At 46.5% G+C, this 144179-nt stretch overlaps 2 protein-coding genes across 6 annotated transcripts in view; one reads left to right on the top strand and one right to left on the bottom strand.

Moving 5' to 3' along the window:
* The window catches only part of LOC137355294 (nuclear factor NF-kappa-B p100 subunit-like), a 56698-nt gene extending 13007 nt beyond the window's left edge, over nt 1-43691 (bottom strand). For 2 of the 4 annotated variants that reach the window (XM_068020263.1, XM_068020265.1), the window contains exons 1-11: nt 43266-43691; nt 19411-19444; nt 19256-19322; nt 18820-18860; nt 17171-17269; nt 16930-17081; nt 16309-16442; nt 14897-15055; nt 8132-8236; nt 2160-2245; nt 512-650 (exon numbers count right to left, since the gene is read on the bottom strand). In XM_068020263.1, coding sequence (XP_067876364.1) covers nt 512-650; nt 2160-2245; nt 8132-8236; nt 14897-15055; nt 16309-16442; nt 16930-17081; nt 17171-17269; nt 18820-18860; nt 19256-19322; nt 19411-19443 — 1015 coding nt within the window. In that variant the 5' untranslated portion in view covers nt 19444; nt 43266-43691. The remainder of the gene's footprint in view (nt 1-511; nt 651-2159; nt 2246-8131; nt 8237-14896; nt 15056-16308; nt 16443-16929; nt 17082-17170; nt 17270-18819; nt 18861-19255; nt 19323-19410; nt 19445-43265) is intronic. The other 2 variants (XM_068020264.1, XM_068020266.1) reach the window with 1 other exon arrangement.
* A 29510-nt stretch (nt 43692-73201) lies between these two features.
* LOC137355297 (leucine-rich repeat-containing protein 20-like) lies at nt 73202-143677 on the top strand. Of its 2 annotated transcripts, XM_068020271.1 has the most exons (5): nt 73202-73316; nt 100842-100952; nt 126860-127009; nt 131440-131607; nt 142811-143677. In XM_068020271.1, the coding sequence occupies exons 2-5, from the start codon at nt 100883-100885 to the stop codon at nt 142942-142944; spliced, it is 522 nt and encodes a 173-aa protein (XP_067876372.1). In that variant the 5' UTR covers nt 73202-73316; nt 100842-100882; the 3' UTR covers nt 142945-143677. The 2 variants fall into 2 exon arrangements, with proteins under 2 accessions (XP_067876372.1, XP_067876373.1); XM_068020272.1 differs by lacking the exon at nt 100842-100952 and having other exon boundaries at nt 73204-73316.
* The last annotated feature ends 502 nt before the right edge of the window (nt 143678-144179 follow it).

Here is a 144179-nt window from a genome sequence, read left to right as displayed (position 1 = left end):
TTCACTCAACAGTTCAGCACATTGATGCAAGGACCTGCATTCTCACCTCCCCCCCATCCCTGGAAGGAGCACATCTACCATAAAACCTGCTGTACCACCAAATACAACAAAATGAAACATGGTAAAAACCGGACTGTTTGTGGGATCTTGCTGTGTGTAATAGGCTGTCAGTTTGGCTACACTTCACAAAGTGAAGCGTTTCAAGAGGTCCCGAGGTGGTTTATAAATGCCCTGCTCTTGTTCTTTCAGTTGCTCAGGTTTTATCTGCTGAGTTCTGCAAACAGCAATGGAACTTGTGTCAGCGAGTCACAGCAAAGACCTGCTACCCGACCCGAACCAGAACTCGACCTGACAACACGGGTCGGGTCGCTCTTCTGGGTCCGGCCTTTGGGCTCGGGTCCGATGTGGTCCTGTTGGGTTCGGGTCCGGTTTTTTTTCCCCCCCCGAGCTGAGCAGGCCTTTAAGTCACCGCGTAACTGGACCCGTCACTCCACACAGACCGCAGTCTTACCTTCCACCCTGGGGCAATACGTGAATGCTTTCGCCTCACTAGTTTCCCCATCTTTCCTCCTCTTCAGTTGGACGAAGACTGTGATCGGTTTTTCAATGTCGATGTTCCAGTACCGAGGGGTCCGGAAAACAATTGCAAACTGAGAAATAAACAAACACAAAGAAATTACATTTCCAGATGTTGGAACAGCTGCCGAGCAATAACCTGCAACGGGCAACATCTGGCGTGGGAGGGGTGGAATCTCGAAGATTAAGTTGCCGTGGCGTGGTGAAAAGGATTCTCATCTCTAAGTTCATGGGTTCAAGTCTCAATCCGTAGAGCTGAGGATATAATTCAGGATGACACTCTCGTGCAGTACGGAGGCTCTTTCAGACAGGACGTTAAACTGAGGCGAAACAGAGAAAGATCCCATGCAGAAAGAAAAACACTTGCATTTATATTACCCCTTTCCCGATCATGGGACAGGGCTTTACAGCCAGTTATGTATTTTTGAAGTGTAGTCACTGTTGTAGGAAATGTAGCAGCATTTCGAAGATGGATTTGTAAAGGGTAGGTCGTGCCCGATGAACGTGATGGAATTTTTTGAAGTAGTGGACAGGGAAATGTCTCTGCATGTTATTTACATGGACTTCCAGAAAACATTCGATAAAGTCCCTCATTAGAGACGGTCAGTTAAAGCTGAAGCTCATTCTATGAAAGGTAAATTATTCACCTGGTTAGGAAATTGGCTCAGCTGCAGGAGACAAATCAGGGACAACGGGCAGGTACTCTAATTGGTGGATGTGACAAGAGATGTCCTACAACGATCTGTGTTGGGGCCTCAACTATTCGCGATACTTATTAATAACTTCGACGATGCGAGAGAAAGCCGTATATCCAAGTTTGAAAACGATACAAAGGTAGGCTGTGTTTTAAGCAGTGTAGATGGAAGCAGAAAATTACAAAGAGATACTAATGGATGGGCAAAACTGTGGAAAATGGATTTCAATGTAGGCAAATGTGAAGTCATCCACTTTGGACCTAAAAAAGGAGAAAACAGGGTATTTTCTAAATGGTGAAAAGCTAGAAACAGTGGAGGTCCAAAAAAACTTGGGGGTCCAGGTATATAGATCAGTAAAATGTCATGAACAAGAACAGAAAATAATCAAAAAGGCAAATGGAATGCTGACCTTTATATCTAAAGGACAAGAACACAAGGGGATGGATGTTCTGCTTCAGCTCTGGTTAGACCCCACCATGCATCAGAACATTAAACATCACTGACCTGAAACATGAACTCGGTTTCTCTCTCCACGGATGCAGCCAGACCCGCTGAGTATTTCTAGCACTTTGAGTTTTGAATTCAGATTTCCAGGGTGAGCGAGGTGGGGGGGGATGGAAAGAGAGGGGCGAACGAGGGTGCGGAGGGGGGGGGCGGTGGGGAGAATGGGGAAAGAGAGGGGCGAGCCAGGGTGGGGGAGGGAGAGGGGCAAGTGAGGGTGGGGGAGAGGGAGGGAGGGGTGAGCAAGGGTGGGGTGGACAGGTGAGCGAGTGGGGGGGGGGGGGGGAGATGGGCAGGGGAAGAGGGTGAGTATTGATACCTACAGTGAAGATACTCTGTTACCGAAGTGTTCATGGGGACAGGCTTCAATGAACTGCAGGTATTTACCTGTCTGTGAACATCTGTCGGTCCAAAATCTCCATATGCCTCCCAACCATTATCATCATCCTCATAGAAACGCACTTGGATGTCATCTGTAAAACAGAAAAGAACCATTTCTGTATTGGAGAATCTGATATGCAGCAGAACGGAGGAGTAGGGCTGCGTGCTGGCTAAATCACCAGATGCTGCAATGTTCAGTCCTGATTCAAACTTGTTTGCTTTTCTCAAAATAGGGGATGGGCCGGTGAGCATCAGCACATCAGGGCAGAGTAAGGAGACCTTACTCGAATAAGCTGGTTAGGGAGAGTGAGTATTTGTAAAAGACAGGCCATGTCTGGCTCACCTCGTACAACCCTTTCATCGAGTCACTAAGATGGTGGATGGAGGAGAATGAATGATGTCACACACACGGATTTTCAGAAAGTTTTTGATTGTATTGCACACAAGAGATTGCAGCTAGAACTGAGACACAGGAAACTGGGAAGAAACTGGTTGAGGGGCAGGAAGTACCGAATGGCGATGAAAGGGATATTTGCAGATTGGCAGGCAGTTCCGGTAATTCTCCTCCCAGAAAGCACCTCAACTTTTCACTCTTCATAAATTACACGGAAAGGGGAATCGAGGGAAAGTTTACGCAAACTCTCAGATAGTAACAAGCTTGCAGGTAGTGTGAACTATGAAGGAACAGGCAAAGGTAGATAGATATTCCTGACAGCCCAAATAAGCAAACTGTCTGCCTGCCTCTTAGAGATTTCTGGACTTAGAATCAAAGTGGTACAGCACAGGAGCTCATTCGGCCCATCGCCCTTGTGCCAACTCTTGAAAGAGCTATCCAATTAATCCCATTGCCCAGCTCTTCCCTAATAGCCCTGCAATACTTTCCTTTCAAATATTTACCCATTTCCTTTTGAAAGTTGGTGCTGGATCTGCTTCCACTGCCCTTTCAGGCAGCGCGTTCCAGATCACAACAACTCCCTCTGTTGAAAGAGAATTTCGTGTCACCTCCGTTTTCTTTTGCCAATCACCTGAAATGTGTCCACTGGTTACTGACCCTTCTTCCAATGGGAAGAGTTTCTTTTTATTTACTCCATCAAAACCATTTTGAACACTTCTATTAAGTCTCCTCTTAACCTTTTTTGCTCAATGTGCCTCAGTTTTAAAATTTGTTTGACAACAATCCGGTGAAGAGCCTTGGGAGTTTTTAATATGTTAAAGGCACTGTATAAATGTACACTGTTGTTGTTGTTGATCGAAGGATAACCACCCCAGCTTCTCCATTCTCGCCACATATCAGGACTCCCTCACCCCCGTTCTAGCCTCGCTTTTCTGCACCCCTGCCAAAGCCTTGGCATCCTTCTAAAGTACCCCAGCTGAGCACTAAACAGAGATTTCTAAAGGTCCATAATAATATAACAATATACAGGGGAGAGGGGGTTCAGGTCAGGGTAAATCTATAAATCGGAAGTCACGTTTGTCGAGCAGAATTGCAATTTGGGTAAAATCAAGCAGATTGTGTAAGGAAGGCTGAGAATTTATAAAAGTTAATAATACATTCGTGACGAAGGCTGCATTAGGGAAAAATGTTAAAATTAAAGACGCTATAAAGAATGCACAAATCATTCAGAACAAGATAGATAAAATAGTGACAAATAGAGAGATAAATAGGTTTGATTTAGTAGCCATTACTGAGACGTGGTTGCAGAGTGACCAACTCCGCGAACTAAATATTCCAGGACACCTGACTTTTGGAAAAGATAGACAAAAGGGAAAAGTAGGTGTGGTATCCCTGATAATAAAGGATCGGGTAAAGTAGGGAGAACAGGATCTTAGCCCAGAAAATCAGGATGAATACAAGAACACAAGAAGTAGGTGCAGGAGTAGGCCATTCAGCCCCTCAAGCCTGCCGCGGCATTCAATAAGATCATGGCTGATCTGTCCCAGGCCTCAACTCCTCTTTCGGGTCTGCTCCGCATAACTCTTGACTCCCTGAGATTTCAAAAATCTACCACAATGGGGAGCGCTACTAAATAACAAGGGGCAGTAAACACTGGTGGGAGTGGTTTATAGACACCATTACAATAGTTGTAGTGTTGGATAGAGTATAAATTAAAAGGAGCATGTAACAAAGGTAATGCAATAATCACACAGGACTTGAATCTTCCTATAGACTAGGCAAATCAAACTGGCAAAAGTAGTTTGGAGGACAAGTTTATTCGAGAAAATGTTCTAGAGCAATATACGTCGACGAACCAGCTCGGGCTATTTTAGATCTAGTATTGTGTAATGAGAGAGAGAGTTAATTAGTAATATTATCTTCTGAGGAAGAGTGATCATAATTTGATGAATTTTATGTTAAATTTGAGTGATTTGAGGTCCAAAACTAGGGTCCTAAATTTAAACAAAGCCAATTGCGGAAGTATGAGGTGGGTGAGTTCTTGAGGTAGCTTGGAAATTAGATTAAAAAGTATGATGGCAGATAAGCAATGATAACATTTAAAGAAATAAGGGTATGGTTTGGTAGTTATGTTACTGAACTACTAATCCAGAGGCCTGAACTAATAATCCAGAGACACAAGTTCAAATCCAACCGCAGCAGCTGGAGAATTTAAATTCAACAGTTAATCAAATAAATCTGGAATAATGACCATGAAACAAGCAGATCATCATTAAACATACATCTGATCCACTAATGTCCTTCCATCAGGGAAGGAAATCTGCCGTCCTTTACCAGGTCTGGCCCAGATATGACTCCAGACCCACAGTAAAGTGGTTGACTTTTAACTGCCCTCTGAAGTGGCTTAGCATCAAACCACAACAAAGTATAATAAGCACCAAACAGAGTGCAGTAGTTCAAGAAGGCAGCTCTTCACCACCTTCTCAGGGGCAATTAGGGATTGGCAAGAAAAAAATCATAATTCACGACGAATAAACATTCCCTTGAGGAAAAAAACTCGATAGAAAAAGTGGTACAGCCACGGCTAACTAGTGAAATTAAAGATAGTATTAGATTAAAGGAAGAGGCTTATACGGTTTCCAAAAAGTGATTTGGGGGCTTTAAAAAGAAAAATCAACAAAGAATGACCAAGAAATTGATAAAGACGGAGAAAATACAAATGAGCAAGAAATACAAAAACAAATTGTAAGAGTTTTTACAAATATGTAGAAAGGAAGAGATTAGTGAAAATAAATGTGGGTTCCTTAGAGGCAGAGACTAGAGAAATTATAATGTGCAAATGAGGAAATGGCAAAAAGGTCAAATATTTTGCAGTAGAAGACAAAAACACCTTGGAAATAGTGGGCAAGCTAGGATCTAATGAGAGTGACTAACACTAACGTAACTAACATTAGTAAGGCAATAGTACTGGAGAAAATAATGAGACTAAAAGCCGACAAAATCCCCTGGACCTGATGGCTCACATCCGAGGGTTCGAAAAGAGGAGGGTGTCGAAATAGTGGATGAACAGATTTTGAACTAGAATTTACGGAATTCTGGAAGACCGGGGATTGGAAGGTAACAAATATAACCCCTCTGTTCAAGAAAGGAGGGAGAGCGAAAACAGGGAACAATAGGACAGTTAGCATGACATCAGTACAAAGAACAAAAGAACAAAGAACAGTACAGCACAGGAACAGGCCATTCGGCCCTCCAAGCCTGCGCCGATCTTGAATGCCTGTCTAAACGAAAACCTTCTGCACTTCCGGGGTCCGTATCCCTCTATTCCCATCCTATTCATGTATTTGTCAAGATGCTTCTTAAACGTCGCTATCGTATCTGCTTCCACCACCTCCCCCGGCAGCAAGTTCCAGGCACTCACCACCCTCTGTGTAAAGAACTTGCCTCGCACATCCCCTCTAAACTTTGCCCCTCGCACATTAAACCTTTGTCCCCTAGTAACTGACTCTTCCACCCTGGGAAAAAGCTTCTGACTATCCACTCTGTCCATGCCACTCATAACTTTGTAAACCTCTATCATGTCGCCCCTCCACCTCCGTCGTTCCAGTGAAAACAATCCGAGTTTATCCAACTTTTCCTCATAGCTAATACCCTCCAGACCAGGCAAACCTCCTCTGTACCCTCTCTAAAGCCTCCACATCGTTCTGGTAGTGTGGCGACCAGAATTGCACGCAATATTCCAAGTGTGGCCTAACTAAGGTTCTGTACAGCTACAACATGACTTGCCAATTTTTATACTCTACGCCCCAACCGATGAAGGCAAGCATGTCGTATGCCTTCTTGACTACCTTATCCACCTGCGTTGCCACTTTCAGTGACCTGTGGACCTGTACGCCCAGATCTCTCTGCCTGTCAATACTCCTAAGGGTTCTGCCATTTACTGTATACCTCCCACCTGCATTAGACCTTCCAAAATGCATTAGCTCACATTTGTCCGGATTAAACTCCATCTGCCATTTCTCCGCCCAAGTCTCCAACCGATCTATATCCTGCTGTATCCTCTGACAATCCTCATCATTATCCGCAACTCCACCAACCTTTGTGTCGTCCGCAAACTTACTAATCAGACCAGCTACATTTTCCTCCAAATCATTTATATATACTACAAACAGCAAAGGTCCCAGCACTGATCCCTGCGGAACACCACTAGTCACATCCCTCCATTCAGAAAAAACACCCTTCCACTGATACCCTCTGTCTTCTGTGACTGAGCTGTTGATTCTCCATCATTGAGAATATTTAAGACTGAGATCGATAGATTTTTGGGCAAAAAGGGAATCAAGGAAGGTGGGGATAGGGTGGGGAAGTGGGTTTGGTGTAGACATTCAGCCACAAACTTACTGAATGGCAGAGCAGGCTCGAGGGGTGGAACGGACTACTCCTGGCTCCCATTTCTTATGTGCTTATGTTCAGCATGACTTGCATGGGATCTTTAGTACTAAAGCCAAGGATCCCGTAAGCTTTTTTTCTTTTAAAAACAGCCTTATCAACTTGTCCTGCCACCTTCAAAGATTTGTATACATACAACATGGACCCCCTTTAAAATTGCACCATTTACAGATTATATTGCCTCTCCTCATTCTTCCTTCCAAAATGCATCATTTTACACTTGGCTCTGTGCCTCTGGTAGTGTCCTGGCACTGACCGTCAGGAACCACTGGCTTTGCCAGTGTCCTGGAACCACTGGGTCTGCCACAGTGTCCTGGCACAGACCGTCAGGAATGACTGGCAATGCCATAGTGTCCTCGCACTGACTGTCAGGAACCACTGACTCTGCCACATTGTTCTGGCATAGACCAACAGGAAGCACTGGCTGTGCCAGTGTCCTGGCCTGGCTCAGCTGCAGGGTGATTGTACTGCCCAGCAGGATAATCTTTCACCCTCACTTTCCATCATGCACCTATCTGAGCTATTCTGAAATGCTGACACATGCTCTGCTTCACTGACTCCAGCAGTGCAATCTATGATTGTGTGTGTAAATGGGCACACATTGTGCAGCTATACTGTGTTAGAAAGGTTCGCTTTTTAAAGGCCCTTTTTGAGAGCAGCTTCTATTGGAAGTCGCAGCTTGAATGAATGTCCTGTTGCAGTATTGTTATGCATGGGACACATCGGAGGGAACACCACTTGGGACAGATCCTCAGTCTAAGAAACCTTGGCACCTTTCCGGGATAAGGTGACGGAATTGTACGATTCCAACTCCACCATGTATACAAATCACTTGGAAGTCAGACAAGATCCCCGCCACCTGGACCCTGCCCTGATCCCTCTGCAGCGACTCCTGCTGTTGGGAAAGGATGGGACCAGGCTCAACTGTGATACACTTCCAGTTGAATAGCTTTACAACATCATTGGACAGGCTCATGTGAAGAGCAGCCACTTGGAGGGGAGGGGCTTGGAAGGCAGACTACCAACATTAGTGGAACTGTACCCCACTAACCACAAAATAAAAGGAGCATCTTTGTCCAAACTACTTAATATGACCTGCCCCACATCCCTTGCCCTTTGACCTGCACCAACTCACCTTTCTGAACTTTGTCACATAAGAGGTAAATCTCATCTCCGCCCAACACACAGCCCGAGGTTTTGTCCATCCTGACAATCTTCAGATTGGAAGCGTTCGGAGCCTCTGCCAAACAGACAAGAACAGAAAACATTAGAACAACAAACAGCCCGCTCAAAATTTAAAAATCAGGTTTTACACAGATCTGAAAAAGGTTTTGAAATAAAAATCTGATGAAGGGTCATCGACCTGCAACGTTAACTCGGTTTACCTCTCAGATGCTGCCTGACCTGCTGAGTATTTCCAGTATTTTCTGTTTTTATTTCAGATTTTTAGTATCTGCAGTGTTTTGCTTCTGGAAAAGATTCTACTGATTCAAACAATTCGTGAAAACCCGAAGAAAACAAATCAATGAAAATCTGGTGCACAACCCCTAATATGGACGTCATTCAGCTTCCTAAAAAATAGGTACAGAGCCATGCAGAGAAGGAAGAGCCCAGTTTTATGCTTGGTTACCTTCCTTGAAATGTCTGACAAACAGTAACTGACAGGCAATGAGAACTGTCAGACTGAGAATATGAGGCTACAAGTGACTTTTATGACTGTATGTAAACTCAAAAATAAAATGCTGTAGAAACAACTTGAGGGAATTTCCCATTCTGGAATCTTTGCTGTTTGTAATTGAATGGGCAGGAAACCCCAGGGAAAGTACAGTGGGACAGTCAGCCTTTACTCGGTTTGCTGCTATTAGTCATGAAATGTCCGGACACATAATGGATCATTACCCTTCACTCTCATGGAGTCCAGCTGAGGGAGCAGCTCACTCCCAGTCAACCAGCAAGACAACTAACCTCCCTCAACCTTCTCCCCACTCCAAAGGCAACCGGCAAAACTCCAACACAAAATCGTCCAGCCTCACAACACAAACTACACAACGCCCACCAGTTGCACTCCCGAAGAACCTCATCCACTGCTCCGACCACACGAACAACATGTAATCCAAGCACCATTTCATCATTTGTCACAATCCTCATCACCATCAACCCCATGTTGAACCCAGGTATTTATATCTGGATCCCTTTTCTTGGAGTCCGATCACATCAATGACTCTACTCAGATTCTTCTCTCTGTTTACACTTCCTGCATTTCTCATCAATTGAAACTGGATCCTGTTCCCTTTTTTCCCCAGTGAAAACAACTTGGGTCTCCCTAGTCAAACACACAAAGCAGGTTGCACAAGGCAAGGATCAATATGTCTCTGGCAGGATAGTCTTGTTTCTGAACCTTCATCAACAGGAATGTCATCCTGAAGTTACTTTGGTCTTACCTCCCTCCGCCCCCCCCCCCACCCCCCATGCTGATAATTACAATGTCGTTGTTGGGTCACTGACTAGTGTGTATTTGAGCCTTTGCTCATTGATCATGGGGAACTCCGCATGTGCAACACAACTAACCCAAAGATGTGCAAAGGCATTGCCACTATCCTTCTGAACACAGTCACACACCCTCTCCTCCACTGAAGATGGGGACCAGTTACAGCTGGTTCCCTCTCTGCAACCAGGCTCCAAGTAACATCCTCCAGCTGTCATTGCCTGACTTTTCTCATTAGACACCTACCTTGAGCACAGAGGAAGGACCTGTGCAGAGTAGCTTGCTTTGTGCCAGACATTTACTTCCTATCTCGCTCCCTTTTACGTTCGGCCTTTCCAAATACTCATCCGCTAGCCATGTGATGCAACATTGGGGCGGCACAGTGGCGCAGTGGTTAGCACCGCAGCCTCACAGCTCCAGGGACCCGGGTTCGTTTCCTGGTACTGCCTGTGTGGAGTTTGCAAGTTCTCCCTGTGTCTGCGTGGGTTTTCTCCGGGTGCTCTGGTTTCCTCCCACAAGCCAAAAGACTTGCAGGTTGATAGGTAAATTGGCCATTATAAATTGTCACTAGTATAGGTAGGTGGTAGGGAAATATAGGAACAGGTGGGAATGTTTGGTAGGAATATGGGATTAGTGTAGGATTAGTATAAATGGGTGGCTGATGTTCGGCACAGACTCGGTGGGCCGAAGGGCCTGTTTCAGTGCTGTATCTCTAATCTAAAATCTAATCTAACAACAACTTGTATTTATATAGCACCTTTAATGTGGGAAAACATCCCAAAATGCTGCAGCGATGTGGGCAAGAAACAGGTACCAAGCCAAAGGAGAGATTTGAAAGGTATTAAATGGAGGCGAGAAGGATGGAGAGGTGAAAGGGTTTAGGACCGGAATTCCAGAAAGTGGGGCCTACATGGCTGAAGGCATGGCCACCAATGGTGGGGTGAAAAGGGTGGGGAAATGGGAATGAAATGAACAAGCCAGAGTTAGAGGAAGTTATGGCTTATTCAAGACTGGATGTTGGACAAGTGAGATCGAATTGGGCAAAGCTTTTCAAGTTGCAATAACTGTCCGTATGCTATCACTTAGCTCTAATCTTGACAAGATTCAATTCACAGCTCGCTCCATCCTTGAAGCAGAGACTATTCTGCTGAAATACAGTAGGCAGCACCAAAGTTTAAGCCCTGCTGCAGCTTACGCCCACGTCCAGTAGTAGGTAACAATTTCTTCGACAGCACCTTCCAAACCCGCGACCTCTACCACCTAGAAGGACAAGGGCAGCAGATGCATGGGAACATCACTTCCTACAAGTTCCCCTCCAAAATCACACACCATTCTGACTTGGAACTATATCACTATTCCTTCATTTTCAAATCAGAAAATGCTGGAAATGCTCAGTAAATCCGGCAACATCTGTGGAGGGAAACAGAGTTAACATTACAGGACAGGACCCCTTCCCAGTTTGGAACAGTGCCAGTTTTAAACGTCAACTTGATTGTTGGCTCCACAGATGCCGTGAAGTATTTCCTGCACTTCATTCTCTGCGACAATCACCCCTCCAGCCAGTAACACAGCAACAATCCGTCTATGTTTAATAACACAATCAATATTTATAACACTGAGGCTCTTACCCAGCGCTAATACATTAGGCGTATCATGGCAAACACCCATTTCTGTAATGCCACAACCCAAGACCCTATATTCATAATCCAACAATCTTTACCATTCCAGCTTAGTCAGTCTTTCAACAAAACCTGAACTACAATTTGGACAAAGATATTCAGCAATAATGGGAACACCGAATTAAGTTTGGTTTGATTTTTTATAAAGTCTAGGTTTTCCCCCCCTGACTAATAGTGTCTGATAGATTCTGGATGCAGAGTTCAGCTCGAAACCCATGGATGACAATGGAATTTCACAGTGACTCAATATCGTACTCGTTCAGAGATAGTGACTGCAAATTGAAAATTTTTTAGAAGTTCTAGTGGAAGTTTTCGTTTTTTTCCCCCCCCAGCTCCCAGCAACAGCCACACCCTTTTCCACATCATCTCACTCCATCTCCTCGGCTGTCACCTTAGCCCACACCCAGGGATGTGAAACTGTGGTGTGCAACTTGACTCTAAGCTCAGCTTTCAGTCACATCCAGCCCTTTACCAAAACTGCTTTCTTTCACAGCTGAAAGATCACCTGTCTTCTCCCCATCTTTCCTGCCAAATCCTCGATCCACACCTTCAATATCTCAAGTATTGATTTCTCTAAATCTCTCCTCCTGACTACACCCGACACTGCCTAATCGGAACAGAATTATGACTTGTCCAAAATGCTTCATCCCGGGTTTTTAAACCTGCGCCCCTGTTCTCAGTGACTTCCACTGAGTCGCTGCAGCTCAGCAGACTTTATAATCTTAATCTTTGCCTTCAATCCCTCCACGGCTTTACCCAGCCCAGGGCTGCCAATTCTTTCCAGGTGTATGTCCCAACCCTACTCATTCCACCATTGACTGAGGTTCTTGTTTCGCACTCTTTCCCCTGTACCCTCCTGCCAACAGCTCCTTCCACCCTTCAAAAACCGTCTCTTCAACTGGTGCTGTCACCCCATCCTCTCTCTCTCTCTCTCCCCCTCTCCCGTCGATCCCACTGCCTGTCTCTCTCCCCCTCTCCCGTCGATCCCACTGCCTGTCTCTCTCCCCCTCTCCCGTCGATCCCACTGCCTGTCTCTCTCCCGTCGATCCCACTGCCTGTCTCTCTCCCCCTCTCCCGTCGATCCCACTGCCTGTCTCTCTCCCCCTCTCCCGTCGATCCCACTGCCTGTCTCTCTCCCCCTCTCCCGTCGATCCCACTGCCTGTCTCTCTCCCCCTCTCCCGTCGATCCCACTGCCTGTCTCTCTCCCCCTCTCCCGTCGATCCCACTGCCTGTCTCTCTCCCCCTCTCCCGTCGATCCCACTGCCTGTCTCTCTCCCCCTCTCCCGTCGATCCCACTGCCTGTCTCTCTCCCCCTCTCCCGTCGATCCCACTGCCTGTCTCTCTCCCCCTCTCCCGTCGATCCCACTGCCTGTCTCTCTCCCCCTCTCCCGTCGATCCCACTGCCTGTCTCTCTCCCCCTCTCCCGTCGATCCCACTGCCTGTCTCTCTCCCCCTCTCCCGTCGATCCCACTGCCTGTCTCTCTCCCCCTCTCCCGTCGATCCCACTGCCTGCCTCTCTCCCCCTCTCCCGTCGATCCCACTGCCTGTCTCTCTCCCCCTCTCCCGTCGATCCCACTGCCTGTCTCTCTCCCCCTCTCCCGTCGATCCCACTGCCTGTCTCTCTCCCCCTCTCCCGTCGATCCCACTGCCTGTCTCTCTCCCCCTCTCCCGTCGATCCCACTGCCTGTCTCTCTCCCCCTCTCCTCGATCCTCTCTTGTGCAGTGCCTCCTGATATCTCTGCACACATGCTACTGAAATATAACAGCTGTTGCTAAAACTGATGCTGATATTCAACCTTTTCTTTAAAAAAAGTCACAATTATAGTTTTCACTAAGTCGACCCAAACCCTGCTCAAATTAGTTCCCCTCATGGCTCAGTGTCTAAATACACTACCATAGTTTGCTATACAGAGACAGTCTCAGCCTTGCTTTGTTGAGCTAGCTCAGGCCAGTGGTTGGGATCCTCCGACTGGTCTCCATTGGCTCTGGGCTACAGAGGAAGGAATAGGAGAAGGCTAATATACTGCAGATGCTGGAAATCTGAAATAAAAACAGAAAATGCTGGAAATACTCAGCAGGTCAGGCAGCATCTGTGGAGAGAGAAGCAGAGTTAACAGACCTGAAATATCCTGGGATATTTGGGGGAGGGGGGGGGGGGGAGGAGGAAAATAGTTGCACAATTTAAAACGACTGCTCCAAGCAGAAACCAACAGACAGGGAAGTGAAGATGTGGCTCCAATAGCATGAAGGAAAGCTGAACGGGGAACAAGGGATTTCATACAAATGGATTTCTAGAAATCTTAAATGCCTTTGGTTGATCATAAATTATCAACAAGTGTCTTGTTGAAAACAAAGTTGCAACCCAACAGGAAAAGATGATTGGACTTGGGACCTTAGCAACATTTCTGCTTTTAAAGATATCCTGTAGGGTTGTACATTTATATAATGTGCTGAATCCGGGTTATTAAACATGTCGTGTCACTAGAATTTGATTGAATATTACTGAGCGTCTCGGATGAGTTTTTCTCTGATCTCTCTCTCAGCAGCTGCCCACGAGCCTCTATCTCCTCCTCATTTCCAAGTCCCTCTGACTTAGGGGTTCAGCTTCCGGTTCCAGCTCCTTCACAGGGACCTCAATTCCCAGCCTCCTGATATTATGGAGGACACAGTAGAGCACCACAATTCACAAAGCAACACCGGGAACAAACTAGAGCTAGCTCAGACACACACTCTTCCCTTCTGCCTCCTTGATTTTAATGTGTGTGTGGATAAGAGTCTTGATTGTGGTGTTTCACTATTTCACGGGTAGTCCTGCTCAGTGATGTTAGCAATCACGGTAATAATGATACTCCTCACCTCGTAGAAGCCAGCACTCTGTCCTTCATTCTGAAAGAATACAGGGACTCTGGACATTGGCAATTGGTAGCGGGAGAGGGCAGTGTCTCGTCAAGACGTTACGGTCATCGTGGTGTAGGGCTGGTCTTGCCTAATGACTTATGTTTGCAGGATGAATAAATCCTGACAGCTCCCTGCAATATGGGGTGCCGACGTGCTGAGTCCTGCACTGGTAGTCGATCAATAATGGGTTAATACCAGAGGGAAATCCCTTCCAGTTCACATAATGGAATGTGTTAACAGCAAGGGCTAGTGTGGCCACGTGAGTTTAACCTATGACCCCAGCACTCATGGAAACCCAGCAATCGGATTAAACTGAATGGCCTGCTTGATCATTTATTTTGATCTTGCATCAGATGTAGTGGACAGGGTGGCCCTGGCAACCAGTACTGATGCAAGAATGGGCAGCTTATTGCCTGCCACTGCCACCTGCGACCTTCTGTACCCTCCCATCTGCACCGCACCAACCCGCACCCCCCAAACCCCGGAGAAGCCTACTGCTGCCCCTGCAATGATCCAGTGGACTATTAAAAGCCCTTGGTAGTTCCTCAGAAACTTTCCTAGATCTTCCCCCTGGGTTGGTGCACAGTTCATCCTGGCCACCTCACCTCATCACCCCCCGCCCCCCACCCACTGAGGTGAAACACACCCTCCTTACAACTGAAGTGACTTTAAAAAAATTTAAAATACTTAGCAAACATACTTTGTGTTGACCCATTCCCTGAGGCCATGAGATTTTACTCTTACACTGAATGGTGTTATTCCAGGTGAATGGGGGTGTGCTGTTGTGCTGATTCATGTCTCCTATCTACCTGTACTGCCCCACACACAGTTACTTACTGCTGTCGAAGATGGGGTCCGAGATGACGGGTTCGAGCGGGAGTGTGTACATGCCCTCGCTGTCAGGGAGGTAGGCCGTGAATTGTAGCCTCACTACACTCAGATCCATCTCTTTCGCTAACTGTTCCGAGTCTTGCCGAAACTGCTGCAGTTCTTGAGCTGGTTTAAAAAAAAGTGCTTATTGATTATTAATATATACAAAATAAATCTATATAGGGCTTACTGTATCGCGTGCTGCGTGACCTTGTTCTCTCTCGGTCACAGGAACAGCACCTCTCAGTTCAAATACACGCAGTCCAGCTCATCCTTGTACCCACAAGGCATTGAAATCGAGACTTGTTCCCCCCTTCATCCCAAAAGATGACTAAAGGGGGGGGGGGGGAAAGCCCTGAATCTCTCTTCACTCGTCCAGCCTGGAAATAAACATTCACATCATCCCCTCCCAAAAATTCCCATTAAAAAAAAAAATCACATTACAAGTTTTTAAGGTGTCATTTTCTCAGTGGCTTGGTGCATCTGACTGAGATTTTATTTCTGAACATCAGGTAAGTAAATAGACCATCCAAAAGCTGTTTTTTTTGAGAGATCATAACTGGAGGTGAGAGTTTAAGAAGCAGACAGGAGCGAAATACCCAACAGGGAGGCCATTCAGCCCAAGCATCCCTGCTATTGATCAATTGACTGGCCTAGTCCTGGACTTGTCTTTTTCCAGTTTGCAGCCATGGCTCTTTCTCCGTCAGTCCTTCAAGTACATCTTCCCAGCCCATGTCTCTCCTAACTGGGACCTGCTGCTTCCAGCCCCTCAATCCACAGCCTTACCAAAGGCTGACCACATCTTACGGCTTCTCAAACTCAGGCTCTCAGATTTCTGGAGCTTTCTGTTAATTGCCAGTTAGATCAAAGTGCAAGATTAGACTGGACGGTGCATGAAGGAAAAGGGGTTGATTAAAATATGGAAATGGGTGGGTAAATGTGATTCAAGCCATTTGTACACATGGACGATAAACTCCAGCATGAACTAGTTGGGCCGAATGGCCTGTTTCCGTGTTGTGACTTCAAATGATTTGGGGGCGGTTCCTGTCCCTGACTCATGGGTGTGCTGGTCCCGTCTCTCCGGTGTTCCACGATCGCTGGGATTTACTCGTTCCTCTGAATTGTTCTGACACGACACTGACATGCTCCCTCACACCTCAATAAACTTGCAGCCCGTGTTCAATTGCTGCCAAACTGCTTGCACTCTCCCACTTTATTTCTTCCTGCTCCATTTGTTGTATTACTACAGCCATCTTACCTGTAAAAACCTCCATAAGTGAAAAGACAGCTATAAATAAAAGCAGAGCCCCCCAAGATCTCATGAGCTGAAATCGGCAGTTCCTCTCTAACCAGACTCTCTGTCTTCCCACTCAACTCACCGGAGAGCATAGACTTGCTCAAAAAGTTCTTTCTGTTCAAAGGATTCCTCTGGTACGCCTCATTAAATAACCTGTCCAGCAGGACTTCTGGAACGTTCTTCTTTGTGACATGTAGAATGCCCAGATTAGTAAACCTAGTGAAGAAGGATGCAGAGTGTTAGTCTCTTGTATTGTACACTGTGTTAGAGAAATCAGTTCCAGGGGCAGCAGAGCTCTCCCCAGTGTCCTGGCCAATACTGGTGGAACAGGCTTGAGGGGCTGAATGGCCTACTCCTGTTCCTATGTTCTTAATACCGACCCTCAGCCAATGTCACAAACAGATTATCTGGTGGTTATCACATTGCTACTTATGGGAGCTTGCTGTATGCAAATTAGCTGCCGCATTTCCCTCATTTCAATAGTGACTACACTTCAAAAGTGCTTCATTGGCTGTAAAGCCCTTTGGGATGTCCTGAGGTTGTGAAAGACACTGCAGAAATGCAAGTTCTTTCTTCCTTGATTTCTTTCATCCTTTGCCCTACTCTTTACATTGCTGAGGGATTCTGTTTGGACGGCCCTTAACCTGGGTTTCACAAGTGAAGTGTGCTGTGAACGAATCAGATTCAGAGATTGTGAACTTACTGGGCTGTCATGTCCTTTGGCCCCACTTGTACAATACAGACTCCATCATCTGTGCATTGTTTCCCAACCAGACTGTGAGCGTGCTGTCTCGGAGGGTCTTTGGCCGTCACCAGCTGCACTACAATCTTTGCATTACCAGTGTAATTATAAATCTGTCGAAAAATTAAATATTTAATTCAATTAAAACCCATCACTCTCTGACCTTTGCCCTCTCACAAGTGCTCCTCACACACTCACTGACCTTTACAGTTGGATATGTTTTGCGATTCTTTTCACTGGTCGCTCCAGGCAGGCCTCCATGTGAAGGCCCTTCACAGCCATAGCGGAATCGGAATCCTCTCTGCAGCAAACACGCATCGTATTGTTACACAAGGTAGACAGGGCACACTTTCAAAGTTTGCAGATGACAAAAAAACTCAAACATAGTAAAAAGTGAGGAAGATAGTAACAGACTTCAGGAGGATGTGGACAGACTGGAGAAATGGGCAGGCACCTGGCAGATGAAGTGACTCATTTCAGTCAGAAGAGTAAGGAGAGGCCATACAGAATAAAGGGCACAGCTTTAAAGGCAGCACAGGGAGAGAGAGAGCTGGGGTGTATGCACACAGATCTTTGAAGATGGCAGGACAGGTTGATAAAGCTGTTAAAAAGGCCTACGGGATCCTGGGCTTTATAAATCAAGGCATAGAGTACAAAAGCAAGGAAGATATGGTGAACCTTTATAAATCAGTGGTTAGGTTAAAGCTGTAGAATCGCTGTTTTTAAAAACACAGTGAGTTGCTGTGATCTGGAATACACTGCCTGAAAGGGCAGTGGAAGCAGATTCAATAGTAACTTTCAAAACGGAATTGGAGAAATCCATGAAGGGGAAAATCTTGCAGGACTATGGGAAAAGAGCAGGGGAATGAGAATAATCGGATAGCTCTTTCAAAAAGCCAGCACAGGTGCAATGGGCCAAATGGCCTCCTTGTGTGCTGTAATGTTCTAATGACAGTTCGATCAGCTCCCTCTCCCCACAGTTTACTCAATACTTGTAGCTTCAGCAACACCATAATTATAGATCCTTTTGTTCAACATCCTCACATCTAAGGCCCAAAATCAATCAGGTCATTGGTTTCACCTATTAAAATGGTTTAAAGGCTTCCAGCTGGCTCAGAAACTCCGAGCTAAAGCTGCGACAGATAAGGAGTATCCCAAGTCCAACCCCAGTCAGTGCCCCTAGACATGGGACAGCAAAGAAAGGGAATGAACCTTGGTCTGAGGCCTTGTTTTGGGGCCTGTGTAACATAGAAAATAGGAGCAGGAGTAGGCCATTCGGCCCTTCGAGCCTGCTCCGCTATTCATTACGATCATGGCTGATCATCCAACTCACTAACCTGTAGCTCAGTGGGGACATAGACAGCTGTCAATTTAGTGATAACTACATAACCAACATGGGCAACACAGAGCAATAACTTAAGATCTTTACACCAATTTATTTTGAATGTACCAAGGCCCCCGCAGATACCCCCATGGCTTTGTTCATGGCTAACCTGGGGCCTGGTGTACTGTACTGGGCTTATCTCTTTAAAGCTGCCAGTCCAAGACTCCAGGGTAACAGCGACTGCTGATAAATTGCAGAGTTTAATTAAAGCAATGAAAGTTTGTCGTCATCAAGGTGAGAAATAAAACAGCTCCACTTCTGGCACCCAATGTCAACACAGTACACCCAGGTCTGATCTAGCCCAGTGCCAATGCCACTTCACCTCACTGCAAAACAGGCTCAGATTCAGCCTCAGAGAGCCCATCCTGTGCACGGGGGAGGGGTGTCGGGGGTGGTGAAGGGGTCGAGCCCTGCCTGCGTACGGGGATGGGAGCCATGCCTGTGCACACTGGGGGTGAGAGATTTACCTGTTTTGGCTGTTCAGTGATGTGCAGAAATGGCCCAACTGCTGGAAAAGGAAAACAATAGTTGGTCAGTGTTTAACCCGGAGATTCTTCCCTCGTCCTGCTGTTTCATGGCTGAATCCGCGCTCTACCCCCACGCCCCCCGAAATATAGACCCCATGACCTCCAGCGACACCCCTCCCTCTCCACAGAGATACAGACCCTCTGCACCCACCCTGGAGATACAGCCCCCGTGCCCCACCAGCCCGTGAGATACAGACCCTTAACCCACCCCACCCCAACCCCCCAAGCTACAGATGCCAGCCCCAGTTCGGAGCTGAGTGCCAGAGCACAGATGCAGATGTCAAAGTAACTGATGGTGTTTGTACAGGAGTGATGGTTATTCTATTCTGATTGACCTGTATTAGCCCCGCACACAACTTCCTGTCTCCTCACTCACTTGTCCCGAGAGCAGCCTCTGTGTTGTTTAACATGTTCAGGTCCAGTTGCCCGAAATCACTGCCACCCTGAGAGTGAAGACAATAAACAGAGTCAGCGGATTGACACAAAGCACAGACAGAAGCAAAACAATCTCACACACTGGGCCGTACTTACATCTTGGGTCCCCAGACTGTACGTATCGTCCATCCTGAAAAAGAACCAGAATATTCCAGTCACATCACAGCCACGCTTATCACCTCACATTCAGACAACCATTCTGGCATTCCAATATCGGAAACGTGAGAGAGGCCAACAACCACGAATCAAGACAGGAACTCACATCCAACTCAGGTGACCTCCCGGATCCTTGACACCTCCCCCAATCCAGTGACCTCCCGGATCCTTGACACCTCCCCCAATCCAGTGACCTCCCGGATCCTTGACACCTCCCACAATCTAGTGACCTCCCAGATCCTTGACACCTCCCCCAATCCAGTGACCTCCCGGATCCTTGACACCTCCCCTGATCCTTGACCCCTCCAATAGTGCAGTGCTCCCTCCGACAGTGCCAGCTGAAATATATGTAGTGTGTGTGCAACCACTCCACACGGGTGTCGAAGTCCCTCTAAAGTCTAACATTGTGCTCTTAAGTTTTATAAGAAAATATTCATGCGACCAAAGGCGTGCTAGATCAAATCTCAACAGAAATAGTTTAGTTTAAAGGATCTGGCTGTCCCTGTTGCTAATGGTCAGCTGTAAACAGCCTCCTGCTGTGTTATGTATGCTATTTCATGAATGCATCCAATATAATATTTGATAAAATATACAATGCTCAATTGAATATGCAGACATCTGAATTGTTGTCGTTATATTTCATTTCGAGATACAGCACTGATACAGGCCCTTCGGCCCACCGAGTCTGTGCCGACCATCAACCATCCATTATACTAATCCTACATTAATCCCAGAGTCCTACCCCATCCCCACCTTCCCTCAATTCCCCTACCACCTACCTATACTAGGTATAATACTATAATGGCCAATTTACCCATCAACCTGCAAGTCTTTGGCTGTGGGAGGAAACCGGAACACCCGGCGAAAACCCACGTGGTTACAGGGAGAACTTACAAACTCCGCACAGGCAGTACCCGGAATTGAACCCGGGTCTCTGGAGCTGTGAGGCTGCGGTGCTAACCACTGCGCCACTGTGCCTTGTGTGACAAAGCAGATCAATAACAATGAACACTATTTGACCTACTTCCTCCTCTGTATCATTGCCAGACTCCATCACTTCCTCAGCTCATCTGCTCATGAAACCTTCATCCATACCTTTGTTACTGTTGACAAGCTTTCTGGGGTTTATGGAAGGATAATGCTGGAGCCTATATTCACTCAGTTTCACTATCCCAATGTTCTCCCGGCCAACTTCCCACCTTACAGCCTCTGTAGACGTCAGCTCATCCAGAATACTGCTGCCCATATCCTACCTCGCACCAAGTCCTGTTCACCCATCAATCACCCTACACTTGCTGACCTACACAGGCTCTCAGTCCAGCAATGCACCTATTTTAAAATTCTCGTCCATGTTTCAAATCCCTTCATGGCCTCATCCCCCTCCCCATCTCTGTTATCTCCTGCAGCCCTACAACCCTCCGAGATATCTGCACTCTTTCAATTCTGGTCTCTTATGCATTCCTGATTTCTATCGCAGTGCCTTCAGCTGCCTGGACCCTAAGCTTTGGAATTCCCTCCCTAAACCTCTCTACCTCCTTAAAAGATGTTCCTTCAAACCTACCTTTTTCCTGTCCTGGCACTTCTTTATGTGCTTGCTATCAAATTTTGTTTGATAAGGTTTCTATGAAGCAACGAAAGGAGTTTGACAATGTTAAAAGTGCTTAGTCAATGCAAGCTGTTGTTCAAACAAACTGTATTGTCTTTGTTCCAGATCGGTGGCACGGGTTGTTCACAGTTCAAAGATTGCGCCCAAGCTGCACTAATGATTTTGATTGCTGGCTGCAGGGCCCTCGTATGGCTGAAACACCCCCATAGGTAGCTATGTGGGCGGGAAGTTCATCTTACTCACAGACAGTTGAGTGGCAGGCTGTCAGACTGTCTCATTTTGAAACTTGCAGTTACAAAGTGACATTGATAGATTAAGTGAATAGGCAATACTGTGGCAAATGAATGTCAATTTAGGCAAATGTGTGGGCGGGAACTTTGGACCTAAAAAGGAGAGAACAGGATACTTTCTAAACAATGAAAAACTAGAAACAGTGGCGGTTGAAAGAGACTTGGAGATCCAGGTACACAATTAAAAGACCATGAACAGAAACAGAAAATAATCAAAAAGGCTAATGGAATGCTGGTCTTTATATCTCGAGGAGTTGAATACAAAGGGGTAGAAGTCATCCGTCAGCTATACAAAGCCCTGGTTAGACCACACCTGGGGTTAGTGAGCAGTTCTAGGCACCACACCTTAGGAAGGGTTGACTGGTCTGGGAGGGAGTGCAGTGTAGATTTACCGGAATGATAGCTGGACTCAAGGGTTAAATTACAAGGAGAGATTAAACAAGTTAACACTGTATTCTCTGGAATTTTAAAGTTTTCAAGATATTAAGGGGAGTTGATAGTTTCACCCAATCTACCCTATTTCTGCTGGTTGGGGAGTCCAAGACTTGTGGGGCAAAGACTAAAAAATTAGAGCCAACCCTTTCAGAGGTGAAATTAAGCACTCCGACATACAAAGGGTGGGAGAAGATTGGAACTCTCTTCCAAAAACAGCAATTGATACTAGATCAATTGTTAATTTTAAATCTGAGATTAGAATTATAGAAAGTTTAAGGCACAGAAAGAGGCCACTTGACCCATCGTGTCTGAGCCGGCTGAAAAATGATCCACCTATTCTAATCCCACCTTCCAATATTTGGTCCGTAGCCCTGCAGTTTACAACACCTGAGGTGCATATCCAGACTCCTTTTGAATGAGTTGAGGGTCTCTGCCTCAACTCCCCTTTCAGGCAGTGAGTTCCAGACCATCACCACCCTCTGGGTGAAAAAAAAACTTTTCCTCATCTCCCCTCTAATCTTTCTACCAATCACTTTAAATCTATGCCCCCTCGTCACTGACCTCTCTGCTAAGTTGAATAGACCCTTCACCTCCACTCTATCCAGGCCCCTCGAAAGTTTGTACATTTCAATCAGATCTCCCCTCAGCCTTCTCTGTTCCAAGGAGAACAACCCCAGTCTATCCAATCTTTCCTCATAGCTGCATTTTTCCAGTCCTGGCAACATCTTCGTAAATCTCCTCTGTACCCTCTCTAGTGCAATTACATCCTTTCTGTAATGAGGTGACCAGAACTGCACACAGTACTCAAGTTGTGGCCGAACCAATGAGTTATACAGTATTCTATACCTTGGCTAATAAAGGAAAGGATTCCATATGCGTTCTTAACCACCTTATGGACCTGTCCTGCTACCTTCAAGAATCTGTGGACATTCACCCCAAGGTCCCTTACTTTTTCTACACTTCTCAGTATTTTCCCATTAATCGTGTATTCCTTTGCCTTGTTTGACCTCCCCAAATGCATCACCTCACACTTCTCCAGGTTGAATTCCATTTGCCACTTTTCTGCCCATCTGATCAGACCATCAATATCTTCCTGCAGCCTACAGATATCCTCCTCGCTATCCACCACTCGGCCAATCTTTGTGTCCTCTGCAAACTTCTTGATCATGCACCCTACATTTACGCCCAAATCGTGAATATAGACCACAAAAAGCAGGAGACCCAGTACTGAGCTCTGCAGAACGCCACTGGAAACAGCCCTCCAGTCGCTAAAACAGCTGTCGACAATTACCCACATCAACTGAACTACCCTCATATCTTCCTTGTTACTTCTTCAAAAAATTCGATCAAGTTGGTCAAACAAGATCTTCTGTTAACAAATCCATGCTGACTATCCTTGATTAACCTGTGCCTTTCTAAGTGCCAGTTTATCCTGTCTCTCAGAATAGATTCCAATAATATGGCCACTACTGAGGTTAGACTGACTGGCCTGTAATTATTCGGTCTATCCTTCGCTCCCCTTTTTAAACAGAGGTACGACATTAGCAGTTCTCCAATCCTCCGGCACCACACCTGTACCCAGTGAGGACTGGAAAATGATGGTCAGACTCTGCTATTTCCTCTCGTTTCTTTTAACAGCCTTGGATACATTTCATCTGGCCCTGGTGACTTATCAACTTTCAAGGATGCTAATCCCATTAATACTTCCTCTCTCCTTATGTTTATCACATTCAATACTTCACACTCTTCCTCCTTAACTACGATATCTGCATCGTCTCCCTCTTTTGTGAGGACAGACGCAAAGTATTCATTAAGAACCATGCCAACATCTTCCGCTCCTACACATAAGTTATCTTTTTGGTCTTTTATGGGCCCTACTCTCTCCTTAATTATCCTCTTGCTTTTAATGTATTGATAAAACATCTTTGGGTTCACCTTGATTTTGCTTGCCAATATTCGTTCATGCCCTCTCTTTGCTTTCCTAATTTCCTTTTTGATTTCACTCCTCCACTTTCTATACTCCTCTCGGCTTTCTGTAGTATTGAGTTCTCGGTGTCGAACACAAGCTTTCTTTTTCTGCCTTATCTTACCCTGTAAGCTCCTCGACATTGATGGGGCTCCAGATTTAGCCGTCTCACCCTTTTTCTTTATGGGAACATGTTTACCCTGAATCCCCCCTTTGAATGCCTCCCACTGTTCTGACACTGATTTACCTTCAAGTAGCTGTTTCCAGTCCATTTTCACTAAATCACTACTCAGTTTAGTAAAAATGGCCTTGCCCCAATTGAGAATTCTAACTCCTGTTCTATCTCTGTCCTTTTCCATAATTATGTTAAAAGTGACTGAATTATGATCACGATCACCAAAAAGCTCTCCCACTGCCACTCCTTCCACCTGCCCATCTTCATTTCCTAAAACTAACTCTAAAACCGCGCTCTCTCTTGTTGGGCTTGCTACATACTGGGCAAAACAGTTCTCCTGAATGCACCTCAAGAATTCTGCTCCCTCAATTCCTTTCACACTAAAACTATCCCAGTTAATATTGGGGTAGTTAAAATCCCCTACTATTACTGCCCTATTGTTCTTGCACTTCTCAGAGATTGCCGACATATCTGCTCTTCTATCTTCCTCTGACTGTTCGGGGGTCTATAGTACACTCCCAGCAGTGTGACTGCCCCATTTTTGTTCCTTAGATCAATCGATATGGCCTAATTTGATAAACCTTCCAACTTATCATCCCTCCTCACAGCTGTAATAGTTTCCTCCCCCTCCTTTCTTATCCCCCTCCCTATCGCGTCTGAAAACTCTGTAACCAGGAACATTGAGCTGCCATTCTTGTCCCTCCTTAAGCCATGTTTCTGTAATAGCTATGATATCATACTGCCATGTGTCTATTTGTGCCCTCAGCTCATCTACTTTATTTGCTATACTCCTCGCATTGAAATAGATACCCTTGAGCACTGCCAAACTCTTTGTTTTATTTTCTAACCCTCGTTTCCTCTGTCTTCCAGATTCATCCACTCATTTTCGGCCCTCCGTTTTCATTTCTGATTTTGTCACAGCTGAGTCTACCCTCAGGTCCCCATCCTCCTGCCAAACTAGTTTAAACCCTCCCCGACAGCACTAGCAAAACATTCCACAAGGAACTCAGTCCCAGCTCTGTTCAGGTGCAACCCGTCTGGTCTGTACAGGTCCCAACTCTCCAGAGCCGGTCTCAATGTCCCAGGAATCTGAAGCCCTCCCTCCTGCACCATCTTTCCAGCCACACATTCATCTGTCTTATCCTTCTATTTCTATACTCACTCGCGCGTGGCACTGGGAGTAATCCGGAGATTACTACTTTTGAGGTCCTGCTTGTTAATTTCTTACCTAGCTCCCTAAATTCTGACTGCAGGACCACATCCCTCTTTCTACCTAAGTTGTTGGTTCCGATGTGGACCACGACTGCTGGCTGTTCACCCTCCCCCTTCAGGATGCTCTGCAGCCACTCAGTGACATCCTTGACCCTGGCACCAGGGAGGCAACACACCATCCTGGATTCACGTCTGCAGCCACAGAAATGCCTGTCTGTTCCCCTGACTATTGAATCACCGATCACTATGACTCTTCCAGTCTTCCCTGTACCCCTCTGTGCAGCTGAGCCACCCGTGGTGCCATGGACTTAGCTCTGGCTGCACTCCCCAGGGTGAAGCATCACTTTCCTCAGTATTCAGAACTGAATACCTGTTGGAGAGTGAGATGCACTCAGGGGTCTCCTGTACTACCTGCCTGATCCTTTTTGACTGCCTGGTGGTCACCCATTCCCTCTCTCCCTGCATACTCTTAAGCTGTGGGGTTCCCACATCGATAAACATACTACCCATGTAGCTCTCATCCTCATGAATGTACTGCAGTGTCGCCAGCTGCCGCTCAAGTTCCAAAGCCCGGAGCTCAAGCTGCTTCAATTGACGACACCTCCTGCACAAATGGTTCTCCAGGATACGGGAAGCGCCCTGGAGCCCCCACATAGCACAGGAGGTGCACTCTCAATGTTGAAGAAACCCTGCCATTCCTTTATTTATTAGTTGACCCTTTGCTACTGCTAAAAAAAAACTTAATACTTCAACAGCTTAGAATTAATAAAACCTTACTAGTATTGATAAATCCTACTAAAAATCAATACTGTTCACTAGTTAAAATAAATCTTACTAAAAAAAAACGCAGCTACTCACTTGTTCCTTATTAAACTATTTACACATGCACCCGACACTAGTGTTCTAACCCAGCTATCTAGCGTTATTCCCTAACAGCAGTTACTCACTAACTAATCACCTTGCAGCTTTCCTGTGATGCCACTGTTCACTTAGTTTTCAAACTCCAGCACGCCTGGACTCCTCTCTGCCGCTCTCCCAGAAGGTAAGTGATAGATTAGAAGTAGATTGATAGATATTTGTCATCCCGAGATATTAAGGGATATGGGGCAAAGGCCCATACGGAGTTAGATCACAGATCAGCCATGATCTCACTGCATGGTGGAACAGGCTCGAGGAACTGACCTGCTCCTGTTCCTATGTTCATCGCCTGGTAACAAGAGGCAAGTAGGCTTCACCATTCACAGTCAGTACACCTTTCTTTGAAGCTCCACTTTTAGAGAGAAAGTGAATTGCGCCTTCATTGTATACTTTGAGGAGTGTAGGGAACTGCATGTCTCACTATACTAATTTGGGCATCATTCACTGAGTTTATCTAAATAAAACCATTTATTGAATCAAATCTGAATAGTTAATAATAGTTAATCTGAATGAACTACAATTCATGTGAAACAGCATGCTATAGACAGCATTAAGTGATTCCACAGGCAATAGATCAGATCTAAGCTCTGCAGTCCTGCTATATCCAGTCATGGTGGTGGACAATTAAACAACTAACAGGAGGAGGATGCTCCATGAATATTCCCAGCGACAATGACGGGGGAGCCCAGCACATCAGTGCAAAAGACAAGGCTGAAACATTCACCACCATCTTCGGCCAGAGGTGCCGAGTGGATGATCCATCTCGGCCTCCTTTCGAGGTTCCCACTGATACCAGACTTCAGACAATTCAATTCACTCCACCTGATAAAGAAATGGCTGACGGCACTGGGCCCCAGTGACATCCCCGCTGTAGTGCTGAAGACTTGTGCTCCAGACCTAGCTGTGCCCCTAGCCAAGCTGTTCCAGTTACAACACTGGTGTCAACCCGACAATGTGAAAAATTGCCCAGGTATGTCCAGTCCACAAAAAGCAAGGCAAATCCAATCTGGACAATTACAGCCCCATCAGTCTACACTTAATCATCAGAAAAGCAATGGAAGGTGTCATCGACAGTGCTGTCAAGCAGCACTTGCTTCGCAATAACATACTCAGTTTGGGTTCTGCCAGGGCCACTCAGCTCCAGACCTCATTACAGCCTTGATCCAAATATGCACAAAAGAGCTGAATTCCAGAGGTGGGTGAGATCACGGCAGTACTTGACCAAATGTCACATCAAGGAGCCCAAGAAAAATTGAAGTCAATGGGAATGGGAGGAAAACTCTCCTCAGGAAATTGCTGTAAGAGTAGTGCCCTAGGGTCGTGTCCTAGGCCCAACCATCCTCAGCTGCTTTATCCATGTCCTTCCCTCCATCATAAGATCAGAAGTGGGAATGTTCATTGATGATTGCACAGTGCTCAGATCCATTCACAATTCCTCAGAAAATGAAACAACCCATGCCCACATGCAACAAGACCTGGACAATATTCATGCTCAGGCTAATAAATGGCAAGTAACATTCGTGCTACACAGGTGTCAGGAAATGACCATCTTCAACAAGAAAGAATCTAACCACCTCCCCGTGACATTCAATAGCATTACCGTTGCTGAATCCCCCACCAGCAACAACCTGGGGATTAACATTGACCGGAAACTTAACTGGACTAGCCATAGAAATACTCCAGCTACAAGAGCTAGTCAAAGGCTGGGAATTCTGCAGCAAGCAACTTACCAACTGGTTCCCCAAAGTCTGTCCACCATCTACCAGTCAGGAGTGTGATGGAATACTCTTCAATTGGCTGGGTGAGTGCAGCACTAAAGAAGCTTGACACCATCCAAGACAAAAAAAAACCCGGTTGATCGGCACCCCATCCATCACCTTGAACATTCACTCCTGCCACCACCAACACACAGTGGCAGCAGTGTGTACCATCTACAAGATGCACTGCAGCAACTCACCAAGGCTCCTTCGACAGCACCTTCCAAACCCACGACATCTACCACCTGGAAGGACCAGGGGAGCAGACACATGGGAACATCACCTCCTATAAGTTCCCCTCCAAGCCACACACCATCGTGACTTGGAACTATATCACCTTCCGTCACTGTCTCTGGGTCAAAATCCTGGAACTCCCTTCCTAACAGCACTGCGGGTGTACCTACGCACTGCAGTCCATGTAGGTTCAAGAAGGCAGCTCACACACCATCTTTTTAAAGGCAATGAGGGATGGGCAATAAATGCTGGCCTAGCCAGTGATGCCCACATCATGTGAATGAATTAAAAAAAAAACAGGTAACACACGAGTATACCCTGTAACAGGAGGTTGGATGGGTGAAGGAGCCTGTTATCTGAGGTCAGATCAATCCATTAGCGATGTCTTTCTAAAGCAGTACCTGAGTGAAGCTTAAGCAAGGAGGAAAGCCCCCAGAATATCAGCATTGCAACAGGATGCATACTCTGAACAAACAGGACTTTCCTATGCCTGCCACTGCTCAACCTGTGCCTTTCACAACAAGTACACAGGAAATGGTTTCAACAGCAACCTTGAAAAAAAAAGATTGTTGTGTCACCAAACCCTGCCCTTTATTTTATATCAAACTCCCGATATACATTACTGCCCTGCTGGGCCAGAAAATACAGCTCAGCTCAACTCAGCCACAATATCCAAACAGAAAATCCAACCAACTGCCTCTCCAGCAGTGAGGTTCCCTCCCCACCTCCCCTCCCCCTCCGGCAGTGAGGTTCCCTCCCCACCTCCCCTCCCCCTCCGGCAGTGAGGTTCCCTCCCCACCTCCCCTCCCCCTCCGGCAGTGAGGTTCCCTCCCCACCCTCTCTGGCAGCAAGATTCCCTCCTGCCTTCAGTAATCATGGACAGTAAAAGTATCAGACCAGCACTGTTATCCTGAGTGTTTCTATTAGCGTCAGTACTTATAGAACTGGAAAGGCAGCCATATGTTGAAAGACATGAGATTGTTTAATGTGCCACCTACGCTTATGAAAACAATGCTGACATGGGGGAATTTCTGAAATTGTGTTATTCTGAACCTCCTGGCAGTTCCAGGAAAAGTGGTGACAGCAATTGTCCCATCTGACGCCAGCATTAAATCATTTTTTCTAATATTTGCCTACACCCCCTCACATACGTGTGCGAAAGTGATACCATGGAGCAAGTAGGCTCAATGTTAAGTTATCTTGAAATTAATCAAAAAAGGATGAACTGTTTTATTTGGAGTAAATGCACTTAATAGCCAACTCAAATCGGTGGAAGTTAGCCTGACCCCTGGATATGCCAGTACGGGGCTGCCCTTGATAAATATCTCCAGACAAGAAAGCTGGGAGGTGAATCTCTCCCTCAAAATAACCTGGCAGGATCGGAGTGATGTGGGGGGTGAACTCCCAACATCAGGGGACTGATCATCAGCCACCTCACAGCTCCTCGCAATCTGCTTGAACTTTCATCAATTTCTCCTTGAAAGCTCCTATTTGTTGTGGTTTCTTTGGCCCACCAACACCCCCACCCCTAGATACCCCTATACTCCGAGACACACCAGTATCAAATCAATTTCAATTGTTTAAAAAACAAAGCTGACAATAAAAGATCCGTTATGAACTTGGAGAGTATCGAGTAGATGCACAGCACAGAATGACTCCTCATTCAGCATGAATTATCAGTCTCACACAAAGCCATGGGATGGCTGTTCCAGAATATGGAGTCACGTCACACTGATGTAGTGGGGTGCTCTTCTGAGGAGAGGGAACTTTACTCTGTATCTAACCCAATGCTGTACCTGTCCTGGGAGTGTTTGATGGGGACAGTATAGAGGGAACTTTACTCTGTATCTAACCCAATTTTTTTTTTTTAAAGGGAGCTTTACTCTGTATCTAACCCCGTTTTTTTTTGTTTTGTTTTTTTTTTCCAAGGTGGCCTTTATACCCCAGGCCCCTTTTATATATTTTATGTCGAGGGGGGCTTTATCTGTATCTAACCCCATGCTGTACCTGTCCTGGGGAGTGTTTGATGGGGACAGTATAGAGGGAACTTTACTCTGTATCTAACCCAATGCTGTACCTGTCCTGGGAGTGTTTGATGGGGACAGTGTAGAGGGAGCTTTACTCTGTATCTAACCCCCATTTTTTTTCTTCTTTTTTTTTCTTCACTCTGTATCTAACCCCCGTGCTATACCTATCCTGGGAGTGTTTGATGGGACAGTGTAGAGGGAGCTTTACTCTGTATCTAACCCCCGTGCTATACCTATCCTGGGAGTGTTTGATGGGACAGTGTAGAGGGAGCTTTACTCTGTATCTAACCCCCGTGCTATACCTATCCTGGGAGTGTTTGATGGGACAGTGTAGAGGGAGCTTTACTCTGTATCTAACCCCCATGCTGTACCTGCCCTGGGAGTGTTCGTTGGGAGAGTGCATCACAGAATTGTTACAGTGCAGGAGGCCATTCAGCCCATTCATCTGGTGCCATTGCCCTGCCTTCTTCATGTAACCCTGCACATTCTTTGTTTTCAGCTAACAGTCTAATTCCCTCTTGAAAGCTTCGATTGAATCTGCCTCCACCATACTTACAGGCAGTGCTCTCAGGCACCTTAACCACTTGCTGTGTGAAGAAGTTTTTCCTCATGTCACTTTTGCTTCTTCTGCCAAATACTTTAAATCTGTGCCCTCTCGTTCTCGATCCTTTCACAAGTGGAAACAATTTCTCTCTATCTATTCTGTCCAGACCTCTCTCGATTTTGAAAAGCTCTATTAAATCACCTTTCAGCCTTCTCTTCTCCAAGGAACTTAGGAGCAGGAATAGGGCATTCAGCCATCGAGCCTGCCCTGCCATTCAATATGATCATAGCTGATCTTCCACTTCAATGCCTTTTTCCCACACTATCCTCATATCCCCTAACAGTCCTAACTTCTCCAATCTATCTTCATAACTGAAATACCACATCCCTGGAACCATTCTCGTGAATCTTTTCTGTACTCACTCAAATGCCCTCACGTCTTTCCTAAAGTGCGGTGCCCAGAACTGGACGCAATACTCCAGCTGAGACTGTTCAACAGACCTTCCTTGTTCTTGTACTCTATGCCCCTATTAATAAAGCCCAGGATACTGTATGCTTTATTAACCTCTCTCTCAACCTGCCCTGCCATCTTCAAGGATATACACCCAGGTCCTTCTGCTCCTTTAGAATTGTACCCTTTATTTTATATTGTCTCTTCATGTTCTTCCTACCAAAATGAATCACTTCACATTTTCTGCATTGAACTTCATCTGCCACCTGTCTGCCCATTCCACCAACTTGTCTGTGTCCTTTTGAAGTTCTGCACCATCCTCCTCACCGTTCACAATGCTTCCAAGTTTCCTATCATTCGCAAATTTTGAAATTGTGCCCTGTACACCCAAGGTCTAGTTCATTAATATATATCAGGAAGAGCAAGGGTCCCAACACTGATCCCTGGGGAACTCCATTAGAAACCTTCCTCCAGCCTGAAAAACATCCATTAACCACTACTCTCTGTTTCCTAGAGGGAGCTTTACTCTGTATCTAACCTCATGCTGCACCTACTCTGGGAGTGCTTGATGGGACAGCATTTGCCAAGAAAGAAAGCTTTTGATTCCCAGCATTTCCATCCCAACCTTCAGAACCAGTAAATTCACAGAAAGAAAGACAACTTTCTCATTCTGAAATGCAAGTAATAGTTTAGGGTAAACTGATACATTTTGATCAAAGTAATGTAACTCTAATTCAAACCGACTGTATTACGGGTTCCTGTGGTTAAAGATTCTGGCTCCACACCCGACAGGAGCATCAGCTGCTGCCACCTGGAATATGCTCAGTCTGTCATAAGCAATTTGATGGAATCAAATTTAAAGGGTCAATGTTACAAACCGCACGAGGAGTTGTGTTCGTGCAACCGGTCCTGTACAATCAATGTTCAAATTAACTCAACTCATTGTTCTGTAATCTAATGGATTCAATTCTAAGGGACTGGGAGATTTTCCCGGAGTGGGTTCTCAACTGACAATATAAACCTGAGGCTCTCCCACCAGTTTTAACTGAGACAGGAAGTGGGGACAAGAATGCAGTCAGCATGCCCAGGAAATAGCAGAGCTGTACACAGCAGAAAGGTCGCAGATTCCATCGTGGATCTGTGCTGAGTTAACTGGGGTAGAGTCAGGGAGTTAGAATTTACTATTGAGTAGAGGGAAGGATCAAACTCTCAATCACGAACCTGCGCCTCCTACTGACGGGGAACGAGTGTGTCCGATCCCAAGTCAATAATGCCAATAATAATGCGAGAGCGGGAAGAGGCCATTCAGCCTTTCAATGCTGCTCCACCTGTCAATCAGATCATGGCTGATCTGTAGCTTAACTCAAATCGACCCCACCTTGCCTAACAAAAATCTATCAATTTTTAATTGACCCCCAAGCTCAATCAGCTTGTTGGGCGAGGCAGTTCCAGATTTCCACTATCCTTTTGTGTAAAGAAATGCTTTCCGACATCACCCTGAATGTCCTCACTCTAATTATAAGATTATGCTTCTTTGTTCTAGACTCCCCCACTGGAGGAAATAGTTTCTCCCTATCTAGCCTATCAACTGCTATTCTCATCTTAAACATCTCAATTAGATCACCCATCGATCATTTATGCTCAAGGGAATACAAACCAACTCAAGAACACAAAAATTAGGAGTAGGAGTAGGCCATTCGGTCCCTCAAGCCTTCCCGCCATTCAATAAGATCACGGCCGACCTGACTGTGCCCTCAACTCCACTTTCCTGTCTGCCCCCCATAACCCTTGACTCCCTTGTCGATCAAAAATCTGTAACTCAGCCTTGAATATATTCATCTATGCCTCCACTGCTCTCTGGGGAAGAGAATTCCACAGAGTAACAACCCTCAGAAAATATTTCTCCTCATCTCAGTCTTAAATGGGAGACCCTTAATTGTTAAACTGTGTCCCCTAGTTCTAGACTCCCCCACAAGGGGAAACATCCTCTCAGCATCCACCTTGTCAAGTCCCCGCAGGATCTTATGTTTCAGTAAGATCACCTCTCATTCTTCTAAACTCCAATGGATGTAGGCCCACCCTGCTCAACCTTTCCTCATAAGATAACCCCTTCCTCCCAGGAATCAGTTGAATGAACCTTCTCTGAACTACCTCGAATGCAATAACATTCTTTCTTAAGTAAGGAGACCAAAACCATACACACTACTCCAGATGCGGTCTAAGGCCCTGTACAGCTGTAGCAACACTTCGCTACTTTTATACTCGATCCCCCTTGCAATAAACACTAACATTCCATTTGCCTTCCTAATCACTTGCTGTACTTTTTAAAAATATTTGTTCGGGGGATGTGGGCATCGCTGGCTCGGCCTGCATTTATTGCCCGTCCCCAATTGCCCTCAAGAAGGTGGTGGTGAGCTGCCTTCTTAAACTGCTGCAGTCTTTGGGGTGTAGGTACACCCACAGTGCTATTAGGAAGGGAGTTCCAGGATTTTGACCCAGCGATAGTGAAGGAACGGTGATAGGGTCCCAAGTCAGGATGGTGTGTGGCGTGGAGTGGAACTTGCAGGTGGTGGTGTTCTCACGCATCTGCTGCCCTTGTCCTTCTAGTTGGTAGAGGTTTGGAAGGTGCTGTCAAAGGAACCTTGGTGAGTTTATTTATTTTTATTTTATTTATAGATACAGCACTGAAACAGGCCCTTCGGCCCACCGAGTCTGTGCCGACCAACAACCACCCATTTGTACTAATTCTATATTAACCCCATATTCTCTACTACATCCCCACCATTCTCCTACCTACACTAGGGGCAATTTATAATGGCCACTTTACCTATCAACCTGCAAGTATTTGGTTGTGGGAGGAAACCGGAGCACCCGGTGAAAATCCACGCAAACACAGGGAGAACTTGCAAACTCCGCACAGGCAGTACCCAGAACTGAACCTGGGTCACTGGAGCTGTGAGGCTGCGGTGCTAACCACTGCGCCACTGTGCACAGTGGCTGCAGTGCATCTTGTACATGGTACATACTGCTGCCACTGTGTGTCGGTGGTGGAAGGAGTGACTGTTTAAGGTGATGGGTGGGGTGTTCAAGTGGGCTGCTTTGTCCTGGATGGTGTTGAGCTTCATGAGTGTTGTTGGAGCTGCACCCATCCAGGCAAGTGGAGAGCATTCTATCACACTCCTGGCTTGTGCCTTGAACATGGTGGACAGGCTTTGGGGAGAGAGGAGGAGAGTTACTCGCCTCAGGATTCTCAGTCTCTGACCTGCTCTTGCAGCCACAGCATTTATGGGGCTTGTCCAGTTCAGTTTCTGCATTCTAACTTTTTGTGATTCATGTATCTGGACACCCAGATCCATCTGTACCATAGAATTCTGCAGTCTCTCTCCATTCAAATAACATACTGCTTTCCATTCTTCAAGCCAAAGTGGACAAGTTCACATTTTCCCACATTCTACTCCATCTGCCAAATTTTTGCCTACTCACTTAACCTATCGAAATCCCTTGTAGACTCTATGTCCTCTTGACAGCTTACTTCCTTACCTACCTTTGTGACTTCAACAAATTTAGCTACAATACATTTGGTCCCTTCATCCAAGTCATTGATATAGGCTGTAAATAGTTGAGGCCCCAGTGTGGATCCCTGTGGTACTCCACTAGTTACAGCTTGCCAACCCAAAAATGACCCATTTATCCCTACTCCCTCTTTCCTGTTAGCTAACCAATCCTCTATCCATGCTAATATGTTACCCCCTACACCATGAGCTCTTATTTTGTGTAGTAACCTTTGATGTGACACTTTATTGAATGCCTTTTGGAAATCGAAGTAGATTCCCCTTCAATCAGAATGCTTGTTACTTCTTCAAAGAACTCTAATAAATAAGTCAAACACAATTTCCCTTTCACAAAACTATGTTGACTCTGCCCAATTGCATTGAGATTTTCTAAATGATGATTTCCTTCATAATGAATTCTAGCATTTTCCCTATGACAGGCGTTAGGCTAACTGGCCTGTAGTTTCTTGATTTCTTTCTCCCTCCTTTCTTGAATAGAGGTGTTACATTTGCGATTTTCCAATATGCTGGGATCTTTCCAGAATCTAGGGAATTTTGGAAGATCACAACCAATGCATCCACTATCTCTGCAGCCACTTCCTTGAAGACCCTAGGATGCAGGCACCAGGACCTGGGGACTTGTCAGCCTTTCGTTCCAATAGTTTTCCAAGTACCTTTTCCCTAGTGAATGTGGTTGTTTTAAGCTCCTCCCTCCCTTTTACCTCTTGATTTTCAAGTATTCTTGGGATGTTTTTTGTGTCTTCTATAGTGAAGACAGAAAATACCTGCTTAACGCTTCTGCCATTTCCTTCCTTCCCATCATTAATTCTCCAGTCTCACCCTTTTAGGGACACTTACTTACTCATTTCTTTTTTAAATACTTGCAGAAACTCTTACTATTTGCTTTTATATTTCTAGCTAGTTTTCTCGCACTAATTTCGCCCTCATTAATTTTTTTCTTTCCTGGTTTCTAAAACCAGTCCAATCTTCTGACCTACCACTAATCGTTGCAGTATTCTATGCTTTTTCTTTCAATTTGATAATATCCTTAACTTCCTGAGATGGCCACAGATGGTGCATCCTTCTCAGACTCTTTCTTTCTCACTGGAATATATCTTTGTTATGAGGGATGAAATATCACAAACGTCTGCCATTGCTTTTCTCCTGTGCTATCTTTTAACCTATCTTCCTAGTTCAACTCTGTCCCCGTACCCTTGTAATTGCCTTTAAGTTTAAGACACTAGTCTTTGCAAACAGTCTTCATAATCTAACCCTTTTGCCCTTTGTAAGAGAATCTGAGGCACAAGAGACAATCTGTCGGCCTGATGAAGTTAAAGAAGCTATGCGGGATCTATTACAGCATCACCTTATCACACTCCGCTTAACGCAATAGTGCATTAGCACAATCTGCCTCAGGGTTCAGTTACTCTAGTGATACTAAAACAGGAGTACATGCCATGTAATGTTAACTGCAATCCCAACTAAGCCCATCACAAAGCCATCCAACACCTACATCAATCCCAACATCACAACTGTAACCCAACACAACATAATCCAATAAAAAAAGACTTGCATTTGTATAGTGCCTTTCACAACCTCAGGACATCCCAAAGCACTTTACATCCTTTACACTTTACAATGATGAACTTCTGAAGTGTAGTCACTGTTGTAATGTGGGAAATACAACAGCCAAATTGTGCACAGCAAGGTATCACAAACAGTAATGTGATAATGACCAGATAATCTGCTTTCTTGCAATGTTAATGAAGGGATAAATATTGGTTAGGATACTGGGGAGAACGCCCCTAATTTTTCCAAAAAATAGCCATTCAATGCCAACATAGATCACAATTATACCAACACAATGCCATCCAATACCAACAACAATCACAAATATATGCAACACAATTGCTACCTATTGGTAGCAATGTGTTTATTGATGGGTGGGCTCATATTGGTGAGATAGGAATGTGTGTGTATATTGGGCTTGTGCTGATTAGATAAATCCCACCAGCAGAGATATTGTACCTTTTTGTGCCAGAATTCTTTCTCTAGGGGAATGAGCCTGGAATATCCCTCACCTAGAGCTGAAGGTCGAATATTTTTAACTTCCTTCTTCTCAGTCTAATCTTTGCTATTAGCATTTTAGAGTATGATGCAACATTAATTCTGAACATTTCATTCATTAACTGAGTGCCACAAAACTAAAATCTTACTTTTGGAAAAATCTGCTCAGATTGTGAAAACATAAAACAGGAAGCAAGTGTGTTTTAAATAAATCAAAGGGCACTGCTCACTACTTTTAACCTGGAGCTCAAAGTCAGGGATGTTATGTTAGAAATCTTTCCTCATTTCAGACATCCAGCATCAAATACTCCAGGCAGGTACAGCACAGATTAGACACAGAGTAAAGATCCCTCTACACTGTCCCATCAAACACTCTCAGGATAGGTGCAGCACATTTTAGATATAAAGTTTCTTCTGCTCTGAATGTTAATGGACTTCAGGCCCAATCCCATTGCACCCTTACAGCCAATACAGGAAACTTTCTTTCCATCAGTGTGGAATGTACTGGAGCGTAGATCCCACAGGTGAAAGGTCACGTCTACTCCTTTGGCCCAACAGTGCCCAACTACTGTCATGCTAATCTGGTTATAGCCATACCCATAGTGCCAATTACAGACCCCTGTTCCCAATTATTGACCCCACCCAGTGCCCAATCACTTTGAGCTCTTGGACTAGTCACATAAGTGACTTGAAGTTCAGAGATGAATGATACTCAAGAGACTTGTGGATGGAAATTTTTACTGTCAGTCTTTTCTCATGCGATTGAAGGATGGTAAAAACCACCCTTCTCTAATTATTCCAGAAGTCAAATGAATTCCTGAGGGCACACCTTAAATTGATAACTGGCGTGAAGAAACAAACTACTGTAAGCATTCCTAGTCAGGTTCCCAACAACACTTTTATATGAGCTTTTACCTGCCCTGTCCCTTCATTCTTTTGGTGATGGTCTTAAATTTATTCCCTCCAGTTACTGACTCACCTACTAAAAGAGAGATTTTCCTGAGTTAGCTCCTCATTCAGAACCCCTCTGTTGCAACCAGGTGAGAAAGAGGTCTAGGGTTCCCTTTCAGTCTTCACCTGGTCTTACTGTAATAGGGTTTATTTTTAAACACACTTTTTTAGCTCCCCCTTGGTGAATCCTTGTTCACCACTTTCCAATTATAAAAGGTAAAGAAACGAACACAAATAGGCTTTCTTAGGTTTAAAGAAGAAAGATGAAATTTTATTAAACTTAAACTCTAATTTGGTTGACGCCTATGGATACATGAAGCACCCATGCTAGCATGCATACGTGATATATACGTGCAAATAGAGACAGAAAAGAACAGAAGAAATAAAGTTGAAAAGTTTGAGGCAATATCTGAAGTGTTTTTGTTAGGGGTCTTTGAGCTCACTGTATGGACCTGGATTGTAGGTCATAATTGCTTTTCGTTGGGGCCCAGTATTCTTCTTAAACCTTGTTCACTGTAGGAGACTTTTCCCTCTTGGGGTTCATGTGTCTTCAGTTGTTTTCTGGAGTTCCGTGAAAATTAGATGGGAGCAGACAGGAGGAGAGGAGGTCTGCTTCAGTCCAGGAGCCAAGAGCTTTCTGCCAGCTCAAAACACTATCTCTACAATTTAAAACTCCCCAAGTTGGCCAGCAGGGTGGTCACGTGACTGACTGGTTTGAACAGGCCTGTTCTGTGTATTGTATGGGAGCAGGGGATAGCTCCTTTGTTCCAACACTGTCTGTTAATATGCAAAAATGTCTTTCCAGCCAGGGGGACTGGCAACTCCTTGCAACAGGCCTTCCCTTCTTCCCAGCAACAATTTGAAATTTAATGTCCATGTGGTGAAATTAATGTGCCTCATTCTTGGCAGGTGGGGGCCTGCATGACACCCTCTATCAGATCTCCTCTAACCATGCTCATCTCTAATGGAAAGAGCTCCAGTTTCCCCAAACAGAAAAAGAGAGTGAGAAATACTTGCATTTATATGCCACCTTTAATGACCTTAGGAGGTCCCAAAGCGCTTTACACCCAATGAAGTACTTTTGAAGTGTAGTCACTATAATAATATAGGAAACGCGACAGCCAACATGTGCACAGCAAGCTCCCACAAACAGCAATGTGATAAAGATTAGATAATGTTTTAGTGATGTTGATTGAGGGATAAACATTGGGCAAACGCCCTTGCTCTTCTTCGAAATAGTGCCATGAGATCTTTTACGTCCACCCTAGACAGACGGGACCTCGGTTTAACCCCTCACCCAAAGCTCACGCCTAGAAGGACAAGGTCAGCAGAAGCAGGGGAGCGCCACCACCTGCAAGTTCCCCTCCAAGTCACACACCATCCTGACTTGGAACTGTATCACCGTTCCTTCACTGTCACTGGGTCAAAATCCTGGAAGTCCCTTCCTAACAGCATTGTAGGTGTACCTACACCACAAGGACTGGAGTTGATCAAGGCGACGGCTCACCACCACCTTTTCAAGGGCAATTAGGGATGGGCAACAAACGCCTGGCCTAGCCAGGGATGCTCACATCCCGCAAAAGAATTTTTAAAACTTCCAACAGCACAGCACTCCCTCAGTAATTTACTGGGAATACCAGTCTCGATTATGCATTCCCTTAACCCAGAACCACTGACTCAGAGGTGAGAGTGCTACACTTTGAGCCACAGCCAACATCTCATCTCTCCTCATAACTAAAGGTCTTCGTCCCAGGCACCATGTTAGTGAATCTCTTGCGCATCTTCTCCATGATCTCAACATCTTTCTCAAAGTAAAGCTGGATAATATTCTAACTGCGGAGAGATCAATGGTTTGTACTGATTTACCATTACATCTGTACTCTATACCCCATTATAAATCTCAAGATCCCATGTGCTTTTTAAAAATATAACACCTCTATCAACTTGTCCTCTGCAGCCCTCAGACTCTCTACTCGATTGAGTTTCACCATTTAGTCTTTATTTCCTCTCCTTATTCATCATTGGACTTCCTCAAAAACCAATAGATCCTCCCTAACCTGGAAGACAAAACACCCTGAATGATTCAGTGGTATTACTTCGATTTTACTTTCCATAAATTGGAAAGTCCCATTTGCCTTTTTGATCACTGTCTCCACCTGCGAGGGAACTTGCAAAAATGTAATGTATCTGAATCCCTAAATCCCTTTGTTCATTATATTCACAAGGCACGCCATCCTCTTGCTTCTTCACTCAAGCTTCAGTTCCCCAAAATGGTCATTCAATCCCTCGGGGTCACCACTCGTTATTGCATGTCAATCCGAAAATGTCCCCTTTATTGTATCTCTGTCTCCGTCTCCCAAGCACTTCCCCATCCATGTTGATATTACCTTCCTTTCCATATGATTTCATGTGGAACCTTATCAAACACCTTCTGAAAATCCACATATATGATATCCATTGATTCTCCTCTATTTACCAGCCCAGTGACCATCATGGAAGCTTGATATGAGCTGCCTCTCATAAACCTGGGACTCCCTTATCTGGTTATACAACACTTACTATTTATATAGTGCCTTTAATAGTAGAAGCATAATCAAACATCCAGCCACAGGAGGAGATACTCAGACAGGTGACCAAAAATTAGTTAGAGGTAGGTTTTAAAGGAGCAACTTAAAAGGAGGAAAGACAGCTAGAGAGGTGAAAAGGGAGGGAATTCCGGAGCTTGGCGCCTAGGCAGTTGAAGGCACGGCCGCCAATGATGGAGCCAGTAAAATCAGGGATGCGCAAGAGGCCAGGATTGGAGGAGTGCAGAGATCTGAGAGTTGTGCGGCTGGAGGAAGTTAGAGATAGGGAGCGGCGAGGGCCCAGAGGCATTTGAAAACACAGATGAGAATTTTTAAATCAAGCCATTGTTGGACTAGCAGCCAATATGGGTCTGTGAGCACAGACTGACGGGTGATGGGATATAGACAGCAGAGTTTTGGATGAGCTCAGGTTTATGGAGGATGGTAGACCAGAGGCAGGGAAGAGAGGTACGGATGAAGGTTTCAGCAGATGAGCTGAGGCAGGGGTTTCTTTACTCTGTACCAGAATTTGGAAGGTCCAATGCAGGTGGGAGGTATACAGTAAATGGCAGAACCCTTCGGAGGATTGCCAGGCAGAGAGATCTGGGTGTACAGGTCCACAGGTCACTGAAAGTGGCAACGCAGGTGGATAAGATAGTCAAGAAGGCATTCGGCATGCTTGCCTTCATCAGTCGGGGCGTAGAGTATAAAAATTGGCAAGTCATGTTGCAGCTGTGCACAACCTTAGTTAGGCCACACTTAGAATATTGCGTGCAATTCTGGTCGCCACACTACCAGAAGGACGTGGAGGCTTTGGAGAGGGTACAGAAGAGGTTTACCAGGATGCTGCCTGGTCTGGAGGGCATTAGCTATGAGGAGAGGTTGGAAAAACTCGGATTGTTTTCACTGGAACGACGGAGGTGGAGGGGCGACATGATAGAGGTTTACAAAGTTATGAGTGGCATGGATAGAGTGGATAGTCAGAAGCTTTTTCCCAGGGTGGAAGAGTCAGTTACTAGGGGACATAGGTTTAAGGTGCGAGGGACAAAGTTTAGAGGGGATGTGCGAGGCAAGTTTTTTTTACACAGAGGGTGGTGAGTGCCTGGAACTTGCTGCCAGGGGAGGTGGTGGAAGCAGATACGATAGCGACGTTTAAGAGACATCTTGACAAATACATGAATAGGAAGGGAATAGAGGGATATGGGCCCCGGAAGTGCAGAAAGTGTTAGTTTCGGCAGGCATCAAGATCGGAGCAGGCTTGGAGGGCCGAATGGCCTGTTCCTGTGCTGTACTGTTTTGTTTTTGTTCTTTGTATAACAATTTTCCCACAACTGACACTCAGTGCAAAATTTGCCACCTTCCAATTCAATGAGCTTCAAAAGATTACAGTGAATGTATCCCCACTTTGCTTACCTATCCCAACAGCTTATCTCCAGAACGACAATTTTATACAAACCAGTTAACTTTACAATGTGAAGAACAAAAACTTAAGGGCCCAGAAGTTTAACCCAAATAAATTTTATATTTCCATCGTTCCACAGTTGCTACTACCCTGAACTCACGAGAATTCCAACACACAGATGCATTGATCAAAAAGCACGGTAGAGTTTCTTTATAAAATGACATAAGTTAGAAACTAGAGGTCAGCTGTTTATCAGGAGATGCTACCACAACTTCAGGAAATCCTAAAGCGCTTTACAGCCAATGAAGTACTTTTGAAGTAAAAACAAAAAAAGCTGGAAATACTCAGCAGGTCTGGCAGCATCTGTGGAGAGAGAAACAGAGTTAACATTGCAGGTCAGAGACCAGTTCTGATGAAGGGTCACTGACCTGAAACGTTAACTCTGCTTCTTGCTCCACAGATGCTGCCAGACCTGCTGAGTATTTCCAGCATTTTTTTTATTTCAGATTTCCAGCATCTGCAGTATTTTTCTTTTATTTAAGTACTTTTGAAGTGTAGTCACTGTTGTAATGCAAGAAATGTGGCAGCCAATTTGTGCACAGCACAGCATTGTGTCATTTTCCATAATGATGGACAGATGTTGCTGTGATTTCCTTACACCATGGGCACTGGCAATGTTCCAGCTCCTAATCCTTTCTTCAGAGGTGATCTAGACAAGCTTGATGCTGGCAGGCCATTTGACAATGGAGGCTGTCATGACAGAACATGATTGTCAAATAGTCACATATTTCCAGCCAGGGAGTGAACGATAGTGATCAGGAATGGGATTGGATGATTTGACCCTCCCTGACCCAGGGACTCAGAGGTTACTGTAGCTCCCTTACCAGTAGCCAGTCTGAGATCAGCCAATCCCGTCACAGCCTGGGAATCAAACTTAGGGCCTTCCTGGTCTGGGTGACTCAGTTCCATATCGCTTACACGTTGAAGCATTGGGGGAAGCCCAACATGCAGTCCGCTGACACATTCCTGCATGTGACCATTAGTGTGTAAAATACATTCACAGAACTTTAAAGTGACATTCGCTTTAAATTACGGATGTTTGTGTAAAAGGTGCTGTACTGACACTGAAGTCATCCCAATGTGTGTGACGCTATCTCATAATTGGTGAAAGGTTTCTTCCTGTCTGAAGAGGCTGATCCACCACCGTGGGCAGAAGATTCCTCGGAGGGTATCATAACTGAGCCCCAGCCCTGCCCCCAACAGTATGTCCCAAATTACCAACATCTACCAGAAAGACACCAGACTGACCCTTCCTCTCCTGGGGTCAATTCCGCAACTCTTGGTGTTGAGATCAGGTTTTGACCAAACTTTCAAACCCGATGTCATTTAAACAAATAACACCATGTCCATGGATGATGCTCACAGCCTTTGATCTATGGGTCCTGAGCACCACTCTGTCTGAACTGTGGGGAGGAAGAGCTGAAACTTCTGATCGGGAGGCTCCGGCTCAGAATGTCTCCATTAATAAAGCACAACGAACACAAACAGCCCACAGACCAGACGGTCAGACCCTCTCCCTCCCCGGCAACATCAAGCACCCCTTTCACTGGAGGAAAGCGAGCCCACCCCCCCGGCTCACTCCATACCTGACAGCGCTTCGGCTCCAAACAGCGGCTCATTCAGTGCTCACTCATCCGGGGAGGGAGGCTCCCGGCGCCACTCGCTGCTGCTTTCCTCTCTTCCTGGATGGATCTGGTCTCACTTGGATTTACTGCTCTCTCACGGTTTGTACTCTGCAGCCTCTCCTCACTGTTACCAGACTGTCGAACTTCGCTGTCTGCCTTTGCCTGTGTGTGCGCTCTCTCTGTCCAGTCCTGTGTCTGTCCTCTATCTCTGTCTCTCTCTGTCCTCTATCTCTGTCTCTCTCTGTCTGTCTGTCCTCTATCTCTGTCTCTCTCTGTCTGTCTGTCCTCTATCTCTGTCTCTCTCTGTCTGTCTGTCTCTCTGTCTCTCTATCTCTGTCTGTGTCTCTGTCCTGAGTGGAAAGTCCCTGTTTCTATTTGCAGCGCTTGTTGGGGGTTCGGGGATTTCCCGTGACGTCGAGTCCTAGACAGCGTGAACGCCCATTGGCTGGCCAGGATGCTGCTGCTCTGTGATTGGTCTACGTCACTGCCGTGTACATTCCCTCCACCCAATCATTGCAGCCGGTGCAATGAATCGGGAGTGGCCGCATTCTTAAAGGGACAGGCACCCCAAGCACTCTGGTACCCGCTCCCACCCCATCAGGCAAAGCCTCCTTTCCCTTCCCGCCCGTCCCGGGCACATAAGAACAGTGACCATGTTTTAAAAAGTAGTTTACTGACTGTGAACCACCTTGGGACCGCCCGAGGATGTGAAGGACACTACATAAATGCAAATTATTTCCCCCCCCCCCACCCCCCATGAGCTCTGTCTGCGAGATGTGACTGAAAAGGATATAGAACAGTGGGAGACATAACCAGAAAGTGGAGTAAACAGAGGTTATCAGGAGGAATAATGCTGAGGCTTCATGTGGAATACACTGTACAATCCTGGTCGCCCTCCATTAACCTGAAAGGGGAGGCACATGGTCCAAAAAACGGATAATCACAAATAAAAGGGAAATTAGAGAAACGTAAGCTGTACTGTTGGATGGATTTGAGTCCCAGGTGGAAGGTTGATCAGTTCACCTCCACATTGATCCAACACCATCAGAAAATACTGGGTGCTGAGCCATATCACAGAATCATTACAGTGCAGAAGGAGGCCATTCAGCCCATCATGTCTGCACCAACTCTCGGAATGAGAGTTAATGCCATGCCCCGCCTTCTCCCTGTAACCCTGCACATTCTTCCTTTTCAGATAACAGTCTAATTCCCTTTTGAATGCTTCAATTGAACCTGCCTCCACCACACTCTCAGGCAGCGCATTCCAGATCTTAATCACTCACTGCGTGAAGTTTTTCCTCATGTCACTTTTTCTTCTTTTACCAATTACTTCAAATCTGTGCCCTCTCATTCTCCACCCTTTCACCAGTGGGAACAGTTTCTCCCTATCTACTCTGTCCAGACCCCTCATGATTTTGAACACCTCTATCAAATCACCTCTCAGCCTTCTCTTCTCCAATCTATCTTCATAACTGAAGTTCCTCATCCCTGGAGCCATTTTGTGAATCTTTTCTGTACTCTCTCCAATGCCTTCACATCTTTCCTTAAGTGCAGCACCCAGAACTGGATTCAATACTCCAGCTGAGGATGAACTAGTGTCTTATACAAGTTCAGTCCTTGCTCTTGTACTCTATGCCCCTACTAATAAAGCCCAGGATACTGTATCCTTTATTAACCGCTCTCAACCTGTCCTGCCACCTTCAATGACTTATACACATATGCACCCAGGTCCCTCTGCTCCTGCACCCGCTTTATAATTGTACACTTTATTTTATATTGTCTCTCCATGTTCTTCCTACCAAAATGAATCACTTCACATTTCTCCACATTGAACTTCATCTGCCACCTGTCTGCCCATTCCACCAACTTGTCTCTGTCCTTTTTGAAGTTCTACACTATCATCCTCACAGTTCACAATGCTTCCAAGTTTCGTATAATTCGCAAATTTTGAACTTGTGCCCTGTACACCAACGTCTAGTTCATTAATATATATCAGGAAGAGCAAGGGTCCCAACACTGACCCCTGGGCAACTCCTTCTTCCAGTCCAAAAAACATCCATTAACCACTACTCTCTGTTTCCTATTACTCAACCAATTTTGTATCCATGTTGTTATTGCCCCTCTTATTTCATGAGCTATGGCTTTGCTCACACGTCTGTTGTGCAGTATTGTATCAAATGCCTTTTGGATGTCCATGTAAGTCACATCAACAGCATTGCCCTCAACAACCCTCTTTGTTATCTCTTCAAAAAACTCCAGCAAATTAGTTAATCATGACTTTTCCCTTAACAAATCCATGCTGGCTTTCCTTAATTAACCCACATTTGTCCAAGTGACTATTAATTTTGTCCCGAATTATTGTTTCTAGAAGATTCCCCATCGCCAAAGTTAAACTGATTGGCCTTTAGTTGCTGGGCTTATCTTTACAACCTTGTTTGAACAAGGGTGTAACATTTGGAATTCTCCAGTCCTCTGACACCACCCCTGAGTCTAAGGAAGACTGGAAAATTCTGGCCAGTGCCTCTGAAATCTCCACTCTAACTTCCCTCAGTATCCTTAGATGCATTTCATTCAGTCCTGGAGCTTTATCACCTTTAAGTACAGACAGCCCATCTAATACCTCCTCCTTATTAATTTTAAATCCTTCTAGTGTATTAATTACCTCCTCTTTCATCGTGACCTGGGTCTCATTTTCTTCCTTGGTAAAGACAGATGCAAAGTATTCATTTAATATCCATGCTATGTCTCCTGCCTCCATGTGTAAATCCCCCTTTATTGTCCCTAATTGGCCCCACTCACCTTTTTACTATTTATATGCCTATAGAAGACTTCAGGATTCCCTTTTATGTTAGCTGCCAGGAAACAGGGAATGTTAGATTCAATTCCTATTCTGGAATATTGAAATATCTCCCTATATAAACCTGCCCAGCCACTGAGTTCTGCATCTCTAAGATTATAACTCACTTGTTTTCTTTGTTTTCACTGGGAAGTTGTGTGTAAGTTCTACTGGCTCATCGAACTTATCCAGTGAGCTGTGAGATCATAAAAGTCTCAGGTTTGACCCACTGAGTTATCTGGGTGGGTGTAGGACCTGCTACATCACCACCGGGCGAGGTTCCTACTCCAATGTCCAGCAGCCACTGGGAGGTGAGGGCAGTGAACAGGGCATTAGTCTGAGGTGTGATTCCCCACCTGGTCAAATAACCAAACATGCATGGATAACAATTGCCTGGAGGCACCCATGGAATCATACCCCAGAAATGGGTCAGTGTTGTCAGAGAGCAGGGAGGGGAGAATAAGGGGTACATTATACTGATGTCGCCCCTTCACTTAACCACTTAACACTAAACTGGTTCTTAGTTGATGCAATCTGTTGGGACAGTTAGTCAACCAGATGGGAGGGAAACAGGAAGCTGCATCCTCTGCCGGTTAAACACAGCGAAATAGTTAGTACAATCCAGGCCAGTACCAGCTGCTTAGACAGTTATCCTGCTCGGTGTCAGCAGAACTGCTCATCTCCTTCCACTCCTACCAGCACCCATGGTCCTTTGCTATGGAATAGTTCACACAGGTATTTGGAAAATCTCTCAATTTTCTATCAAGGCCCTGTCCGCCTCTGAACCAGCTTCCCAACTCCCACAAATCATCTATTCCAAATTCTCCAGCCTTCACCCTACTTGAGCTCCTGCCACTCACTCACTCCCTGCAGCCCAACTTCAATACTCCCTTCACTTTTCAACTCACACAAACCCTCTGGTCCCCCTGACACCATAGAGTCATAGAGTTATTCAGCACAGAAATAGACCCTTACCCATCGTGTCTGTGCCAACTATCAAGCAGCTATCTATTCTAATCCCATTTTCCAGCACTTGGCCTGTATCCTTGTATGCTATGGCATTTCAAGTGCTCATCTAAATACTTCTTAAATGTTGTTTAGAGACACCAGGTGACTTCTGATAGTATTCGGGCTGGCTGTTAATATCATCTTGGGGTCAGTAGTAGTCAGTCCAAGCAGCTCGAACACTTGACTTTTATGGCAGTTGACTTTTACTCTGTCCTACTTGCACCAGTCTAACCCGGGAATTGACAATAGCAAAAGCAAAATATTGCAGATGCCGGTAATCGGAAATAAAAACAGAAAATGCTGGAAATACTCAGCAGGTTGGGCACCATCTGTGGAGAGAGAAACAGAATTAATGTTCCAGATCAATGACCTTCCATCAGAACTGGGAAAAGTTAGAAATGCAATAGATTTTAAGCAAGTGAAAGGGGGGAGGGTGGGAAAAGAGCTGAAGGGAAGGTCTGTGATAGGGTGGACGACAGGAGGGATTAAATGACAAGACATTTCATGGTGCAAACGGAGAGGTAATGGGACAAGTAAAGAAACAAATGATGCGTCTAGAGTGCTGTAGTGAGAAATGATATAGGCACTGGAGATCAAGACGTAGAATCAGTCTGGGTAGAAATAAGAAATAGCAAGGGAAAGAAGTCACTGGTGGGAGTAATCTATAGGCCCCCAAACAGTAGTTCCACAGTGGGGCACAGTATAAACCAGGAAATACTGGAGGCTTGTAAGAAATGAACAACAATAATCATGGGTGATTTTAATATGCATATAGACTGGATTAATCATATTGGCAAGGGGAGCCTCGAGGGAGAGTTCATTGAATGTATTAGAGATTGCTTTTTGGAGCAATATGTTGTGGAACCAACCAGGGAGCAGGCTATTCTAGATTTGGTATTGTGTAATGAGGTGGGATTAATTAATGATCTCATAGTTAAGGATCCTCTAGGGAAGAGTGATCATAGTATGCTAGAATTTCAAATTCAGTTTGAGGGAGAGAAACTGGAGTCCTACACTAGCGTTCTGGAGTTAAACAAAGGTAATTACATAGGCACGAGGACAGATTTTGCCCTAGTGGACTGGGCAGGAAGACTAAAAGGTAGGACAGTTGATGAGCAGTGGCAGATGTTTAAGGAGATATTCAAATCCTTCCAACTAAAATATATTCGAGAGAGGAAGAAAGATTGTAAGGGGTGGGGGGGGAGGGTTTGGGGGGGACATCCATGGCTAAGCAAGGAAGTTACGGATAACATAAAGACAAAAACTAAGGCATACCATATTGCAAAGGCTGGAAGATTGGGAAAATTTTAAAGATCAACAAAGAGTTACTAAAAAAGTAATAAAAAGGGCAAAGGTAAATTATGAAAGTAAACTAGTGCAAAATATAAAAACAGATAGCAAAAGCTTTTATAAGTATGTAAAAAGAAGAGAGTAGCTAAAGTGAATGTTGGTCCGTTGGAGGATGAGACTGGGAGTTAATAGTGGGGAACACAGAAATGGCAGAGACACTAAATCAGTATTTTGCCTCAGTTTTCACAGTGGAGGACATTAGTACCATCCCAATAGTGACAAGAAATACAGAGGTTATAGAAAGGGAGGAGCTTAGAACAATCATCATCACGAGGGAAAAAGTACTGAGCAAACTATTGGGATTGAAGGCAGACAAGTCCCCAGGGCTTGATGGCCTACATCCTAGGGTCTTAAAGGAAGTGGCAGTGGAGATAGTGGATCCTTTGGTTATAATATTCCAAAATTCCCTGGATGCAGGAAATGTTCCAGTGGATTGGAAAAAAGCTAATATAACGCCCTTATTCAAAAAGGGAGGGAGGTAGAAAGTAGGAAACTATAGACCAGTTAGTTTAACATCTGTCATTGGGAAATTGTTAGAATCCATTATTACGGAAGTAATAACAGGACATTTAGAAAGTCAAAACGCAATCCATCAGAGTCAGCATGGTTTTATGAAGGGTAAATCATGTTTGACTAATTTGCGACAGTTCTTCGAAGAGGTAACAAGTAAAGTGGATAATGGGGATCCTGTAGATGTAGTATATCTGGACTTCCAGAAGGCATTTGATAAGGTGCCGCACAAAAGGTTAATACACAACGTATGATCACATGGGGTTAGGGGCAATTTATTAGCTTGGATAGAGGATTGGCTAACCAACAGAAAACAGAGAGTTGGGATAAATGGGCCCTTTTCTGGTTGGCAAGATGTAACTAGTGGGGTGCCACAGGGTTCGGCCCTTGGGTCCCAACTATTTACAATCTATATTAATGACTTGGATGCAGGGATAGAAGGTACTAAAGCCAAATTTGCAGATGACACTAAAATAAGTGGGATAGTAAGTTGCAATAAAGAAATAAGAAATTTACAAATGCATATGGATAGGTTAGGTGAATGGGACAAAATTTGGTAGATGGAGTTTAACGTGGATAAATGTGAGGTTATCCATTATGGTCAGAAGAATAGAAAGGCAAATTATCAAATGGAATGAAACTTCAGAGTGCTTCGGTGCCGAGGGATCTGGGTGTCCTCGTGCATGAATTGCAGAAAATTAGTATGCAGGTGCGGTAGGTAATTAGGAAGACAAGTGGAATTTTGGCATTTATTGCTAAAGGAATAGAGTATAAAAGTAGGGAAGTGTTGCTGCAACTGTACAAGGCATTAGTGAGACCGCACTTGGAGTATTGTGTACAGTTTTGGTCCCCTTACTTGAGGAGGGATGTAGTTGCATTGGAGGCAGTTCAGAGGAGGTTCACTAGATTGATTCCAGAGATGAGGGATTTGTCTTACGAAGAGAGATTGAGTAGTTTAGGCCTTTACTGTCTAGAGTTTAGAAGAACGAGAGGAGATCTAATTGTGATATATAAGATGATTAAGGGGATTGACAAAGTAGACGTAGAGAGGATGTTTCCTCTGGTGGGGCAATCTAGAACGAGAGGTCATAGTTTTAGGATAAGGGGAGCAGATTTAAAACAGAGATGAGGAGAAATTACTTCTCTCAAAGGGTCGTGAGTCTGTGGAATTCACTACCCCAGAGTGCGGTGGATGCCGGGACATTGAGTAAATTTAAGGAGGAGATGGACAGATTTTTAATTAGTAAGTGGTTGAAGGGTTATGGAGAACGGGCAGGAAAGTGGAGTTGAGGCCGAGATGAGATCAACCATGATCGTATTGAATGGCAGAGCAGGCTCGAGGGGCTAAATTGCCTACTCCTGCTCCTAGTTCTTATGTTCTTAGAGGAGGTGTGAATGGCAGAATGATGAACAGCTGCCATCTGAAAGCAAAAACAAGGGAAAAACAAGAGACAAACAGAAACCTGCAAAGAAAATGGAAACAAAATGGGGGCAGAGGTTATGATCTGAAATTATTGAACTCAATTTTGAGTCTGAAAGGCTGTAAATTGCCAAATCAAAAGATGAGGTGCTGTTATACAGTCATAGAGTTATACAGCACAGAAACAGGCCTTTCAGCCCATCATGTCTGTGCCAGCCATCAAGCACCTAACTATTCTAATCCCATTTTTCAGCACTTGGTCTGTAGCCTTGTATTCTATGGCACTTCTAGTGCTCAACTAAATATTTCTTGAATGTTGTGAGGGTTCCTGCCTCTACCACCTCTTCAGGCAGTGCGTTCCAGATTCCAACCACCCTCTGGGTGAAAATTTATTTCCTCAAATCCACTCTAAACCTCCTGCCCCTTACCTTAAATCTATGCCCCCTGGTTATTGACCCCTCCACTAAGGGGAAAAGTTTCTTCCTATCTAACCTATCAATGCCCCTCATAATTTTGTACACCTCAATCATTTCCCCCTTCAGCCTACTCTGCTCGAAGGAAAACAACCCTAGCCTTTCAAGTCTCTCTTCATAGCTGAAATGCTCCAGCCCAGGCAACATCCTGGTGAATCGCCTCTGCACCTTCTCCACTGCAATCACATCCTTCCTGTAGTGTGGCGGCCAGAACTACACACAGTACCCCAGCTGTGGCCTAACTAACGTTTTATACAGCTCCATCATAACCCCCCTGCTCTTACATTCTATACCTCAGCTAACAAAGGCAAGTATCCCATATGCCTTCCTCACCACCTTATCTACCTGTGCTGCTGCCCTCAGTGATCTATGGACAAGTACACCAAGGTCCCTCTAACCCTCTGTACTTCCTAGGGTCCTACCATCCATTGTATATTCCCTTGCCTTGTTAGCCCTCCAAAAATGCATCATCTCACACTTCTCAGGATTAAATTCCATTTGCCACTGCTCCGCCCATCCTACCAGCCCATCTATATCATTCTGTAATCTAAGGCTTTCCTCCTCACTATTTATGACACCACCAATTTTCGTGTCATCTGCTAACTTACTGATCATACCTCCTATATTCACGTCTAAATCATTAATGTACACTACAAACAGCAAGGGTCCCAGCATCGATCTTTGTGGTACATCACTGGTCACAGGCTTCCAATCACAAAAACAACTCTTGACCATCACCCTCTGCCTCCTGCCACTAAGGCAATTTTGGATTCAATTTGGAAATTGCCCTGGATCCCATGGGCTCTTACCTTCTTAACCAATCTCCCATATGGAACCTTATCAAAAGCCTTACTGAAGTCCCTGTAGACTACATCAACTGCTTTACCCTCATCTACACAGCTAGTCACTGCCTCAAAAAATTCAATCAAGTTTGTTAGACACGATCTCCCCCTGACAAATCCCCGATTAATCCCTGCCTCTCCAAGTGGAGATTGATCCTCTCCTTCAGAATTTTTTCCAATAATTTCCCAATAGTTTCTTCAAGCTCACATTGAGCTTCATTGGAACACTGCAGGAGGCCAAGGACAGAGAGATCAGCGGGAGAGCAAGGTGGAGAATTAAAATGACAGGAAGCTCGGGGTTGCACTTGTGGACTGAACAGACATGTTCCGCAAAGCAATCATCAAACTGCGTTTATCTTCCTAATGTAGAGCAGACTGCATTGTGAGCAGTGAATACAGTATACTAAATTAAAAGAAGTCCACAAAGATGTTATTGGTGGTAGCATCATGCTAGATGCAGCGGAAATGGTAGAGGTTTGAGGGCCCTGTCAACCATGATGGGGGGAATCCTCGGTTGAGGAAAACGAAGACATATTGGCAGCACTGGTATGGAAGGTTGCATCATCAGAGTAGATGTGACGGAGATGGAAAAACTGGGAGAATGGAGTGGAGGCAGGGTGCAGGGTGAAAGGAAGTGTAGTCAAGGTAGCTGTGGGAGGCAGTAGGCTTATAGTGAATACTAGTTGATAGCCTATCAAGAATTTATTATCCTAACATCTGCCCCATTTTGTTTCAATTTTCTTTGCAGGCTTTGGTTTTACTCCCGTTTTTCTCTTGTCTTTGCTTTCAGATTGCAACTGTTCATCATTCTGCCATTTGCACCTCCTCTAGGCACATCTTTTGTTTCTTTACTTGTCCCATTACCCTCCCTTTGGCCCTGCACCATCAACTCTTTATTCATTTAACCTCTCCTGTTGTCCACCCTATCACACACCTTCCCTTTTGTTTATTTTCCCACCATCCCCCTTTTCACTGGCATAAAACCTATTATATTTCTAACTTATCCCAGTTCTAATGAAATGTCATCGACCTGAAATGTTAACTCTGTTTCTCTCTGCACAGATGGTGCCTGACCTGCTGAGTATTTCCATCATTTTCTGTTTCTATTTAACAACAGTATTCCTATGATCTGAACCAGATGTCCATCTCTTGCAGATATATTTTATGGGAAAGAGCTAAGCAAACATTCGGTGAGACAAAGCCTGACATGGGTTATAAAGCTCTATATTGCAATAAAATGAACACAAACACAACAGCTGTTTCTATATGTACAATCTAACTTCATGACTACATGTATGATCTCATTTCAGGCATAAAAAGTTACCTCAAATCAATGCCTTTTCTTCCTTGAGTTAAACAGATAATTTCTAACTGTCTTTCAGGCTTTCAGTTTTCCCTTTAAAACCTGACTCCTTCTCTCTCCATTCCAACTTGAAAGCTTTCAAATCCTGCCTGTTGACTGAGCACCTTTGCACACTCCGGCTACAATCTGAACCCCCGTTGGAGGAAATCATCCTCATCACTATCTCCAAGAGACTCGCTGAACCAGTCATCTACCTCTTCACACTAAAAGCCTCAGGACTACTGAATGTAGCTGGAAGCCAGCTGAATCACCAAACTTCATAGACTGTATATATTTTTTGAGGACTCTAACTCAGCCAATCTACCTTTCCCCACTCTATAATCTATGTGAGTGTGTAAACCTCTAGTGTGTGTGTTGGAGTGAAAGTTGATGCGTTGTTCATTATTTTATTAGTTCAGTTCAGGTATAATAAAGTTAACCTTTTTCTTTGTTAATTCAAGAAAACCTGTTTGATTGGTTCTTGTTATGATCATAGCAAGTAAGAATCAAACACCTACTGAATTGTCCAGTACATCCACTTTAAGAAAGAATTAAACCTGTTGTGACTGCCCTTGACATCAAGGCAGCATTTGACCGAGTATGGCATCAAGGAGCCCTAGCAAAACTGAGGTCAATGGGAATCAGGGGGAAATCCCTCCACTGGTTGGAGTCATACCTAGCGCAAAGGAAGATGGTTGTGGTTGTTGGAGGTCAATGATCTCAGCTCCAGGACATCATTGCAGGAGTTCCTCAGGGTAGTGTCCTAGGCCCAACCATCTTCAGCTGCTTCATCAATGACCTTCCTTCAATCATAAGGTCAGAATGTACACTGATGATTGCACATTGTTCAGCACCATTCGTGATTCCTCAGATAATGAAGTAGTCTGTGTAGAAATGCAGCAAGACTTGGACAATATCCAGGCTTGGGCTGATAAGTGGCAAGTAACATTTGCAACACACAAGTGCCAGGCAATGACCATCTCCAACAAGAGAGAATCTAACCATCTCCCCCTGACATTACGATTGCTGAATCTCCCACTAACAACATCCTGGGGGGTTACCATTGGCCAGAAACTGAACTGGAACGAACATATAAATTCTGTGGCTACAAGAGCAGGTCAGAGGCTAGGCATCCTGCGGCTTACCTCCTGACTCCCCAAAGCCTGTCCACCATCTATAAGGCATAAGTCAGGAGTGTTATGGAATACTCTCCACTTGCCTGGATGGGTGCAGCTCCAACAACACTCAAGAAGACGTCCAGGACAAAGCAGCCCATTTGATTGGCGCACCATCTACAAACATTCACTCCCTCCACCACCAATGCACAGTGGCAGCAGTGTGTCCAATCTACAAGATCCACTGCAGCAACTCACCAAGTCTTCTTCAACAGCACCTTCCAAACCCACGACCTCTACCATCTAGAAGGACAAGGGCAGCAGATGCATGGGAACACCACCACCTGCAAGTTCCTCTCCAAGCCACACACCACCCTGACTTGGAACTATATCGCCATTCCTTCACTGTTGCTGGGTCAAACTCCTGGAACTCCCTTCCTAACAGCACTGTGGATATACCTACCCCACATGGACTGCAGCGGTTCAACAAGGCGGCTCACCACCACTTTCTCAAGGGCAATTAGGGATGGGCAATATATGCTGTCTTAGCCAGAGATGCCTGCATCCCAGGAACAAATAAACAAAAACATAGAAAGGGAAAAGAGGGAAGCCCTTTGACTCCTCCTAACATGACTGAACCTCACTTGACCTTAACAATTTCAATTAGATCACCTCTCATTCTTCTCAACTCCAAGGAATATAGGCTTAGTCTACTCAATCTGTTCTCTTAGGACAATCCTCTCATCCCAGAAACCAGTCTAATGGACCTTGGCTGCACTCTCTCTAGACCAAATATGTCCTTCCTTGGGTGAAGAGATCAAAACTGCACATATTACTCCAGCAGTGGCCTCACCAATGCCCTATTTAATTGCGGTAAGACTTCTTTACTGTCATATGTCAATCCCTTGGTAACAAAAGCTAACATACCATTTCCTTCCTAATTGTTTGCTGTAGCTGCATGTTAGCTTTTTGTAATTCCTGTATAAGGACACCCAGGTCTTTCTTTTTATTATTTCACAGCATGTGGGTGTCACTGGCAAGACTAGCATTTGCTGCCCATCCCTAATTGCCCTTAATAACGGAATGGTTTGCTCGGCCATTTCAGGGTCAGCCACATTGCTGTGGGTCTGGTGTCACATATAGACCAGAACTGGTAAGGAAACGAGATTTCCTTCCCTAAAGCACATTAGTAAACCAGATGGGTTTTTACAACAATCGCACCATTACTGAGACTAGCTTTCAATTCCAGATTTTTATTAATTAATTGAATTTAAATTCCGCCAGCTGCCATGGTGGGATTTGAACCCGTGTCCCCAGGGCATTAGCCTGGGCATCTGGCTTAATAGTTCAGTGACATTACCACTACACCACTGTCTCCCCAGTCTCTCTGAATGCGAACATTTCCCAGTCTCTCACCATTCACAAAATATTCTATTCTATTTTTCCGACCAAAGTGAATAACTTCACACTTTGCCACATTTTATTCCCTCTGCCATGTTCTTGCCCACTCATTCAACCTCTCTACATCCCTCTACAGCCTCTTTGTGCCTCCGCACCACTTACTTTTCTACCTACCTTTGCATCGTCAGAAAACTTGGATACATTATACTCAATCCCCTCATCTAAGTGATTTATATAGATTGTAAATAGTTGAGGGCCAAGTACTGATCCTTGTGTTACCTCGCTAGTTACAACCTGCCAACACGAAAATGTTCAGTTTATTCCTACTCTGAGTTTTCCATCCATTAACCAATCCTCAATCCCATGAGTCCTAATTTTATGCAATAATCTCTTGTGTGACACTTTATTGAGTGCTTTTTAAAAATCCTAATACACTATATCGACTGGCTTCCCCTTATCCATCTTACTAGTTACATCCTCAAAAAGACTCTGATAGGTTTGTCAAACATGATTTCACTTTCATAAATCTGTGTTGACTGTGTTTAATCATATTATGATTTTCTAAGTGCCATGTTATCACACCCCTAATAATAGATTCTAACATTTTTTTCTACTACTGATGTGAGGTTAGCTGGCCTATAGTTTCCTGTTTTTTCTTCCTTACTTAAATAGCAGGCTTATATTTGCTACCTTTCAATCCTTGGGAGCTGTTCGAGATTCTGAGGAATTCTTGAAGATCAAATCCAATGCATCCACTATCACTGCAGCTACCTCTTTTACAACTCTAGGATGCAGGTCGTCAGGTCCAGGGGATTTGTCACCACTAAATTCCATTAATTTCTCCAGTACTATTTCTTTACTGATACTGATTACTTTAAGTTCCTCATTCTCACTAGATCTCTGATTCCCCATTATTTCTGGACTGTTTTTGCGCCTTCTACCGTGAAGACAGATACAAAGTATTTGTTTAATGTCTCTGCCATTTCCTTATTCCCCATTATAATTTCACCTGTTTCTGCCTCTAATAGGCCCACGTTTACTTTCACTAATCTCTTCCTATTTACATAACTATAGAAATGTTATGTCTTTCTAGTCCAGTTCATATTTTCTTTTTCCTTATCAATTTCTTAGTCCTCATTTGTTAAATTCTAAAATTCCCAATCCTCAGACTTACTACTCTTTGTGGGCAACATTATAAGCCTCTTCCTTTGATCTAATACTTTCTTTAACTCCTCTTCTTAGCCACGGTTGATTAGATTAGATTAGATTAGAGATACAGCACTGAAACAGGCCCTTCGGCCCACCGAGTCTGTGCCGAACATCAACCACCCACTTCTACTAATCCTACACTAATCCCATATTCCTACCAAACATCCCCACCTATCCCTATATTTCCCTACCACCTACCTATACTAGTGACAATTTATAATGGCCAATTTACCTATCAACCTGCAAGTCTTTTGGCTTGTGGGAGGAAACCGGAGCACCCGGAGAAAACCCACGCAGACACAGGGAGAACTTGCAAACTCCACACAGGCAGCACCCGGAATCGAACCCGGGTCCCTGGAGCTGTGAGGCTGCAGTGCTAACCACTGCGCCACTGTGCCGCCCTTGGGGACCACTTTTTCTGTGGGGTTTTTGTGCCTTAAAGGAATGTAAATTTGTTGTAAATAATGTATTCATTTTTTAAATGCCATTGCATGTCTACAATCATAACTTTGAATGTAGTTTCCCAACCTACCTTAGCCGGTCAACCTAAATAGTTTGTTTTATTTAAATATAAAACCCGAGTTTTGGACTTAAGTAAATCACTTTCAAATTCAGTATAAAATTCTATCATATTGTGGTCACTCTTCCCTAGCGGCCCCTTTACTACAAGGTTATTAATTAACCTTTCCTCATTAATCAATACTTGATCCAAAATAGCCAAAATATGTTGAAAGCCTTCTAAAAACTACCTCGGAGCCTTGCAATGCTTCATCATCTTTTCCCCAGTTTTGGTTTTTCTGGGTCATTTTTCTGCATTTTGAAAAAAAGTTACATTTTAGGGTTGTCTTGGAATGGAATGCACTTGAGACAGTTTCCTCGAACAATACATTGTGGAACCAAGCATTGAACAGCCTATTTGAGATTTTGTCTTGTGTAGTGAGACAGGGTTACAGAGTCATAGAGTCATACAGCACAGAAACAGGCCCATCGTGTCTGTGCCAGCCATCAAGCACCTATCTATTCTAATCCCATTTTCCAGCAGTTGGCCCGTAGCCTTGTATGCTATGGCACGTCAAGTGCTCATCTAAATACTTCTTAAATGTTGTGAGGGTTCCTGCCTCTACCACCCCTTCAGGTGGTGTGCTCCAGATTCCAACCACCCACTGGGTGAAAAAATTTTGCCTCAACTCCCCTCTAAACCTCCTGCTCCTTACCCTAAATCTATGCCTCCTGGCTATTCATCCCCCTGCTAAGGGAAAAAGTTTCTTCCTATCTAACCCATCAATGCCCCTCATAATTTTGTATACCTCAATCAGGTCCCCCCTCAGCCTTCTCTGCTCTAAGGGAAACAACCCCAGCCTATCCAGTCTCTCTTCATAGCTGAAATGCTCCAGCCCAGGTAACATCCTGGTGAATCTCCTCTACACCCTCTCCAATGCAATCACATCCTTCCTATAGTGCGGTGACCAGAACTGTACACAGTACTCCAGCTGTGGCCTAACTAGCGTTTTATACAGCTCCATCAAAACTTCCCTGCTCCTGTATTCTATGCCTCGGCTAATAAAGGCAAGTATCCTATATGCCTTCCTAACCATCTTATCTCCCTGTGCTGCTGCCTTCAGTGATCTATGGACAAGTAAACCAAGGTCCCTCTGACCCTCTGTACTTCTTAGGGTCCCACCATCCATTGTATATTCCCTTGCCTTGTTAGTCCTCCCAAAATGCATCACCTCACACTTCTCAGGATTAAATTCCATTTGCCACTGCTCCGCCCATCTTACCAGCCCATCGATATCGTCCTGTAATCTAAGGCTTTCCTCCTCACTATTTACGACACCACCAATTTTCGTGTCATCTGCGAACTTACTGATCATACCTCCTATATTCACGTCTAAATCATTAATGTACTCTGCAAACAACAAGGGTCCCAGCACATAGTAAAGGATCATAATATGATCAATTTCACACTGAGTTCGAGAATGATGTACTTAAGTCCGAAACTAGAGTCTTAAATTTAAATAAAGTCAATTATATTGGTATGAGGGGCGGGTTGGATAAAGTAGATTGGGAAATGAGAATAAAAGGTATAACAGTAGAAAATCAATGACGAGCATTTAAAGAAATATTCCACAATTCTCAATGAATATATATTCCATTAAGAAATAAAAATTCCACTAGAAAAATGATCCATCCATGGCTAACTAAAGAAGTTAAGGATAGTATTAGATGAAAAGAGGCTTATAATGTTGCCAAGAAGAGCTGTACGCCTGAAGATTGGAAAAGTTTTAGAAACCCAGCAAAGGATGACCAAAACATTGATAAAGAGAAAATAGAATGAGAGTAAACCACCTGGAAATATTAAAAAGATATAAAAAGAGCTTTTACAAGTATATAAAAAGGAAGTAAACGTGGGGTCCTTAGAAGCTGAGACAAGAGAAATTATCATGGGGAGTAAGGAATTACTAGGGACATTAAACAAATATTTTGTGTCCGTCTTCACAGTAGAAGACACGAGAAACAAACTATAAATTGTGGCGAACCACTGGTCCAATGGGAATGAGGAACTTAAAGTAATTAATATAAGTTAAAAAAAAGGTGCTGGAGAAATTAGTGGGACTAAAAGCCGACAAATCCACATGGACCTGATGGCCTACATTCCTAGAGTTCTAAAAGTGGCTGCGGAGACAGTGAATGCAATGTCCAAAATTTCCTAGATTGTGGAACGATCCCAGTGCTTTGGAAGATAGAAAATGTGACACCGCTATTTAAGAAAGGAGGGGAGAGAAAACAGGGAACTACAGGCCAGTTAGCCTGACATCAGCCACTGTGGAAATGCTGGAATCCATTATTTAGGAAGTGGTAACAGGGTACTTAGGGAATCATAATATAATTAGACAGCGTCAAAATGGTTTTATAAAAAAGAAATCATGCTTGACAACCTATTAGAGTTTTTTGGGGATGTAACTAGCAGAGTAGATAAAGGGGAACCAGTGGATGTAGAATGTTTGGATTTTCAAAAGACATTCAATAAAGTGCTACATGGAAACACAAATTAGATTGTGAGATGAAAAGGAAGAATGTGCAGGGTTACGGGGAGAAGGCGGGGAAATGACACTAAGTGAATTGTCCTTTCGGAGAGCCAGTGCAGACATGATGGGCTGAATTGGCTCCTTCTACACTGTAACAATTCTGTGATATGAAAGGTTGTTGCATAAGGTAAGGGCTCATAGAGTTGTGGGTAATATATTAACAAGGATGGAGGATTGGTTAAAGGTCAGAAAACAGAGAGTCGGGATAAATGTGTCATTTTCATGTGACTAGCAGAGTGCTGAAAAGTATCAGTGTTTGGGCCTCAGCTGTTTACAATCTATATTAATAACTTTGGTGAAGGGACTGAGTGTAAAATATGCAACAAAGTTAGGTGGAAAAATTAGCTGTGAGGAGGCCACAGCGTTCGCAAAAAGATATGGACAGGTTGTGAGTGGGCAAGAAGATGACAGATACAGCATAATGTGGGGAATTGTGCAGTTTTTCACTTTCGGAGGAAGACTAGAAAACAGAATATTGTCTAAACCGAGAGAGACTACTAAATGTTGGTTTTCAGAGGGATTTTGGTGTCTTTGTACACGAAAGCCAGAAAGTTAACATGCAGGTTCAGCAAGCAGGAAGACAAATGGTATGTTGTTTCTGGTGTACATTCAGTTGCAAAATGATCACATCTGAACTATTTTGGAGACTTAAGGATGTTCCTAGGCTTTGAGACATCTCTCCTTAATTCTCCCAGGTACCAGACTCCCATACCAATGATGCAAGATAGAGTCATAGAGAGATCACAGATGTCATATCTGCCTGAGCAATTCAAAACAGCTCACAGTCAGTAAGTATCAGACATAAAGTTTGAAGGATTCAATCTCCAAGTCTTGCAAAATCTTTTGGAAAACGCAAAGAAACCCTTGACTGTTTGTGGGAGGAGGGATGAAGCCTCATACTCTTCAACTGGTGCTGTGCAGAGTGCATAAGGGGGATTTCTACAAATGATAAATGTTCAAACAGCGCAGAATGCATGCTGGAAAATTCAGCAAATGGCATTATGCTCAGAATACCTGGATGTCATCGAAATCTCCTTCCAACTGTTGGTAGATCAAAATATCCAGTAAAAGCCCAAGCTTTTGAGAAAGTCTGAAAATTGAAGTTAAGATCTTGGTGAAGATATTAAAATGCATGAACGGCAACATGGTGGGTACATTGTGAAACTGGAACTTTTTTGATTAAATTTCCTTTAGAATCTTATTTTGGACGCCAGAAACTTCTGTTACTGAGAAAGAAAACAGCAGCCAAAAATACTTTTCATAATACATTTTGAATGATTTGACTGGTTCATCAACACTGTGATCACAACAGTGAAATATTTGCATTCAGTTTCCCTGCTATAAAATGTTGATACTGTTTCTCCCCCAACAAAATGTTTACATATGGGTTTCCTGTCACAAATGGGGATTTCTGCCTATTTACTCTAATAGTGTGCGATTGTGGAAACCTCAGCTTCAAAGTGCTACAGGAAGTAACATTTGTGGACAGTATGTGCCGTGTGCAACATTTTTATAGAATCAGAGAATCTTACAGCACAGGAGGCCATTTGGCCCATTGTGTCTGTGCTGGTTCTTTGAAAGAGCTTTCCAATTAATCCCATTCTTTCCTCATAGCCCTGCAGTTCTTCTTCAATATTTGTCCAATTCCCTTTTGAAAGTTACTATTGAATCTGCTTCCACCATCCTTACTGGCAGTGCATTCCAGATCAAAACAGCTCGCTGCATACAAATCTTCCTAACACCCTCTGGCTCTTTAATCAATTATTTTAAATCTGGATATCGAACCTCCTGCCACTGGAACAGTTGCTCTTTATTTACACCATCAAAACCCTTTGTGATTTTTAGAAAAGTTTGTTTTTGGACCTGTCACGTGGCCCTGAGAACTTCCTCTGGGAAGGTGGGGAGTCTCCAAACCATGCTAGTTGCCCAGGAAGCCTTGGACCTTCCAGAGACTGTCCCAAGGCCCAACACCAAGGTTTCTTTAAGTGTGTCTCTGATTTCTGTGCTATCATTTCCCTCGGGGTGGAGCCAATATTGAATATATTTATGGTGGAGTAGCCCCTGACCCAGCCTGCCAACCAGTCATGGACGTGATCATTAATGTGGCCAATGCCAGTGGAGTCTCAAACAGCTCCTGCTTCTCAATATGCTGAGGGAATTAAATGTGTAACACAAGGAACTGCTGCACGTGTCCTCAGGCAGTAATTAACCTCTGATCCTACTGAAAATGTCATTGTTTTCAATGTTTACTTCCTCGTTCTGTCCTGCTTAAACTAAATTCTATCAAAGTTCCTGCAAGTGTTCTCAGTGCCTCCAGCCCCAATTTTATCCCAAAGCCTTCACCCATTTCTAATTCAAACCTGTCCCATTATTATTCCTTGTGTTACGACCAGATGAGAAGGGGTCTAGGGGTTCCCTGGTTTAAATGTAACAGGGATAAATTTTAGAAAGACCGTGTTTTTAGCTCCCCCTCAGTGAATCATTGTTCACTGCTCCACTTGTAAGGCAATGAAATCAGATGGGTTTCCTTAGATTTAAACAAGAAAGGTGGAAGTTTATTCATCTTAAACTCTAATCCAGTCAACAACTACGAATATGTGACACGGCCATGCTAGCATGCATATGTGATAAACACACACGCAGATAGAGACAGAAAGAGTAGAAAAGAATAAAGGGGAAAAGTTTGAGGCAATATCGGGATTATAATTGCAGTCCTTTGAGTTCAATGTGGAGTCTTTGGTTGCCAGTGAATCCTGCTGTTTGTTGGGGCTCAGTTCACGCTTCAACCTGTTTCGATGTCGGAGTCTTTTCTCTCTTGAGGTTTACGTATCTTCCATGGGTCCGGTGGCTTGCAGAAAGTGACAGAGAGACAGCCAGAAGAGAGGCTTGCTTGTTCCAGCTTCAGTTGCAAAACTGCCTTCTGTTCCTTTCTGTGCAGCACAGTTCAAAGCTCCAAGTTGGGCAGCAGGTTAGTCATGTGACTAACTGGCTTAAGCAATCCTGCGTTTGTGAATTTCAAAGCTCTCGGTGGGTGGGGTGGGGGTGTAGTGCTGTCGCTTACTCCGACAAGATGTGGGTCACCATTGCCCAGCCCAATTTCTGTTAATTAAATCAGTGAGCAATTCTTTTGTCTCTCTAAGCACTGTCTCTTAGTATGCAAATGTTCTTCCAGCCAAGTGTCTGGTGATCTTCAAACAAGTCATTTCTTCTCTCCAACAACAGTTTAAAATCAATGTTCTTATGATAAAATTAATATGCCTCATTCTTGGCAGGTGGGGGTCTGTATGACACTTGGTACCTCTTCTAGTTCTTCCTTATTTTGTTCAACATTATACTTTTCCTCCTCCCTCATACCCCTTCTCCCCTCATATCTCCCTGTTTTTCACTCTCTACATCTCTTAGTCTGTTCCCTTCCTGCCTCTTTCAAAATCTGACCTTCATCCTAACTCTCTCTTTTTCCACCATCGACTTTCCCTATCTACCTACTTTTTCTCTCACCATCTCTCCCTCCCTTCCGTATCTCTCCCATCATCTTTTATCTCCCACCCACAACCCCCCCAACAGTCCCAGCAGACTCCATTACGACTATGCCCCCACCCCCACCATCTATCTCCCCTCCATCTCTTCCCCAACCTTCTCCACACTGCCTGACTCTCTCAAACTCCCCCCTCTCCTCCACCATCCTGTGTTCCCCCTCCACTGTCCCTCTATCCTTCCTGCCATCTATTTCTCCTCTCTTGTTGACTCTATCTCTCCTTCCCCTTGCCATATTTCCCACTATTTCCTCAACTCAACCTGGCTGGATTCCCCTCTCGCCTACCCACTCTTTCTCTTTCTTGGTTGAAGTCTCAGTAGGGGAGCATTTCGGGAACAGTGACCATAATTCCGTAAGTTTTAAGGTACTTGTGGAGAAGGATAAGAGTAGTCCTCGGGTGAAGGTGCCAAATTGGGGGAAGGCTAATTATAACAATATTATGCAGGAACTGGATAATTTAGATTGGGAGAGGCTGTTTGAGGGTAAATCAACATCTGACATGTGGGAGTCTTTCAAACGTCAGTTGATTAGAATCCAGGACCGGCATGTTCCTGTGAGGATGAAGGATAAGTTTGGCAAGTTTCGGGAACCTTGGATACCGGGGGATATTGTGAGCCTAGTCAAAAAGAAAAAGGAAGCATTTGTAAGGGCTAGAAGGCTGGGAACGGACGAAGCCCTTGAGGAATATAAAGAAAGTAGGAAACTAACGAGGGGCAAAGTTTAAAGGGGATGTGTGAGGCAAGTTTTTTACACAGAGGGTGGTGAGTGCCTGGAACTTGCTGCCAGGGGAGGTGGTGGAAGCAGATGCGATAGCGACGTTTAAGAGACATCTTGACAAATATATGAATAGGAAGGGAATAGAGGAATATGGGCCCCGGAAGTGCAGAAGGTGTTAGTTTCGGCAGGCATCAAGATCAGCGCAGGCTTGGAGGGCCGAATGGCCTGTTCCTGTGCTGTACTGTTCTTTGAACTGAAGCAAGCAGTCAGGAGGGCTAAAAGGGGTCATGAAAAGTCATTGGCAAACAGGATTAAGGAGAATCCCAAGGCTTTTTATACATATATAAAGAGCAAGAGGGTGACCAGGGAAAGGGTTGGCCCACTCAAGGACAGAGGAGGGAATCTATGCGTGGAGCCAGAGGAAATGGGCGAGGACTCTTTGGGACAGGATTTACTCCCATTTGGAAACAAATGAACTTATTAGCGAGAGGCAGCATGATTTTGTGAAGGGGAGGTCGTGTCTCACTAACTTGATTGAGTTTTTTGAGGAAGTGACGAAGATGATTGATGAAGGAAGGGCAGTGGATGTTGTCTATATGGACTTCAGTAAAGCCTTTGACAAGGTCCTTCATGGCAGACTGGTACAAAAGGTGAAGTCACAAGAGGGGAGCTGGCAAGATGGATATAGAACTGGCTCAGACATAGAAGACAGAGGGTAGCAGTGGAAGGGTGCTTTTCTGAATGGAGGGATGTGACTAGTGGTGTTCCGCAGGGATCAGTGCTGGGGCCTTTGCTCTTTGCAGTACATTTAAATGATTTGGAGGAAAATGTAGCTGGTCTGATTAGTAAGTTTGCGGATGACACAAAGGTTGGTGGAGTTGCGGACAGTGATGAGGATTGTCAGAGGATACAGCAGGATATAGATCGGTTGGAGACTTGGGCAGAGAAATGGCAGATGGAGTTTAATCCGGACAAATGTGAGGTAATGCATTTTGGAAGGTCTAATACAGGTGGGAAGTATACTGTAAATGGCAGAACCCTTAGGATTGACAGGCAGAGAGATCTGGGCGTACAGGTCCACAGATCACTGGATAAGGTAGTCAAGAAGGCATACGGCATGCTTGTCTTCATCGGTCGGGGCAGAGAGTATACAAATTGGCACGTCATGTTGCAGCTGTACAGAACCTTTGTTAGGCAAAGTTTAGAGGGGATGTGCGAGGCAAGTTCTTTAGACAGAGGGTGGTGAGTGCCTGGAACTTGTTGCCGGGGGAGTTGGTGGAAGCAGGTACCACAGAGACATTTAAGAGACATCTTGACAATAACATGAATAGGATGGGAATAGAGGGATACGGTCCCCGGAAGTGCAGAAGGTTTAAGATTCGTCAGGCATCAAGATCAGCGCAGGCTTGGAGGGCCGAATGGCCTGTTCCTGTGCTGTACTGTTCTCTCTCTCCCCCGAGTCTCTCTCTCTTCCCCCAGTCTCTCTCTCTCTCCCCCCCCCCCCATTCTCTCCCTCTCTCCTCCCAGTCGCTCTCTCTCTCTCCTCCCAGTCTCTCTCTCTCTCTCCCACCAGTCTCTCCCTCTCTCTGCTCCCAGTCGCTCTCTCTCTCCCCCCCCCCCCCAGTCTCTCCCTCTCTCTCTCTCCCACCCCCCAGTCTCTCTCTGTCTCTCACTCTCCGCACCCCCCAGTCCCTCTCTCTCTCCCTCCCCCCGTCACTCTCCCTCTCTCCCTCCCCCCGTCTCTCTCTCTCACTCTCCCCACTAAGCCCCCCTCAGCCTCTCTCTCTCTCTACCCCCCCATCCCCCAGGCTCTCCCTCTCTCTCTCTCTTTCCCTCTCTCCCGCTAGGCTCTCTCTCTCTATCTCCGCCACCCCCCCCTCCAAGTCTCTCTCTCTCCCTTTCACCCCAGTCTCTCTCTATCTCTCCCACCAGTCTCTCCCTCTCTCACCTCCCAGTCACTCTCTCTCCCCCCCCAGTCTCTCCCTCTCTCTCCCTCCCCCCAGTCTCTCTCCCTCTCTCTCTCTCTCCGCCCCAGTTTTTCTCTCTCCCTTTCTCCCCCAGTTTCTCTCCCTCTCTCTCTCTCCCCCCCCAGTCTCTCTCTCTCCGCCCCAGTTTTCTCTCTCCCTCTCTCCCACAGTCTCTCTCCCTCTCTATCCCCCCAGTCTCTATCCCTCTTTCCCCCCTAGTCTCTCTCCCTCCCTCTCCCCCCATGTCTCTCGCTCTCTTTCTCCCCCCCACCGTCTCTATCTCTCCCCACAGTCTCAATCACTCTCTCTCTCTCTCCTGCACTCTCTCTGTCTTATCCATCTCTTTCACCTTCATTCTCAGTCCCCAGTCTCTCTCTCTCTTTCCCTCTCTCCTGCCAGGCTCTCTCTGTCTCCGCCACCGCCCCCCCCCTCCAAGTCTCTCTCTCTCCCTTTCACCTCAGTCTCTCTCTATCTCCCCCCCCAGTCTCTCCCTCTCTCTCCCCCCAGTCTCTCTCCCTCTCTCTCCGCCCCAGTTTTTCTCTCTCCCTTTCTCCCCCAGTTTCTCTCCCTCTCTCGCCTGGTCTCCCTCTCTCTCTCTCTCTCCCCCCCAGTCTCTCTCTCTCTCTCCGCCCCAGTTTTCTCTCTCCCTTTCTCCCCCAGTCTCTCTCCCTCTCTATCCCTCTTTCCCCCCTAGTCTCTCTCCCTCCCTCTCCCCCCAGTCTCTCGCTCTCTTTCTCCCCCCCACCGTCTCTATCTTTCCCCACAGTCTCAATCACTCTCTCTCTCTCCTGCACTCTCTCTGTCTTATCCATCTCTTTCACCTTCATTCTCAGTCCCCAGTCTCTCTCTCTCTCCCTCCCACCCCAGTCACTCTCTCTCTCCCCCCGTCTCTCTCTCTCTCACCCTACCCCCAGTCACCCTCTCGCTCTCTCTCCCCCCCAGTCTCTCTCTCTCTCTCTCTCTCCCTCCCCAGTCACTCTCTCTCTCCCCCGTCTCTCTCTCTCTCACCCTACCCCCAGTCACCCTCTCGCTCTCTCTCTCCCCCAGTCTCTCTCTCTCCCCCCAGTCTCTCTCTCTCCCCCCAGTCTCTCCCTCTCCCCCAGTCGCTCTCCCACTCTCCCAGTCTCTCTCCCTCTCTTTCCCCCGACCCAGTCTGTCTCTCTCTCTCTTTCCCCCCAGTCTCCATCACTCTATGTCTCTCCTGCACTCTCTCTCTCTTTCCTCCATCTCTTTCACCTTCATTCTCAGTCCCTCCCCAGTCTCTATCTCTCTCTCTCCCCCCAGTCTCTCTCTCTCTCCTCCCAGTCTCTCGCTCTCTCTCCCCCCTCCCCCAGTCTCTCTCTCCCCCTCTCCCCCCAGTCTCTCTCTCTCTCCCCCCGTCTTTCTCTCTCTCTCTCTTCCCAGTCTTTCTCTCTCTCCCCCCCGCAGTCTCTCTCCCTCTCTTTCTGCCCTCCAGTCTCTCTCCCCCTCTCTCCGCCAGTCTCTCTCTCTCTCCACTACCCAGTCTCTCTTTCTCTCTCCTCCCCCAGTCTCTCTCTCTATGCCGCTAGTCTCTCTCTCAGTCTCTTTCCCTCTCTCTCTCTCCTCCCCAGTCTCCCTCCCTCTCTCCCCAGTGTCTCTCTCTGCTCCCAGTCTCTCTCTCCACTCCTCCCAGTCTGCCTCTCTCTCTCTCTCTCCCCAGTCTGTCTCTCTCTCTCTCCCCCCAGTCTCTCTCTCTCTCTTCCCCCCCCCCAGTCTCTCTCTCTCTCCCCCCAGTCTCTCTCTCTCCCCAGTCTGTCTCTCTCTCCCGTCAGTCTCTCTCTCTCTCTCCCCAGTCTATCTCTCTCTCCCCCCAGTCTCTCTCTCTCTCTCTCTCCAGTCTCTCTCTCTCCCCCTCCCCCAGTCTCCAACTCTCTCTCTCCCCCCCAGGCGCTCTCACTCTCTTTCCCTCTCTCCCCCCAGGCTCTCTCTGTCCCCCACAGCCTCTCTCTCTCCCTCTCTCCCCCAGTGTCTCTCTTTCTCCCCGAGTCTCTCTCTACCCCAGTCTCTCTCTCTCCCTTTCTCCCCCAGTTTCACTCCATCTCTCCCCCACAGTCCCTCTCTCTCTCTCACCACCCCCCCCAGTCTCTCTCCCTCTCTTCCCCCCCAGTGTCTCTCCCTCTCTCTCCCACCCCCAGTCTCTCTCCCTCTCTCTCCCACCCCCAGTCTCTCTCTCCTCCCAGTCTCTATCACTCTCTCTCTCTTCCTCCATCTCTTTCACTTTCATTCTCAGTCCCCAGTCCCTCTCTCTCTCTCTTCCCTCAGTTTCACTCTCTATCTCTCTCTCTCCTTCCAGTCTCTCTCTCTCTCTCTCTCTCTCTGGCCCTCTCCCCCAGTCTTTCTCGCTCTCTCTCCCCCACAGTCTCTCTCTCTCTCTCTCTCACCACCTCCCCCAGTCTGTCTGTCTCCTCCCAGTCTCTCTCACTCTCACCTCCCAGTCTCTCTCTCTCTCTCCCCAGTCTCCCTCCCTCTCTTTTCCCCCCAATCTCTCTCCCTCTTTCCCCGCAGTCTCCATCACTCTCTCTCTCCTGCACTTTCTCTCTCTTCCTCCATCTCTATCACCTTCATTCTCAGTCCCCAGTCTCTCTCCCTCTCCCACCAGTCTCTCTCTCTCCACTCCCCAGTCTCTCTCTCTCTCCGCCCCAGATCTTCTCTCTCCCTTTCTCCCCCAGTTTCTCTCCCTCTCTCCCACAGTCTCTCTCTCTCTCTCCCACAGTCTCTCTCCCTCTCTATCCCCCCAGTCTCTATCCCTCTTTCCCCCCTAGTCTCTCTCCCTCCCTCTCCCCCCAGTCTCTCGCTCTCTTTCTCCCCCCCACCGTCTCTATCTCTCCCCACAGTCTCAATCACTCTCTCTCTCTCTCTCCTGCACTCTCTCTGTCTTATCCCTCTCTTTCACCTTCATTCTCAGTCCCCTGTCTCTCTCTCTCTCCCGTCCAGTCTCTCTCTCTCTCTCTCCCTCCCCAGTCACTCTCTCTCTCCCCCCCCGTCTCTCTCTCTCACCCTCCCCCCAGTCACCCTCTCGCTCTCTCTCTCCCCCCAGTCTCTCTCTCTCTCCCCCCAGACTCTCTCTCTCTCCCCCCAGACTCTCTCTCTCTCCCCCCAGTCTCTCTCTCTCTCCGCCCCAGATTTTCTCTCTCCCTTTCTCCCCCAGTTTCTCTCCCTCTCTCCCACAGTCTCTCTCTCTCTCTCCATCCCCCCAGTCTCTATCCCTCTTACCCCCCTAGTCTCTCTCCCTCCCTCTCCCCCCAGTCTCTCGCTCTCTTTCTCCCCCCCACCGTCTCTATCTCTCCCCACAGTCTCAATCACTCTCTCTCTCTCCTGCACTCTCTCTGTCTTATCCCTCTCTTTCACCTTCATTCTCAGTCCCCAGTCTCTCTCTCTCTCCCCCCAGTCTCTCTCTCTCTCTCTCCCCCACCCCCAGTCGCTCTCCCCTCTCCCAGTCTCTCTCCCTCTCTTTCCCCCGCCCCAGTCTGTCTCTCTCTCTCTTTCCCCCCAGTCTCCATCACTCTATCCCTCTCCTGCACTCTCTCTCTCTTTCCTCCATCTCTTTCCCCTTCATTCTCAGTCCCCAGTCTCTCCCTCTCTCCCCAGTCTCTATCTCTCTCTCTCCCCAGTATCTCTCTCTCTCTCCCCGCAGTCTCTCTCTCTCTCCACCCCCCCAGTCTCTCTCTCCCCCCCCCCCCCAGTTTCTCTCTCCTTCTCTCCTCCCAGTCTCTCTCTCCCCCCAGTCTCTCTCTCTCTCTCCCCCGTCTTTCTCTCTCCCCAGTCTCTCTCTCTCTCTCCCCCGTCTTTCTCTCTCTCTCTCTTCCCAGTCTCTCTCTCTCTCCCCCCCACAGTCTCTCTCCCTCTCTTTCTGCCCCCCAGTCTCTATCCCCCTCTCTCCGCCAGTCTCTCTCTCTCTCCACCCCCCAGTCTCTCTTTCTCTCTCCGCCCCCAGTCTCTCTCTCTCTATGCCGCTAGTCTCTCTCTCAGTCTCTTTCCCTCTCTCTCTCTCCTCCCCAGATTCCCTCCCTCTCTCACTCTCCCCACAGTGTCTCTCTCTGCTCCCAGTCTCTCTCTCTCTCCACTCCTCCCAGTCTGCCTCTCTCTCTCTCTCCCCAGTCTGTCTCACTCTCTCTCCCCCCAGTCTCTCTCTCTCTTTCTCCCCCCCTAGTCTCTCTCTCTCCCCCCCCAGTCTCTCTCTCTCCCTCCCCCCCCAGTCTCTCTCTCTCCCTCCCCCCCCAGTCTCTCTCTCTCACCCCCCCCAATCTCCCTCTCTCTCTTCCCCCTCCTCCACAGTCTCTCTCTCTCTCCCCCGTCTCTCTCTCTCTCTCTCCCCCAGTCTCTCTCTCTCTCTCTCTCCCCCCCCCCATTCTCTCTCTCGCTCTCTCCCCCAATCTCTCCCCCCAGTCTCTCTCTCTCATGCCCCAGTCTCTCTCTCTCTCCCCCCGTCTCTCTCTCTCTCCCCCCCCGTCTCTCTCTCTCTCCCCCCCCGTCTCTCTCTCTCTCCCCCCCCGTCTCTCTCTCTCTCCCCCCCCGTCTCTCTCTCTCCCCCCCCCCGTCTCTCTCTCTCCCCCCCCCCGTCTCTCCCTCTCTCCCCCCCGTCTCTCTCTCCAGCCCCCGTCTCTCTCTCCCCCCCCGCAGTCTCTCTCTCTCTCCCCCCACAGTCTCTCTCTCTCTCCCCCCCAGTCTCTCTCTCTCCCCCCCCAGTCTCTCTCTCTCTCTCTCCCCGTCTCTCTCTCTCTCCCCCCCCCGTCTCTCTCTCTCTCTCTCCCCGTCTCTCTCTCTCTCCCCCCCCCCCAGTCTCTCTCTCTCCCCCCCCAGTCTCTCTCTCTCTCTCTCCCCCCCGCGTCTCTCTCTCTCCCCCCCCCCCGTCTCTCTCTCTCCCCCCCCCCCGTCTCTCTCTCTCTCCCCCCCGTCTCTCTCTCTAGCCCCCGTCTCTCTCTCTAGCCCCCGTCTCTCTCTCCCCCCCCGCAGTCTCTCTCTCTCTCTCCCCCCAGTCTCTCTCTCTCTCCCCCCCGTCTCTCTCTCTCTCCCCCCCGTCTCTCTCTCCCCCCCCCCGCAGTCTCTCTCTCTCTCCCCCCACAGTCTCTCTCTCTCTCCCCCCACAGTCTCTCTCTCTCTCTCCCCCCGTCTCTCTCTCTCTCCCCCCCCCCGTCTCTCTCTCTCCCCCCCCGTCTCTCTCTCTCTCCCCCCCGTCTCTCTCTCTCTCCCCCCCGTCTCTCTCTCCAGCCCCCGTCTCTCTCTCCCCCCCCCCGCAGTCTCTCTCTCTCTCCCCCCACAGTCTCTCTCTCTCTCCCCCCCAGTCTCTCTCTCTCCCCCCACAGTCTCTCTCTCTCTCCCCCACAGTCTCTCTCTCTCTCCCCCACAGTCTCTCTCTCTCTCCCCCACAGTCTCTCTCTCTCTCCCCCACAGTCTCTCTCTCTCCCCCCCAGTCTCTCTCTCTCTCTCTCTCTTCTCCCCCCAGTCTCTCTCTCTCTCTCTCTCCCCCCCCAGTCTCTCTCTCTCTCTCCCCCCCCCAGTCTCTCTCTCTCTCTCTCCCCCCCAGTCTCTCTCTCTCTCTCTCCCCCCCCAGTCTCTCTCTCTCTCTCCCCCCCCAGTCTCTCTCTCTCTCTCCCCCCCCAGTCTCTCTCTCTCTCTCTCTCTCTCTCCCCCCCCCCCCCCAGTCTCTCTCTCTCTCTCTCCCCCCCCCAGTCTCTCTCTCTCTCTCCCCCCCACAGTCTCTCTCTCTCACTCCCCACCCCCGTCTCTCTCTCTCTCCCTCCCCCCCCGTTTCTCTCTCTCTCTCCCCCCCACAGTCTCTCTCTCTCCCTCCCCCCCCAGTCTCTCTCTCTCTCTCTCTCCCCCCCCAGTCTCTCTCTCTCTCTCCCCCCCACAGTCTCTCTCTCTCACTCCCCACCCCCGTCTCTCTCTCTCTCCCTCCCCCCCCCCGTCTCTCTCTCTCTCTCCCCCCCACAGTCTCTCTCTCTCCCTCCCCCCCCCCAGTCTCTCTCTCTCTCTCCCCCCCCAGTCTCTCTCTCTCTCTCTCCCCCCCCCAGTCTCTCTCTCTCTCTCTCCCCCCCCAGTCTCTCTCTCTCTCTCTCCCCCCCCAGTCTCTCTCTCTCTCTCTCCCCCCCACAGTCTCTCTCTCTCACTCCCCCCCCCCCCCAGTCTCTCTTCACTCCCCCCCCCCCCCAGTCTCTCTCTCTCTCTCCCCCCCCCAGTCTCTCTCTCTCTCTCTCCCCCCCCAGTCTCTCTCTCTCTCTCTCTCCCCCCCCAGTCTCTCTCTCTCTCTCTCCCCCCCCAGTCTCTCTCTCTCTCTCTCTCCCCCCCCCAGTCTCTCTCTCTCTCTCCCCCCCACAGTCTCTCTCTCTCACTCCCCACCCCCGTCTCTCTCTCTCTCCCTCCCCCCCCGTTTCTCTCTCTCTCTCCCCCCCACAGTCTCTCTCTCTCCCTCCCCCCCCAGTCTCTCTCTCTCTCTCTCCCCCCCCAGTCTCTCTCTCTCTCTCCCCCCCACAGTCTCTCTCTCTCACTCCCCACCCCCATCTCTCTCTCTCTCTCCCTCCCCCCCCCCGTCTCTCTCTCTCTCTCCCCCCCACAGTCTCTCTCTCTCCCTCCCCCCCCCCAGTCTCTCTCTCTCTCTCCCCCCCCAGTCTCTCTCTCTCTCTCTCCCCCCCCCAGTCTCTCTCTCTCTCTCTCCCCCCCCAGTCTCTCTCTCTCTCTCTCCCCCCCACAGTCTCTCTCTCTCACTCCCCCCCCCCAGTCTCTCTCTCTCTCTCCCCCCCCAGTCTCTCTCTCTCTCTCTCCCCCCCCCCAGTCTCTCTCTCTCTCTCTCTCCCCCCCCAGTCTCTCTCTCTCTCTCTCCCCCCCCCAGTCTCTCTCTCTCTCTCTCCCCCCCAGTCTCTCTCTCTCTCTCTCCCCCCCACAGTCTCTCTCTCTCACTCCCCCCCCCCCCAGTCTCTCTCTCTCTCTCTCTCCCCCCCCAGTCTCTCTCTCTCTCTCTCCCCCCCCAGTCTCTCTCTCTCTCTCTCCCCCCCAGTCTCTCTCTCTCTCTCTCCCCCCCACAGTCTCTCTCTCTCACTCCCCCCCCCCCAGTCTCTCTCTCTCTCTCCCCTCCCCCAGTCTCTCACTGGGCTCCGCCCTCTTTTGCCGGTCCGGGGTTTACAGGAGGCCGCTCTATCTGTCTTGGGCCCGCGTTGAGCAACAGAGCTTCCGCCTTCAGGTAAGAGCGGGATCCCGGCAGGGAGGCGGGGCCCTGGGCCCGGGTTACAAAGTGTCTGTCACTCGGGAAAGAAACATTGTTTCCGAGAGAGAAACAGCAGAGCGCGGAGATACTCACCACTGACTGTACACACCCTCACCCAGTGCCCACTCTGTACACACCCTCACCCAGTGCCCAGTCTGTACACACCCTCACCCAGTGCCCACTCTGTACACACCCTCACCCAGTGCCCAGTCTGTACACACCCTCACCCAGTGCCCAGTCTGGACACACCCTCACCCAGTGCCCACTCTGTACACACCCTCACCCAGTGCCCACTCTGTACACACCCTCACCCAGTGCCCAGTCTGTACACACCCTCACCCAGTGCCCACTCTGTACACACCCTCACCCAGTGCCCAGTCTGTACACACCCTCACCCAGTGCCCAGTCTGTACACACCCTCACCCAGTGCCCAGTCTGGACACACCCTCACCCAGTGCCCAGTCTGTACACACCCTCACCCAGTGCCCAGTCTGGACACACCCTCACCCAGTGCCCAGTCTGTACACACCCTCACCCAGTGCCCACTCTGTACACACCCTCACCCAGTGCCCAGTCTGTACACACCCTCACCCAGTGCCCACTCTGTACACACCCTCACCCAGTGCCCAGTCTGTACACACCCTCACCCAGTGCCCAGTCTGGACACACCCTCACCCAGTGCCCACTCTGTACACACCCTCACCCAGTGCCCACTCTGTACACACCCTCACCCAGTGCCCAGTCTGTACACACCCTCACCCAGTGCCCACTCTGTACACACCCTCACCCAGTGCCCAGTCTGTACACACCCTCACCCAGTGCCCAGTCTGTACACACCCTCACCCAGTGCCCAGTCTGGACACACCCTCACCCAGTGCCCAGTCTGTACACACCCTCACCCAGTGCCCAGTCTGGACACACCCTCACCCAGTGCCCACTCTGTACACACCCCCACCCAGTGCCCACTCTGTACACACCCTTACCCAGTGCCCACTCTGTACACACCCTCACCCAGTGCCCACTCTGTACACACCCTCACCCAGTGCCCACTCTGTACACACCCTCACCCAGTGCCCAGTCTGTACACACCCTCACCCAGTGCCCACTCTGTACACACCCTCACCCAGTGCCCAGTCTGTACACACCCTTACCCAGTGCCCAGTCTGTACACACCCTCACCCAGTGCCCACTCTGTACACACCCTCACCCAGTGCCCACTCTGTACACACCCTCACCCAGTGCCCAGTCTGTACACACCCTCCCCCAGTGCCCACTCTGTACACACCCTCACCCAGTGCCCAGTCTGTACACACCCTTACCCAGTGCCCAGTCTGTACACACCCTCACCCAGTGCCCACTCTGTACACACCCTCACCCAGTGCCCACTCTGTACACACCCTCACCCAGTGCCCAGTCTGTACACACCCTCACCCAGTGCCCACTCTGTACACACCCTCACCCAGTGCCCAGTCTGTACACACCCTCACCCAGTGCCCAGTCTGTACACACCCTCACCCAGTGCCCACTCTGTACACACCCTCACCCAGTGCCCAGTCTGTACACACCCTCACCCAGTGCCCACTCTGTACACACCCTCACCCAGTGCCCAGTCTGTACACACCCTCACCCAGTGCCCAGTCTGTACACACCCTCACCCAGTGCCCAGTCTGTACACACCCTCACCCAGTGCCCACTCTGTACACACCCTCACCCAGTGCCCAGTCTGTACACACCCTCACCCAGTGCCCAGTCTGTACACACCCTCACCCAGTGCCCACTCTGTACACACCCTCACCCAGTGCCCAGTCAGTACACACCCTCACCCAGTGCCCAGTCTGTACACACCCTCGCCCAGTGCCCACGCTGTACACACCCTCGCCCAGTGCCCAGTCTGTACACACCCTCGCCCAGTGCCCACTCTGTACACACCCTCACCCAGTGCCCACTCTGTACACACCCTCACCCATGGCCCAGTCTGTACACACCCTCACCCAGTGCCCACTCTGTACACACCCTCGCCCAGTGCCCAGTCTGTACACACCCTCACCCAGTGCCCACTCTGTACACACCCTCACCCAGTGCCCACTCTGTACACACCCTCACCCATGGCCCAGTCTGTACACACCCTCACCCAGTGCCCACTCTGTACACACCCTCACCCAGTGTCCACTCTGGACACACCCTCACCCAGTGCCCAGTCTGTACACACCCTCACCCAGTGTCCACGCTGTACACACCCTCGCCCAGTGCCCACTCTGTACACACCCTCACCCTGTGCCCAGTCTTTACACACCCTCACCCAGTGCCCAGTCTGTACACACCCTCACCCAGTGCCCACTCTGTACATACCCTCACCCAGTGTCCACGCTGTACACACCCTCGCCCAGTGCCCACTCTGTACACACCCTCGCCCAGTGCCCAGTCTGTACACACCCTCACCCAGTGTCCACACTGTACACACCCTCACTCAGTGCCCAGTCTGTACACACCCTCACCCAGTGCCCACTCTGTACACACCCTCACCCAGTGCCCAGTCTGTACACACCCTCGCCCAGTGCCCACTCTGTACACACCCTCGCCCAGTGCCCAGTCTGTACACACCCTCGCCCAGTGCCCACTCTGTACACACCCTCGCCCAGTGCCCAGTCTGTACACACCCTCACCCAGTGCCCACTCTGTACACACCCTCGCCCAGTGCCCACTCTGTACACACCCTCGCCCAGTGTGTCGCCCAGGGAATGTCAGAGAATACAGCAGAATATAGATAGACTGGAGAGTTGGGCAGAGAAATGGCAGATGGAGTTCAATCAGGGCAAATGCGAGGTGATTCATTTTGGAAGATCCAATTCAAGAGTGAACTATACAGTAAATGGAAAAGTCCTGGGGAAAATTGATGTACAGAGAGATTTGGGTGTTCAGGTCCATTGTTCCCTGAAGGTGGCAACGCAGGTCAATAGAGTGGTAAAGAAGGCATACGGCATGCTTTGCCTCATCGGACGGGGTATTGAGTACAAGGGTTGGCAGGTCATGTTACAGTTGTATAAGACTTTGGTTCGGCCACATTTGGAATACTGCGTGCAGTTCTGGTCGCCACATTACCAAAAGGATGTAGATGCTTTGGAGAGGGTGCAGAGGAGGTTCACCAGGATGTTGCCTGGTATGGAGGGCGCTAGCTATGAAGAGAGGTTGAGTAGATTAGGATTATTTTCATTAGAAAGACGGAGGTTGAGGGAGGACCTGATTGAGGTGTACAAAATCATGAGAGGTGTAGACAGGGTGGATAGCAAGAAGCTTTTTCCCAGAGTGGGGGATTCAATTACAAGGGGACACGAGTTCAAAGTGAAAGGGGAAAAGTTTAGGGGGGATATGCGTGGAAAGTTCTTAACGCAGAGGGTGGTGGGTGCCTGGAACGCGTTACCAGCCAAGGTGGTAGGCGCGGGCACGATAGCGTCTTTCAAGATGTATCTAGACAGATACATGAATAGGCAGGAAGCAAAGAGATACAGACCCTTAGAAAATAGGCGACATGTTTAGATAGAGGATCTGGATCGGCGCAGGCTTGGAGGGCCGGAGGGCCTGTTCCTGTGCTGTAATTTTTTTTGTTCTTTGTTCTTTGTTCAGTGCCCAGTCTGTACACACCCTCACCCAGTGCCCACACTGTATACACCCTCGCCCAGTGCCCACACTGTACACACCCTCGCCCAGTGCCCACACTGTACACACCCTCACCCAGTTCACACACTGTACACACCCTCACCCAGTGCCCACACTGTATACACCCTCGCCCAGTGCCCACACTGTACACACCCTCGCCCAGTGCCCACACTGTACACACCCTCACCCAGTTCACACACTGTACACACCCTCACCCAGTGCCCACACTGTACACACCCTCACCCAGTGCCCACACTGTACACACCCTCACCCAGTTCACACACTGTACACACCCTCACCCAGTGCCCACTTTGTATATACCCTCATGCAGTGCCCACTCTGTATACTCCCTCACCCTGTGCTCACAGTGTATACACCCTCACCCGTGTCCACACTGTACACACCCTCACCCAGTTCACACACTGTACACACCCTCACCCAGTGCCCACACTGAACATATCCTCACCCAGTGTGCACACTGTATACACCTTCACCCAATGCCCACACTATACACACCCTCACCCTGTGTTCACACTGTAAACACCCTCACCCAGTGCCCACACTGTACACACCCTCACCCAGTGCCCACAATGTATACACCCTCACCCATTGCCTGCATTGAACATACCCTCACTGAGTGCCCACACTGTACACACCCTCACCCATTGCCCACACTGTACACACCCTCACCCAGTGCCCACACTGATTAAACCCTCACACCATGCCCTCACTAAACATACCCTCATCTAGTGCCTGCACTGTATACACCCTCACCCAATGCACGCACTCTACACACTCTCACCCAGTGCCCACACTGGATACACTCTCACCCAGTGCCCACACTGGATATACCATCACCCAGTGGACACACTGTAAACATCCTTGCCCAGTTCCTGCACTGGACACACCTGCACCCAGTGCCCACACTGTATACACCCTCACCTAGTGCCCACATTGGATACACCCTCACCCCGTGCCCACACTGTTACCCTAACCCAGTGTACACACTGTATATACCCTCACCCAATGTACACGCTGAATCCCTCATTCTGTGTACACACAGTACCCCAACCACTGCATATACTGTATTCTCACCCGCTGTACATACTGGATATATCCTCACACAATGTACACACCATATATACCACCACCAGTGTACACACTGTCCGCCTACCCAGTGTACACACCATATACTCACCCAGTGTATGCACTGTACTCCTCACCCAGTATACACACTGTACCCCCACTCAGTTGTACACACACTGCCCCAACCTGGTGTACACACTGTACCCTATCCTATCCTCACCCACTGTACACACTGTACCCCGACCCAGTTCCCACACTGTATATCCCCTCACCCAGTATCCACACTGTGTATAGCTTCACCCAATGCCCACATGGTATGTACCCTCACCCAGAGTACACACTATATATATCCGCACCAGTGTACACACTGTATGCCTATCCAGTGTACATGCTTGAACGAGGGACCTGACATTGAGAAGGGAGGGACCATAAGAACGTAAGAAATAGGAACAGAAGTAGGCCATTCGGCCCCTCAAGCCTGCCCCGCCATTCAATAAGATCATGGCTCATCTGCCCACACCTCAACTCTTCTTTCGTGCCAGCTCCTCATCGCCCTCAACTCTCTGATACTTCAAAAATATATCGACCTCCTCTTTAAGTACTTTCAGTGATCTAGCCTCCACAACCCTCTGGGGTAGAGAATTCCAGACATTCACTACCCTCAAAGAAGAAATTCCTTCACATCTCAGTTTTAAATGAGTGTCCTCTTATTCTGTATCTATGTCCCCTAGTTCGAGATTCCCTCACTAGTGGAAACATCTTCTCAACATCTACCCTGTCAAGCCCCCTCAGAATCTTGTACGTTTCAATAAGATCACCCCTCATTCTTCTAAACTCTAATGAATAAAGGGTTAACCTGTTTAGCAGTTATTGATAAGTCAACCCCTTCATCCCAGGAATCAGCCTAGTGAATCTCTTTGAACTGCCTCCAATGCCAGTATATCCTTTCTTAAATAGTTTGGCCTCCTTATCTCAAGAGACAATGGGTAAGCGCCTGGAGGTGGTCAGTGGTTTGTGAAGCAGCGCCTGGAGTGGCTATAAAGGCCAATTCTAGAGTGACAGGCTCTTCCACAGGTGCTGCAGAAAAATTTGTTTGTCGGGGCTGTTACACAGTTGGCTCTCCCCTTGCGCCTCTGTCTTTTTTCCTGCCAACTGCCAAGTCTCTTCGACTCGCTGTCTTTATGGCTGTCCGCCAGCTCTGGCGAACGCTGGCAACTGACTCCCACGACTTGTGATCAATGTCACAGGATTTCATGTCGCGTTTGCAGACGTCTTTAAAGCGGAGACATGGACGGCCGGTGGGTCTGATACCAGTGGCGAGCTCGCTGTACAATGTGTCTTTGGGGATCCTGCCATCTTCCATGCGGCTCACATGGCCAAGCCATCTCAAGCGCCGCTGACTCAGTAGTGTGTATAAGCTGGGGATGTTGGCCGCCTCGAGGACTTCTGTGTTGGAGATACAGTCCTGCCACCTGATGCCAAATATTCTCCGGAGGCAGCGAAGATGGAATGAATTGAGATGTCGCTCTTGGCTGACATACGTTGTCCAGGCCTCGCTGCCGTAGAGCAAGGTACTGAGGACATAGGCTTGATACACTTGGACTTTTGTGTTCCGTGTCAGTACGCCATTTTCCCACACTCTCTTGGCCAGTCTGGACATAGCAGTGGAAGCCTTACCCATGCGCTTGTTGATTTCTGCATCTAGAGACAGGTTACTGGTGATAGTTGAGCCTAGGTAGGTGAACTCTTGAACCACTTCCAGAGCGTGGTCGCCAATATTGATGGATGGAGCATTTCTGACGTCCTGCCCCATGATGTTCGTTTTCTTGAGGCTGATGGTTAGGCCAAATTCATTGCAGGCAGCCGCAAACCTGTCGATGAGACTCTGCAGGCACTCTTCAGTGTGAGATGTTAAAGCAGCATCGTCAGCAAAGAGGAGTTCCCTGAGAGGACTTTCCGTACTTTGGACTTCGCTCTTAGACGGGCAAGGTTGAACAACCTGCCCCCTGATCTTGTGTGGAGGAAAATTCCTTCTTCAGAAGACTTGAACGCATGTGAAAGCAGTAGGGAGAAGAAAATCCCAAAAGGTGTGGGTGCGAGAACACAGCCCTGTTTCACACCACTCAGGATAGGAAAGGGCTCTGATGAGGAGCCACCATGTTGAATTGTGCCTTTCATATTGTCATGGAATGAGGTGATGATACTTAGTAGCTTTGGTGGACATCCAATCTTTTCTAGTAGTCTGAAGAGACCACGTCTGCTGACGAGGTCAAAGGCTTTGGTGAGATCAATGAAAGCAATGTAGAGGGGCATCTGTTGTTCGCGGCATTTCTCCTGTATCGGACGAAGGGAGAACAGCATGTCAATGGTCGATCTCTCTGCACGAAAGCCACACTGTGCCTCAGTGTAGACGCGCTCGGCCAGCTTCTGGAGCCTGTTTAGAGCGACTCGAGCAAAGACTTTCCCCACTATGCTGAGCAGGGAGATTCCACGGTAATTGTTGCAGTCACCGCGGTCGCCTTTGTTTTTATAGAGGGTGATGATATTGGCATCGCGCGTGTCCTGAGGTACTGCTCCCTCGTCCCAGCACAGGCAAAGCAGTTCATGTAGTGCTGAGAGTATAGCAGGCTTGGCACCCTTGATTATTTCAGGGGTAATTCTTAAATACAGGGACCAAAACTGGACACAGTACTCCAGGTGCAGCCTCACCAACACCCTGTACAGTTGTAACAAGACTTCCCTATTTTTAAACTCCAACTCCCTAGCAATAAAGGCCAAAATTCCATTTGCCTTCTTAATTACTTGCTGCACCTGCATGCTAACCTTTTGTGTTTCATGCACAAGAACACCCAGATCCCTCTGTGCTGCACTTTTTTGGAGCCTCTCTCCATTTAAATAATAATCTGCCCTTTGATTCTTCCTACCAAAGTGCATCACCTCACACTTTCCTACATTAAACTCCATCTGCCAAGTTTTTGCCCACTCACTCAACCTATTTATATCCCCTTGCAGATTCCTTATGTCCTCATCACAATATGCCCTCCCACCTATTTTTGTATCGTCAGCAAATTTGGATATATTACACTCTGCCCCCTCCTCCAAGTCATTAATATAGATAGCAATAATTGAGGCCCTCGGACTGATCCTTGTGGCATTCCACTAGTTACTTCTTTCCAACCTGAGAAAGACCCATTATTTCCAACTTTCTGTCTTCTGTGAGTTCACCAAGCCTCTTCTTTGGCCTCCTTATCTCGAGAGACAATAGGTAAGTGCCTGGAGGTGGTCAGTGGTGTGTGGAGCAGCGCCTGGAGTGGCTATAAAGGCCAATTCTGGAGTGACAGGCTCTTCCACAGGTGCTGCAGAAAAATTTGTTGGTCGGGGCTGTTACACAGTTGGCTCTCTCCTTGCGCCTCTGTCTTTTTTCCTGCCAACTGCTAAGTCTCTTCGACTCGCTACACTTTAGCCCTGCCTTTATGGCTGCCCGCCAGCTCTGGCGAACGCTGGCAACTGACTCCCACGACTTGTGATCAATGTCACAGGATTTCATGTCGCGTTTGCAGACGTCTTTAAAGCGGTGACATGGATGGCCGGTGGGTCTGATACCAGTGGCGAGCTCGCTGTACAATGTGTCTTTGGGGATCCTGCCATCTTCCATGCGGCTCACATGGCCAAGTCATCTCAAGCGCCGCTGACTCAGTAGTGTGTATAAGCTGGCCGCCTCGAGGACTTCTGTGTTGGAGATACGGTCCTGCCACCTGATGCCAAGTATTCTCCGGAGGCAGCGAAGATGGAATGAATTGAGATGTCGCTCTTGGCTGACATACGTTGTCCAGGCCTCGCTGCCATAGAGCAAGGTACTGAGGACACAGGCTTGATACACTCGGACTTTTGTGTTCTGTGTCAATGCGCCATTTTCCCACACTCTCTTGGCCACTCTGGACATAGCAGTGGAAGCCTTTCCCATGCGCTTGTTGATTTCTGCATCGAGAGACAGGTTACTGGTGATAGTTGAGCCTAGGTAGGTGAACTCTTGAACCAATCCTCAATCCATGCTAATACATTACCCCCAATACCCTGAGCTCTTATCTTGTGCAATAGTCTTTTATGTGGCACCTTACCGAATGCCTTCTGGAAATCCAAATACACTACATCTACCAGTTCCTCGTTATCAACTCTGCTTGTTATATCCCCAAAGAATCCTAGCAAATTTGTCAAACATGATTTCCATTTCACAAAATCATGTTGACTCTGTTTGATTGTGTTAAGTGTTTCTAAGTGTCCTGCTATTTCTTCCTTAATAATGGACTCTACCATTTTCCTAATGACTGATGTTCGGCTGACTGGCCTATAGTTTCCTGCTTTTTGTCTCCCTCCCTTCTTGAACTGTGACGTCACATTAGCAGTTTTCTAATCTGCTGGGATCCTCCCAGAATCCAGTGAGTTCAGGAATATTTTGACCAATGCCTCCACTATCTCTGCAGCCACTTCCTTTAAAACCCTTGGATATAGGCCATCAGGTCCTGGCGACTTGTCTACCTTTAGTCCGATTAGTTTGTCAAATACTTTGTCCCTTGTGATAGAGACTGTTACAAGATCTTTCCTCCCATTAACTCCTTGCTTATCTGATATCTGTGGGATATTTATAGTGTCCTCCACCGTGAAGACCGATGCAAAATATTGATTTGTATTATCTGCCATTTCCCTGTTTCCCGTTATCAATTCTCCAGTCACATCCTCCAAGGGTCCCACGCTCACTTTAGCTACTCTGTTTCTTTTTATATACTCGTAGAAGCTCTTGCTGTTTGTTTTTATATTTCTTGCCAATTTACTTTCATAATCAGTTTCCTCCCTCTTGATTAGCTTTTTAGTCATCTGCTGCTGGTTCCTAAAAAATTCCCAATTCTCTGGCCTACCACTAGTTTTCGCCGCTTTGTCTGCCTTGGTTTTTGATTGGATATTCTCCTTGACAGCCTTTGTTAACCACGGGTGATTCATCCTTCTCGTCAAGTCCTTTTTGACCGGGATAAATTTTTGCTGAGTGTTATGAAATATCTGTTTAAATGTCTGTCACTGCTCATCCACTGACCTTCCCCTTAGTCTATTTTCCCAGCCGGCTTTAGACAATTCGTTCTTCATACCTCCGTAATTGCCCTTGTTTAAGTTGAGGACATTGGTTTGAGACCCGAGTTGCTCGCCCTCAAACTAAATTTGAAATTCTACCATGTTGTGATCACTACTCCCTAGAGGATCCTGAACTACGATATCTCTTATTAATCCTACCTCATTGCACATTACTAGATAGGTAGGTAGGTTCTGCAATGAATTGCTCTAAGTAACAATCCCTGACGCACTCTACAAATTCATCTTCCATGTTACCTCTGCCAACCTGATTTGTCCAGTCAATATGCAGATTAAAATCACCCATGACAATTGTAGCGCCCTTCTTACACACCTCTATTATTCCCCAATTTATACTTTGTCGTACAGTGATGCAACGCTTCGGGAGCCTATAGACGACTCCAACCCGTGACTTTTTCCCCTTGTTATTCCTTATTTCCACCCAAACTGATTCCACGTGACGATCTATTGCACCTATATCACTACTCACCACCTTCCTTTATTAACAAAGCTACCCCACCTCCTTTTCCTTTTTGCCTATTTTTATGGAACATGAATACCCTTGAATATTGAGTTCCCAGTCTTGGTCACCCTGCAACCATGTCTCTGTAATAGCTATCAAGTCATATTCGTTTATTTCTGTTTGTGCCGTCAACTCATCTATCTTGTTACAAATGCTGTGCATTCAGATAAAGAGCCTTAAGCTTTGACTTTTTGCCATTATTACTCATTCTGCTTCTAATTTCTGTTGCACTCTTCTGCTTATATTTTCTGCCCCTTCCTGTCACACTTTGATTACCGTTCACCTCTTCACGACCCTGCACCTCTGCTCTCTCGTTTCTTTTGATTTTTTAAACTTCCCTTCAGTTGACCCCTCCCCCCACTAATTAGTTTAAAGTCCTATCTATAACCCTAGTTATACAAATCGTCAGGACACTGGTCCCAGCATGGTTCAAATGAAGCCCATCCCAATGGAACAGCTCTCTCCTTCCCCAATACTGGTACCAGTGTCCCATGAAGCGGAACCCATTTCTCCCACACCAGCCTTTGAGCCGCGCGTTTACCTCTCTAATCTTATTGACCCTGCGCCAATTTGCATGTGGCTCAAGTAGTAATTTGGAGATTATTACCTTTGTGGTTCTGCTTTTTAATTTAGCCCCAAGCTGCTCATAGTCCCTCAGCAGAACCTCTTTCCTAGTCCTACCTAAGTCGTTGGTACCTACGTGGACCTTGACAACTGGATCCTTCCCCTCCCACTCCAAGTTCTCTCTAGCCCAGTAGAGATGTCCTTAACCTTTGCACTAGGTAGGCAACACAGCCTTTGGGACTCCCTGTCTTTGCTGCAGAGAACAGTATCTACTCCCCTAACTATGCTATCCCCTATTACTACTACATTTCTCTTTTCTCCCCCCACTTGAATGGCACTCTGAACCACTGTGCTGTGGTCAGTTCGCTCATCCTCCCTGCAGTCTGTGCCCTTGTCCACACCGGGAGCAAGAACCTCGTACCTATTGGATAAGGGCACTGGCTGAGGCTCCTCCAAAGCTAAATTCTGGATCCCAATACCTGCCCCGCTAAGAGCTACCGACTCCCCCCTACACCCCCCTCTGCTGCCACCTCCACCCTGCGAGACCCTTACCACCCTAACCTACCTATGGCCTATGTCCAGCATCTTCTGGGCCTTGGGTAGTTGCTCCACTGTCATCAGGCACTGCCTCCACGGTGATGTTCAGTGGAAGAACTGCCGGCCTCTGATTGGCCATCAGCTCTCTGAAGGCGGGACTTCTGGCACCGGGGTCCTTGATCCCGTGGAATTCCCGCTGCTGTCCACTTAAGTACCTGGTTGTCGCTAGATTGGGCGGGACTCCTACAGAAGAGGTAAAATGGGATTCTCGGCCTCACTTTTTCCGGATGTTGAGATTCCCGTCACCAGCATAAAATCCCGTCCCCTGTGTCCCCCCCGCCCACCCACACCCAGTGTAAACACCCCAGTTCAATCCAGATGCCATTGCATTCACACACATTGTACACACACCTCAGCTGAACTCACACCAACTGAACCCGCACTCACACCCGCTGTACACACTCAGACTGGCTCGATTCACACACAACTTGCTTGCAGCAACGATTTTCATCTGAAACCTGCCCATCTCTTAGTTCATGGAGCTTGGTACAGGTAAAGAAAGAAAGATTTGTGTTCATACAGCACCCTTTGCTATTTCAGGATGTCCCAGCTAATTAAGATTTAGAAGTGTATTTACTATTGTAATGTAGGGATTGCAGCAGCCATTTTGGGCACAACAAGATCCCACAGATAGCAATGAAATAAATGACCAGATAATAGAAATAGGATAGAACAGATGAATTTGTGTGCGGACTGAGGGCCTTAGATTCCTGGAACATTGGGACTGCTTCTGGGCGAGGTGGAACCCATGCAGTTGCTCCACGCGGCACGGTTTGCCAGTGCTATTGGGAGGGTTCAAACCAACTTAGTGGGGGAATGGGAACCAGAATGTACCATTGGGAAGGATAAATAAGGTGCACAAAGGATTGTGAGAAGAAGATATCACTGGGGTCAGAGTAAGAGGGAATGTAATAAAGTCTAAATTATGTTAACTGTGCAGGTATGTGAATGCAGAGAGTGGTAAACAGCTGCAGCTGCTGATAGCCATGTGGGAATATGATGTTGTGGCGATAATGGGCAGGTCTGGGTACTAAATATCCCTGGAACAAGGTGTTCAGGAAAGATAGGGAGGAGAGGTGGCAGTATTGATTAAGGGGAATATTACAGTGCTGGAGAGAGGATGTCCTAGAGGGGTCAAAGATAGAATCTATTTGTTTACTTATTTAGAGATACAGCACTGAAACAGGCCCTTCGGCCCACCGGGTCTGTGCCGACCAACAACCACCCATTTATACTAATCCTACATTAATCCCATATTCCTACAACATCCCCACAATTCCCCTACCACCTACCTACACTAGGGGCAATTTATAATGGCCAATTTTCCTATCAACCTGCAAGTCTTTGGTTGTGGGAGGAAACCGGAGCACACGGCGAAAACCCACGCGGTCACAGGGAGAACTTGCAAACTCCGCAAAGGCAGTACCCAGAATCGAACCCGGGTCGCTGGAGCTGTGAGGCTGCGGTGCTAACCACTGCGCCGCTGTGCCACCCATTTGGTTAGAGTTAAGAAACATTGGAAAGACTATAATACAGAACTGAAAAAGGAAATATGAGAGGCAAAGAGAGGGTATGGGAAGAGACTGGCAGTGAACATAAAAGGGAACCAAATGTTTTGGACAAGCATATAAACAGTAAAAGGGTAATAAGAGGAGGGGTGGGGCCAATTAGTGACCAAAAAGGGGATCTACAGATGGAGGCAGGGGCACGGCTGAGGTATTAAACAACAATAACAATGTACAGTATACAGCACCTTTAACATAATAAAGAGGTAGGTTTTAAGGAGTGTCTTAAAAGAGGAAAGCGAGGTGGAGAGGCAGAGAGTTGTAGCGAGGGAATTCCAGAGCTTGGGGCCTCAGCAACTGACGGTGCGGCCACCAGTGGTGGAGCGATTAAAATCAGAGATGCTCAAGAGGCCAGAATCAGAGGAGTGCAGTTATTTTGGAGGGTTGTGGGGCTGGAGGAGATTACAGAGATAGGAAGGGCGAGGCCATGGAGGGATTTGAAAACAAGGATGAGAATTTTAAATCAAGGCCTTGCTTGACCGGGAGCCAATGGATGTCAGTGCGCGCTGGGGTGATCGGGTAATGGGACTTGGAGCGAGTTAAGACACAGGCAGCAGAGTGTTGGATGACCTCAAGTTTATGAAGAGCAGAATGTGGGAGCCCAGCCAGGAGCGTGTTGGAATAGTCAAGCTTAAAGGTCACAAAGGCATGAATGAGGGTTTCAGCAGCAGATGAGCTGAGGCACGGGTGAAGTTGGGCGATGTAACGGAGGTGGAAATAGGTGGTCTTAGTGATGGCGCAAATATGAGGTCAGAAGCTCATCTTGGGGTCAAATGTGACACCGAGGTTGTGAACAGACTGGTTTAATCACAGATTGTTGTCAGAGAGAGGAATGGAGTTGGTAGCTAGGGACAGGAGTTTGGAGCAGGGACTGAAACAATGGCTTCACTCTTCCCAATATTTAATTTGAGGAAATTTCTGTTCATCCACTATTGGCTGATAATTTAGCAACAGTGGAGGAGTTGAGAGGTGGTGATGAGGTAGAGCTGGGTAGCGTCAGTGGACGTGTGAAAACTGCCACTGTGCTTTCAGATGATGTTACCAAGAGACAGAATGTAGATGAGAAATAGGAGGGGGCCAAGGTTAGATCCTAGAGGTAACGGTGCACGATCAGGAAGAGAAGTCATTACAAATGATTCTTTGGCTACGATTGGATAGATAAAAATGGAACCGGGTGAGAGCAGTCCCACCCAGCTGGACAACAGTGGAGAAGTGTTGGAGGAGGATGGTGTAGTCAACCTTGTCCAAGGCTGCAGAAAGAACGAGGAGGGAGTGTTTACCTTTGTCACAGTCACATAGGATGTCATTTGTGACTTCAGTGAGCACTTGATGAATACTTTGCATCTGTCTGCATCAAGGAAGAAGATGTTGCCGAGCAATTGTGAAAGAGGAGGTATTAGAAAGGCTGGTTGTACTTGACGTTGTTAAGTCACCAGGACTGGATGGGATGCATCAGAGGAAAAGAGTAAGGGTAGAAATTGTGGAGGCTCTGGCCATAATCTTCCAATCCTCAGAAACAAGGGTGGTGCCAGAGGTCTGGGGAACTGTAAATGTTACACACTTGTTCAAAAAGTGGGGTAAGGATAAACCCAGCAATGACAGGCCAGTCAGTTTAACCACGGTGGTGGGAAAAAATTTAGAAGCGATAATCTGGGGAAAAAATTAAGTCCCACTTGGACAAGTGCAGATTAATTAAGGCAAGTCAGCATGAATTTTTTAAAGGCAAATCGTGTTTAACAAACTTGATTGATTTTTTTATGAGGTAACAGAGAGGGTTGATGAGGATAATGTGGGAATGGGAGTTGAGTGTCACTGCCAAGGCCAGTATTTGTTGCCCATCCCTAATTGCCCTTGAGAAGGTGGTGGTGAGCTGCCTTCTTGAACCACTACAGTACATCGGGAGGATGTAGTTGAGGTTTTAAATGAATAATTTTCATCTGTGTTCCCTATGGAGAAGGATGATGTAGGTGTACAGATCAGGGAGGGGGATTGTGATATACTTGAACAAATTAGCATTGAAAGGGAGGAGGTATTAGTGGTGTTAGCGGGCTTAAAAGTGGATAAATCCCCAGGCCCAGCTGAGATGTATCCCAGGCTGCTATGTGAGGCAAGGGAGGAGATAGCAGGGGCTCTGACACAAATTTTCAAATCCTCTCTGGCCACAGGAGAAGTGCCAGAGGACTGGAGAACAGCTAATGTGGTCCCACTATTTAAGAAAGGTTGTAGAGATAAGCCAGGGAACTACAGACCAGTGAGTCTGACGTCAGTGGTAGGGAAACTGTTGGAGAAAATTCTGAAAGAGAGAATCTATCTCCACTTGGAGAGGCAAAATTTGATTAGGAATAGTCAGCATGGCTTTGTCAGAGAGAGGTCATGCCGAACAAATTTGATTGAATTTTTTGAGCATGTGACCAGGTGTGTAGATGAGGGCAGTGCAGTTGATGTAGTTTACATGGATTTCAGCAAAGCCTTTGACAAGGTCCCACATGGGAGACTTATCAAGAAAGCAAATGCACATGGGATACAAGGTAACTCGATAAGGTGGATTCAAAATTGGCTTAGCTGTAGGAGACAGAGAGTGATGACAGACGGCTGTTTTAGTGACAGGAAGCCGGTGTCCAGTGGCGTACCACAGGGATCTGTGCTGGGTCCCCTATTGTTTGTCATTTATATAAATGACATAGATGACTATGTCGGGGGTAGGATCAGTAAGTTCGCAGATGACACAAAGATTGGCCGAGTGGTTAACAGTGAGGTGGAGTGTGTTGGGTTACAGGAAAATATAGACGGGATGGTCAAATGTGCAGAAAAGTGGCAGATGGAATTTAATGCTGAAAAGTGTGAGGTGATACACTTTGGAAGGAGTAATGTGACACGAAAGTATTCAATGAATGGCCTGACATTGGGAGGTTTCGAGGAACAAAGGGACCTTGGCGTGTTTGTCCATAGATCTCTGAAGGCAGAAGGGCATGTTAATAGGGTGGTGAAAAAGGCATATGGGACACTTGCCTTTATCAATCGAGGCATAGATTGCAAAAGCAGGGAGGTCATGTTGGAGTTGTACAGAACTTTGGTAAGGCCACAGCTGGAGTACTGTGTGCAATTCTGGTCGCCACATTATAGGAAGGATGTGATTGCACTGGAGGGGGTGCAGAGGCGATTCACCAGGATATTGCCTGGGATGGCACATTTAAGCTATGAAGAGAGGTTGGATAGATTTGGGTTGTTTTCACTGGAGCAGAGAAGACTGAGGGGTGACCTGATCGAGGTGTAAAAGATTATGAGGGGCATGGACAGGGTGGATAGGGAGAAGCTGTTCCCCTTAGTTGAAGGGTCAGTTACAAGGGGTCACAAGTTTAAGGTGAGGGGCGGGAGTTTTAAGGGGGATTTGAGGAAGAACTTTTTTACCCAGAGAGTGGTGACGGTCTGGAATGCCCTGCCTGGGTGGGTGGTAGAGGCGGGTTGCCTCACATCCTTTAAAAAGTACCTGGATGAGCACTTGGCACGTCATAACATTCAAGGCTATGGACCAAGTGCTGGCAAATGGGATTAGGTAGACAGGTCAGGTGTTTTAATGCATCGGTGCAGACTCGATGGGCCGAAGGGCCTCTTCTGCACTGTATTAATCTGTGATTCTGTGACTGGAGGACAGGGAATGTGGTACCATTATTCAAGAAGGGTAGCAGGGATAAACCAGGTAATTACAGGCCAGTGAGTCTAACATCAGTGGTAGGGAAACTATTGGAAAAAATCTGAGGGGCAGGATTAATCTCCATTTGGAGAGGCAGAGATTAATCAAGGATAGTCAGCATGACTTTGTCAGAAGGAGATCATGTCTAACAAATTTAATTGAATTTTTCGAGGAGGTGACTAGGTGTGTAGATGAGGGTAAAGCAGTTGGTGCAGTTTATATGGACTTCAGTAAGGCTTTTTATAAGGTCCCACATGGGATATTGGTCAAGAAGGTAAGAGCCCATGGGATCCAGGGCAATTTGGCACATTGAATCCAAAATTGGCTCAGTGGCAGGGGGCAGAAGGTGATGGTCAAGGGTTGTATTTGGGATTGGAAGCCTGTGACCAGTGGTGTACTGCGGGGATCGGTGCTGGGACCCTTGCTGTTTGCAGTGTACAATAATGATCTAGACATGAATATAGGAGGTATGATCAGTAAGTTCGCAGATGACACGAAAATTGGTGGTGTCGTAAATAGTGAGGAGGAAAGCCTTAGATTACAGGATGATATAGATGGGCTGGTAAGATGGGTGGAGCAGTGACAAATGGAATTTAATCCTGAGAAGTGTGAGGTGATGCATTTTTGGAGGACTAACAAGGCAAGGGAATATACAATGGATGGTAGGACCCTAAGAAGTACAGAGGGTCAGAGGGACATTGGTGTACTTGTCCATAGATCACTGAAGGCAGCAGCACAGGTAGATAAGGTGGTTCGGAAGGCGTACGGGAAACTTGCCTTTATTAGCCGAGGCATAGAATATAAGAGCAGGGAGGTTATGATGGAGCTGTATAAAATGCTAGTTAGGCCACAGCTGGAGTACTGTGTACAATTCTGGGCACCGCACTATAGGAAGGATGTGATTGCACTGGAGAGGGTGCAGAGGAGATTCACCAGGATGTTGCCTGGGCTGGAGCATTTCAGCTATGAAGAGAGACTGGATAGGCTCGGGTTGTTTTCTTTAGAGCAGAGAAGGCTGAGGGGGACCTGATTGAGGTATACAAAATTATGACGGGCATTGATAGGGTAGATAGGAAGAAACTTTTTCCCTTCGTGGAGGTATCAATAACCAGGGGGCATAGATTTAAGGTAAGGGGCAGGAGGTTTAGAGGGGATTTGAGGAAAGAAATGTTCACCCAGCGAGTGGTTGGAATCCGGAACACACTGCCTGAAGGGGTGGTAGAGGCAGGAACCCTCACACCATTTAAGAAGTATTTAGATGAGCACTTGAAATGCCATAGCATACAAGGTTACGGGCCAAGTGCTGGAAAATAGGATTAGAATAGATAGGCTTGATGGCTGGCGCGGACACAGTGGGCCGAAGGGCCTATTTCTGTGCTGCATAACTCTATGACTCTCTGACTGTAAAACTAGGTACATCCACAGTGCTGTTAGGAAGGGAGTTCCAGGATTTTGACCCAGTGACAGTGAAGGAACGGTGATATAGTTCCAAGTCAATATGTTGTGTGACTTGGAGGGGAACTTGCAGGTGGTGGTGTTCCCATGCGTCTGCTGCCCTTGTCCTTCTAGATGGTCAAGGTCGTGGGTTTGGAAGGTGATGTCGAAGGAGCCTTGGTGTGTTGCTGCAATGCATCTTGTAGATGGTACACACTGCTGCCACTGTATGTCGGTGGTGGAGGGAGTGAATGTTTAAGGTGGTGGATAGGGTGCCAGTCAAATGGGCTGCTTTGTACTGAATGATGTCAAGATTCTTTAGTGTTGTTGGAGCTGCATTCATCCAGGTAAGTGGAGAATATTCCATCACACTCCTGATTTGAGCCTTGTAGATGGTGGACAGGCTTTGGGGAGTTAAGAGCTAAGTTACTCGCTGCAGAATCCCAACCTCTGACCTGCTCTTGTAGCTACAGTATTCATATGGCTGGTCCACTTCAGTTTCTGGTCAATGGTAAACCCCAGGATGTTGATGGTGGACTTCCAAAAGGCATTTGATAGAGTCCCATGTAATAGGCTTCCCAACAAAGTTGAAGCCCTTGGAATAAAAGGCAGAGTGGCAGCATTGATATGGAGTTGGCTGAAACAGACAGTGGAGGTGAATGGTTGTTTTTTGGACTGGAGGAAGGTATACAGTGGGGTTCTCCAGTGGGCGGTACGAGGAACACTGCTTTTCTTGATACACGTCAATGAACTAGGCTTGAGTGGGGTATTGTGTCCAATTCTGGGCACCGCACTTTAGGAAGGATGTGAAGGGTTTAGAGAGGGTGCAGAAAAAATTGATGAGAATGAGTCCAGGGATGAGGGACTTCAGTTGTTTGGATAGATTGAAGAAGCTGGGGTTGCTCTCCTTAGAGAAGAGAGGACATTTGATAAAGGTGGTCAAAATCATGAGAAGTATAGATAGAATAGATAGAGAGAAACATTGGCGGAAGGATCGAGAACCAGAGGACAGCGATTTCAGGTGATTGGCAAAAGAACCAATTGCGACATGAAAAAAAACCTTTTTTACACAGTGAGTGTTTAGGATCTGGAATGCACTGCCTGAGAGTGTGGTAGAGGCAGATTCAATTGTGGCTTTCAAAAGGGAATTGGATAAAAATCTAAAGAGAAAAGATTTGTAGGGCTGTGGGGAAAGAGTGAGGAGGGAGTGGGATTAGCTGAGTTGTGAATGGTATGTTGGCCTTCATTACAAGAAGATTTGAGTACAGGAGCAAGGATGTCTTACTATAGTTATACAAGGCCTTGGTGAGACCACATCTGGAGTATTGTGTGCAGTTTTGGTCTCCTTATTTGAGGAATGATATTCTTGCCATGGAGGGAGTGCAAAGAAGATTTACTCGGCTGATTCCTGGGATGACAGGATTGACGTATGAGGTGAGATTGGGTCGACTAGGTTTACTAGATTCACTGGAGTTTAGAAGAATGAGAGGGGATCTCCTAGAAACCTATAAAATTCTACCAGGACTAGATAGGCTAGATGCAGGGAGGATGTTCCCGATGGCTGGGGGAGTCGAGAACCAGGGGTCACAGTCTCAGGATATGGGGTATGCTATTTAGAACCGAGATAAGGACAAATTTCTCAACTCAGAGGATGGTGAACCTGTGGAATTCTAATTCTCTACCACAGAATACAGTGGAGGCCAAGTCATTAAATATATTCAAGAAGGACACAGATATATTTCTTAATGCCAAAGGGATCAAGGGATATGGGGAGAAAGCAGGAAGAAGGTACTAAATCAGACCATCAGCCATGATCTTTTTTGAATGGCGGAGCAGGCCCGAAGGGCTGAATGGCCTACTCCTGCGCCTATTTCCTATGTTTCTATGCTCTCACAGAGAGCCAGCAGGGAGATGACTGGCAGAATGGCCTCTTTCTGTGCTGGAATCATTCGATGATTTTATGTTCAGGGATCAATATTGACCAGGACACTATAGACAAATCCTCTGCTCTTCTTCGATATAGTGCCATGTGGTCTTAGATCCACCTGTGAGAGCAAATGGGGCCTTGGTTTAGCATCTCGTTGGAAGGAAAGGACCTCCAACAGTGCAGCACACCCTCGGTACTGCACTGGAATGTTGTCTGTGATTATGTGCTCAAGTCTCTGGACTGAGGCTTGAACTCACAACCTTCTGACTCCGAGGTGAGAGTGCTACCCAATTAGAGACAGCTGACACCTATCACTCTGAGCTGGATTGATGTCTCCCTTCAACCTCCCTTGCAACCCTGGAAAAAAACAGTTTTTGTTCGATGGATTTTCAGCTGACTGACTGGCTTCAGCAATGCTGCTGGGAATTTGTGTATTATTTTCTTAAATACACCAAAACAAGTTAAAGCAGGAACTTTTCAACATTACATTTGAGGCAAATTTGACAAGAAAAGAATGTAATTATTTTCAAGAGTTTTAGAAGCATAGAAAATAGGAGCAGGAGCAGGCCATTCGGCCCTTCAAGCCTGCTCCACCATTCATTATGATCATGGCTGATCATCCATCTCAGTAACCTGTTCCCGCTTTCCCCCCATATCCTTTGATCTCTTTAGACCCAAGACCTATATCTAACTCCTTCTTGAAAACATACAATGTTTTGGCCTCAACTGCTTTCTGTGGTAGCGAATTCCACAGGCTCACCACTCTCTGGGTGAAGAAATTTCTCCTCATCTCAGTCCTGAATGGTTTACCCCGTATCCTTAGACTATGACCCCTGGTTCTGGACTCCCCCACCATCGGGAACGTCCTTCCTGTATCTACCCTGTCAAGTCCTGGTAGAATTTTATAGGTTTCTATGAGATCCCCCCCTCACTCTTCTGAACTCCAGCGAATATAATCCTAACCAACTCAATCTCTCCTCATACGTCAGTCCCGCCATCCCAGAAATCAGTCTGGTAAACCTTTGCTGCACTCCCTCTATAGCAAGAACATCCTTCCCTCAGATAAGGAGACCAAAACTGCACACAATATTCCAGGTGTGGCCTCAATAAGGCCCTGTATAATTGCAGCAAGACATCCCTGCTCCTGTACTCGAATCCTCTCGCTATGAAGGCCAACATACCATTTGCCTTTTTTACCGCCTGTTGCACCTGCATGCTTACCTTCAGCGACTGGTGTACGAGAACACCCAGGTCTCGCTGCATATTCCCCTCTCTCAGTTTATAGCCATTCTGAAAATAATCTGCCTTCCTGTTTTTGCTACCAAAGTGAATAACCTCACATTTATCCACATTATACTGCATCTGCCATGCATTTGCCTACTCACTCAACTTGTCCAAATCACCCTGAAGCCTCTCTGCATCCTCCTCACAACTCACCCTCCTACCCAGTTTTGTGTCATCTGCAAATTTGGAGATATTACATTTAGTTCCCTCATCTAAATCATTAATGTATATTGTGAATAACTGGGGTCCTAGCACCAATCCCTGTTGTACTCCACTCGTCACTGCCTGCCAGTCGGAAAAAGACCCGTTTATTCCTACATTTGTTTCCTGTCTGCCAATCAATTTTCTATCCATCTCAATCCCATGTGCTTTAATTTTACATGCTAATCTCTTATGTGGGACTTTGTCGAAAGCCTTCTGAAAGTCCAAATAAACCACATCCACTGGCTCCCCCTCATCAACTATACTACTTACATCTTCGAAGAATTCTCGTAGATTTGTCAAGCATGATTTCCCTTTTGTAAATGCTGACTTTGTCCGATTCTACCACTGTTCACTAAGTGCTCTGCTATAAAATCTTTGATTTTAGAATTTTCCCCACTACCGACATCAGGCTGACTGGTCTATAATTCCCTGTTTTCTCTCTACCTTCCTGTTTAAATAGTGGGGTTACATTAGCTACCCTCCAATCTGTAGGAACTGTTCCAGAGTCTATAGAATCTTGGAAGATGACCACCAATGCATCCACTATTTCTAGGGCCACTTCCTTAAGTACTCTGGGATGCAGACCATCAGGCCCTGGGGATTTATCGGCCTTCAATCCCATCAATTTCCCCAACACCATTTCTCTACTAATACTGATTTCCTTCAGTTCCTCCCTCTCACTGAACCCTGAGTTCCCCAACATTTCTGGTGTGATATTTGTGTCCTCCTTTGTGAAGACAGAACCAAAGTATGCATTTAGTTGGTCATCCATTTCTTTGTTCCCCATAATAAATTCCCCTGTTTCTGACTATAAGGGACCAACATTTGTCTTCACCAATCTTTTTCTCTTCACATACCTATAGAAATTTTTACAGTCATTTTTTATGTTCCCCGCAAGCTTACTCTCGTATTCTATTTTCCCCTTCTTAATCAATCCCTTGGTCCTCCTTTGCTGAATTCTAAACTGCTCCCAATCCTCAGGTCTGTTTTTTCTGGCAAATTTATATGCCTCTTCCTTGGATCTAATGCTATCTCTAATTTCCCTTGTAAGCCATGGTTTGGCTACCTTTCCCGTTTTACTTTTGCGCCAGACAGGGATAAACAATTGTTGCAGTTCATCCATGTGTTTTTTGAATGTTTGCCATTGCCTATCCACCGTCATCCCTTTAAGTAACGTTTCCCAATCCATCATAGACAACTCGCAGCTCATACCTTTGTAGTTTCCTTTATTAAGATTCAGAACCCTAGTCTCAGAATCAATTAAGCTACTCTCCATCTTGATGAAGAATTTTATCATGTTATGGTCGCTCATCCCCAAGGGGTCTCGCACCACTAGATTGTCAATTATTCCTCTCTCATTACACAATACCCAGTCTAGGATGGCATGTTCTCTAGATGGTTCCTCAACATATTGGTCCAGAAAACCATCCCGTATAGACTCCAAGAATTCCTCCTCTACGGTATTGTGACTAATTTGATTTGCCCAATCTATATGCAGATTAAAGTCACCCATAATTACAGATATTCCTTTTTCGCATGCATCTCTAATTTCCTGTTTAATGCCATTCCCAACATCACCACTACAGTTTGGGGGTCTATATACCACCCCCACTAATGTTTTTTGCCCCTGAGTGCTTCTCAGCTCTACCCATACAGATTCCACATCGTCAAAGCTAATATCCTTCCTCACTATTGCATTACTTTCCTCTTTAACCAGCAATGCAACTCCACCGCCTTTTGCTTTTTGTCTGTTCTTCCTAAATACTGAATATCCCGGATGTTCATTTCCCATCCCTGGTCACCTTGCAGCCGTGGCTCTGTAATCCTGACTATATCATACCCGTTTACATCTATTTGCGCCATTAATTCATCCACTTTATTGCGAATGCTCCACGCGTTAAGGCACAAAGCCTTAAGGCTTGTCTTTTGAACATTACCTGTCCCCTTCCCACTATTTTTCACTGTGGCCCTGTTTTGTTCTGGCCCTCGATTTTTCTGCCTATCACTTTTCTTATTCCCCTTACTGTCTTTTGTTCTTGCCTTTGATCCCCCCTCCTCTGACTCCTTGCAAAGGTTCCCATCCCATTTTATTTTGTATCTATAGCTAGACTGTCAGGGAGGGAGGCTGTATCAGCAGGAAATAGTGGGAGGAGGAGAAACAGAAGGAGAGAATGGGCAGGAAAGAGACACTGGAAGGAGAGAGAGATTTTGTTGAGAGAGAGAGACTGTCGGACAGTGAGGCTGTGTGTGAGAGAGAGGGAGAGACGGTGAGACTGAAGGACAGAGAGACTGTGAGGGAGAGAGAGAGATTGAGAGGGGAAGACTGTGTGAGAGGGAGAGACACTGAAGGAGATGCTGGTGCCACACTGAGAGCGTCTGGGGGCGGGTATCAGCTGGCAGTAGATATACGTGTGCAGCGGGTATGGGCAGGCAGCGGATATGGGCAGGCAGTGGGCAGCGGGTATGGACGGGGAGCAGGTATGTCTGCAGCATCTGTGGGCGGGCAGTGGATATGGGCAGGGAGCGGATATGGGCAGACAGCGGGAAGCCAGATGCCTGAGACCTATGGAGACACAACTGGAAGGCGCTGAGCTTCAAGGACCAGTGGTTGGGGCACGAGGTCCCCTGCCAGATAGCCAAGATCCCACACTGCAAGTCAGGAGTGGCACAAACGGGTCAGAGGCAGCACTGTGGAAGGAGCAGGTAAACTCGCAGTGCTGCAGGAAGGCAAGGCAGTGCGAGAGAAAATAAAGCAGGTTGCTTGATGGAGCTCAGCAACAGCTAGCATCTGCAGGGCGGAAAGGTGACTGCAGAAACACAACAGTCTTATTACTACCAGCAAATTCCCCCGGTATTGCTCACAGTGAATCAGAGGTCAGGGACTCTGCATGAATGGGATAAAGTGTTAGGATCCCAGGGCTGTGGGAGGGTCCTATGGTTCTAGGATCACCATGGAGGAGTTCTGGGAAAAGACTTCCTGAGATCTGGGAACGTTGAGAGCTTTGCTGAGAATGCCGGGCGTGATTGAGAGAGGGGATCCCGGGATTTGATGCGGGAGGGGAATCCTGGGGTAATGTGTTCTGACATCCAGCTGGCTTGGGGAGAGGTAATTGGGGGTTCCAGGAATCCGTCAGTATTTGGGGGATTGGTTTGAGGCAGGGTCTAGCAGCCTTGCAGGGCAGGTAGGCCAGGAGAGCAGAACAAAAGCTGCCCGTGGTCCTTTTCAGGCTGTGAGGCCCTCCACCGCGCACTGTTGCCATAGAGTTTAGAGGCATTACAGCACAGAAGGAGGCCATTCCTGCCCTGAAGCCTCCTATCCTGACCTGTCTGCAGTCCCATGTAGCGAGGCTGTGAACTGGAGCGGCACACAGCAGAACAGATCCAAATGTCATTGTTACACAAACAGCAGTCAGCTATTGAAAGAGGATTTTACAGTCACTGCGGGAGTCTGGATGACTTTTGTTCAGTGCATTCATTTTGGTGAAGTGAGCCCACGTGTCTGAAAGCTAATGTGACTGGTTCAGCAAGTTTGCCCTGTAAAATATGTGCTCATAGCTGAAAGAGATCAGCTGTGTGATTTGGTGTCACATTATTTCAGTGTTAGGAGGCTGCTTTGCAGTACATGTTTCCCTGTTTTCAGAATCCTATCCTTAATTTCACTTCGACGTCTAACCGGTAAGTACAGAATTTAACAGATTCTCTATTAATGTCATTAAGCCAGTCTTGAGGTGCTTAATATTGATTCTGCAGCAATGGGGAATCAGAGCACAAACAGAGTCCATTTTGAAATAAACCACCATACATGTGTCTCTTGTGCTGTGTGGAGAGGCAGGTGGAAGGAGGTCTGTGTTTATCTTGGCCTCTGATGGTCACTCTCAGGGACTGTGAGACAAGCAGAATGAATATCATCTCCCCCTCCCCCCAGTTTAATTGGTAAAGATGAGTCACCGAGACCATGCTATTTATCCCTCTGAGAAAGACTCGGGAAGAGATTAGTGAGATAATGACAATGACTATGAGGGAGTCACTGGGCAGACAGAGCTCGCAGTTTATTTTCAAAAGGACAGTGTGGTGTCCATGCTCATAAATGCCAACAAATCAGACTGCAGGCCTAGTCCTACTGCCAACCTCGTGTAATAATGAAATCAATTATCAAGGATAAAGAAAGACTTCCATTTATATAGCGCCTTTCACAACTCACGACGTCCCAAAGCGTTTTACAGCCAATGATGTATCTTTTGAAGTGCAGTCACTGTTGTAGTGTGGGAAGTATGGCAGCTGATTTGCGCACAGCAAGCTTCCACAAACAGCAATAAGATACGTGACCAGATCATTTGTTTTAGTGAAGTCGGCCGAGGGGCATACGGGGGATATTCTTTGAAATAACACCGTGGGATCTTTTACGTTCACCTGAACAGTCGACGTGAATTCACAGATGCTGCTTTACCACATTCTTTTGAGGAAGCGATGATCCAAGTGGACTGTGGGAGGTTATCCAGACTTCCAAAGGCATTGGGAAAAGTTCACATGAAAGGCTATTCGCTGAGCTCAAAGCTGTGGGGATCTGTGCAGATCTGTGCGGGAATGGATGAGAGATTGGCCGAAGGGTAGAAAGTAACAAGGACCTGTTAAGAGGAGCTGTGTCTGGCTTGGGATAAATAGTACTGCATGGGCTGCTGCAAGTTTACAGATGATACCAAACTAGGAGTGGCTGTTAAATAAGAGAAGGCAACTCCAAAACTACAGAAACAGTTGGAGAATTTATATAAGTGGGCAGAACAATAGTAGATGGAATTTAATACAGGCAGGTGTAACATACTGAATCTGGGAGGGGAAATGGACCACACACGAACTCCAGTGACTGCACTTCAATATTACTTGATTGGCTGTGAAGCACTTTGGGACAGCCTAAGGTTGTGAATGGTGCTATATAAATGCAAATCTTTCTTATTTACTAATAATCGTTTCCATGGTGTTGAATAGGTGAAGGATGGAGTCATGAGACCTGGGAGTAACTGAGCTGTACACTAAACACTCAAATATACAGAAAGAGCAGGGAAGGTGAAAACCTCATAATCAGTTAGCAACAGTTGGAAACTGCCAAGGAGGGACTTTAAGGTCCTTTGGATCCTAAGGATGATTGAGCTAAGATGATCTGAATGCCCCTTCTCATTAGTAGTGATCTTAACCCTAGGTTATACTGTATTAGCTGATCTCAGACAGCACAACCAACCTTCGTGTCTCTGAGCTAGGGAGGGGAAAATCAGTCCGGATCCAGTGATGGCAACCAGATATGGTTGAGTGAACACAAGATTAAGCTTAACTGGAATGCATGTCTACATTCCCCTTCCCCAGTATAAACTCTCAACTAGTGGGGCCTCATGTAACAGCGAATGGTAATGACCTGGAACTCCCTGCCCATGAGGGTGGTGGAAGTGGAAACAATCAATGATTTCAAAAGGAAACTGGATGGGCACTTGTAGAAAATAAACTTGCAGGGCTACAGGGATAAGCAAGGGAATGGGATTGATTGGATTGCTCGACAGAGAGCTGGCGTGGACTTGATGGGCCGAATGGCCTCCTCCTGTACTGTAATGACACTATGACTCTATAAGTGACAAGCTGGGTAAAGTGGAACAGGACCCTAGCAAGATAGAGGGCAGTTTTAACCCTCTTAAAACTTTGGGACGGAAGAAAACAGACACAGTATCTAACCGTAAGTCTGTGCTCGGTCTGACACTGGCTGCTGAACACAGCAATTGTTTGACTCCCAGTACTACCACTCTCTCTATGCTTGACACAGAAATTCACTGAAAGGTTCTGGTTTGTTTAAGGTAATGCTTTTGTGTTTCAGTTTTGCTACTGCTCCTTTGCTGTCCGTGTGTTGTGGAAATAATGGCGAAAGATGCAGCAAGAGTCGCTCGGATAGTCAATGAGACTGTGGAGGAGGGCAGGAACTCATTGGGTAAGCTCCCCGGAGGTAGCGGTAACAGCTGAGCCCAGACACTGTGGGGTGGGGTGCTCAATGAGTGGGAACTGGGGCTGGAAACCCACGTTCTGTTCAGGATCCAGGGTTTAAGATCAGTTTCCATTTTACAACTAGTTAATTCTCAAAAGGGAAGGGTTAAGTTTTGTGCGCTGTGGGATCATGGTGAATGGTGGGGATCTAAAGAGTGCTGAGCACTGGCTGGTTGGAGCAGTGACACTCCCTGCCAGAATGGGGGAGATCACAGAGGGAGCAACCAGCCTCAGCCAGAGAGGAAGATACCACAGACTGTGAGGGAAATCTGCACGGAGGATCCCACCAGGTTACTATATCATGATGATGCAAAACTAGGTGGAAACGTAAGTTGTGAGGAGGATGCAAGAAGGCTTCAAGGGGACTTGGACAGACTAATTGAATGGGCAAGAACATGGCAGATAGAATATAATGTAAATAAGTGTGAAGTTACCCACTTTGGTAGTAAAAACAGCAAGACAGAGTATTTCTTAAATGGTGAGAGGTTGGGAAGTGTTGATGTCCAAAGGGACCTGGATGTCCTTGTTCATGAGTCACTAAAAGCTAGTATGCAGGTGCAGCAAACAATTAAGAAGGCAAATGGTCTGTTGGCCTTCATCGCAAGAAGTTTTGAGTACAGGAGTAAATAAGTCTTACTGCAATTGTATAGAGCCTTGCTGAGACAGCACCTGGAGTATTGTGTACAGTTTTGGTCTCCTCATTTAAGGAAGGATATACTTGCCATAGAGGGAGTGCAAAGGAGGTTCACCGGACTAATCACTGGGATGGTGGGATTGTCTTATGAGGAGAGATTGAGGAAATTGAGTCTGTATTCTCTAGAGTTTTGAAGAATGAGAGATGATCTCATTGAAACTTATTAAATTCTTACAGGGCGTGAAGGGGAGGATGTAGATAGGATAGTTCCCTGGCTGGTGAGTCTAGAACCAGGAGACACAGTCTCAGAATAAGGGGTAGGCCATTTAAGATTGAGATGAGGAGGAATTTCTTCATTCAGAGGGTGGTGAATCTTTAGAATTCTCTACCCCAGAGGGCTTTGGAAGCTCAATCATTGAGCATCTTCAGGACAGAAATTGATAGATATCTGGATACTAATGACATCAAGGGGTATGCAGATTGTGCGGTAAAGTGGCATCAAGGTAGATGATCAGCTATGATCTAATTGAATGGTGGAGTAGGCTTGATGGGCTGAATGGCCTACTCCTGCTCCTATGTTCCTATCATGCTGTCAGGTGATTAGTTGGTGAGTAACTGCTGTTAGGGAATAACTCGAAATAGCTGGGTAAGTAACTAAAAGTAAAGGGAAAGGTCTACTTTTTTTAATATAGTCGGTAGTGTTTTTTTTTAGGGAATCAAGGTCCCTAGTGTAAATAATCTAACTTTTGGGTAATTTAAGGGGATAAATTAAGGGTAAGTCATGGCAGGACAGCTCGGCAACGTGGAGTGCTCCTCCTGTGCAATGTGGGAAGTCAGGGACACTTCCAGTGTCCAGGGCGAACACGTGTGCAGGAAGTGTCTCCAGCTGCAGCTACTCGAAATCCACGTTTTGGATCTGGAGCGGCGGCTGAACACACTGTGGAGCATCTGCGAGGCTGAGATCATCGTGGATAGCACACACAGGGAGGTGGTCACACCGCAGGTAAAGACTGCTCAGGCAGAAAGGGACTGGGTGACCGCCAGGCAGAGTAGAAGAACTAGGCAGGTAATAAAGAACAAAGAAAAGAAAATTACAGCACAGGAACAGGCCCTTCGGCCCTCCAAGCCTGCGCCGATCCAGATCCTCTACCTAAACATGTCGCCTATTTTCTAAGGGTCTGTATCTCTTCGCTTCCTGCCCATTCATGTATCTGTCCAGATATGTATCTGTTCCCTGGGTCCATCTCCCTTTCTAACAGATTTTCCACTTTGGATACTGTTGGGGGAGATAGTTTCTCAGGGGAATGCAGCAGGAGCCAAGTTGTGGCACCACGGGTGGCTCAGCTGCACAGGAGGGGAGGAAAAGGAGTAGGAGAGCTGTAGTGATAGAGGATTCTATCGTAAGGGGTACAGATAGGCTGCAAATGTGACTCCAGGATGGTATGTTGCCTCCCTGGTACTAGGGTCAAGGATGTCATGGAGCGACTGCAGGACATTCTGAAGGGGAAGGGTGAGCAGCCAGAGGTCGTGGGACACATTGGTACCAACGACATAGGTAGAAAGAGGGATGAGATCCTGCAACAAGAATTTAGGGAGCTAGGTAGCAGATTAAAAAGCAGGACCTCAAAGGTTGCAATCTCTGGATTACTCCCGGTGCCACATGCTAGTGAGCATAGGAATAGGAGGATAAAGCATATGAATGCATGGCTGAGGAGATGGTGCAGGAGGGAGGGCTTTAGTTTCCTGGATCACTGGGTCTGTTTCTGGCAAAGGTGGGACCTGTACAAGTTGGACGAGTTGCACCTGAACCGGAACGGGAGCAACATCCTTGCTGGGAGGTTTGCTAGTGCTGTTGGGGGCGGGGGGGGGTGGATGGTGGTATAAACTAATTTGGCAGGGGGATGGGATACAGAGTAGAAGTACAGTAGGGGGTGATGCACAGTCAAATATAGAAGAGAAACTGAGTCAGTCTGGAAGGCAGAGCAAATATAGACCTGTTAAGGCACAAGTGAAAAATGCAAGGCTGGATTGCATCAATTTTAATGTAAGGAGCCTTACTAGTAAGGCAGATGAATTGAGGATGTTGATTAACACATGGGATTATGATATTATTGCTATCACAGAGATGTGGTTTAGGGAGGGGCAGGACTGGCAGCTCAATATTCCAGGCTATAGAATCTTCAGGCATGACAGGGGAGGAGGTAGAAGAGGAGGCGGCATTGCACTGTTGATCAAGGAGTTAATTACTGCAGTAAGGAGGGATGATATCTTAGAAGGTTTCTCAAATGAGGCCATATGGGTAGAACTTAAAAACAAAAAGGGGGCAATCACTTGGCTGGGAGTGTACTACAGGCCTCCAAACAGTCAGGGAGAGATAGAGGAGCAGATATGTAGACAAATCTCAGAGAGGTGTAAAAATAATAGGGTAATAATAGCAGGGGATTTCAACTTCCCCAATATCAACTGGGATATTTATTTTTATTTAGAGATACAGCACTGAAACAGGCCCTTCGGCCCACCGAGTCTGTGCCGACCATCAACCACCCATTTATACTAATCCCATATTCCTACCACATCCTCACCTGTCCCTCTATTCCCCTACCACCAACCTATACTAGGGGCAATTTATAATGGCCAATTTACCTATCAACCTGCAAGTCTTTTTGGTGGTGGGAGGAAACTGGAGTACCCGGCGAAAACCCACGCAGACACAGGGAGAACTTGCAAACTCCACAAAGGCAGTACCCAGAATTGAACCCGGGTCGCTGGAGCTGTGAGGCTGCAGTGCTAACCACTGTGCCGCCCATATTAGTATTAGTGCAAAAGGCTTAAAGGGGGTGGAATTCTTAAAGTGCATACAGGAGAGCTTTTTGAGCCAGTACGTAGAAAGTCCTACAAGAGAAGGGGCAGTACTGGACCTAATCCTAGGGAATGAAGCCGGACAAGTGGTAAAAGTGTCAGTGGGGGGGCATTTCGGGGATAGTGACCATAACTCTGTAAGATTTAAGGTAGTTATGGAAAAGGAAAAAGATGGACCGGAAATAAAGGAACTGAATTGGGGGAAGGCCGATTTCAATATGATAAAACAGGATTTGGCCTAAGTGGACTGGGAGCAGCTACTTGTAGGAAAGTCAACATCAGACCAGTGGGAGTCATTCAAAGAGGAAACAGTGAGAGTTCAGAGCCAACATGTTAAGGTGAAGGGTAGGACCAACAAGTCCATGGAACCCTGAATGTCAAGGGATATAAAGAATTGGATAAGGAACAAAAAGGAGGCTTATGGCAGATTCGGAGCACTGAAAACAGTGGAGGCACTACAGGAGTATAGAAAGTGTAGTGGGGGGGGTGGGGGGGGTGGTAGTTAAAAAAGTAATAAGGAGAGCAAAGAGGGGACATGAAAAAACACTGGCGGGCAAGATAAAGGAAAATCCTAAGGTGTTTTATAAGTATATTAAAGGCAAGAGGATAACCAGGGAAAGAGAAGGGCCCATTAGGGACCAAATTGGCAATCTGTGTGTGGAGCTGGAGGATATAGGTGAGGCTTTAAATTATTACTTTTCATCTGTGTTCACTATGGAGAAGGACGATGTAGATGTAGAGATCAGGGAGGGGGATTGTGATATACTTGAACATATTAGCATTGAAAGGGAGGAAGCATTAGCGGTTTTAGCAGGCTTACAAGTGGATAAATCCCCAGGCCCAGATGAGATGTATCCCAGGCTGTTATGTGAGGCAAGGGAGGAGATAGCAGGAGCTCTGACACAAATTTTCAAATCCTCTCTGTCCATGGGAGAGGTACCAGAGGACTGGAGGACAGCGAATGTGGTACCATTATTCAAGAAAGGTAGCAGGGATAAACCAGGTAATTATAGGCCGGTGAGTCTAACATCAGTGGTTGGGAAACTATTGGAAAAAATTCTGAGCGACAGGATTAATCTCCACTTGGAGAGGCAGGGATTAATCAGGGATAGTCAGCATGGCTTTGTCAGGGGGCGATCGTGTCTAACTAACTTGATTGAATTTTTCAAGGAGGTGACTAGATCTATAGATGAGGGTAAAGCAGTTGATGTAGTCTACATGGACTTCAGTAAGGCTTTTGATAAGGTCCTACATGGGAGATTGGTTCAGAAGGTAAGGGCCCATGGGATCCAGGGCAATTTGGCAAATTGGATCCAAAATTTACTTAGTGGCAGGAGGCAGAGGGTGATGGTCAAGGGTTGTTTTTGCGAGTGGAAGCCTGTGACCAGTGGTGTACCACAAAGAACAAAGAACAAAGATCCCCACAGGGATCAGTGCTGGGACACTTGTTGTTTGTTGTATACATTAATGATCTAGACGTGAATATAAGAGGTATAATCAGTAAGTTCGCAGATGACATAAAAATTGGTGGTGTTGTAAATAGTGAGGAGGAAGGCCTTAGATTACAGGATGATATAGATGGGCTGGTAAGATGGGTGGAGCAGTGGCAAATGAAATTTAATCCTGAGAAGTGTGAGGTGATGCATTTTTGGAGGACTAACAAGGCAAGGGAATATACAATGGATGGTAGGACCCTAGGAAGTACAGAGGGACCTTGGTGTACTTGTCCATAGGTCACTGAAGGCAACGGCACAGTTAGATAAGGTGGTTAGGAAGGCATATGGGATACTTGCCTTTATTAGCCGAGGCATAGAATATAAGAGCAGGGAGGTTATTATGGAGCTGTATAAAATGCTAGTTAGGCCACAGCTGGAGTACTGTGTACAGTTCTGGGCACCACACTATAGGAAGGATGTGATTGCACTGCAGAGGGTGCAGAGGAGAATCACCAGGATGTTGCCTGGGCTGGAGCATTTCAGCTATGAAGAGAGACTGGAAAGGCTAGGGTTGTTTTGCTTAGAGCAGAAAAGGCTGAGGGGGGACATGATTGAGGTATACAAAATTATGAGGGACATTGATAGGTTAGATCAGAAAAAACTTTCTCCCTTAGTGGATGGGTCAATAACCAGGGGGCATAGATTTAAGGTAAGGGGCAAGAGGTTTAGAGTGGATTTGAGGAAATAAATTTTCATCCAGAGGGTGGTTGGAGTCTGGAACTCACTTCCTGAAGAGGTGGTAGAGGCAGGAACCCTCACAACATTTGAGAAGTATTTAGATGCGCACTTGAAACGCCATAGCATACAAGGCTGTGGGCCAAGTGCTGGAACAGTGGTGCAGTGGTTAGCACCGCAGCCTCACAGATCCAGGAGGTTCAATTCTGGGTACTACCTGTGCGGAGTTTGCAAGTTCTCCCTGTGACCGTGTGGGTTTATGCCGGGTGCTCCGGTTTCCTCCCACAGCCAAAGGCTTGCAGGTGATAGGTAAATTGGCCATTGTAAATTGCCCCTAGTGCAGGTAGGTGGTAGGGAATATGGGATTACTGTAGGGTTAGTATAAATGGGTGGTTCTTGGTTGGCACAGACTCGGTGGGCCGAAGGGCCTGTTTCAGTGCTGTATCTCTAAAAAAAAAAAATGGGATTAAAATAGTTAGGTGCTTGATGGCTGGTACAGACATGGTGGGCCGAAGGGCCTGTTTCTGTGCTGTATAACTCTATGACTACGACTCTATGTCTGGTGCCAACCTCAATGGGCAGTGAGGGACCGTGGAAGCAAGCTGCTGGCCCCCCGGTCTGCAATACAGGATATAGTCGCATAGTAGTTATGTTACTGGACCAATATTCCCGAGGCCTGGACAAATGAGTTCAAATCCCACCTCGGCAGCTGGAAACTTTAAATTCAGTTAATTAAATAATTCTGGAATGAAAAGCTAGTCTCAGTCATGATGATCACGAAACTACTGAATTATCATAAAAACCCTTCTGGTTCACTGATGCCCTTTGGGAAGGAAATCTGCCGTCCTCACCCGGTCTGGTTCTATGTGACTCCAGACCCACAGAAATGTGGTTGATCTTAACTGCCCTCTGAAATGGCCCAGTAAGCCACTCAGTTGAATCAAACCGCCACGATAAATTATAATAAGCACCACACAAATTGTAGCAGTTCAAGAAGGCAGCTCACCACCTCAAGGGCAATTCGCGATGGAAAATAAATGCTGGCCTAACCAGCGACGCCCACATCCCAGGAACGAAGAAAAAGAATACTTTCCCCCAATATTTTGCACTGCTTTCTGTTTGGTTTTCATCTCACAATCCATCTAGTTCCAAATGTTTATCGATCTCCCGTTGAACTTTCTCCTCTCATTCCTGCTGCTGCCACTCTTCCCCTTCTGTGTGCATTCTGCCATCTTCTGCCCCAAACTGGCTGTGTTCCTTGGAGAGTCAAAGTGTAGGAGAGAGGAAGTGTTGCAGGAGGTAGTGACTAGGCAACTCGAAGCTTGTGTTTTGTAAATTATTGGATCAAAGAAAGAGTCAGGGAGATAAGGAGTTTTGAGATAATTGGGAAAGGATAAGTTTGGATAGGAGATGTTGCTGTGGGATGGAGTAACTGTAGCTCAGGAGCAAGAAGAAATGAAATAATCAAAGCAGTATGAGCCATATCGATTAAAACAGAGGCAAGAAAGGTTGCAATAGAGAGAAACAAGTGTTTTTCAGCACTTACAATGGTGTCTTGGACTGGATTCCACTTATCCCTTCAGTGAAAGGTTACCACCTCCCTCCGAGTTCGAAGTTCAAAAGAACAATTGCCATCCATTCAGTAGCACGAGTTATACAGAGACATGACACCAGCCTCGTTTTATTTTCCTCACCAGGAAATTGTCCATTAAGAAGGGTCACCATTCATCCACGACTGTGTTGCAACACTTGAGGTAGTATTCTGCAAGAAGGAAGATCAAATGACCTGAAGTGCCCTTATCATTCATACCTTTCTTGTGATCTTCTCGTGATGTAGTCTATATGGATCTTAGTAAGGCTATTGATAAGGTCCCACATGGCAGACTGGTCATAAAAGTAAAAGCCCATGGGATCCAAGGCAAAGTGGCAAGTTGGATCCAAAATTGGCTCAGAGGCAGAAAGCAAAGGGTAATGGTCGATGGGTCTTTTTGTTACTGGAAGGCTGTTTCCAGTGGGGTTCTGCAGGGTTCCTTGCTTTTTGTGGTACATATCAATGATTTGGACTTGAATGTAGGGGCCATGATTAATAAGTTTTCAGACGATATAAAAATTGGCTGCGTGGTTGATAATGAAGAAGAAAGCTGTAGACTGCAGGAAGATATCAATGGACTAGTTAGGTGGGCAGAACAGTAGCAAATGGAGTTCAGCTGGGAGAAGTGTGAGGTAATGCATTTGGGGAGACTAACAAGGCACGGGAATACAAAATAAATGGCAGGATACTGAGAAGTGGAGGGACCTTGGAGTGCATGTCCACAGATCCATGAAGGTGGCTGGATAGGTAGATAAGGTGATCAAGAAGGGATACTTGCCTTTATTAGCTGAGGTGTGGAATATAAGAGGTAGGAGGTTATGCTGGAACTGTATAAACACACAGCTGGAGTAGTGCGAGCAGTTCTGGTCACTGTACTATGGGACATATGTGTTTGCACTAGAGAGGAGTACAGAGGAGATTTACGTGGATGTTGCCTGGACTGGAGAATTTTAATTATGAGGAAAGATTGGATAGGCTAGGGTAGTTTTCTTTAGAACAGAGGAGGCTGAGGGGAGACCTAATTGAAGTATCTAAAATTATGAATGATCTAGATAGAGTGGATAGGAAGGCCCTATTCCCCTTGGTCCCTAACAAGGGTTAAGAGGTACGAGGTCTAGAGGGGATTTGAGTGGAAATGTTTTCACCCAGAGGGTGTTGGGAATTGGAACTCATTGCCTGAAAGGGTGGTAGAGGCAGGAGCCCTCACAACATTCAAAATGTATTTGGATATTCACTTGAAGTGCTGTAACCTACAAGGCTACAGACCAAGAGCTAGAAAGTGGGATTAGGCTGGATATCTCCTTGTTGGCTGGTGCAGACATGATGGGCCGAATGGCCTCCTTCCGTGCTGTAAATTTCTATGATTCTACAATGCACATTGCATTTATATTTTGAGCCACTGGATAGCTTAATGGTTATTGCAGGGACTGTATAAATCCCTGGGATAGGCAATGGGATCGATTGCAAAACTCTTTCAGAGTGCTGACATAGGTCTCACTGGCTTAATGCCTCCCTTTGTGCAATAAAATTCTACGTTGCATTCCTGACTCATGCTGAGTCAGTTTGAGAGGTAATGGATGGGGTGAAAATTGATAGGAAGGATATACTGGCTATGCTTAGAGTGGATAGGTCACCTGGTCTGGATGGCTTGCATCCCAGGTTGCTAAAGGAAGTGGGGGTGGGGATAGCAGAAGCGCTTGCCATCATCTTCCAATCGTCCCTAGATACGGGGGAGGTGCTAGAAGGTTGGAGAGCGGCAAATGTGATACCCTTATTCAAGAAAGAATGTAAGGACAGTCCTAGTAACTGCAGGTCACTTAGTTTAATATCAGTGGGTGAGTAAGGTTTTAGAAACAATAATCAGGGAAAAGATTAACAGGCACTTGGAGATGTTTGAGTTAATTGAGGATAGCCAGCATGGATTTTTAAAAGGCAGATCATGTTTGACTAATCTAATTGAGTTTTTTGATGCAGTAACAGAGAAGGTTGGTGAAGGGAAAGGAATGGATGTTGTCTATATGGATTTTAAGAAAGTACCACATAAAAATCTGGTAAACAAAATTGAGGCTCATGAAATAGGAGAGTCAGTGTCAGCTTGGATAAAAAATTGGCTTGAGGACAGAAAACAGCGAGTTGTGATAAATGATTAAATAAAAGCAGATCCTGGAAATCTGAAATAAAAACAGAAAGTGCTGGAAATACTCAGCAGGTAAGGCAGCATCTGTGGAGAGAGAAGCAGAGTTAACGTTTCAGGTTTTTTAGTTTTTTTTTTAGTTTTAGAGATACAGCACTGAAACAGGCCCTTCGGCCCACCGACTCTGTGCCGGCCATCAACCACCCTTTTTTTATACTAATCCTACACCAATTCCATATTCCTACCACATCCCCACCTGTCTCTATATTTCCCTACCACCTACCTATACTGGGGGCAATTTATAATGGCCAATTTACCTATCAACCTGCAAGTCTTTGGCATGTGGGAGGAAACCGGAGCACCCGGAGGAAACCCACGCAGACACAGGGAGAACTTGCAAACTCCACACAGGCAGTACCCAGAATTGAACCCGGGTTGCTGGAGCTGTTAGGCTGCAGTGCTAACCACTGTGCCGCCCTGTGACCTTTCATCAGAACTGGTAAAGGTTAAAAAAGAAACAGGTTTTAAGCAAGTGAAAGTGGGGCAGAGGGGGTGGTGGTGTGGTTGGTGGGGAAGAAAACAAAAGGGAAGGTGTGTGATAGGGCAGAGGGCAGGAGAGATAAAATAACAAAAATGTCATGGGACAAAGGCAAAGGGAGTGTTACTGCTTGTGGTGAAAAACAAAGCATTAGTTCAGAGAGAGTGTTAATGGCAGAGTAATGAGCAGCTCTGTCCAAAAGCACAACATGAAAAACAGGCACATGGTTAAAAAATGAAATAAAATTTAAAAAACATAAAAGTAGAGAAAAAAGGCCAGTCACACTGTGAAATTATTGAACTCAATGTTGAGTCTGCAAGGCTGTACTGTGCCTAATCGAAAGATGAGGTGCTGCTCCTTGAGCTTGTGGTTGATGTTCACTGGAACACTGCAGCAGGCCAAAGATAGAAATGTGGGCATGAGAGCAGCGGGGGGCGGTGGGGGGTGGGTGTGTTGAAATGGCAAGCGACCGGAAGCTCGGGGTCATGCTTTCGGACTGAGCGGAGGTGTTCCGCAAAGCGGTCACCCAATCTACGTTTGGTCTCCCCAATGTAGAGGCAACCGCATTGTGAGCAGCGAATACAGTATACTAAATTGAAGGAAGTACAAGTAAATCGCTGCTTCAGCTGGAAGGAGTGTTTGGGACATTGGATGGTGAGGAGGTAAAAGGGCAGGTATTACACCTCCTACGATTGTATGGATACACCCTGATCATTTCTCACACTCTGAAGCATCCTGAGCCTCCCTTACACACTCTGATACAGCCTCACCTTGTCGCACACTCTCTGAAGCATCCTCTCTGGACTAATGCTTTGTCTTTCACCACAACCATTAACACTCTTTGCCTTTGTCCCATGGCATCTTGTTTATTTTATGTCTCTTGCCCTCTGCCCAATCACACACCAAACCCCCCACCCCCACCTTCACTTGCTTAAAACCTATTTCTTTTCTAACATTTGCCAGTTCTGATGAAAGGTTACAGACCTGAAACGTTAACTCTGCTTCTCTTTCCACAGATGATGCCTGACCCGCTGAGTATTTCCAGCACTTTCTGTTTTTATTTGTGATAAATGGTTGTTTTTCAGACAGGAGAATGGTAGACAGTGGTGTTCCCCAAGGGTCAGGGCTAAGATCGCTGCTTTTTTTTTGATATGTATAAATGACGTGGTGATTGGAATACAGAGTAAAATGTCAAAATTTGCTGATGATACCAGACTTGGAGATGTGGCAAACAGTGAGGATGATACAAATTGACTGCAACAGGACATAGATAGGCCAGCAGAATGGGCAGACAAGTAACAGATGGAATTTAATACAGAGAAGTGTGAGGTGATGCATTTTGGCAGGCATAGGGACAGGCAATATAGACTTAATGGCACAGTTCTAAAGAGTGGGCAGGAACAGAGGGACCTTGGGGTTCAGATCTTTGAAGGTGGCGGGACATATTGAGAGAGTGGTTAGTAAAGCATATGGGATCTTGGGCTTCATAAATAGAGGTACTGAGTACAAAAGCAGGGACTTTATGCTGGATCTTTATAAAGCTCTGGTGAATTGCATCCAGTTCTGGTAACCATACTTTGGAAGGATGTGAGGGATGTTGAGAGGGTGCAGATGAGATTTACCAGAATGGTTCCTGAGGGATTTTAGCTGCAAGGTTAGGTTGGAGAAGCTGGAGTTATAGAACATAGAACATTACAGCGCAGTACAGGCCCTTCAGCCCTCGATGTTGCGCCGACCTGTGAAACCATCTTACCTACACTATTCCATTTTCATCCATATGTCTATCCAATGACCACTTAAATGCCCTTAAAGTTGGCGAGTCTACTACTGTTGCAGGCAGGGCGTTCCATGCCCCTACTACTCTCTGTGTAAAGAAACTACCTCTGACATCTGTCCTATATCTATCACCCCTCAACTTAAAGCTATGTCCCCTCGTGTTTGCCATCACCATCCGAGGAAAAAGGCTCTCACTATCCACCCTGTCCAACCCTCTGATTATCTTATATGTCTCTATTAAGTTACCTCTTCTCCTCCTTCTCTCTAACGAAAACAACCTCAAGTCCCTCAGCCTTTCCTCGTAAGACCTTCCCTCCATACCAGGCAACATCCTAGTAAATCTCCTCTGCACCTTTTCCAAAGCTTCCACATCCTTCCTATAATGCGGTGACCAGAACTGCACGCAATACTCCAGGTGTGGCCGCACCAGAGTTCTGTACAGCTGCAGCATGACCTCGTGGCTCCTAAACTCGATCCCCCTACTAATAAAAGCTAACACACCATATGCCTTCTTAACAGCTCTATTAACCTGGGTGGCAACTTTCAGGGATTTATGTACCTGGACACCAAGATCTCTCTGCTCATCTACACTACCAAGAATCTTCCCATTAGCCCAGTATTCTGCAATCCTGTTACTCCTTCCGAAGTGAATCACCTCACACTTTTCTGCATTAAACTCCATTTGCCATCTCTCAGCCCAGCTCTGCAGCCTATCTATGTCCCTCTGTAACCTACAACATCCTTCGGCACTATCCACAACTCCACCGACCTTCGTGTCATCCGCAAATTTACTAACCCACCCTTCTACACCCTCATCCAGGTCATTTATAAAAATGACAAACAGCAGTGGCCCCAAAACAGATCCTTGCGGTACACCACTAGAAACTATACTCCAGGATGAACATTTACCATCAACCACCACCCTCTGTCTTCTTTCAGCTAGCCAATTTCTGATCCAAAGCACTAATTCACCTTCAATCCCATACTTCTGTATTTTCTGCAATAGCCTACCGTGGGGAACTTTATCAAACGCCTTACTGAAATCCATATAGACCACATCCATGGCTTTACCCTCATCCACCTGTTTGGTCACCTTGTCAAAAAACTCAATAAGGTTTGTGAGGCACGACCTACCCTTCACAAAACCGTGCTGACTATCTCTAATGAACTTATTCTTTTCAAGATGATTATAAATCCTATCTCTTATAACCTTTTCCAACATTTTACCCACAACCGAAGTAAGGCTCACAGGTCTATAATTACCAGGGCTGTCTCTACTCCCCTTCTTGAACAAGGGGACAACATTTGCTATCCTCCAGTCTTCCGGCACTATTCCTGTCGACAATGACGACATAAAAATCAAGGACAAAGGCTCTGCAATCTCCTCCCTGGCTTCCCAGAGAATCCTAGGATAAATCCCATCTGGCCCAGGGGACTTATCTATTGTCCTCCTTGGAGTAAAGGAGGTTGAGGGAGATTTGATAGAGGTGTAGAAGATTATGACAGGCTTAGATAAGGTAGACAAAGAAAAGTTATTGCCATTAGCTGATGGTATATGTACTAAGTATGATGGCATGAAGAGAGCTCTTGGGCCAACCATCAAGAAGATCACCCCCCTCAAATCTAAATCGTGGGACATAATCACTGACCAACGCAAACAGATGGACCGCTGGGTTGAGCACTACCTAGAACTGTACTCCAGGGAGAATGCTGTCACTGAGACTGCCCTCAATGCAGCCCAGCCTCTACCAGTCATGGATGAGCTGGACATACAGCCAACCAAATCGGAACTCAGTGATGCCATTGATTCCCTAGCCAGCGGAAAAGCCCCTGGGAAGGACAGCATTACCCCTGAAATAATCAAGAGTGCCAAGCCTGCTATACTCTCAGCACTACATGAACTGCTATGCCTGTGCTGGGACGAGGGAGCAGTACCCCAGGACATGCGCGATGCCAACATCATCACCCTCTATAAAAACAAAGGTGACCGCGGTGACTGCAACAACTACCGTGGAATCTCCCTGCTCAGCATAGTGGGGAAAGTCTTTGCTCGAGTCGCTCTGAACAGGCTCCAGAAGCTGGCCGAGCGCGTCTACCCTGAGGCACAGTGTGGCTTTCGTGCAGAGAGATCGACTATTGACATGCTGTTCTCCCTTCGTCAGATACAGGAGAAATGCCGTGAACAACAGATGCCCCTCTACATTGCTTTCATTGATCTCACCAAAGCCTTTGACCTCGTCAGCAGACGTGGTCTCTTCAGACTACGAGAAAAGATCGGATGTCCACCAAAGCTACTAAGTATCATCACCTCATTCCATGACAATATGAAAGGCACAATTCAACATGGTGGCTCCTCATCAGAGCCCTTTCCTATCCTGAGTGGTGTGAAACAGGGCTGTGTTCTCGCACCCACACTTTTTGGGATTTTCTTCTCCCTGCTGCTTTCACATGCGTTCAAATCCTCTGAAGAAGGAATTTTCCTCCACACAAGATCAGGGGGCAGGTTGTTCAACCTTGCCCGTCTAAGAGCGAAGTCCAAAGTACGGAAAGTCCTCATCAGAGAACTCCTCTTTGCTGACGATGCTGCTTTAACATCTCACACTGAAGAATGCCTGCAGAGTCTCATCGACAGGTTTGCGTCTGCCTGCAATGAATTTGGCCTAACCATCAGCCTCAAGAAAACGAACATCATGGGGCAGGATGTCAGAAATGCTCCATCCATCAATATTGGCGACCACGCTCTGGAAGTGGTTCAAGAGTTCACCTACCTAGGCTCAACTATCACCAGTAACCTGTCTCTAGATGCAGAAATCAACAAGCGCATGGGTAAGGCTTCCACAGCTATGTCCAGACTGGCCAAGAGAGTGTGGGAAAATGGCGCACTGACACGGAACACAAAAGTCCGAGTGTATCAGGCCTGTGTCCTCAGTACCTTGCTCTACGGCAGCGAGGCCTGGACAATGTATGCCAGCCAAGAGCGACGTCTCAATTCATTCCATCTTCGCTGCCTTCGGAGAATACTTGGCATCAGGTGGCAGGACTATATCTCCAACACAGAAGTCCTTGAAGCGGCCAACATCCCCAGCTTATACACACTACTGAGTCAGCGGCGCTTGAGATGGCTTGGCCATGTGAGCCGCATGGAAGATGGCAGGATCCCCAAAGACACATTGTACAGCGAGCTCGCCACTGGTATCAGACCCACCGGCCGTCCATGTCTCCGTTATAAAGACGTCTGCAAACGCGACATGAAATCGTGTGACATTGATCACAAGTCGTGGGAGTCAGTTGCCAGCATTCGCCAGAGCTGGCGGGCAGCCATAAAGACAGGGCTAAATTGTGGCGAGTCGAAGAGACTTAGTAGTTGGCAGGAAAAAAGACAGAGGCGCAAGGGGAGAGCCAACTGTGCAACAGCCCCAACAAACAAATTTCTCTGCAGCACCTGTGGAAGAGCCTGTCACTCCAGAATTGGCCTTTATAGCCACTCCAGGCGCTGCTTCACAAACCACTGACCACCTCCAGGCGCGTATCCATTGTCTCTCGAGATAAGGAGGCCCAAAAAGAAAGATAAGGACTAGGGAACACAGATTTAAGGTTTTGGGCAAGAGATGCAGGGGTGATGTGAGGAAGAACTTTTTTACGCAGTGAGAGATAATGACCTGGAACTCACTGCTGACAAGGGTGATGGAAGCAGAGATGATCAATGACTTCGAAAGTATATTGATTGGGCACTTGAGGGAAATAAACTGGCAGAGCTAAACTGGCAGGGCTAAACTGGCAGGGCTACAAGGATTAAGCGGAGGAATGGGACTGACTGGATCGCTCTACAGAGAGCCGGTATGGACTTGATGGGACGAATGGCCTCCTGCTGTGCCATAATGACTCTGTGACTCTAGGAGAGACTGGAAGGAGGCATTGATTATTCTCAGCCCCCCTGGGTTCGCGAAAGGATCTCTACTCCTGATCACTATCCAATGATGTCTGCTGAAGCTACATACAGGTAGATGTCAGATGAGACCGCATCTAGCTCGGTTGTGAGACGAACATACGAGCTAGGAGCAGGAGGAGGCTATTTGGCCCCTCAAGCCTGCTCCGACATTTTATAAGATCATGGCTGCTCTGTTTGTGGACACGACTCCACTTTCTTGTCTACTCCTGATACCCTTTGACTCCTTTGTTTGTCAAGAATCTGTCTACCTCTGCCTTAAAAACTCTGCCTCAATGACCCTGACTCCAACCCTCTCTGAGGAAGAGAGTTCCATAGACTCACGACCCTCTGAGAGAAAACATTTCTCTTCATCTCTGTCTTCAATGGGAGACCCCTTATTTTTAAACAGTGCACCCTGGTTTTAATCTCTCCCACCAGGGGAAACATCCTTTCAACATCCACCCTGTCAAATCCTCTCAAGATCTTATATGTTTCAATAAGATCACCTCTCATCCTTTTAAACTCCCATGAATACAGACCCAATCTGTTCATTTTTAAAAATTAATTCATGGGATGTGGGTGTCACCAGCTATGCCAGCATTTATTGCCCATCCCTAATTGCCCTTGAGAAGGTGGTGGTGAGCTGCCTTCTTGAACCACTGCAGTTCAACCTTCAATCCTCATAAGATAACTCCAGACACGATGGGCTGAATGGCCTCCTTCTGTGCCGTAATTTTTCTAAGTTTTTTTTTCTAACTCTCTCATCCCAGGAGTCAGTCGAGTGACCTTCTCTGAACTGCTTCCAATGCAATTATATCCTTTCTTAAGTGAGGAGACCAAAACTGAACACAATACTCTAGATATGGTCTCACCAATACCCCGTACAACAGTAGCAAAACATCTCTACTTTTATATTCCATTCCCCTTGCTTTCTTAATCATTTGCTGTACCTACATACTAACGTTTTGTGTTTCATGTACTAGGGCACCCAGATCCCTCTGCATCTCAGAGTTCTGCAATCTCTCTCCATTTAAATAATATGTTACTTTTCTATTTTTCCGGCCAAAGTTGACAAGCTCACACTTTCCCACATTATACTCCATCTGCCAAATCTTTGCCTACTCACTTAACCTATCCATATCCCTTTGCAGACTCCTTATGGCCTCTTCACAACTTACTCTCCTCCCTATCTTTATGTCATCAGCAAATTTAGCAACCATACATTCTGTTCCTCCAACCAAGTGATGTCTTCCTACAGCTGAATAGCCTGCTAACAAACTGCTATGGCCTCACACATTGAGAGTGGCTGCCTGGAGAGCAGCAAATCGATGACATCCTGGGAACCATATCCAGCAAGCACTCAGTCCCATCAAGGGAAAAAGAGGAGAAATAATTGACAAAAAATACAGAGTGGTTTGAAAAGTTTGTGCCAGGTTTCATTTTATTTCAGTGAAATGGCTTCACACAGTGGTTGCAGTCATGATACTGATCCACGCTTGGATCTTTCATTGGGAAAATGCTGGAATCTATTATGAAAGAAGAAGTAGCAGGACATTTAGAAAATTATAATGCAATCAGGCATAGTCAACATGGCTTTGTGAAAGGGAAATCGTGTTGGACAAATTTATTAGGGTTCTTTGAGGATGCAAACAAGCAGGGTGGATAAAGGGGAACCTGTAGATGTAGTGTATCTAGATTTCCAAAAGGCATTCGATAAGGTACCATAAAAAAGGTAACAGCTCATGGTGTTGGGGAAATATATTGGCATGGATAGCAGATTGGCTAACTAACAGGAAACAGAGTAGGCATAAATGGGTCATTTTCTGGTTGGCAAACTGTAACTAATGGAGTGCCACAGGGATCAGTGCTGATGCCTGAACTATTTACAATTTATGTAAATGACTTTGATGACGGGACCGAAGGTATGATTGCTAAATTTGCTGATGACACAAAGATAGGTAGGAAAGTAACTTGTGAAGAGGACATAAGGGGGCTACAAAGGGATATGGATAGGTTAAGTGAGTGGGCAAAGACCTGGCAAATGGAGTATAATGTAGGAAAGTGTGAAGTTGTCCACTTTGGCAGGAAGAATAAAAAAGAAGAGTATTATCTCAATGGTGAGAGATTGCAGAGCTCTGAGATGCAGAGGGATCTGGGTGTCGTCGTACATGAATCACAAAGAGTTAGCATGCAGGTACAGCAAATAATTAGGAAGGCAAATGGTCTATTGGCGTTATTGCAAGGGAGACAGAGTATAAAAAGAGGGAAGTCTTGCTACAACTGGACAGTTTTGGTCTCCTTACTTAAGGAGGGATATATTTGCATTGGAAGCAGTTCAGAGAAGGTTCATTCGGCTGATTCCTGGTGTGATGGGATTGTCTTATGAGGAAAGGTTGAGCAGGTTGGGCCTATACTTATTGGAGTTTTGAAGAATGAGAGGTGAACTTATTGAAACTTATTCTGAGGGACTTGACAGGGTAGCTGCTGAGAGGATGTTTCCCCTCGAGGGGGAGTCTAAAACTAGAGGGCACAGTTTCAAAATAAGGGGTCTCTCTTTTAAGACGGAGACAAGGAGGAATTTCTTCTCTCAAAGGTCTGTTAATCTTTGGAATTCTCTACCTCAGAGAGCAGTGGAGGTTGGGTCATTGAATATATTTAAGGCTGAGTTAGACAGATCTTTGATCCATAAAGAAGTCAAGGGTTATGGGGGGCAGGCAGGAAAGTGGAGTTAAGACCACAATCAGATCAGCCATGATCTTATTGAATAGTGGAGCAGGCTTGAGGGGCTAAATGGCCTACTCCTGCTCCTATTCCTTATGATCATATGATAAATCTTATTCACACTGTCACACCTGACACTTGTGTATCAAAATTTGGAGCAACACCAGCTGCCTGACACTGTAATTAATAGTAAGTGATAGCCACAGAATGAAGGGAAAGACCAATTAGGAACAGAAGGAATTCCTCATAATGAGGGAATGGCTGAGATAAATGAGGACATTGCCTCGGATTTCGCAGGCGAGTGGGGTAGTGGGAATGAAAGTGTACATAAACTTGTGCTCATCCAAAAATCTGCTGCCCGTATCTTGACTCACACCAGTCCCATTCACCCATGACCTACACTGGCTTCTGGTCCGTCAATGCCTCAATTTTAAAATTCTCTGGTTCTGATGAAAAGTCACTGACCTGAAACGTTAACTCTGTTTCTCCCTCCACAAATGCTGCCAGACCCGATGAGTATTTCCAGCAATTTCTGTTTTGATTTAAAATTCTCATCCTTGTTTTCAAATCCCTTCTTGGCCTCACCCCTCCCTATCTCTGTAACATCCTCCAGCCCCTACAACCCTCCCTATCTCTGTAACATCCTCCAGCCCCTACAACCCTCCCTATCTCTGTAACATCCTCCAGCCCCTACAACCCTCCCTATCTCTGTAACATCCTCCAGCCCCTACAACCCTCCCTATCTCTGTAGCATCCTCCAGCCCCTACAACCCTCCCTATCTCTGTAACATCCTCCAGCCCCTACAACCCTCCCTATCTCTGTAGCATCCTCCAGCCCCTACAACCCTCCCTATCTCTGTAACATCCTCCAGCCCCTACAACCCTCCCTATCTCTGTAACATCCTCCAGCCCCTACAACCCTCCCTATCTCTGTAACATCCTCCAGCCCCTACAACCCTCCCTATCTCTGTAGCATCCTCCAGCCCCTACAACCCTCCCTATCTCTGTAACATCCTCCAGCCCCTACAACCCTCCCTATCTCTGTAACATCCTCCAGCCCCTACAACCCTCCCTATCTCTGTAACTTCCTCCAGCCCCTACAACCCTCCCTATCTCTGTAACATCCTCCAGCCCCTACAACCCTCCCTATCTCTGTAACATCCTCCAGCCCCTACAACCCTCCCTATCTCTGTAACATCCTCCAGCCCCTACAACCCTCCCTATCTCTGTAACATCCTCCAGCCCCTACAACCCTCCCTATCTCTGTAACATCCTCCAGCCCCGACAACTCTCCCTATCTCTGTAACATCCTCCAGCCCCGACAACCCTCCCTATCTCTGTAACTTCCTCCAGCCCCTACAACCCACCCTATCACTGTAACATCCTCCAGCCCCTATAACCCTCCCTATCTCTGTAACCTCCTCCAGCCCCTACAGCCCTCCCTATCACTGTAACACCCTCCAGCCCCGACAACCCTCCCTATCTCTGTAACTTCCTCCAGCCCCTACAACCCTCCCTATCTCTGTAACATCCTCCAGCCCCTACAACCCTCCCTATCTCTGTAACATCCTCCAGCCCCTACAACCCTCCCTATCTCTGTAACATCCTCCAGCCCCGACAACTCTCCCTATCTCTGTAACATCCTCCAGCCCCGACAACCCTCCCTATCTCTGTAACTTCCTCCAGCCCCTACAACCCACCCTATCACTGTAACATCCTCCAGCCCCTATAACCCTCCCTATCTCTGTAACCTCCTCCAGCCCCTACAGCCCTCCCTATCACTGTAACACCCTCCAGCCCCGACAACCCTCCCTATCTCTGTAACTTCCTCCAGCCCCTACAACCCTCCCTATCTCTGTAACATCCTCCAGCCCCGACAACCCTCCCTATCTCTGTAACTTCCTCCAGCCCCTACAACCCACCCTATCACTGTAACATCCTCCAGCCCCTATAACCCTCCCTATCTCTGTAACCTCCTCCAGCCCCTACAGCCCTCCCTATCACTGTAACACCCTCCAGCCCCTACAACCCTCCCTATCTCTAACATCCTCCAGCCCCTACAACCCACCCTATCTCTGTAACATCCTCCAGCCCCTATAACCCTCCCTATCACTGTAACACCCTCCAGCCCCTACAACCCTCCCTATCTCTAACATCCTCCAGCCCCTACAACCCTCCCTATCACTGTAACACCCTCCAGCCCCTATAACCCTCCCTATCTCTGTAACATCCTCCAGCCCCGACAGCCCTCCCTATCTCTAACCTCTCTCGATAACCTCCTCCAGTGAGATATCTACGTTTTTCCAATTCTGGCATCTTATGCATCACTGATTTTAATCGCTGCACCATGGGCACTGTGCCTTCAGCTGCCAAGGCTCTAAGCTCCCTGAACCTCTCTGCCTCCCTACCTCTCTTTCCTCCTTAATGATGCTCCATAAAGGGTACCCCTCAAGGGTATCTGTTTCAATGCAAGGTGTATAGCAAATAAAGCAGATGAGCTGAGGGCACAGACAGACACATGGCAGTATGATATCATAGCTATTACAGAAACATGGTTTAAGGAGGGACAGGAATGGCAGCTCAACGTTCCTGGTTACCGGGTTTTCAGACGCAATAGGAAGGAGGAGAAGAAAGGAGGGGACATGGCAATTTTGGTCAAGGAAACTATTACAGCTGTGAGGAGGGATGAAATGTTGGAACGTTCATCAAATGAGGCCATATGGATTGACCTATGGAACAAAAAAGGGGCAGTCACACTGCTGGGAGTGTACTATAGACCCCTGAACAGTCAGAGGGAGATAGAAGAGCAGATATGTATGCAAATATCTGAGAAGTGAAAAAACAATAGGGCTGTAATAGTAGGGGATTTTAACTACCCCTATATCAACTGGGATAGTTTTGGTGTGAAAGGAATTGAAGGAGCAGAATTCTTGAGGTGCATTCAGGAGAACCTTTTTTTCCGTATGCAGCTAGTCCAACAAGAGTTTTCGACTTAGATTTAGGAAATGAAGATGGGCAGGTGGAAGGTTTTAACATAATTATGGAAAAGGACAGAGATAGTTAGAGTTCTCAATTGAGGCAAGGCCTATTTGACTAAACTGAGGAGTGATTTAGCGAAAGTGGACTGGAAACAGCTATTTGAAGGTAAATCAGTGTCAGAGCAGTGGGAGGCATTCAAAGGAGAGATTCAAGGCGTTTAAAGTAAACGTGTTACCACGAAGAAAAAGGGTGAGGCGGCCAAATCTAGAGCCCCATGGATGTCAAGGAGCCTACAGGGTAAGATAAGGCAGAAAAGGAAAGCTTATGTGCGACACCGAGAACTCAATGCTACAGAAGGCAGAGAGAAGAATAGAAAGTGGAGGGGTGAAATCAAAAAGGAAATTAGGAAAGCAAAGAGAGGACATGAAAGAATATTGGCAAGCAAAATCAAGGTGAACCCAAAGGTGTTTTATCAATACATTAAGAGTAAGAGGATAACTAAGGAGAGAGTAGGGCCCATAAAAGACCAAAAAGTGAAGTATTGGATGTGATAAACATAGGGAGAGAGGAAGTATTAATGGGATTAGCATCCTTGAAAGTTGATAGATCACCAGGGCCAGATGAAATGTACCCTAGGCTGTTAAAAGAAGCAAGAGAGGAAATAGCAGAGGGTCTGACCATCAATTTTCAGTCCTCACTGCATACAGGTGTGGTGCCGGAGGATTGAAGAACTGCTAACACTGTACCTCTGTTTAAAAAGGGCCCAAAGGAGAGACTGAATAATTACAAGCCAGTCAGTCTAACCCCAGTAGTGGGAAAATTATTGGAATCTATTCTGACAGATAGGATAAACTGTCACTTAGAAAGGCACAGGTTGGATTTGTTAAGGGAAGATCTTGTTTGACCAGCTTGATCAAAGAACAAAGAAAATTACAGCACAGGAACAGGCCCTTCGGCCCTCCAAGCCTGCGCCAATCCAGATCCTCTATCTAAACATGTCGCCTATTAATTGATCGAATTTTTTGAAGAAGTAACAAGGAAGATAGATGAGGGCAGTGCAGTTGATGTGGTCTACATGGATTTTAGCAAGGCTTTTGACAAGGTCCCACATGGCAGACTGGTTTAAAAAAATAAAATCCCATGGGATCCAGGGAAATGCAGCAAGGTGGATACAAAATTGGCTCAGTGGCAGGAAACAAAGGGTAATTGTTGACGGCTATTTTAGCGACTGGAGGGCTGTTTCCAGTGGCTTTCCGCAGGGCTCAGTACTGGGTCCCCTGCTTTATGTGTTATATATTCACGATTTGTTAATGTAGGGGGCATGATCAAGAAGTTTGCAGACGACACTAAGATTGGCGGAGTGGTAGATAGTGAGGAGAATAGCTATACGCTGCAGGAAGATAGTGATGGTCTGGTCAGATGGGCAGAAAAGTGGCAAATGGAATTCAACTTGGAGAAGTGTGAGGTGATGCATTTGGTGAGGTCAAACGAGGAAAACAAGGCAAAGGAATGCACGATAAATGGGAAAATACTTAGAAGTGTAGAGGAAGTGAGGGACCTTGGAGTGAATGTCCACAGATCCCTGAAGGTAGCAGGACAGGTCGATAAGGTGGTTAAGAAGGCATTGGAATCCTTTCCTTTATTAGCCAAGAGTATAAGAGTATATAAGAGTAGGGAGGTTATGCTAGAATTGTACAACTCATTGGTTAGGCCACAACTTGAGTGCTGTGTGCAGTTCTGGTCACCTCATTACAGAAAGGATGTAATTGCACTAGAGAGGGTACAGAGGAGAGTTACCAGGATGTTGCCAGGACTGGAAAAATGCAGCTATGAGGAAAGATTGGATAGGCTGGGGTTGTTCTCCTTGGAACAGAGAAGGCTGAAGGGAGATCTAATTGAAATGTACAAACTTTTGAGGGGCCTGGATAGAGTGGAGGTGAAGGATTGATTCACCATAGTGGAGAGGTCAGTGACAAGGGGGCATAGATTTAAAGTGATTGGTAGAAAAATTAGGCAGGAGATGAGGAAAAATGTTTTTCACCCAGAGGGTGGTGATGGTCTGGAACTCACTGCCTGAAAGGATAGTTGAGGCAGAGACCCTCAACTCATTTAAAAGAAGTCTAGATATGCACCTCAAGTGCAGTAATCTGCACGGCTACGGACTAAATGCTGGAAGGTGGGACTAGAATAGGCGGATCGTTTTTCGGCCGGTGCAGCCAAGTAGTACCAAGTGGCTTCTTTCTGTGCCTTAAACCTTCTATGATTCTAAAACCTACTTCTTTGACCAAGCTTTTGCTCACCTGTCTTGATATCCCTTTATGTGGCTCAGTGTCAAATCTTTACTGCGTTAAAGGTGCTATATAAATGCAAGTAGTAATTGTAGTTGAGGAGGTAGAGCAATTGGACAGGGTAATAAGGAGGTAGCACTGGAAAATTGGTAGCACTTTTTTATGCAATGGGTGGCAATGACCTGGAACTTGCTGCCCAGAAGGGTGGTGGAAGCAGAGACAATCAGTGACTTCAAGACGAAGCTGGATGGTCACCTGAGAGAAATAGACTTGCGGGGCTACAGGGATCGAGCTGGGGAGTGGGATTGACAGCTTGGCAGCTCCATGGAGTCGATGGGCTGAATGGCCCCCTTCTGTTCTGTAAATGACTCTATGACTGTATAACTCAAAGTGAAAAAGATCCCAGACCTTGGAATACTGAGGGAAGTCAGAGAGGGAGTAGCAGAGGCTCTGACCACAAATGTCAAAGGTTCTTGAATATGGACATTGTGCCAAATTCCTGGAGGATTGTCAGTGTAACATATGTTCAAAAAGGGACAGAGAGAAACCAGGTAACTAAGGACAGGTCAGCCTAACATCAGCAGTGAGTGAACTTCTAAATGGCTGAACACAGGGTAAAATTAATAGTCAGCAAGAAAGCCATAGGCTAATGAGGGGCAGCCAGCATGGAATTATGAAAGGCAAGTCAGGTCTGAGAAATGTTATGAAATTCTTTGGGAAGATAAGAGTGTGTTAATGAAGGAAATGCAGTGGATGTTGTGTAAATGAATTTTCAAAAGGGGTTTGATGAAGTTCCAACTAGAAACATTGAAAGGTTTACAACACAGAAGGAGGCCATTTGACCCATCATGTCTGTGCAGAGAAAGTTAGTTGGCTGAAGCAGAAAGCTTAAATGCATAGATTACTATACAAACAAAGTAGCAGAGTTTACTAAGTCGGGGATTGAACACACAGTCGTGCGGGTAGTAATACCACACGCTAACCATCTGAGCTAAACAGCAAGCACTACGAGGCTTGTTAATGAAATGAAGGCACATAGTTTCAAAGGGAATAGCAAGGGTAGAAAATTGGTTAAAGGATAGAAAACAGTGGTTAATGGATGTTTTTTGACTGGAAGGATGCAAATAGTTCCCCAGGGTCATTGTTGGGACCAATGTTCTTGCTAAGCTGCATGAGTGCAAGGCCACACAGCAACCTGGAAGGCACTGTTCAGGCCCTGTTCCCTGTCAAATATCATGCATATGCAAAAACATTTGAAGGTACCACGCATTGAAAAAACTGGCTGCTCACAACAATGATGTTCTAAAGGAAACATTGTTTGGGACCATTGCTGTTCTCAACATGTAAATAATCTAAATTTGGGGATGGGAGCACAATGACAAAAAAATGTTGATGACGGAAAAATAGAGAGTGTGTATAACTGTGAAGAGGAATGTTTGTGACCTCGGGAGTACAGTGGAGTCAGCAGATTGGATAGAATTGTTTGAATAAATTTAGTTCAGAGTAAAGTGAGTGAAACTTTTCTGGAAGAACTATAAAGAGAGGCTATGTAGACTAAATGATAGAGCTAAGAGAGACTTAAAGACACCAGATAAACAAATCTAAAAATGGGAGGACAAACTGAACAAGCACATGGGATCCAAGGTTTATAAATAGGGGCATAGAGTATAAAATCAGAGAGGCGATGTTAAAATGATACAAGCATTGGCAAGCCACACTGTGTCCAGTTTTGGATGCTCCAAGTTAGGAAGGATGCTAAGGCCATGGGGAGAGGTTTCACTAAATGAGGAGATTTGAGTTGTCAGAAGAGAATCTAGGACATGAGAGATTAAGAGATTTGTTCAAAGTGTTCAAAGTGATGAAAGGTTTTGAGAAGGTAAGTAGGGAAAAAGTATTTCCACTGGTCAGTGGCTCAGTAACTAGAGAGAATAAACTTAAGATTTCCACTAAAGGAATGAGGAGAGATGAGAGGAATTTATTTACAGAGAGCATTGTCAGGACACGGACATAGGGGGAAGCAGAATCCAGAATAGCTTGTAAAAGAGAAGTGGATAAATATTTGGCAAAGAGCAAAACTAAAAGGCCGTGGGAAATGGGCAGAGGAACTGGGACTAAGGAGAGAGCCCTTTCGGAGTGAGGGCACAGGTACGATGGGCTGAATGGTCGCCTCCTGTGCTGTAAAATTCTCTGATTGTTTTTCCTCTGACAATATTAATATTATTTTCGATTTCCTAGACCTGTCGAACTGCAAACTAACCAGCTTTCCAGTTGCGCTCTTCAAAGTTATGAAGGATGCGGTGGCAAACATTCACTTCATTTCACTGGAAAACAATGAACTGAAATTCATCTCCGGTGAATTTATGACCAACTTTAATCAGCTCCGGGGTAAGGGTTCCCCCGTTATCTCTGTGTTATGAGTGGTTCCCAGGGGGCCAGTGACTTGGCATTGCTTAATGTTACTTCTCTGCTCTGGCAACAGCTGCAGCATTAATTTGGCAATCTTTTTTAATTGCAGTTGTGTGTTTCTAACATTATAAATAGCATTTTAACAACAGCTATTTCAAGAACTCAAATTACTGGGGTTATATGAAATACTAGTGGTTATGTTACTGGATTAATAATATAATAATTAATAGTGAATATGAGTTCAGATCACTATGGCAGTTTGAGAATTTGAATTCAGTTTAAAAAAATAAGCAGGCATGAAGCAGTGGCACAGTGGCAAACCTGCTGCTGATTACCACCTACTGACCCCACCCTCTGCTGCCCACTTCGGCTGATGAAGCAGTACTCCTCCGTGTTGAATACCGATTGGAAGAAGCACTAAGGATAACAAGGGCACAGAATGTACTCTGGGTGGAGGAGTTCAATGTCCATCACCAACAGTGGCTCGGTAGCACCACTACTGACTGAGCTGGCCGAGTCCTAAAGGACATGGCTGCTAGACTGGGTCTGCGGCAGGTAGTCAGGGAAACACCAACTTGACCTCATCCTCACCAATCTACCTGTCGCAGATGCATCTGTCCATCACAATATTGGTAGGAGTGACCACCGCACAGTGTTTGTGGAGACAAAGTCCTGTCTTCATACTGAGGATACCCGCCATGCAGAATTGTATTCAACCACAATCTGTAACCTCATGGCCTGGCATGTCCCCCACTCTACCATTACCATCAAGCCGGGTGACTAACTCTGGTTTAATGAAGAGTGTAGGAGGGCATTCCAGGAGCAGCATCAGGCATAGCTCAAAATGAGATGTCAGCCTGGTGAAGCTACAGCACAGGACTACTTGGATGTGGAGGCTTTGGCGAAGGTACAGAAGAGGTTTACCAGGATGCTGCCTGGTCTGGAGGGTATTAGCTATGAGGAGAGGTTGGATAAACTCAGATTGTTTTCACTGGAACGACGGAGGTGGAGGGGCGACATGATAGAGGTTTACAAAGTTATGAGTGGCATGGACTCAGAGTGGATAGTCAGAAGCTTTTTCCCAGGGTGGAAGAGTCAGTTACTAGGGGACATAGGTTTAAGGTGTGAGGGGCAAAGTTTAGAGGGGATGTGCAAGGCAAGTTTTTTACACAGAGGGTGGTGAATGTCTGGAACCTGCTGCCGGGGGAGGTGGTGGAAGCAAGTACGATAGCGACGTTTAAGAGGCATCTTGACAAATACATGAATAGGATGGGAATAGAGGGATACGGTCCCCAGAAGTGCAGAAGGTTTTAGTTTAGACAGGCATCACGATAGGCGCAGGCTTGAAGGCCTGAATGGCCTGTTTCTGTGCTGTACTGTTCTTTGTTCTTCTTTGCTTGCATGCCAACCAGCGGAAGCAGCATGTGATAGACAGAGCTAAGCAATCCCACGACCATCGGATCGAATCTAAACTCTGCAGTCCTGCCACATCCAGTTGTGAATGGTGATGGACAATTAACAACTAACAGGAGGAGGAGGCTCCACAAAGATCCTATCCTCAATGATGGGGGAGCCCAGCACATCAGTGCGAAAGATAAGGCTGAAGCATTTTCATCCGTCTTCAGCCATAAGTGCTGAGTGGATGATCCCTCTTGGCCTCTTCCTGAGGTTCCCAGCATCACAGATGTCAGTTTTCAGCCTGTCCGATTCACTCCACGTGATATCAAAAAACGACTGAAAGCACTGGATACTACAAAGGCTATGGGCCCTGACAACATTCTGGCAATAGTACTAAAGACTTGTGTTCCAGAACTAGTCGCTCCCGTAGCCAAGCTGTTCCAGTACAATGTAATAAAATTGCCCAAGTATGTCCTGTGTACAAAAGGGAGGACAAATCCAACCCGGCGAAATTACCGCCTATCAGTCTCCTTTCGATCATCAGCGAAGTGATGGAAGGGGTCGTCGACAGTGCTATTAAGTGGCACTTGCTCTGCAATAACCTGCTCACTGATGCCCAGTTTGGGTTCCGCCAGGGCCACTCGGCTCTTGACCTCATTACAGCCTTTGTCCAAAAATAGACAAAAGAGCTGAACTGCAGAGGTGAGGTGAAAGTGACTTCCTTTGACGTCAAGGCAGCATTTGACCAAGTATGGCTTCAAGAAGCCCTAGCAAAACTGGAGTCAATGGAAATCAGGGGGAAAGCTCTCTGCTGTTTGGAGCCATACCTAAAGTAAAGGAAGATGGTTTTGTGGAGGTCAGTCATCTCAGTCCCAGGACATCACTGCAGGAGTTCCTCAGAGTAGTGTCCTAGGCCCAGTCATCTTCAGCTGCTTCATCAATGGCCTTCCCTCCATCATAAGGTCAGAAGTGGGGATGTTTGTTGATGATTGCACAATGTTCAGCACCATTCGCGACCCCTCAGATATTGAAGCAGCCCCTGTCCAGATGCAGCAAGACCTGGACATCATCCAGGCTTGGGCAGATAAGTGGCAAGTAACATTGGCGCCACACAAGTGCCAGGCAATGACCGTCTCCAACACGAGAGAATCTAAATATCTGCGCTTGACATTCAGTGGCATTACGATCACTGAATCCCTCACTATCAACATCCTGGGGGTTACCATTGACCAGAAACTGAACTGGACCAGTCACATAAATACTGTGGCTACAAAGAGCAGGTCAGAAGCTGGAAATTCTGCAGCGAGTAACACCTCCTGATTCCCCAAAGCCTGTCCACCATCTACAAGGCACAAGTCAGAAGTGTGATGGAATAGTCTCCACTTGCCTGGACGGGTGCAGCTCCAACAAACTAAAGAAGCTCGATACCATACAGGATAAAGCAGCCCACTTGATTGGCGCCACCTTCAACATTCACTCCCTTCACCACCAATGCACAGTGGTAGCAGGGAGTACCACCTACAAGATGCACTGCAGCAACTCACCAAGTTTCCTTCGACAGCACCTTCCAAACCTATGACCTCTACCAACTAGAAGGACAAGGGCAGCAGATGCATGGGAACACCACCACCTGCAAGTTCCCCTCACCATCCTGACTTGGAACTATATCGCCATTCCTTCACTGCTGCTGGGTCAAAATCCTGGAACTCCCTTCCTAACAGCACTGTGGGTGTACCTACCCCACATGGACTGCAGCAGTTCAAGAAGGCTGTTCACCACCACCTTCTCAAGGGCAATTAGGGATGTGCAACCCGAGCCAGCGATGCCCACATTCTATGAATGAATAAAAAAACAGTGACCACGAAGCAATGGGATTGTTGTAAAAAACCATCTGGTTCATTAATGTCCTTTAGCAAGGGAAACGTGCCATCGTTGCCTGGTCTGACCTTTCTGTGACTCCAGACCCACAGCAATGTGGTCGACTCTTAACTGCGCTCTGAAGGTACTCAGCTGTATTGCCACCTTCTCAGGGCAACAAGGGATGGGCAATAAATGCTGGCCTTGCCACCGATGTCCACAACCTAAGAATGAATTTTTAAGAAGTATAATTAAATTCTACCACCACCTCCCCCCACAACGCCAAAGATGGTGACTGCCCAGTTCCACCAGCAGCTCCTGCGTGTCTCATCCAAGGGGCCAGTCTTGATGTGAGAGCTGAGCCAGTGGGGTACGCCAGAATACTCGGCTATGTATCATCACACCCCGAGCTTGATTTAACCCTCCATCAATATTCAATCTCTCAGCAAAGGATCACTAGAGAGCAATCAGCAAACTTGTGCACAGTGGGATCCCACAAACAGCAGTGTGAATGATTATCTGTTATTATCTGATAACATCAGTATCAGCTAATCTGTTTTTCATGATGTTGGTTGAGGGATAAATACTGGCTAGGACATCGGGGAGAAAATACGAACTAGGAGCAGAAGTAGACTATTCGGCCCCTCGAGCCTGCTTTGTTCTTCTATAAGATCATGGCTGATTTGTGGACACAACTCCACTTTCCTGTCTACCCCCAACACCCTTTGACTCCCTTGTTTGTCAAAAACTCCCCACTCATCTTCCAATCGTGCATGAGATATTTTACATCCACCTGAAAGAGCAGAGTCCCAGCATCAGTGGCCCTCGACCTCTCCCAAAATATTTGAATCCCCTACCTCTGGGATATGGGCCAAAGAGCATGTGGGAGCCCTGCTAAGGATTGGTACCATTGTGGAATTTCTAACCTCCAATGTCTATATTCTGGATCACTATTATAAGCTCGGCCATGTTCTGTGAACCTGGACTTTAATCCCACATGGACCATGCCAAAGTATGAAGCCAATACTATGATGGATAAAAAGACTTCGTTTTTGTCACAAGCAGCTTCCATCATAACAAAGGTTTTGCTGTATTCTGTATTTGTGTTTAGATAACTTTTATGAGTTACTGTATTTCAACAACTTTCTCCTCAGAATTAAACCTTGAAGGCAATTACCTGAAACAGCTCCCTGATGAAGTCAAAGCTTTAATGCACTTGACAACCATAAATCTGGCAAGGAATAAGTTCTCTGTCTTCCCACACCAACTAACAGAACTGACAACACTGGAAAGGATTAACCTGGAGGCGAATGAGATTGTCGGTGAGTATTTTATGTCGGTGGTCCAAGTCCAATGGGTGGCAGAATCAGGATTGTCTGGCAGTGCCAGCACTACCTCCCCTAGACACTGCCAGCTCCCACTACCATTTATAGTATTTTCAGATAGTAACTGGACTTGTTTCTCTCTTTCTCTCCACCCTCTGTTTCATTCTTGCATTACTTGATTTGTTTCACCCTGGGTTAGACACCAGATTGAAAAACAATATTTCAGGATTTCTGGTTTGCATTGTGTGTTACATGCTGGGCAGGTTAAGGAGAGGAAGGTTAGGAAGGCCGATAGGGAACGGAAGGGTTTGGACATGGGAGAAGGATTTATATAAAAAGATTTTCTCACTGAGATATCTTCACTGCTTTCCACCCTCAGCCTGTGCACCAAGAATCGGTGATTTCAATCTCCATCTCAACTCATCATGTTCTCTCTCCTCTGAGTTCACTGCTTTCTTATCCTCCCTAAATCTCTCCCTCCATATAAATTCCCAACCCATATTTACAGCCACCCCCTTGACCTTGCCATCTCATGTGGTCTTGCTAGTCCCATCGTATCAATTTTGTGAAAGGGAAATCATGTTTAACTAATTTATTAAAGTTCTTTGAGGAAGTAACAAGCAAGGTGGATAAAACCTGCAGATGTGGGGTTCTTGGATTTCCAAAAGGCATTTGATAAGGTGCCACACCAAAGGTTACTGTCCAAGATAAGAGCACATGGTGTAAGGGGTAACATATTAGCATGGATAAAGGTCAGCTTAGCTAACAGGAAGCAGAGAGTAGGGATAAATGGGTCTTTTTCAGGTTGGCAAGCTGTAAATAGTGGAGTGTCACAGGGATCAGTGCTGGGGCCTCAACTATTTACAATCTAAATAAATGACTTAGATGAAGGGACCGAATGTATGGTAGCTAAATTTGCTGATGACACCGAGATAGGAAGGAAAGTAATTTGCCAAGATGAGGTAAAGAGTCTACAAAGGGATATCGACTGGGTATGCGGCAGGTGGTGAGGGAACCAACAAGAGGGAAAAACATACTTGAACTTGTTCTCACCTGTCTGCCTGCCGCAAATGCATCTGTCCATGACAGTATTGGTAGGAGTGACTGCCGCACAGACCTTGTGGAGACAAAGTCCTACCTTCACATTGAGGATACCGTCCATCGTGTTGTGTGGCACTACCAATGTTCTAAATGGGAGAGATTTCGAACAGATCTAGCAATGCAAAATTGGACATCCATGAGGCACTGTGGGCCATCAGCAGCAGCAGAACTGTACTCAACCACAATCTGTAACCTCATGGCCCGGCATATCCCCCACTCTACCATTACCAACAAGCCAGGAAACCAACCCTGGTTTAATGAAGAGTGCAGGAGGGCATGCCAGGAGCAGCACCAGGCATACCTCAAAATGAGGTGTCAACCTGATGCAGCTACAACACAGGACTATCTGCGTGCCAAGCTGTGTAAGCAGCATGCGATAGACAGAGCTAAATGATCCCATAACATCAAATCTAAGCTCTGCAGTCCTGCCACATCCAGCCGTGAATGGTGGTGGACAATTAAACAACTAACTGGAGGAGGTGGCTGCACAAATATCCCTATCCTCAATGATGGGGGAGCCCAGCACATCAGTGCGAAAGATAAGACTGAAGCATTTGCAACAATCTTCAGCCAGAAGTGCCGAGTTGATGATCCATCCCGGCTTCCTCCTGAAGTCCCCAGCATCACAGATGCCAGTCTTCAGCCAATTCGATTCACTCCCCGTGATATCAAGAAATGACTGAAGGCACTGGATACTGCAAAGGCTATGGGACCTGACAATATTCTGGCAATAGTACTGAAAACCTGTGCTCCAGAACTTGCGCACCCCTAGCCAAGCTGTTCCATACAGCTATAACACGGGCATCTACCCTGCAATGTGGAAAATTGCCCAGGTGTGTCCTGTACACAAAAAGCAGGACAAGTCCAACCCGGCCAATTACCACCCAATCAGCCTACTCTCAATCATCAGTAAAGTGATGGAAGGTGTCATCAACAGTGCCATCAAGCGGCACTTGCTGAGCAATAACCTGCTCAGTGATGCTCAGTTTGGGTTCCGCCAGGGCCACTCAGCTCCTAACCTCATTACAGCCTTGGTTCAAACATGGACAAAAGAGCTGAACTCAAGAGGTGAGGTGAAAGTGACTGCCCTTGACATCAAGGCAGCATTTGACCGAGTATGGCATTAAGGAGCCCTAGCAAAACTGAAGTCAAAGGGAATTGGGGAGAAACTCGCCGCTGATTGGAGTCATACCTAGCGCTAAGGAAGATGGTTGTGGTTATTGGAGATCAATCATCTGAGCTCCAGGACATCACTGCAGGAGTTTCTCAGGGTAGTGTCCTAGGCCCAACCATCTTCAGCTGCTTCATCGATGACCTTCCTTCAATCATAAGTTCAGAAGTCGGGATGTTTGCTGATGATTGCACAATGTTCAGCACCATTCGTGACTCCTCAGATACTGAAGCAATCCTTATAGAAATGCAGCAAGACTTGGACAATATCCTGGCTTGGGCTGATAAGTGGCAAGTAACATTCGCGCCACACAAGTGCCAGGCAATGACCATCTCCAACAAGAGAGAATCTAACCATCTCCCCTTGACATTCAATGGCATTACCATCGCTGAATGACCCACTATCAACATCCTAGGGGCTACCATTGACCAGAAACTGAACTGGAGTAGCCATATAAATACCGTGGCTACAAGAGCAGGTCAGAGGCTAGGAATCCTGAGGCGAGTAACTCATCTCCTGACTCCCCAAAGCCTGTCCACCATCTACAAGGCACAAGTCAGGAGTGTGATGGAATACTCTCCACTTGCCTGGATGAGTGCAGCTCCAACAACACTCAAGAATCTTGACACCATCCAGGACAAAGCAGCCTGCTTGATTGGCACCCCATCCACAAACATTCACTCCCTCCACCACCAACACACAGTGGCAGCAGTGTGTACCATCTACAAGATGCACTGCAGCAATGCACCAAGGCTCCTTAGACAGCACCTTCCAAACCCGTGACCTCTACCAACTAGGAGGACAAAGGCAGCAAATGCATGGGAACACCACCACCTGCAAGTTCCCCTCCAAGTCACACACGATCCTGACTTGGAACGATATCGCCGTTCCTTCAATGTTGCTGGGTCAAAATCCTGGAATTCCCTTCCTAACAGCACTGTGTGTGTACCTACCCCACATGGACTGCAGCGGTTCAAGAAGGCAGCTCACCACCACCTTCTCAAGGGCAATTAGGGATCAGCAATAAATGCTGGTCTGGCCAGTGACGCCCACATCCCATGAATGAATAAAAAAATATATAGATAGGTTATGTGAGTTTGCAAAGACTTGGCAGCTGGAGCACAATATGGGAAAATGTGAACTTGTCCACTTTGGCAGGAAGAATAAAAAAGCTGTATACTATTTAATTGGAGAGAGATTTCAGAACTCTATGGTACAGAGGGATCTGCGTGTCCTGGTACATGAACCAGAAAAAGTTAATTTGCAGGTACCGCAAGTGAATGTTGGCATTTATGCAAGGGGAATGGAATATAAAAGTAGGGAAGCTTTACTGCAGCTGTACAGGACCTTGGTGACACCACATCTGGAGTACTATATTACAGTTTTGGTCTTCTTATTTGGAAAAGGATATAATTGTGTTAGAAGCAGTTCAAAGAAGGTTCACTCGACTAACTCTGGGGATGAAGGCTTGTCTTATTTAGAAAGGTTGAACAGGTTGGGCGTATACCATTGGAGTTTAGAAAATGAGAGGTGATATTATTGCAACATATAAGATCCTGAGGGGACTTGATAGAGTAGATACCAGGAGGATGTTTCCTCTTGTGGGGGAGATAGGGGACACAGTTTAAGAATAAGAGGTCTGCCTTTTAACACAGAGATGAGGAATTTTCTTCCCCAGAAAGCAGTGTAGGCTGGATCATTGAATTTCTTCAAGGCTGAGTTTAGATAGATTTTTGATAGACAAGGGATTCAAGGGTTATGGGGGGCAGACAAGAAAGTGGAGTTGAGACTACAACCAGATTAGCCATGATCTTATTGAATGGCGGAGCAGGCTTTAAGGGCCGAAAAGGCTTACTCTTGCTCCTAAGTCCTATGTTCCTATGCTCCTAATTACTGATAAGGCCATCTCTGATCGCACTTCCTTGTATCAGTCTCCACCCACATCCCCCTTCCATGCTCCAACCATACCTCATTCTGTATCTGCCCTGGAAAAAAACTATCAAGCCTATTTCCCAATTCACTTACAACTGCACTTTCAAAATCTTAACAATTTAGCCTTTGGCTTTCCATGCACCATAACATTTCTGCAGCTAATGATTTGCTGATACACTCACCTGCACGTTTGATGCTCCAGTCGCCAATAAAAACATTACTCTGTCTCACCCTGGCGTTCTCCCGGCATAGTCCCCATCTCCACTCCCTTAAATCCAAGGGCTGCAGACTTGAACAGATATGGCAGACAATTAGAGTCGTAGAGTCATGGGCTTATACAGCACAGAAACAGGCCCTTCTGCCCATCGTGTCTGTGCCCACCGTCCTGCACCCAACTATTCTAATCCCATATTCCTGCACTTGGCCCGTAGCCTTGTATGCTATGGCATTTCAAGTGCTCCTCTAAACACTTCTTAAATGTTATGAGGATTCCTGCCTCTACCACCTCTTCAGGCAGTGCGTTCCAGATTCCAGCCACCTGCTGGGTGAAAATTTTTTTCCACAAATCCCCGCTAAACCTCCTACCCCTTACCCTAAATCTATGCCCCCTGGTTCTTGACCCCTCCGCTAAGGGAAAAAGTTTCTTCCTATCTAACCTATCAATGCCCCTCATAATCTTGTACACCTCAATCATGTCCCCCCTCAGCCTTCTCTGATCTAAGGAAAACAACCCTAGCCTTTTCAGTCTCTCTTCATAGCTGAAATGCTCTAGCCCAGGCAACATCCTGGTGAATCTCCTCTGCACCCTCTCCAGTGCAATCACATCCTTCCTATAATGTGGTGACCAGAACTGTACACAGTACTCCAGCTGTGGCCTAACTAGCGTTTTATACAGCTCCATCATAACCTCCCTGCTCTTATATTCTATGCCTCGGCTAATAAAGGCAAGTATCCCATATGCCTTCCTAACCACCTTATCTACCTGTGCTGTTGCCTTCAGTGATCTATGGACAAGTACACCAAGGTCCTTCTGACCTTCTGTACTTCCTAGGGTCCTACCATCCATTGTATATTCCCTTGCCTTGTTAGTCCTCCCAAAATGCATTACCTCAGACTTTTCAGGATTAAATTGCATTTACCACTGCTCCGCCCATCTTACCAGCCCATCTGTATCTCCCTGTAATCTAAGGATTTCCTCCTCACTATTTACGACACCACCAATTTTCGTGTCATTGCTTTAGCCATTCACACCAGATCTGGCTGGACCACTTAAAACACTATCGGGTTCTGCTCTCGTCTGCTAAAATTGTTCACTATTCCAGGATCATTCTGGAATGCAAAGATGGCCCCCGGCTTCTTTTCTTTATTGTAAACTGTCTTCTTAAACTCCTCTCCCCTGTCCTCTCCACCTGCACCTCCAAATATAAGTGTGAGGAGCTCATGGACTTGTCACTCCAGTCGATCAGCTGCCTCTGCCGCATCCTTCCCTTTCATGAGCCCACCTGACCAAAATTCCGAGAATGCTCCCTCATGCTCTTTCCGAGCTCATCTTGTCCAGGAGACCCACCTGCTGCTCCCTCCACTCTATTCTCACGAAACTACTGACCACCCAACTTCCTCTCCTGGTCCCCATGTTAGTCGATATTGTAAACAGTTCTCTCCAGGCACTGTTCCTCTCCCTTTTAAATCTGCCGTAATCACCCCTCTCCTTAAAAAACCAACCCTTGACCCCGCTGTCCTTGCAAACTACAGCCCCATCGTCAACCTCCCTTTCCTCACCAAAGTCCTCGAATGTGTTGTCACCCCCCCAAATCCGTTCCCATCTTTCCCGGAACTCCATGTTTGAATCCCTCCAATCAGGTTTCCGCCACAGTACCGCCACAGTATCAAAGACTCAAATAACATCCTATGTGACTGTGACAAAGGTAAGCTTTCCCTCCTTGTCCTTCTCGACCTTTCTGCAGCCATGGACAAGGTTGACCACACCATCCTCCTCCAACACTTCTCCAATGCTGTCCAGCTGGGTGGAACTGCTCTCACCTGGTTCCATTCTTATCTGTCTAATTGTAACCAGAGAATCATTTGCAATGGCTTCTCTTCCCACTTCTGCACCGTTACGTTTGGTGTCCCCCAAGGATCTAACCTTGTCCCCCTCCTATTTCTCATCGAAATGTTGCCCCTCGGCAACATCACCTGAAAGCACAGTGTTAGTTTTCACATGTAAGCTGACGACACTCAGTTCTAACTCACCACCACCTCTCTCAACTCCTCCACTGATGCTCAGTTATCAGACTGCTTTTCTGACATACAGTAGTGAATCATAGAAAGTTTACGGCACAGGAAAAGGCCACCTGGCCCATTCTGTCTGCGCCAGCCGAAAAACAAACCACCCAGTCTAATCCCACCTTCCAGCATTTGGTCCATAGCCCTGCAGCTTACAGCACTTGGGGTGCATATCCAGACACCTTTTAAATGAGTTGAGGGTTTCTGTCTCTACTACCCTTTCAGGCAATGAGTTCCAGACCCTCCCACCACCCCCCCCACCCCCCCCACCCTCTGGGTGAAAAATGTTTTCCTTATCTCCCCTTCTAATCTTTCTACCAATCACTTTAAATCTATGTCACCTAGTCACTGACCTCTCTGCTAAGGTAAATAGGCTCTTCACATCCACTCTATCCAAACTCCTCACAATTTTGTACATTTCAATCATATCTCCCCTCAACTTTCTCTGTTCCAAGGAGAACAACCCCAGCCTATCCAATCTTTCCTCATAGTTGGATGAGCATAAATTTCCTCCAATTAAATATTAGGAAGACTGAAACCATTGTTTTCATTCCCCGCTCCATCCAAACTCCGTTCCCTAGTTAACGACTCCAAACCGCTCCCTGGCAACATTCTGAGATTAAACCAGTCTGTTCACAACCTTGGTGTCACATTTGACCCCGAGATGAGCTTCTGACCTTATATTCGTCCCATCACTAAGACCGTCTATTTCCATCTCCGTTACATAACCCAGCTTCACCCCTGTCTCAGCTCATCTTCTGCTGAAACCCTCATTCATGCCTTCGTTACCTCTAGACCTGACTATTCCAATCCACTCCTGGCTGGTCTACCACATTATACTGTCCGTAAACTTGAGGTCATCCAAAACTCTGCTGTCCATTGTCATGATTGTATGTCTGGGGTTGAGTGTTAGAGAATATATGGTACTTGGAAGGGAAACTGAAAGTAGCTTTGTGCTTTGAGGAAAACACCTGTTGAAAGGTCTGAGAGGCATTTACTGCTGTACTGAGCAGCACAGTAAGCAAGAACTCTACAGAGGTCTTTTTATGAAATCCTGTTCAATCTTTGTTAAAGTTAAACCTGTGACTTCAAGTGTGATTTTTCAGCTTGAGATGTGACATCTGTATCTTAACTCACACCAAGTCTGTTCCCCTAACACTCGCTGACCTACTTTAGCTCCTAGTCAATCAATGTCTTGATTTTAAAATTTTCATCCTTGTTTTCAAATCCCTACATGGTCTCGTCCCGCCCTATGTCTGTAATCTCTCCAGCCCCACAATCCTCTGAAATATCTGCGCTCATCTAATTCTGGCCTCTTGAGCATCCGCCATTTTTATTGTACCACCATTGGTGGACATGCCTTCAGTTGCCTGGGTCCTAAGCTCTGGAATACCCTCCCTACACCTCTCTAACTCCCTTTCATCCTTTAAGACACTCTTTAAAATCTACCTGTTTGTCCAAGCTTTTGCTCATCTCACCTAATATCTACTTATGTGGCTCGGTGTCATGTTTTGTTTGACAATTCTCCTGTGAAGTGCCATGGGAGGGTTTTTATTACATTAAAGGCACTATATAAATATAAGTTATTCTAATTGTTATTCGGGCATTGGGGCGAGTTGTGGAACAAGGGAAGACTGTTCTGAGGGGAGGGCCTTCACCTGATGAAAATCGCACCAATGTACAGAAGGCAGTGGAGTGAGGTGGGGTACTTAAACTAATATAGCGGGGTGTGGGGGAGTCTAGGTTGGATCTAGAGAAAAACAGCGGGAAAATAAAGCTGTTGGGCTGGAAGGAAAAGGCTTAGTGGTGAGAAATTACTAACAAATGAGAAAGGAAAGGAGACTGTGAAATAAAAACATGGGTGTAGAAGAACAAGAAGTAAGGGTTAACAGTTAATAATTTGAAGTCAGGATTAATTGGTATGTATGTGATTTCACTAAGCATTCAAATGAAAATTGGAGAATTAGAAGCATCGTTAACTATGGGGGGTGGGGGAAATATGATCTAGGACATAACGGGTTTGTTAGCAAAATTGGAGCCCACGGAATTAAAGGACAGTGGCTGTGTGGATCCGAAATTGGCTCAGGGACTGAAAGCAGTGAGTAGTGGTGAACAGTTGTTTATCAGACTGAAGTGTGGAGTAGTGTTCTCCAGAGGTAAGAATTGGGACCACAGCACCTTTTGATATATAATAATGACCTGGACTTGGGTATAGGGGGCAGAATTTCAAACTTTGTGGATGACATAAAACTCCGGAATGTAGTAAACAGGGGCATAGTAGCAGACTTTAGGAGGACTTAGACAGACTGGTGAAATGGTCAGACACGTGGCATATAAAATGTAATGCCAAGAAGTGTGAATTGATGCATTTTGGAATGAAAAATGAGGAGCGGCAGTATAAATTAAATGGGCACCACACTTGAGGAAATATGACAAGGTCTTGGAGAGAGTATATAGGAGATTTATCACAGTCATACCAGGGATGAGGGAGTTCATTTATTGGGAGAGACTAGAGAAAAACATGAGTGTAAAACAAAGCAAAGCTGCCTCTACACTGTCCCATCAAACTCTCCCAGAACATTTAAGCCTGGATTAGACACAGAGTAAAGCTCCCAATATACTATTCCGTCAAACACTCCCAGGGTCGGGATAACACAGGTTAGATACAGGGTACAAGTCCCTCATAAAAACAGAAAATGCTGGAAATACTCATAAGATTAGCCAGTATCTGTGGAGAGAGAAACAGAGTTAACTTTTCAGGTAGATGACCTTTTGTTAGAACTGCAAAGGTTAGAAATGTAACAGGTTTTAAGAAAGTACAGAAGCAGAGAAAGGGGGGAGGTGGGGAAGAACAAAAGGGCAGGCCTGTGATAGGGTGGGAGGCAGGAGAGATTAAATAACGAAAGGAAAATGATGCAAGGCCAAAGGGAGTGGTAAATGCGACAAGAAACAAAAGATGCATCAAGAGGTGTAAATTGGAATAACAGAATCATCACCAACAGCAGCTGTCTGAAAAAAATGGGGACAGAGGTTATGATCTGAAATTGTTGAATTCAGGGTTAAGTCTGGAAGGCTGTAAAGTGTCCAAATGAAAGATGAGGTGCTGTTCCTCGAGCTTACGTTGAGCTTCATTGGAACAGTGCAGAAGGCTGAGGACAGAGAGCTCTGAGTGGGAGTGGGGTGGAGAATTAAAATGAACTTGGTAGGAAGCTCAGGGTTACATTTACAGACTGAATGGAGGTGTTCAGCAAAATGATCACCCAATCTGCATTTGGGCTCCCCGGTGTAGAGCAGACCGCGTTGTGAGCAGTGAATACAGTATACTAAATTGAAAAAAGTACAAGTAAATCACTGTTTCACCTGGAAGGAGTGTTTGGGGCCCTGGAGGGTGCGAATGGAGGAGGTGAAAGGGCAGGTGTTGCACCTCCTGCACTTGCATGGAAAAGTGCGGTTTCAAGTGAGGGGGTGTTGGGGATGATTGAAGAGTGGACCAGGGTGTTTTGGAGGGGATGGTCCCTTCGGAATGCTGAAAGGGGAGGGGAAGGGAAGATATGTTTGGTGATGGCATCACACTGGAGGTGACAGAAATGATGGAGTATGATCCTTTGAATGTGGAGGCTGGAGAGGTGGAAGGTGAGGAGAAGGGGACCCTATCATGATTCTGGGAGGGAGGGGAAGGGATGAAAGCAGAAGTGGGGGAAATGTGACAGATATGGTCAAGGGCCCTGTTAACCACGGTTCAGAAAAAAAGAAGATATGTTGGAAGCGCTGGTGTGGAAGGTTGCATTGTCAGAACAGATATGATAAGGCAGAGAAACTGGGAGAGTGGAATGAAGTCCTTACAGGAAGCAGGGTGTGAGGAAGTGTAGTCAAGGTCAATCGACTTATGGTGAATATTTATTGTCCCCAGAAATGGAGACAGAGAAATTGAGGAAGGGAAGAATTGGAAATGGACCATGTGAAAGTGAGGGAAGGGGGGAGATTAGAAGCAAAGCTGATGACATTTTCTCATTCGGGCGAGAGCAGAGAACGGCACCAATACAGTCATCAATGTGCCGGAGATTATTCCCAGCATTTGCTGTTTTTCTTTTAGATTTACAGCACCTGTAGTATTTTGATTTTCCATATCTCTCTCTGCACTGTCCCATCAAACACTCCCAGGGCAAGTACAACAACAACTTACATTTATATAGCACCTTTAATGCAGTAAAATGTCCCAAGGTGCTTCACAGGAACATTATCAAACAGAATTTGGCACTGAGCAATGTAACAATAGGGGAGATAGGTTTTAAAGGAGAGAGAAGTAGAAAGGCTTCGGAAGGGAATTCCAGAGTTTAGGGCCCAGGAAGCTGAAGGCACAGCCAGAAATGATACAGCATGGGTTAGACGCAGAGTAAAGCCCTCTCTAAGCTGCCCTAACACTCTCTCAGCCTCCAAACAACACCAGCCACTGCTCCTGTGTAACAATTTTCCATTTCCCGCACGAATCTGCTTATCAAGAGCATCCCAATTTGCTTCCCATTAAATTACTATGAAGTTATGTTGGGTAAACACAGGAGCCAGGTTTTACACAGCAGGATCTCACCAAAGTGAATGACCAGTGAACATGTCGGTGAGGGAGGAATGTTGGCCAGGAATTAGGCAGTTTTGTGTGATGAATCATTGTGTATTTATTGCAAGCTAAGAGTTAGATGATCTCTTTCTGCTTTTCAGAGATACCGGTTGAGAGCCTCGCCTCTATGCCCGCCCTCAAGTCGCTGAATATGAAATCCAACCCTCTAAGCAGTGAAACCCAGACAACCGAGCAGACTGTATTAAAGTTTGAATTACTGACAGCAGATGAATAAAACGTTAACATGGATTAGTCATCAGAGCTTGTTTGGAGTGAACAATGCCACTTGTACAAGGAGCGTTCCTGGAATTCGGGATTGTGTGTGGCAAAATTTGGCATTTTACCAAAGGTTTGAAGAAATCAGCTATGTCAGTCCAGGAATGTGCATTCAAAGACTGATGGTTCAAACAAATCGGTGTGAATTGAGTGTTGGTTGTACTGAAGTCTTTCGGAGCCTTTTATTTATTGTGGCAGCTTAGATTTTTCCTTTGAGATGAAGCAATTCGTTTATAAACTATTTCGATTTCCACGTAATTAGATCATAAAGTACTTGGATTTGAAACTATTTTGAGTTATGAAGTAACTGTATTAAAAGGTGAAAGGAATCTGCTTTCTTTCCTGTAAACCAGTTGGCCGTTACCCTGAAGAGTTCATTTGTCAGGAATTTTTTCCTCTGTAAAATGGGGAGCACTTGAAAAGTATCACCCCAGAGTCAGCTACCCCTTTAAATTGTTCACATAAAATTGTTATTGCATGACAAGTTAATATTTGTGGATTTCCAGTAAAATTACAATTAAGCATTGCAGTGATTGAATTAAAAAGCTGGTGTATTAGATTGTGGTAGATCTATATGATTGTGTCCAGTGATTCTCCAGTGTGTAAACTGTAACCTGCTGATACAATGCATTGTGTACCTGATACAGTACTTTATTTAACCTATGGAAAAAGTAAACTAACTGATAAATACAGTACAGTGAGTTGCCTATACAATACACTATGTAACTGACAGGTACTTAATAACTAACATAATTAACAGAAGCTAAGACTGGGGAGAAGTATGCAGTGGGGTCCCCCAGTTATGTGGAGAGACTGGAGAGTTGGGGTTGTTCTCCTTAGAGCAGAGAAGGTTAAAGGGAGACCTAACAGAGGTAATCAAAATTATGAGGGGCTTTGATAGAGCAAGTAGGGGGAAATTGTTTCCTCTGGCAAGTGGGTCGGTAACCAGAAGTCAGAGATTTAAAATAATCAACAAAAGAGCTAGAGGGGAAATGAGAAGTTTCTTCATTCAGATGGTTATGATTTGGAATGCACTACCTAGTTTCCCTATCTAACAGTACTGTGGGAGCACCTGCAGAACACAGACTGCAGCGGCTTGTGGTGTTTGGACTGGAAATAACTCACACAGAGACTCTACTTAATTGGCCATGTTGTCTCCCTCCTTTATTCATTGCTCCTCCCAATAGAGAGGCA

The sequence above is a fragment of the Heterodontus francisci genome, chromosome 42 (genome assembly GCF_036365525.1).
Source record: "Heterodontus francisci isolate sHetFra1 chromosome 42, sHetFra1.hap1, whole genome shotgun sequence".
In the NCBI taxonomy this organism is placed as follows: domain Eukaryota; kingdom Metazoa; phylum Chordata; class Chondrichthyes; order Heterodontiformes; family Heterodontidae; genus Heterodontus; species Heterodontus francisci.
Note: the sequence above shows the minus strand (reverse complement) of the source record. Positions and strands in the feature narration are given on the sequence as shown.

What these genes read in the sequence shown, in the direction of transcription:
- LOC137355297 (XM_068020271.1), top strand. Translation starts at nt 100,883, where the DNA reads ATGGCGAAAGATGCAGCAAGAGTCGCTCGGATAGTCAATGAGACTGTG. An exon ending in GGAGGGCAGGAACTCATTGG is followed by an intron (nt 100,953 to 126,859) that starts GTAAGCTCCCCG and finishes TCGATTTCCTAG; the next exon opens with ACCTGTCGAACTGCAAACTA. An exon ending in CAACTTTAATCAGCTCCGGG is followed by an intron (nt 127,010 to 131,439) that starts GTAAGGGTTCCC and finishes CTTTCTCCTCAG; the next exon opens with AATTAAACCTTGAAGGCAAT.